The 144,179-nt window shown below is 32.6% G+C and overlaps 11 protein-coding genes across 19 annotated transcripts; 7 read left to right on the forward strand and 4 right to left on the reverse strand.

The window, feature by feature from the left end:
• Positions 1–710: 710 nt before the first annotated feature.
• LOC133699256 (DExH-box ATP-dependent RNA helicase DExH7, chloroplastic) lies at positions 711–33,968 on the reverse strand. Of its 4 annotated transcripts, XM_062122436.1 has the most exons (34): positions 33,605–33,968; positions 33,432–33,537; positions 33,111–33,319; positions 32,638–32,691; positions 31,487–31,637; positions 30,994–31,403; positions 30,179–30,397; positions 28,229–28,340; positions 27,947–28,129; positions 27,417–27,496; positions 27,029–27,151; positions 26,750–26,836; positions 24,972–25,072; positions 23,914–23,971; positions 23,578–23,643; positions 22,476–22,558; positions 22,203–22,386; positions 21,050–21,196; positions 20,859–20,960; positions 20,608–20,760; positions 18,987–19,091; positions 17,157–17,297; positions 16,932–17,021; positions 16,789–16,845; positions 10,057–10,140; positions 8,279–8,377; positions 8,025–8,165; positions 7,199–7,269; positions 6,225–6,294; positions 5,871–5,963; positions 3,754–3,966; positions 2,934–3,026; positions 1,960–2,082; positions 711–898 (listed from the first exon to the last, which is right to left on the reverse strand). In XM_062122436.1, the coding sequence occupies exons 1-34, from the start codon at positions 33,965–33,967 to the stop codon at positions 821–823; spliced, it is 4,449 nt and encodes a 1,482-aa protein (XP_061978420.1). In that variant the 5' UTR covers position 33,968; the 3' UTR covers positions 711–820. The 4 variants fall into 4 exon arrangements, with proteins under 4 accessions (XP_061978420.1, XP_061978423.1, XP_061978424.1 ...); XM_062122437.1 differs by lacking the exons at positions 711–898; positions 1,960–2,082; positions 2,934–3,026 and having other exon boundaries at positions 3,773–3,950; XM_062122439.1 differs by lacking the exons at positions 32,638–32,691; positions 33,111–33,319; positions 33,432–33,537; positions 33,605–33,968 and having other exon boundaries at positions 31,498–31,634.
• A 6,706-nt stretch (positions 33,969–40,674) lies between these two features.
• LOC133699107 (WEB family protein At1g75720-like) lies at positions 40,675–41,674 on the forward strand. The gene has a single exon (XM_062122245.1). It carries the CDS (start codon positions 40,797–40,799, stop codon positions 41,508–41,510), a length of 714 nt encoding a protein of 237 aa, XP_061978229.1. The 5' UTR covers positions 40,675–40,796; the 3' UTR covers positions 41,511–41,674.
• A 4,470-nt stretch (positions 41,675–46,144) lies between these two features.
• LOC133698534 (nifU-like protein 2, chloroplastic) lies at positions 46,145–50,002 on the forward strand. The gene is made up of 4 exons (XM_062121483.1): positions 46,145–46,372; positions 46,479–46,590; positions 46,746–47,056; positions 49,607–50,002. The coding sequence occupies exons 1-4, from the start codon at positions 46,280–46,282 to the stop codon at positions 49,793–49,795; spliced, it is 705 nt and encodes a 234-aa protein (XP_061977467.1). The 5' UTR covers positions 46,145–46,279; the 3' UTR covers positions 49,796–50,002.
• Positions 50,003–53,085: 3,083 nt separating this feature from the next.
• LOC133699800 (ribosome biogenesis protein BOP1 homolog) lies at positions 53,086–61,457 on the forward strand. 2 transcript variants are annotated; one of them, XM_062123269.1, is made up of 18 exons: positions 53,086–53,340; positions 53,602–53,685; positions 54,067–54,171; positions 54,287–54,441; positions 56,828–56,945; positions 57,077–57,178; positions 57,375–57,531; positions 57,601–57,709; positions 57,793–57,895; positions 57,995–58,145; positions 58,240–58,372; positions 58,455–58,561; positions 58,647–58,717; positions 58,838–58,898; positions 59,662–59,889; positions 59,983–60,067; positions 60,314–60,492; positions 61,110–61,457. In XM_062123269.1, the coding sequence occupies exons 1-18, from the start codon at positions 53,200–53,202 to the stop codon at positions 61,193–61,195; spliced, it is 2,175 nt and encodes a 724-aa protein (XP_061979253.1). In that variant the 5' UTR covers positions 53,086–53,199; the 3' UTR covers positions 61,196–61,457. The 2 variants fall into 2 exon arrangements, with proteins under 2 accessions (XP_061979253.1, XP_061979254.1); XM_062123270.1 differs by having other exon boundaries at positions 53,201–53,340; positions 53,602–53,692.
• A 2,227-nt stretch (positions 61,458–63,684) lies between these two features.
• LOC133698770 (ATP phosphoribosyltransferase 2, chloroplastic-like) lies at positions 63,685–69,087 on the reverse strand. Of its 2 annotated transcripts, XR_009843194.1 has the most exons (12): positions 68,602–69,087; positions 68,432–68,491; positions 68,202–68,315; positions 67,266–67,331; positions 67,059–67,166; positions 66,862–66,945; positions 65,314–65,415; positions 65,048–65,161; positions 64,873–64,953; positions 64,526–64,645; positions 64,234–64,385; positions 63,685–64,047 (listed from the first exon to the last, which is right to left on the reverse strand). XR_009843194.1 is itself a non-coding variant. In XM_062121820.1 (11 exons), exons 1-11 carry the CDS (start codon positions 68,881–68,883, stop codon positions 63,952–63,954), a joined length of 1,227 nt encoding a protein of 408 aa, XP_061977804.1. In that variant the 5' UTR covers positions 68,884–69,087; the 3' UTR covers positions 63,685–63,951. The 2 variants fall into 2 exon arrangements, 1 of the variants encoding a protein (XP_061977804.1); XM_062121820.1 differs by lacking the exon at positions 64,234–64,385.
• A 2,496-nt stretch (positions 69,088–71,583) lies between these two features.
• LOC133699185 (protein EI24 homolog) lies at positions 71,584–76,028 on the forward strand. Of its 2 annotated transcripts, XR_009843245.1 has the most exons (12): positions 71,585–71,757; positions 71,843–71,908; positions 72,130–72,280; positions 72,706–72,758; positions 73,528–73,662; positions 73,804–73,867; positions 74,095–74,180; positions 74,261–74,343; positions 74,588–74,664; positions 74,768–74,883; positions 75,511–75,632; positions 75,726–76,028. XR_009843245.1 is itself a non-coding variant. In XM_062122341.1 (11 exons), the coding sequence occupies exons 1-11, from the start codon at positions 71,636–71,638 to the stop codon at positions 75,575–75,577; spliced, it is 1,020 nt and encodes a 339-aa protein (XP_061978325.1). In that variant the 5' UTR covers positions 71,584–71,635; the 3' UTR covers positions 75,578–76,028. The 2 variants fall into 2 exon arrangements, 1 of the variants encoding a protein (XP_061978325.1); XM_062122341.1 differs by having other exon boundaries at positions 71,584–71,757; positions 75,511–76,028.
• On the reverse strand, positions 75,813–77,316 carry LOC133699186 (agamous-like MADS-box protein AGL75). Its single transcript, XM_062122342.1, has one exon. The coding sequence runs from the start codon at positions 77,026–77,028 to the stop codon at positions 76,216–76,218; it is 813 nt and encodes a 270-aa protein (XP_061978326.1). The 5' UTR covers positions 77,029–77,316; the 3' UTR covers positions 75,813–76,215.
• Positions 77,317–83,167: 5,851 nt separating this feature from the next.
• LOC133699184 (transcription factor TCP8-like) lies at positions 83,168–85,545 on the reverse strand. The gene is made up of 2 exons (XM_062122339.1): positions 83,495–85,545; positions 83,168–83,391 (listed from the first exon to the last, which is right to left on the reverse strand). The coding sequence occupies exon 1, from the start codon at positions 85,250–85,252 to the stop codon at positions 83,513–83,515; it is 1,740 nt and encodes a 579-aa protein (XP_061978323.1). The 5' UTR covers positions 85,253–85,545; the 3' UTR covers positions 83,168–83,391; positions 83,495–83,512.
• Positions 85,546–92,405: 6,860 nt separating this feature from the next.
• On the forward strand, positions 92,406–95,114 carry LOC133698381 (transcription termination factor MTERF5, chloroplastic-like). 2 transcript variants are annotated; one of them, XM_062121280.1, is made up of 2 exons: positions 92,406–93,635; positions 94,760–95,114. In XM_062121280.1, exon 1 carries the CDS (start codon positions 92,534–92,536, stop codon positions 93,626–93,628), a length of 1,095 nt encoding a protein of 364 aa, XP_061977264.1. In that variant the 5' UTR covers positions 92,406–92,533; the 3' UTR covers positions 93,629–93,635; positions 94,760–95,114. The 2 variants fall into 2 exon arrangements, with proteins under 2 accessions (XP_061977264.1, XP_061977265.1); XM_062121281.1 differs by having other exon boundaries at positions 94,764–95,114.
• A 3,040-nt stretch (positions 95,115–98,154) lies between these two features.
• LOC133699016 (serine/threonine-protein kinase-like protein At5g23170) lies at positions 98,155–100,016 on the forward strand. Its single transcript, XM_062122136.1, has one exon. The coding sequence runs from the start codon at positions 98,467–98,469 to the stop codon at positions 99,550–99,552; it is 1,086 nt and encodes a 361-aa protein (XP_061978120.1). The 5' UTR covers positions 98,155–98,466; the 3' UTR covers positions 99,553–100,016.
• A 1,568-nt stretch (positions 100,017–101,584) lies between these two features.
• Positions 101,585–106,393, forward strand: LOC133699640 (zinc finger transcription factor YY1). Of its 2 annotated transcripts, none has more exons than XM_062122979.1 (6): positions 101,585–101,834; positions 102,108–102,166; positions 102,497–102,696; positions 103,722–103,811; positions 104,731–104,874; positions 105,748–106,393. In XM_062122979.1, exons 1-6 carry the CDS (start codon positions 101,728–101,730, stop codon positions 106,291–106,293), a joined length of 1,146 nt encoding a protein of 381 aa, XP_061978963.1. In that variant the 5' UTR covers positions 101,585–101,727; the 3' UTR covers positions 106,294–106,393. The 2 variants fall into 2 exon arrangements, with proteins under 2 accessions (XP_061978963.1, XP_061978965.1); XM_062122981.1 differs by having other exon boundaries at positions 101,819–101,834; positions 102,336–102,696.
• The last annotated feature ends 37,786 nt before the right edge of the window (positions 106,394–144,179 follow it).

The raw sequence follows: 144,179 nt of genomic DNA on the forward strand, positions 1-144,179 counted from the left end.
AGGCTGGAGGAGATGATTGGCCTTTCTCAATATTGTGGAATGCCCATGATTTGCTCACTGCTCCAAAAACAATATAATCGCCTAGGATCTCTACCTTTTGTGATATAAAAGCTAAGATGTCCTGAGGGAGACTAGTCCAATCCACCACCCTCAATGCGTGTTACCCGATGAAACTCAGAAGTTGAGATGGAGGGCGAAAACTACGCGGTTGGAGAGCAACGAAGAGAAAATCTCTGATTTTATAAATTAAGTTTGAATCCAATAAACATAAACTAGACATTCCACTTAAAATCCCCACGTAGAAACATGATAACTAATTAAAACTTACCTAACCAATAAAATTCATTTACCACCAAGATTAAACGCTAATCAAGTTAAAAATTCTAGTCTAGGAAAAAAATTCAAATTCGTAAATAAAAACACATTTATTTGAAAGTATAGTTGCGGTTGTTTTTCAAAATGTTTTTTTTGTACCAAAATACATCAAAATAATATTTTTTTTTATTTTTAAAAAATTATTTTTAAAATCAACGCATCAAAACAATTTAAAACATGCAAAAAAAATAAAATAATTTTTAGCAAAAAAAAAAAAATTAATTTTTTTTGAAAGAAACCGCGTTCCCAAACAGTGCCTAATGGAGTGAGTTTTTTTATTTTCGTGTGTTCGTATCTTGTTTTTTATTATGTTTAGTTTCTTTTTTAAAAATAAATAAATAAAATTGAATCTACATGTTTTGATCTATATAAAATAAAGCAGCACATTTTTTCTTCAATATCAAATGATTTATAGTACGACAGCTAGCTAAAGATGCTCACGACTTCATGTTTGGGGTTTGTCTTCATCTAACAACAGCTGAATCATGGATTTGACGACCTCATTATCCACAAGAGTTGCATTCTGCCAGACAACAATTATTCATGATCAGATGTTGATACATGGTAGCCGTACATAAAAGAGTTAAAAGACTCGGCAGTTTGTCAAGACAAGAGTGATTGCAGCGTGCATGTAAGCGAGTGAGGGAACAAAGCAGCTTACTAACAAAGTTACATATAGAACGATAGCATGCAGATGGCACAAGCAAGACTAAAGGCTTGGCATGCCATATTCTGAGGAAATAATTGCTATATTCTGGTGAAGCATGAAGATATTATGATTAATTGACTTCTATTATTCCAAAAATATACTTTGTATTTCTACTTTCTTCTAAAATTCTTTGATTTTTCTTCCTTTCTTTCTATATTTTTTGGTGCTTCACGTATCTCCTCCTAGTATACTTGGTACTCACTAGGTTGTACCACCCTTGCAGCATTTTGATGAACTTCTGTTTTTCTGTGCTTCTGTAAAAATACTGGCCCGCTAATCTACAATGGCTAAAAAACATTGGCTACTGACTTGCAGCCTAGCTCTCTCTAGCTAGGCAGCCAAAAGGATGATGTACTAGTATTATGCATATGTTACTGCAACTGATAGGATACATGCAACAATTATTTCAAGGAAAAAACTGGCAGTTACTGGGAAGCAACCAACCAGTTTGATTTTTTAGTTTCCTAAACTTAATCCTTTGATTTTTCAGTAACCAAGCAACCTTAGCGTTTCTTCAGATGGAAGACGTTGTTTTAAAAGCTTTCTAGTAACTGACCTCAAATATATTATCCCCAAAGCAAAATCATCATGCTAATAATAGTGCACAAAGCCAGCTTATGAGCAGGATAGTCCACTGAGACAAACCATTCAACAATTGTGGGCAGGATGCATGTTCGCCACCCAGAAACAAAAGCAATGCATTGCATGTATGTCACAGGCCTCACACTCATTAAGCAATCCCTCAATGCCCATAAGATGAAGAACATTAACATGTTTAGCATATGGCAGTCCATTTACCAAGTTAAACAGCATCAGCATTCTAAAATATGCCATTTGGAGATTATATGACAAACTTAACAATGCATGAAAGATACCTCTGGCTTTCGAATCAGCTCCTTCAATAGAGCATGAAGTGTTGATCGGAGTTCTTTAAATAAGACAGCATATTGGGCTGAAGCTTTCAGCTTTAGCCATCCATCTATCGTCAGAAGACCAGTCTAAAATTACAGAAAACAAAGGTCAATCAAGAAGGAAGAATATCAAAAGCAAATAAGCCATCATATGTAGCTTCCGGCACCACCGAATATCATGCTATTTCATTTATCGTGACCAAAAAAGAAATAGTTTTACATAATATCCATTGCCTAACGGTTTTTTAGGGGTTGTATTAGCATTTGCATCAGGAGCATCTGTGACAGCTAATACGCAGACAAAAATTATAACTTACGTCAGAAACATTATATTTAAGGAAATAACGCAATTGTCTTTTTTCTTTCTTTCAAAAATACTGTAAAAATCACTCATTTCTGCTGTGTACCTTCACCAGTCTACAGTCTCAACAGTGTGAAATGTCTATATGCATAGTTATTTTAGTTTTATGAAGCAGCTGCAACTGTTAGGTAACACAGGTGCCGGCTAGCAACACGGCGACATGACAGAAACCATGATTTAAACCATGCCAAAAATGAATAACAATCACAAAATTAATAGGTGAAAGAGCAAGAGAAAATAGTGCCTCTCATTATCGAGCATGACCAACAGATATTACACGAACAGACCACCAAAAATCATTAAATACTGTTTATACTTGATAGAAAGTCAATATTAGAAGACAATTTAATCCAATCAGTCCAACAGTTTAGTATATACAGAATAATAATCTTCTGCCATGCATGTAATGGAAGAAAATAGGAGAAGCATATACTAGGGGGAAACCATAAGATTCACTCAACTCAGTTGCACCTAAATTGCTAATGCACACATCTTGATGGGTGAGGAGCAGCTATTTAAACACTGATTAATGCATCTACAACAATCTAAATTATTTGTGTACTGACAGAGAACAGACCTGGTGTTGAATGTTAATTTCGCCACCAAAGAGCAAGATAGAGAAGGGAGATATAATAGTAGTATCTCGCAGAAATACTTTGTTGGTCTCAACCTGAAAAACAAAAAATCCCAACTTATTCTAAGCCTAATTTATGTAAATCATCCAGCTTCTATTTCACCATTGCTGAAAACATGGTTTTTTTAATAATACAACAGCTCAAGATACAGAAAAAAAGCAAACTAACTGATATCCCAATGCCCCGCTGAAAACTACATCCTGCCACTGCTTTGTCAAGTAACAGAACTATCTAGTTTCAAAAAAGTTTGAACTACTATTCTTTGAGGAGAGTTTGTTATTTGTTAAATCCCAACATGTCGTATCTCCATTGAATAATAGAAAATTAACTAGATAGCCGTAAAGCCATTGAATAATAGAAAATTAACTAGATAGCCGTAAAGAGTATCAATGCCTGGTACAACGGATTTGATCTCACATCCAATACCTTACAATGAATTTATTTGATGACTGCCTAAAACCACAGGATGGTTATTTTTGCAGCAACTGGTAGGGAAACTATTCAACAACCTTCCTTCAAACCTGTCTAACAGTCCATCTCATTTTCTACGTACATATTGGCTCATCCACCCAAGCAGTGGGGAAGCTTAGACGCTAGGTTGAAAAGAACAGCAGCATAAACAAGCCACTAACTGAAGTACATATTCACAAAAGTGAAATATTATATGGATATGACCAAACACCTCTATTCAGAAATAATCAGAAGAGAAGTACTGGTATCAAAGTAAAATATACCAAGCTTCAGGGTCAAGGGTTTGAAAACCTTTTCAAGGAACACAAGAAATGGGTGCGGAAATGCTTTCATGTTACAGTTGACCGAAGAAGGGTGTATGTGAACCTCTCTTCTTCCATCGTACCATATTGGATGATCCTTTTTTCCAGGCCTGCTGGACTGTTTTAGGCCATTGAGAGTTGCTGCAGTAATTCCTAGTTCGGTTGCAGCAACATTGGGGTATAAACCTGCACATAAAATTGCCTGCCAAAATGTCTTGAGAATTTATCTAAAACCATAACAACTACTGCAAAATTTAGAATGATCTTTGATGTTATTTTGAGCTCTAATTAAGGTTTTACAAAATGAAGAAATCACACAAATAATGTAAGGAACAGGAAAAAAAAATGATGTTTCCTTGATTTCCATCATAATAAGAACTTTAAGCAGCTGCCTAGAAAGATACAGAAAAACAGAATCTAGAACTCCTGGAATAAGCACTGAAGTTCACTAAGAAAAAATGCATGTAATGCAAAAGATTTCAATCATTATATCCCTTCTGCCATAGACTTGGATATAAAATCATGCTTTTGCATTATAATAATATCGAAACAAAATACAATATTATATTTCCAGGAACATCTATAGGAAACAACAAATACATAAATATGTATCTGTATGTGTTAAAGAAATAGAAGGCATAATCATTCAAATAACAAAACAAAATGAAACATCATGTTTTACTTGACTCTTGCTCGTCTAAATTTAGTCAGTTTATGTCCATGCCAAAGCTAATTCAAGCAGCTCGAGCTCCACTCATTCAAATTTTACTTGGCTTAAGCTTTGGACAAATTTACTATTGCTAAAAGATGATTTATGACCTAAACTAGGCTTATTATCAAATTATAGACCATGTATAAAAAGATTAAAATACATAATATGAACCTAAAAAAATATCATTCAACATATATTTGTCTTGCCTTGGATAAATTAAACAAGATTGATAACAAAAAAACAGTTATTCTATATATAAAAAACCCTGAGCCTGTTTGATTGGCACCCTCTAAAGTAATTTTTTTTTAAGAAAAATTAAGCCACAAGGTGTTTTAATTGAGATCCTCGTAGTTAAATTCAATAAAAAAGAATCCAGTTGCATTTCATGTGAAAATCATGTGATTCACCACTACAATTCTGAAATCACATCTGTTTCTTGAGAAAAACACAAATTCACAATCAGCAAAAAATTGACAGACAAAAAACATCAAATCTAAATTTTTTAAATTATGTTCTTATAAAAAGAAATCTTTAGAACTAGAGAGAACATCCAACATGTTTAGGTATTTCAAGTTTTTAATGTTTTTTTATGGTTTTGTAAATAAACATGGGACAACTGCATATTATTTAACAGTTTTTATGGACAAGACATAAACAAGGGGGTCCGAATCAAGACATCCCATAGTTCAAGTATTGAAATCCAATAAAATCAGTTCAAGGGTGTTGATCAAAACAACTTATAGTTTTGGGGGTCATTTGAAGGACTAGCCATATAGAAACTCTCCTTATTCAAGCCTTAATTAATTCATTAACTGAAATTTGTTTATTAAATGCAAGCTTGTTCACAGGTTGTTTGTATTCTAGTCAGGTTTCTATGCCACTTGAGCTTAAGTCATCAAGTTTAATGAACAACCTTGAGCGAGTCCACATCAACCTAAGCTATGAGTAGATAAGCTCATTTGCACCTGCGATAATGACATAGTTCTGATGGTTTTAAGAACACATACAACAACAAAAACTTAAGCAGCTGATTTGAACATTATTGTTCCACTACCAATTTATAAGATAGAGCACCTCAAGTGGCACTTTTGAAGCTTTCTGATGCCAATAATCAAATACCATATAATGGTGTGAAGGAATCCCAAATGGTAAGGACTGTACTGTTGATAATTTCTCCATAATGCGAAGAAAATGTTAAAGGGAAATATATGATAAAATCGAAACATTATATGTGACATCAGCATTGACAAAACCTTGTCCTCTGGTATGAACCAAGGCAACACATTAGTGGAAAGTATGATGTGTTACAGAAAAAAAATTTGCAGAAACAATTAATTACCCAGTAAAATGGAAAACATGAAAGGAGATAAAAGGAAAAATAATATTAGCACTACCTTCACAAGTGAGGAATGATGTGAATACATGTTGAATGGTTGTGATTTTTCAGACAGCCAACTATCAAGATTCTCTTTCTTCGTTCTCCCAACCTATGCCAAGAAACCAAAATGTTGCGAGCCTTTTTAACATGAAGCTTGAAAGAACAGCATTACTCTAGGACATAAAAGTTAGTCCCTCAATTTCAATTTTTCTCTATTATGATCCCTCAATCTTTCTTTTTCTTTTTCTTTTTTTCTAATCAGCGTGAAGCTTGCGTGGGTTCTTCATCAGAATCAATTTATTAAAGGTTATTACTGAAGCACAACAGAAAAGAATAGAAATCATGCATGTATCCACTGAACAAAACTTACCTGATAACTCTTTGGAATACTGATAAGCCCAATGTCTGCTAGCAGTGTTCCAAACTGTGTCCTCATGTCCCTGACATTCAGCAACATATAATAAACTCTTATAAGTTGCTGATTTTTTGAGGATAGTAATTATTCATATGACTAATGTCTGCTTATTCTTTGATAGTGTTCTGTAACATCCAAGTTGTTGCAGGAATATGCTCCTGGATACCAACACCAACACATTTTGCAGCAGCTTTTTTATGATAAAACATGTTGTTCCATTCCCTATCTTGGTCTGCTAATTTTCTTGTCATCTTCTTTTCTCCGACCAATTTCATGTGGAAAATCATAGTACCCTTTAAATTTAAAATTCTCAATTAACTAACTATTTATTTGCTTCAGGTGGAGTTGTCTCCAAATATTTCTCATTATGAGGGTAGAGTAGCATATGCCATCTAGGTGGGATTTTGTGCATTTCAACAAAGGGTTCGAAAATTTCAAGACTCAATCTCCAACTAATGAATAGAATCATGTTTTTCTTTTTTCCTTAGTATTCCACTTTAAATGTCATTACAAGGCTTGTCTTAAACATTAAGAGGACCAGAAGTGGAACTTTGGTTTTGATATGTTGCAGTTTCCTCGTCCAAATGATGTCTGATTCTCCTCACTGTACTTTTGCTCATCTTTACCACTAAAATATTTTTTCTTGATTCAAAAAATTAAATTAAAATAAAATTGTCGGATCTTGGTGAAGAATGAATATCAGTTAATTTATAAAGCTTATCAAGATGCATATTCAAGTTTTAAATAAGAGAAAAGGATCCATGACACAAAGCAAGATCCCACAAGGAACCATTCACCAGATGAGAGGGGGGGGGGGTTGAGATTATCTTGCTTTTCACACTACATAAAGGTAAAAGGCATAAAACACTCAAATTGGCATTCGAAATATATTTATGAAATATAAAAGACCAAAAGAAGAGAAAATAAACCTTATCATGTGCATAACTGAACTGCTCAAAAAATAAGTAGCACAAAATTGCTGTGCAGCTTTAAATCCCCTCTGCAAGTGTGAACTTTAAAATGTTAGTAGATAAAGTATTTACTTTGACACTCTACACATCTTATAAAAGAATTATTGATGAATCATCACCATGAATTATATTTTAACACAGGCCAAGAAAGTCAGCAGTATTATCTCATCAAGTGATGATGTTGATTAGCTAAACACATGGCAATACAAATACCGCTATCCGTATCCTCTGGGGATGCATTATTTTGCTACCAGACTTAGACTACTACAGTAGTCTGTTTGACCAAAACAAAAGCTTTTCTATTTTCCAAATTAATGTACTGCACAAGCATCAGATAATTACATGCAAAGAACAACTCAGTAAATGATAACAGCATGGAAACACTGTTAAATTACCAATTTTCCAGACTATTTAATGAATGAGAATTTCCATCCATGTCCAGGCAGGGTTTTTTAAAATATCAAATCAAGGCACTTTTAAGCATCACAGGTCATTCTTTAGTTGAGAAAAATCCAATTCAAAGCCCAATTTTATTACACATATGTGCCACATAAAAGTCCCAAAACCCAAGGAAAAGGTTGCTGGAAAAACTGAAAATCACATGGTTTTAATGATTTCTTATATAAAGCTTTCTTCAAACCAATGTAAGTCAGTTCCATTATGCAATGCTTACAGCACATTTCAAAGCACAAAACAACCATTTGATTGCACACCTACACCAGATGTCAATTACTATTAATGTAGAGGACAACTGCTTAATAAGGTAAAGCAAACCCTGACTAACCTCGGTCAAAATCTTCTCCCATTTTTTGTATGCAACCATCATTAAGAGGTGGTCAGAAAGCCTGTCATTATAATTTGAATCATTTGAGCCATCTATCTTGTCAGCTAACAGTGCAAGCTTTGCCCTTTCAACATTTTGCTTCTGGAAGTTATAAAATTACAATTGACCAAATTAGAAAAGAAGTCCAAAATGCAACTCTTGATTTTATAGCAGTACGAAACAGTAAAAGCTTGTTGCTGCATGAGAACACAGACCTCATCTTTTGGGTACACAAAAGGTGACTTGTAACTCAGGAATGCAGAAATTGACAGAATAGGTGATAAGCAACCAAATATTGCACCATAAAGCAGCATCTGCAGTTAGAGAAAACAGTTTAAGAGTATTCTAAAGAATCTGACTGGGAAGAGAGTTAAAACATCAGGAACAGTATGTTCTCTAACATCCCTTCCTATGCACTAAAGAATATAAATAGCATGGGGTCAAATATAATCCAACTGACTAGTACTAGCCTACACCAGCTAAAAAAAAAAAACAAATTGTTTAAGACTGTTACACTAGAAGAGGCCTGAAGGACAGGCTGCCATGTTACAAGCATAAACCAAGATAAAGAGCTTATTGAAATCAGATATCGATTGGAATCATAATACATATACAGGTAGCAAACTGAACCAAAGAATTTACAAACACAAAGATCCACTATTGAATTGATACTGAAAGTTGCATATCAATACACTAAACATGACATCCATTTTAAGACATAGGAAATACACGTACATACCAAAAATTTTAGGTCATAAAGGCTTTGTCAAAGCCACTGAAGAAATTCAAAAATACTTCCATGAAATAGCAGTCTTCGCAACTTTATATCTTCATTTTGAGTGGCCCTTTGGTCTGATATCAAAATATCTAATGGATAATATACTTGAGTGGTTTTATAAATTAAGGCATATTTTGTGTGAAAATATCAGTTTCAGGATAGGCCTTTATGCTATGAGTTTTGTGCACTTCTATGATTAGATCAAAAGAATAATTTCTAAATTCCCCCCAATAGATGTTATTTGGCAGTTTTAAGGTAGTTTATTGTCTGGAATTCCCAGGTCTATCTTGGAAAGGAAACAGTTAAAAGGCTGTAACTTCTTATCTTTCATCATCCAATCTAAAAGGTTTGGCTTATGACTAAAAGCATGTTTTCATCTCTCTTTCCCCTGGCTGCACCTTCTATTCTACTCGTCTTCAAAAATCAGCCCTGACATTAAGACATTCAACCTCATGCCTCAACAGATCATATTTGCTTATATTAAGCCTACACTCTCTTGCTACTTCAAATCAATATATCCCCAAGTACTAGATAAAATGCTCCACAACAAAACAAGTTTTTGAAAAATGGATCGTGGGGGTAAAAATGTCAACCAAAATAATATCTAATAAAAATGAGTTCTCAGGATAAGAAATGACAAATAAACATACTTTAAATACAGGAGGAGAAATAACTGAAAGGCTAGGGGGCAAACATTAACCAGTATAATACATATGCATCATATATCTTATTAGCACATTCATTAGGTTTTTTTTTTTTTTTGGGGGAGGGGGGGTTTGCGTTCCATGAAATTCCCTTTAAAAATTGTACAAGTTCAAGAGTGGTTCTAAATAAAATTCAAACTTGGGGGATGGGGGGGCACCCCCTGAATTCGTCTCTGGTGGCCATTTCAGTTTCAAAAATGACTGCTGCTACCTAAGTAGAAAAAGTTCGTAATAATACAAAATCTGAAGATGAGAACTTCTCATAGACAAGCAGACACTTTCAGGCAAAAGAACCTGACACAATAGACCAAATAAGAACTACGAAAAAGAACAGAGGTGCCTACAACTTCCTGACACTGTTGAACTAAGCTCTGCCTAACCAAAACAGTAGAGCCAAAAATGATGACTCTAGGATTCGTCTCTGGTGTTTTTTTTTTTTTTTTTTTTTGGGGGGGTGGGGGGGGGGGGGGGGGGCGCAATATAAGAGGTATAAAAAGTTTTTGATGAACACCTTTCCAATCAGTACATCGACGGGAAGTTTTGCCAAATGATGTCCAAGAGGTGTCAATTGTTCATCCCCTTCTAAAGCTCCAACCTGAGAATGGCAAGGTAATTGAAGTAAATTACAAGCATTACAACACATAGCTAGTTATTCTTTTGCAAAAGGAAAATACTTGCAATAAACATAACTTTCATTGAATATTTAATACCAGGAGAAACAGTTCCAATCAATTCAAATTAAGAGAACAGCACCATATCATAGAAGAAGAATCTCATTTCACCTAGGGTCACAAAAATTCCAGTCATGACAGATCCACAATAAATTTCATTAACAAAATAGTAAAGCCTTTAAGAGCTAGAAATTCCTACTAGGTTAAAGGAAAAATTCAAAGCCGATAACTAGCATCTACTTATACGGATTAACATTGAATGCTTTCAATAGGAAGGATCCTAAACAAATAAAAAAATCTCACAAAAAGGGAAACCAGAAACAAATAAGAATTTGAGGCATATCCTAAGAATTCCAAGTGCAGATATAAAAAGAACAACAAATATGTTGGTAAACAAGCTTTACATAAATCTACCAAGTTTTAGTAAAGAAGGTTCCATAGGAAACTGCTTAGTTATCACTGGTACACATTAGCCTAAACTTTATCTAACAGCATTTAAATAAACTGACACAAAGAGTAACAAGATTTGAATCCACGTTGAAGCAATCAGTACAATATAAAATTAGCTGGAAACCAATAACAAAGTTTCATATCTGTTTGCAGTCCAGTAAATTAAAATTCATGCACAAGTACACGATAAGATCAATTGAAAAGGAAAAGGATAACAACAATTGCCAAGAACAAAAAACTGCAAGCAACATATCTAGACCAATCCAATAAATGTAAGGAGTTAGTTTGTTGGTCCACTTCTAATATTGACAACTTTAGATGATTATTTTTCTTCAATATTCACCTAACTCTTTGAACCCACAAGCTGAACTACTTCGCAAGGTCATATTGAGTTGTGTGCCAGATGATCTGTTGAGGATGTTTCTAAATAGAAAGGATCTTGATTCTTAATTTCCTTGATGGAAGTAAGGATTGGTTCTTAAAAGCAAAAACAATTAAAAAATACCTCCTATTGTAGGACAACTCTGCTAGACAATATTCTGACCAAAATAACCCCAAAAATAAGCATATTTACTTTCGCTAACTGCATCTCATATGTTGCACCAGTTAAGTCCTGATAGACCAAAATTATACTTCGTTCTCTTTAGCTCTAAGACCTTCAGTCTATTGTTTCTTCCAGAGAGAACTTCTGTGACAAAAGAGTATCTGCTCCCTTTGGAAAGCTAAGTCAATGTTAACTAACTCTTCCTCCCTACACTGCTCTGTAGAATTTGTCCACATTACTGGACATTAGGAAAACACCTCTATTCCATATTCTCCATGATATTGAGTATTGTACCTGAAGAATTTTGAGAGAAGTCTTTCTCTTTTCTTAATATTTCCAGCAGTATGTTTGTACAATAAATAGGGAAGAGAAGCTAACCTACTGACCCTCAAAACAAGAAATAAATACTAGATAGGAAAGTATCCTACACTAAACTAGAAAACAATAATCTAGAGAATCTGGATAGTTAATACCAGATTCTCTTTCCTAAACCATATATACTAAGATTTCTCTAAGATCCTAACTGATTTTGAGACTGATTTCCACACTCCCCCTCAAGCTGGGTTGTATATGTTATACATGCCCAGCTTGTGACTCAATTCTTCAAAATTAGTTCTTGGTAGAGCTTTGGTGAGGATGTCTGCAATCTGAGATTTTGTTGGAGTGTAGATGAGGTGAACAATGTTCTTCTCAATTTTTTCTGTGATGAAGTGTCGATCTATTTCAATGTGCTTTGTCCTGTCATGATGAACTGGATTCTTTGCTATGCTTATGGCTGCTTGATTATCACAATACATTTGGATAGGTGTCAATGATTCCATGCCAAGTTCTTTAAGTAATCTTTGTATCCACATCCCTTCACAGATACCAAGAGCTAGAGCTCTCAGCTCAGATTCTGCACTGCTTCTAGATACCACATGTTGTTTCTTGCTTCTCCAAGTTACTAGATTTCCCCAAACATAGGAGCAATATCCAGAAGTAGATCTCCTATCTATAATGTTTCCTGCCCAGTCTGCATCTGTGTAGATTTCAATATTTCTGTTGTCACATTTCTTGTATAGAAGGCCTCTACCAGGAGTCATTTTTAGGTACCTCAAGATTCTATTAACTGCTGCCATATGATCTTCTGTCGGGTTGTTCATGAATTGGCTTACAAAACTGACAGCAAAGCCAATATCAGGTCTGGTATGTGAGAGATAAATGAGTCGACCCACAAGTCTTTGATATCTCCCCCTATCCACTGGTATACTCTCATTTTCTGCTCCTATCTTCTTTGTTGAATCCATTGGAGTGTCTGCAGGTTTGCATCCAAGCATTCCTGTTTCTTTTAGCAGATCCAAGATATATTTTCGTTGAGAAACATATATACCTTTCCTTGACCGTGCCACTTCCATGCCAAGGAAGTATTTGAGATACCCAAGGTCTTTGATCTCAAATTCCTTGGCTAAAAGTTTCTTCAGTCTCACCAGTTCTTCCTCATAATCCCCAGTTAAGATGATGTCATCCACATATACTATTAGGATTGCTATTTCCTTTTCTGGAGAGGTTTTTACAAACAGTGTGTGATCTGTTTGGCATTGGGAATATCCATACTGTGCTACTGTCTTTGTAAATCTGTCAAACCATGCCCGAGGGGATTGCTTGAGTCCATATAGTGATTTTTTCAGTCTGCATACTCTGTTGACGTTGGAGGATGTTTCTAGTCCTGGAGGAATCTCCATGTATACTTCTTCTTCCAAGTCTCCATTAAGGAAAGCATTTTTGATGTCTAGTTGATGTAATGGCCAGTCTTTGTTAGCTGCTAGGGACAGAAGCACTCTGATTGTATTAAGTTTGGCCACTGGAGCAAATGTTTCTTGATAATCTATTCCATAGGACTGAGTAAACCCTTTTGCAACCAGACGAGCTTTTAACCTTTCAATACTTCCATCAGCCTTATGTTTGATAGTAAATAACCATTTACACCCAACTGGTTTCTTTCCAGGTGGAAGTTCAGAAATTTCCCAAGTTCTATTCTTGTTTAAGGCATTGATTTCATCACTCACTGCCTTTCTCCACCCTGAATCTTTGAGAGCTTCTTCAATAGACTTAGGAATCTGTACACTGTCAATGGCTGAAACAAATGCATGATAGGTTGGTGATAACCCTTCATATGAAACAAATTTGCTGATGGGATGACTTGTGCATGATCTAACACCCTTTCTCAAAGCAATTGGAATATTTGAATCATCAATAACAGAGGCAGTATTCTCACAGTCAGAAGTTTCCATACCTGAGTATATTGGGGCAGAATCTGGACTTGGTTCTGAATCTTGGTCATGTGCAAGAGGTATTGTGTGCTCTATCTCCTTTCCAAGTTTTTTTCTTCTAGAATAAGTAAGAAGCTCATGATTTGTGATCTGTTTTGGTGTAGGATGAATCTGGTCAGGAGATTGGACTGAGGTTGGTGGTGCTGGGACTGATTGGATTGAGGCTGGAGGTGTAGTGTAAGGACTCAAATGACTTTGGACAAGATTCTGCGGGTTGTCTCCTGAGTTAATTACATGATCAGATTGTATATCCCAATTCTGATATTCTCTCATGGTTGCCCCCTGAAGATCAGACTTGGGATAGTATGCTTGATGTTCAAAAAATGTGACATCCATAGAAGTATAGACCTTTTTGAGAACAGGAGAGTAACATTTATAACCCTTTTGGTGTGGAGAGTATCCTATAAAAATGCACTTGAGAGAGGTAGGGTCTAATTTTCCTCTATGGTGTATATGAACAAATACTGAGCAGCCAAATACTTTAGGGTCTAAGGAAGAGAGTAGTTTGGTGTGTGGAAAGGCTTGTAGAAGGACTTGGCTGGGAGTTCTGAAGTTTAGAACTCTGGAAGGCATTCTGTTGATGAGATAGGTTGCTGTGAGTACAGCTTCTCCCCAGAATTGTTTTGGCACATGAGTAGAAAGCATAAGGGATCTAGCAACTTCCAATAGGTGTCTATTCTTCCTTTCAGCCACTCCATTTTGTTGTGGAGTGTTAACACAAGAGCTTATATGGATAATGCCTTGATTTAGACAATAAGTATTAAGGCTAGAATTGAAATATTCTTTGGCATTATCAGTTTTTAGGATTTGGATTTTAGTTTGGAATTGGGTTTGTATCATGGCATGGAAGTTTTGGAAAATCTGGCCGACTTCAGATTTTTCTTTCATAAGGAATAACCAAGTCAATCTAGTGTGATCATCAACAAAGGAGACAAACCATCGAGTTCCAGTTATATTGTGCACTTGTGAGGGGCCCCATACATCACTATGAATCATTGCAAATGGATGTGATGGTTTATATGAAATGGTGGGATAGCTACTGCGAACATGTTTAGAGAGTTGACATATTTCACATTTGAAGGATTGTGAGCTTTTATTGGAAAAGAAGGATGGAAATAGCCTTTCAAGGTACATGAAGTTTGGATGACCTAGACGATAGTGCCATAATAGAACTTCACTATCTTTATTGACATGAAAATTTAAAGCTGACTGACCCTTGGATGATACATAGCTTCTGTTTTGAGTTTGCCTTAGAGGAATCTCACTTTTGAGTAGATAGAGCCCAGAACACATCTTAGCACTGCCAATCTTCTTCCCCGTATCCAAATCCTGAAATATACACAAATGAGGAAAGAATTTAGCAACACAATTCAGGTCACGAGTCAATTTGCTAATTGAGAGTAGGTTGCAGTCTAGGTTAGGAACATGGAGAATAGAGTTTAGGATCATGTCCCTTGAGAGTCTACTCAGGCCTATTCCCTTAACTTGGGAGGAAGACCCATCAGCTATACGGACTGTAGAATTATTAGTGCACTGATTGTATTCATTAAGAAGAGTGGCATCTCCTGTCATATGGTCTGATGCTCCAGAGTCGATGATCCAAGGGCTGGAGTGTTTCTTACTAACAGTAAGGGCTGTTGAAAATTTACCTTTTTGTGCTAACAGTCCAGATCCAGAACCAGAGGCTGACATACTTGGTTGAGATAGTGAATTCTGACTGAAGAGTTTCTGTAAGATCTCAAGCTGTTCCTTGCTGAAAGGACTTGTTTCTGTTGGCAGAGTGGTGTTCTTATCTCGGTTGTTATCTGAGATAACATTGTTGGCACGTCTGTCTTTGTCATTTATTGATTTTGATGGTTTCCAATCAGCAGGTTTGCCATGAATCTTCCAGCAGTTTTCCTTGACATGTCCTGGTTTGTTGCAGTGATCACACCAGGGTCTTCCTTTCCTTTGTCGATTATCATAGTTGCTGTTTGAATAGCCTCGAGCAGCAAGGGCAGATCCTTCCATTATATGAGCTGAGTTGTGAGGTCCCATCATTACTTTCTTTCTACTTTCTTCACGTCTAACCTCAGAGAATGCTTCTCTGAGATTTGGAAGAGGTTTGGTTCCCATTATTCTTCCTCTGACTTCATCAAGGTTCTTGTTGAGCCCAAGAAGAAACTTGAAAGTTCTTTTCTGCTCAACAATTCTTCTATATAGGACTGTGTCTTCAGAACAATTCCAGCTGTGAATTTCAAACATATCTAGGTGCTGCCAATGACGGCAGAGAGTGTTGAAGTATTGAGTAATAGAAAGTTCTCCTTGGCGTAGATCATGTAACATTGCCTCAATCTCAAATAGTTCTGATGTATTTTCAGAACTTGAGTAGGTTTCTCTTGCTGCTTCCCAAATTTCCTTTGCTGTTCCATATAGGAGAAAATTTTCTCCAATTTCGTTGGTCATTGAATTGATCAGCCATGACATTACCATATGATTTTCAGTCTTCCATGTTCGGAACATGGGATCATTCTTTTCTGGTATGATGATATCCCCTGTGAGGTAGTCATCTCTGCCCTTTCCACAAATAAACATCATGACAGATGATGACCATTGAAGATAATTATATCCATTGAGTTTGTGTCCTGTGATTTGGTGTGATGTGCCTTCAGTGCCTCCTGAAAGGCTACCATGAGAGGTTGTTCCTGGCTGTGAGGTCACCTCAGAGAGAGAGCTTTGTCCTGCTGCTGCCATGCCTTAGAGAAGTAGATTAGGGTTCAAGAGTAGGCTCTGATACCATGAAGAATTTTGAGAGAAGTCTTTCTCTTTTCTTAATATTTCCAGCAGTATGTTTGTACAATAAATAGGGAAGAGAAGCTAACCTACTGACCCTCAAAACAAGAAATAAATACTAGATAGGAAAGTATCCTACACTAAACTAGAAAACAATAATCTAGAGAATCTGGATAGTTAATACCAGATTCTCTTTCCTAAACCATATATACTAAGATTTCTCTAAGATCCTAACTGATTTTGAGACTGATTTCCACAGTACCAATCCCCTCAAAACCCTGGGCACAGCCCACCCTAGTATCTAAATGAAAAATAGAAAGAAAATGAAGAAAAGACCAAGATTTGAGGTTAACATAAGAATGATTAATGTGAGTGAAGCAAGAAAGTTAATGTGAGTGAAGCAGCAAGTAGCACTCATATAAGACAGATGTTTATGCATATATGGCTCTAGTTGACAAGAGCATGTTAGAACCATAGTTTAAACAAGATAAACCTACCTCATATAACAGTGAAATTGCAGAAGTCATAGCCTCCTCCCTTGGAGGTTCTAAAGCCTGAAAATAATGGCAAACAAAATCAGCTTCAAGATCTTATCAATCAAACCATCAATAATCTAGAAACCAAAGATAGAATTAGTTACCTTGGATAAAAATGGCTTTATGTGTCCCAGAGAAAGTAATTTAATTTGCAGAGAAAGCTCCACTAATGGCATCCGAAGCATCTCGGGAACCTTTCCATTGAAAAGATACAAGGTAAGATGACAGTAAAAAAATCATGAATAGAAAGCTTAATGACATAATAAAGACAGAATACAAATCACAGGTATAGGAACCAAAAGTCTAATGGATTTTCATGCAGAATCTACCTGATAAGGACGCATGAGCTTTTCAAATCTGTGGCGTGTGTACAAGCAAAAGCAAATTCCAGGTTTTACTCGTCCAGCTCTCCCTCGGCGCTGCCTTGCATTTGCTTGAGATATCCAATCTTCAACCATGCTTGTCAATTTCTAAAGCAACAGATATTACAGATCTCACTTAAGTTTGAGAAAGTATATTTAGATAATAACTCTCATCATTGATCTTGTTGCTGGTGGCATCACATAATTAAGCCATCCAAAATTAAAGATGATATCAGAGATAGTGTACTTCTAGGAAATAGTATGAATAGAAAATTGGAGGTTTTTGGATTAATTTAGCATGCGGAGTTCCTGTTTCTTTCATTATATGTTTTGGAACAGCAGGATATTATAACGTGCATGCTTTCCAATCTTTCTATAAGAAGAATAAAATCCAATTAATAGGAGAGATCCTATTCCCTCTATCATGCAGAAATGTATGTTAGATCACAGTTCAAGGCCAAGCCATCTCCACAAAATTAGTTAATATATCGATTTTGAGCAACCTTTAAAGCACAATTTGCATAGTCTAAAAATACTACCAATCAAAAATGCTGATAGCAAAATGCTTGCCGTTTTGATATACATTTGACATGAAAGTTAAAATGAAATTTATGGACCATACCTTTTCTTCACCTTATTTCTTTGACCTTTTCCTCAAGAATAAGGCAACTAATTTTTGGAAGATAATGCTACTTAATATAAAAGGTGAATTTTATAAGAAAGGAAATAATGTCAAAAAATGAGAGAATAGCATATCCTCCAATTGAGAAACATACTCTACACTCTTAAGAAAAGAGTTTCCAATTACATTGAATATCTGCTAAGGATGAAAGATGATTTTTAGAAGTAGCTAAATGCCACTGCCAATCTCATGATTAAAAGAAGAGTTTCTAACAAGAGAAAGTCCTAAGGTCATGTAAAGACTAAATTTCTAGAAGTTGATGAACCATAGAAGATTTAGATGTATTGGATCCTGCACTTGCTCTATCAACATTTTGCAAAGACTCAATGTTGATCAAAGCATTTGGTGGTAGGAAGCAATACTATGGTCTTGCAGAAGAAGGATCTAGGAAAACAGTATGAATTACAGCATTCTTTTATGAAGTGCTTCTCTCAAGACTCTTGCCAGCATGTCAATGATTGCCAGCTCAAGATTCATATCAGTGTACCAGATAACAGCTCATCAAAGGTGCAAATGCTGCACAACATTAAGGTTCTCTTACATGGTTCAATACCAATCACTACTAAGGAGGTTAGAAGAAAATGGAGTTACACAGGAGCATATTATTTTCATCCATTACTAATGACATAGAGACACAAAAAAGGAACAAACATGTGGATATAACATCTCAACATTCAAAATGACAACTGACCTCTAAGAGCTCAAGATAGGAGAGGATAATTATAAATCCAACCACTATTATTAACGCAGTTAAAGGAAAAGGCCCTAGAAAATGAACATAAACCAGAACAATAACTTTTGGTTCTTTAATTCAGATTTACAATCTATAATAAATCTAACTTGTTGAAACTAACATGATCTATATTAAGAAATATGTACGTAAACATAGCTGTTTTCTTCATGTAGGCCATACAGCTGAAGAATAGCATTAATTGCCCATGCACTGAAATTTTATGTAAGATAGGCGAGTGCATCTAATTAGAAAATAAACTGTTTTCAATATTACTTCCAATTTATCCACAATACATCAAACATATCTCGATGTTACTTCTTTAAATTTGATAATTCTTAATCAAACTATTTTTGCCTTAAAAAACAAGAAGAAATGCACAAACCTTCTGAGGATTATAACGATTTTCCTTGTGTTTTCCACAATCAATCACATATACGACATCATCTATTGTTAAACTTGTCTCTGCAATGTTGGTGGCTATAATAACCTGGATAAAGTAAAAGCAAAAATTAGCAATTTTTATTTCATACATCAATGGCCAAAGCAAATGGAAACTTAAGGGCCACCCCCAAGAGAGAGGTGTTGGCAAGCTACTAAGAAGATCAAGCATTCACTTAATCAGTTGAAGAATAGCACCATGATATACCAGCATTATGGCAGGCTACTTACCCTGCACTTACATTTCCTCTTATTTCCTCAAGGTTTCTTAAGGTTCAACTTTCAAAAAGCTAGCTTTTCTTCTCTTCTGTATCCCCTTAAGTTTACCCTTTCGTTAGGGTTTTGTGAACTTGCTCACAAATTAGGTAAGTCAGTGCCGTGCCACTTCTATTGAACAAAAGTTATCCATATTTTTTAGCTTTCTTATTCATTTTTTTTATTGGAGTAGTTGTCAATCTGAACTCCACCCTTTCTTCTGTCATTAGTCAAAACACTCTTAGCCTCACCTTCTTGATTTCATTGCAATTGCAATAAAACAACCACCTCATTCATTCTCTCTTTATATCCATTTTACAAATTTGTGCTACCTTTTTACAGCTATTTATCTTGCAGGTGATTCTTTTATCATACAATTTCTAGGACATGTTGAACTTGATTCGCACATTGATGGTCCTTGCCAATCTAAGATAGAAATCCAATTTTAACATCCTTTCTTGGTGATGGCTTCTAGAAATATTTATAATAAGTCACATGAGTAGGTTATTTGATTTCTATAGTAACCACATCCAGTTGTCCAGAATAATTTTCCCAATAATATGCTGTTTGATTTTCACTTGATGACAAATAATGGTGTATTTCAAAACTGTACAAGCCCCTTCTACAAAAAGGAAATCTTGTTTCTTTCCTGGCCTCCTCTGTGAAGAACATGTTTGATGATCTGACAACCCACCTTCCATGAAAGGCTTTTAATTGCTTTTGACACGTCAAAAAGGTCATGTGCTGGTCTCAGGGTGGTCTCATTTGCTACAAACAATGGAGGCAACAATTGCAAAGTCAACCCACCAGCCTAACCCAGCTGAAAAACAGGATCACAGCTCTAAATTTTAACCCAGAGTGACCAAAATTTTAGGGTTTAGTTTGGATCAACCTCCAGGTATCCCATCAGTCAGCCACTTTAAAAGCTTCAGAGTTTGAGATCCCTAATTTTACCAAGTATAAAGCAACAACTTAAGAAATGAGTCATTTGACCTCTTGTTTCTTTCTCTTCCTATTTGTAAAACAAGCTTTTGGCATACCATTCAAACCTTCATGCTTGATATATTCAAGTTATAAAAGTTGTTATTTTTCTATTATTTGATTCGTATATCTGCCTTTTGTTATATTTTATATCATTTATGATTTGCCTGTGTTATAGGAATATATGAACATATGAATGCCATGTCTTAAGGCCCCTGCCAGTCTAAGAAATGAACATTGTAATTTTACAATATCATAATTTAGGGTGGAGACAGCTTATGAACCCAAACCTGAATATGACCGAACAAAAATAACTGGCTTTAAGTTACCTTGCGTATGTTTTCAGGAGGCCATAGAAACACCTTTTTTTGGTCCTTTGATGCTATAGATGAATGCAAAGGAAGAACCCAATCAGAAGATGGTCCTCCAAATCGATAAGAAGCAACCAACCTATCGAGTAGCATATAAATTTCAGACACGCCCTGTTATAGAGCACAAATTGTATAAGAATGACAGTTCTTCAAGAGAATAAGACAAGCCACTCAGTTGTTGATGAAAGAAAAATATTGAACAGACTTACAGGCAAAAAGATGAGTATGGCACCCTCACCACATGTTTCATCAACATAACACATCAAGTCTTCAAGAAGGTCATAATCAATGATTTCTTCATTCAATCTTTTCTGTAAAAAAGATTGAGCATTCAGCAAGCAAAAGAGCATCAAACTAAATGGACTGAACTCTAAGCCACTACACAGAACTGGCACTTTACCAAATTCTTTTGTGTTTGCTCACTGTAAGTTTGGTAGCTAGTTGAAATATAATGGGGGTTAATACAGTCTTCTGAAAGCTGAGAATCATCACCCCATGCAGATAAAACTAGATTCTTCTTCCCTCTGTGGTTATCTACAGGACCACTCTGCAGGTGTCATGCACATGACAAGCTAAAATCAGCTTAAATAACAATAAAGTCATTAATAGGGAGCAAATTAAATTGTTACAAAATTTTAAACCATTTAACCATACATAAGATGAGAATGCAAAACCCAGTGCAACATAAATTACACCATTTTAAGAAAACTAGAGTTAAAATGTAGGCATGGTTTATTCCTCTTTGCTTCAACCAGACAAATGTGATGGATTCATCTGCTTGCTTCCCTGCTTATTGCTATTGCAGTTGTAGGGTATTCATTGTTGGTTGTACTGTTATTTTAATGAGGTTCAACTTCCAATAGTACGCTACAGTACAGAATCACTATCACTATACAGCTGAGTTATCTACATTTTTAAGAAACATGTTAGCTGACTTTGAAGACCTGACACTGTTAAGGGCGGGGGTAGGAGATGGGAAAAGGTCGTGATGATCAAACAAAATTACACACACAAACACACAAAGTGAATGACTGAATGGAATAGATTAAAGCAGACAATCCATGTCAGTATCCTACTCGCCAAGCAATCATGATCTTCATCAATGACCCAACCACATTATGCAATAATATACATTACCTAAGTTGAAAAAATATACATTACTAGCTTCTTTCTATCATACTTCCCTTATGCTGCAATGATAAAAACTGAAAAATCTTCATCATTAAGTGATTAGTAAAAATTATGGGTCTTCACTATGAAATATGGGTATATATTATTTGCAACACACCCAGCAACCTGCCCATTGGGCATCTCCTCTGCTCTCAGTTTTTGTTCCTTTTTCAGATCCCAAAAAGAGTAACAGATGAATAGAAAGAAGTTGAGAGAGAGGTATACATGGTCATGATGACTGAATTACTATGTGCATATGCACAATATGGAACATTTCAGAAAAAACAAAGATCAAACCATAGATTAGGGGAAATTAAATAGAATAAAGCAGCAAAACAATATGAAAACAACAACCACATTCTGGAATAAAAATGTTTAAGCACCTTATCAAATGCAGATGTTTCGTATCTTAAAGCAGCTGGAGCATCTGAAGCCAGGTTATAATTGATGTATTCATATATATCCTCAAGAAAGTAATTTGTCACGGGATGTGTACGGCCTTGAGCAGTAAGTACAGGGCATTGTCCAAAGTACCTCGAAAATAAATTTGAATCTACTGTGGCAGACCTGAACAAAGTGATTGAATAAATAAGAACACATGCAAGATTATAGAAAAACAGAAGTGCTAAGAGAAAACTGAAAATGAACAAACATACATAAGAATAACTTTAAGTTTTGGTGTGTCTTGTGAAGATTGCTTCTCAATCAGGTTCTTCAAAACAATGAGTAGAAAATCACCCTGTCACAGGAAAAGAGTGATTAATTTTGTTTAATTCAACTTTTGGTTCTTCTGATATAACTGCCTTTAGCCGGGAACAGGCCCCTGTCTATTACAAACTAAGTAAACAAATAAAATAGAAAATAAAGAAACCAGTACTGATTAGGCACTTCTCAGAATTAGCAGCAGTAGAAATGCTTCAGGAAAAAGAGGGAAAAAAAATTGTAAAGATGTGAATCTAACCCATGTTGAGCAAATCGTGATAACAAATTGCTCCTTCAGTTTTCCTTTTCTAGATATTAAATATGCTCCCAGCTAAGGTTTCCAAAACATCAATTATCAAACACTATGAAAGCAAATTAGAAAAGGCTCATAAGCATCACATTTTTCATAACACAGCAATCACATGAATGTCAACAAAACAGGTCAGCATAGCATCAAAGCATCATGCACAGGTTACTGGAGTGTTTAGACTGTAGAGCCATGTTAACAAAGTGGTGATCCCACCTAGACATGTGTCTGAATCCTGGATCACATGAACCAATAGCAACACATTCACAATCCAAACGAACAGGATGATGAGTCCCACATATCAGAGTTTTCCAATATCAGATGAGGAATTGAGAAGGCTAGTAACAGAGGAATCTTAAAATTCAAGTAATGCCTACATTGTGAATCGCAGTGAATAATGGACATGATAAATCTAGTCATATTGCATCAATGGCATCCACTAGTAAGCCTGGTGACATTTTGAATGACAACATGTGGGGTATTGTATATGCTATTAACATTTACAAACTTGCCTAGCCAACTATATATGCCTTCTGCATACAAAAAATCAGTGCTTCCAACAACATGCAACCAAACTACCTTATAATTCAATTCTGTGTAGGGAACTAACTTGATGAAAATAGCACTGAAGAGGAACACCACATGCATGAGTAAGAGTGCTAAAACAGAAGGAATCCAAAAGAAACTACTTTTCAAAATCCAGGAGATCAAGAAATTAAACTACCAAAACTACGTTAAACTTCACTCACCAAAAGAGATCGTTCATGCACTTCATCAACTATGACATGTGTTATTCCACTCAAACTCCTATCCCCCTGCAATTTATAAGATCCATAATCAGATAATGCCATGCATATGAAAATGCAGTGCCAAATATTTTTTTCTAATACGCAAAGCAATAAACACTTGTCCTCGATACTTGAAGATCTTTCATATCACCAATAATTAATCCTAAATAATTCTTATAATATACTACTTCCAGAAAAACAAAGAAGTTGGCCTCTAATTATTTGTTGGTGAAACATTATTTGGGACAAGCTTAAGAACCACAGATTCAACAGAGTTAAGTTAAATAATGGGCATACCGCAAGCTTCCTTAGAAGAATGCCTGTTGTACAAAAGAGAAGTTTTGTTTTTTCATTCCTGAGAAAATAAAGCATGAGAAAAAAAAATCAATATCAATAGTAAATATTCAATATAATATTAGGAGAATCTCAGAAGCATCTGTGACATAGATCATCGTGCACAATTGTTTAAAACTTAAATCAATATGTAAACACAAATTTAATAATAATGTGGAACTTTTTTTTTTTTGATAATATAATAATGTGGTACTTAAATTGTGTAGCTTTAAGTGTGAGTTTAGGTGAATATGTAAGCAACAGGAGAATCATAACTGACGTCATTTTGTGCAAATAGGAGTATCAGATTATATCCATATTTAAGAAATATTAAGCATCTTTCAGGAAGCTATGGCTTTGCTTTTGTGAATCTATAAGTAAAATAATGAGTCAACTTGGTTAGGCTTATCATATTCATATAGCCCCAATTGACTAGGCATTGTAGGGTATCTAAACGAACATGAACTGCAAATATTCTAGTCCAAACCTATAAAGCCAAGCAGAACCAAAAAGAAAACTTTATTTGGTTGTATTCAGTTTTTTCTTTCATTTGGTTTGGTTTTCCTCACTTGGAATTCAATACTTCTGTTCAGTGTCACTTTTGCCTAAAAACCCAGGCACAGCAAACCATTTACAACCCAAACGGACACACACAAACACAGAAGAGAGAGAGAGAGAGAGAGCAACCAACAAACAAACAAACAAACGCTTCCCATTAGCTTCTCTTATCTCAAAAGCAAATAAAAACTAGACACTTTTCAAGAGCAATAACAAGACATGAATTGGCATATTTACAGAATTTTTTATTAATAAAAATCCTAGTTTGATATTTCAATTGAATCTTGAAAACAAATGATAATTTCGATAGTATGTATGCATATGTGGTGAGAGGCTTTGAAACAAAGTAATTAAATACAACAATTTGATAGCATCCAAAGAAATGAGGCCAGAGGTATGAGTTTCTTGTTAGTGCATTCATAAAATAATTAAAAACAGAAAAAATAGACAAGGCAGATTAAGACCTTGCGCTATCAAGCCGAACTTGATAGCCAACCAAAGAACCAACTGCACCAGGAGAAGGTTCACAACGCTCATCAGCAACTCTTTCAGCGACAGATATAGCCTACATGGTAATGCAGCATCACAAATTGTAGATAACAAGTACATAGGGCTTACATGCAATTCCCTAATACAATCAGAGAAGCAGAAAATAATAACAATGGTACCAAATGAGCTTTACTGGATTAGTATTTCATTATAAGCATGAGATGACAACCATTTGCAAGTGTAGGTGAAAAAAGTTGTAACAACCACCAAACCTCAAAAGGAGAGAATTTGTAATTCACCATTCCGGGAAATTAGTCAGGCTCATTTCATAAGTTACCTTAACTGTAACTGACAAATGGATGTAATCCAAACAATTCTTAATGTTTGGTGGGGGGCGAGAAAAAAAAATTCAGTGAATAATTGAGACACCTCACAAAACCTCAGGGGGGTCCTTGAAATCTACCAAAATAAAAACTTTTCAATTTACTAAATTACAGCTAAAGGGATAGAAACTCTGATTCTTCTTTTCTTTGGACTGCATCAACATGACTAGGGACCGAAGAAACCTTCATTGTAAAGTCACCAAATAAAGTAACAGGGCTCATCAAGGATCTGGAGGCTCCCAATCATGGGATTTTCACTTTATAGTTTTCTCATGAAAAAGATTAAAAGAAGTAAAGAAGAAAAATGTTACATGAAGGAGATAAGGTATCATCCTAAATTAAAAAGGAAAAGAAAAGGGGAAGAAAGAAGGAAAGACAGGTAAGGGAAAGAACTACCAAATGAAAGCAATCAATTCACCAGATATTAGCTAAAGACACTCCTGGAAACACCCCAGATGCAAAGCACCAAAAAGAAGAAAAATGTTACATGAGGGAGATAAGGTATCATACTAAATAAAAAAAAAGAAAGAAAGGTAAGGGAAAGAACTACCAAATGAAAGCAATCAATTTCACAGGATATTAGCTAAAGACACTTCTGGAAACAACCCAAAAGCAAAGCACCATAAAAAAGCTATAAAAAGGGTCCTGTCCCACAATAATTTCTTGGAAAAGGAGTAGTTTTTTAGTTCCATTACATCCAAAAACCCCAAATAACCACAAAGACAGCACATCATATTCATTCACATGCATTGCGTCTGTATTGCCATTGAGGAAAGGATGGATTTTTGCTCAATCTTGACATCTAGAAATTCAAAGGTAATATGAAAATGTATCCCCTGCCTACTGTTCACACCACCTCACAAACAATCTATTCTTGACAAATTATCATCACTTAACTAGTCCTTGGCATTCTAGCTTTCCCACTGATCCAATAGCTCGAGGGAAACATGAAACGCTCTTATTGCCCATGGGAGTTTAGTCTCCATTTATAAGCACCCAATGACCATATCAAACAGGGAACTCTCCCTGTTCAATTATCACAATTCTCTCTGAGGACAGCCATGGAAACTTCTCAATGGTCCACTCTTACGAAAACACAACCTTAGATCTTATCTTCTAGATCCTAATTAATCTTATAGAAAACTTGTTTTCTCCGGTAACATTCATTGTACAACCCCCTGTTCCTCTTTTCCTACATTACACAAATATATAGCTGCATCCAGTATGATAACTTACCCTTCTGAGATTGTGTGAACTAGACAGAATAATATGGATGTTTGATTCGCACCATAAGTTTGGAATAACAATAGCATGAAACAAGATATATATCTAAGAAAAGAATACAGTTGAGGATAAAAGCATGCACCCACCGCTATTCTTCTTGGTTGTGTGCATATAATGTTACAGTTTCCACCATGACCTGACTCAATCATGTCATCCAGTATAAATTGTGGGACCTGTATAAAGGTGAGTTAGGGAACACATGGTATGACCATTTCCAAGCAAGAAGATCAACAAAATAAAAAAGTACCCTTTCAAGTGCACTGACTTCTTTCTTTAATTAAGACTGGAAACAAGAACGGAGTTGTGTGCAGACTAATGTTTTTTTTAAGATGTAAATGAATATATCGTAGCAAGGAATATGAGACCTGAGTCGTCTTTCCAGAACCTGTTTCTCCACAAACAACAAGAACATCATTCTCCTTCAGCATTTGTAAAATATCAACCTTCAATCCAGCAATAGGAAGTGCAGCTCTAGTGCACAGCATTTCCTAAAACAAGCATAGAGTTACACGAGAGAGATCACCTCAAGAAGCAGATATTCAAAGGAGTAAAATCTTTTAAAAAAAAAAGGAGGGGGGGGGGGATGTGAATGGAAAGAGAACAAATGGAATAGACAAACTATGTTCCATTACAAAACAACTGACCATTAGCCTAAACCATGACATATCCATTGATATTTGTATAAATATAAAATAGGAATCGCAGTCAACAAACACAACAAAACAAAAGGAATGGAGAGCAAAACACACCAACCTTGTATTTCTTCAATTTCCTTTTAGACTCTTGCTCCTGTCTCAAATAAGAACTTTCTGCATCCTTAGCATATTTTTTTCCTAGACATGCAATGGTCAAAAATTATAAAAAAAAATCCAATGATAACAAACTAGAAGTACAAATTTCATTCTATTGACTTATACTCACAATTTGCCACATAAACTTCAGCATTGAATCATACTCACAATTTGCCATATGTTGTCCAAAACATTTCATGAATTTAACGATTAGCTTAATCCTTCTAAATATTAACCATTATTCCAGGGTGTCATTATCCTTATATTCACTAGTAGGAGAAGACTTTGACCACATATATGGAAATATGATAAATAGGGAAAAAGAAGAAGAGTATAATAAATAAACATGTTCAGCCATTTGTGTTTGAAAATAGCAGTAGAGTAAACCAAATAAAAAAGGATACCCTTTTTTATTAAAAATCAAATTTGAAAAGACAGTGAATCAGTAAAGGATGTTGACTGCAAAATTTACTACAACAAGAAAGAACATACTTTCTACTTTTGCATCAGCACCAGAATCCTTGGATTCTTCGACATCGGTAATTTTTAAAGTTTCTTGAGAACTAGTTGTAGCATCAACAGCAGATGAACTAGAACCATCTGCCTTCAATAATAGATCCACAAAACCAGCCCTTCGATCCTCCACACTGTCTTCCACTCTTTTTGATGTTTCCCCTATAAGTATTTGTAGATTATTGCATTGCTCAAAACTCCCACCAATACAGAAAATACTTCAATTAATTCAATTTTGTGGCATAGATTTTAAAGAATTACCTTGTTTCCACTGCAAAACAAGAGAAGAGTACGGGTTGATGATTGCTAGGTGAATAGGAAGATCAGGAAAGAGTTGATGAAGAGCAAATGCTGCAACTCTGTTCTGGGCATCCTGCAATCCAAATAAATTGCAAAATATAAATGTATAACAGCAATCTAAACATCCAATTTATTTATTTATTTTCCTTTTCTTTTCTATCTGGGTAATCATTTTTTTTTATAACCTAAATTTGATGAATGTGGGAGTGGGGGGAGTGGATGGAACCAGATGATGAGCACCAGAGTTTCAGGGCCAAGACAACTGATGACAACCAAAAGTTGAACCTTAAAAATCTCCACTAATCAGATTGATGTGATGCTAGCTATAAACTCTCTTCAACTAGAGACAAATACAAAAAAAAACTTGATTGCTATTAGTACCACACATGTGTAGGGCGGAAAATGCACATAGTAGCCAAAACCAATGGCAGATTAGGACATTTTTTAAAGGGGAATAAACCAATTATGTTATTTTCCAAACTAATTATGTTGGGATATATCTAGAAATACCCCAGCAGCAAATTTTACTGTGTGAAATATAAACTGTCAAATCATACAGCAAGAATATATACATATACATGTAAGAATTTAGCAGAATACATTAAGAAGGAAATCAAAATTGAGTATTGGGAGCTGTCATTTTTTTGTGAGATATGCTAAATTATAATTACACACATAGCTTGTAAGAAGAGACAAACAAGAAAGCGGCAATGGGTAGAGAGACGTGCTAGTAAAAAATAAATACAAACTAAGAGAGGAGGAAAAAAACACAAGGAGAAAAGGGGGGGTCTCATCAGAGAGAGAGAGAGAGAGAGAAAGGATACATCGGGATAATAATTGCATGATGGTAGCATGTGCTTTTAAAACAAAATAGAAGTTTATAATTTCAAGGCCTTTCAGGGAGATAAAATGTTCCTATCTTTAGTTCAAACCAGCTAGGTGTCAGCACCACACAGACTTGCTTTTACCAATGTCTCCTTATCAAGAAAATATCAAGAGCATTGAAGCCCAGCTTCCCATGACACCATTGGTAAAGCTTTTGGAATCAGGGGCAACACAACCCCACCTCAATCCTTGGCCAAAAACCAATTATAGCAGTTGTAAAACCTGCTTGTTGTACACCGCTTTTCAATCCTTTGATAGTTGTATGGTATCCTAAAGGCACCCCCAAACTCATTAAAGATTGCAAATTAACAGACATGTGTTGACATTTCCACTCCCATTCCCACTTGCACTTTGCAAAAGGAACCAAAAAGAAGGCACCCATGCCCAAAAAAAAAGGTTAACATCATTGCGATGCTGGAAAAAAATTCAATCATAACAGTTGGTGTGGAGGAGAATGAATCCAAAATTTATTGCACCAGGATGCTAAGAAAACACATGGATCTCATTCTTGATCGAAACTGAAGACACATTAGCTTTTCTTTATTCCCTTGTGAGATTCTATTACAATTAGGCCTGCGCAGAAAACTTGGTTTGACAACATTATTGCATTCCTTGACTACAGCCTGGAGAGGTGAACATTCATGTGAGGGAAGATCCAAGCAAAGGGTTTATAGAGGACTCTAAAAGTGGAACGGGCATATAAGTACTCTCCAATGAGTGTTTGTTCTTTAGTTGGACCAACTTTTCAAAATACTTTTCAAACTGGTTTTTTTTCAATGATTTTGATGTGCTAATGTCAAAATAAATAAAAAAATTGAAAAACATCATTTTGATAAATTCTCAACTAAAAAGCACTTTTGAAAAGCAACTTGCACCGCATTACCAAACACACACTCAAGCATCTCCCAAATTACCACTTCACAATTCACTTCTTAAATTGTGCCTTGCGCCAAGTTCACAGAATGGACCCATAGAGTGATATGAATTGTGCATATGAATTATAAGGGCAGGATATGAGGAAAGTACCTCAGCAGATTCAAATGTGCCATCCTGATCAGGAAGTTGAAGGCTGATAAGCCCCCCAGCTTTTCTGCTCTTGCCCCTCCCACTAGCTTTGCGTAATATGCTAACAGCATAAGAGAAACCTAGTTCCCTTTCAAGCACTTTATTGAATTTTGGAGCTTCCCAGCCTGATTTTTGACATAGTTGGTGAAGAACAGCTTTAGGAATCTTTTGCGGGTCCCCCTGTAATCATTTTGACTACATCAAAAAAATAGCAGATGAAGAGATGACAATTGCAACAGAAGTATATCAAACAACCACACAAAGGAAGCAGAGGAGAACATATAGTAATTGCCACTGGATAATCTTCCCAAAAACAAATGAAATGAGAATGATGGGAATTTAAATCCATTAAGATCAAAGAAACCAGCTATGTAGAAAGCACTTTGTATTAAATATTTTACAGCCAAAATCACCCAATAATAAGATCCTTTACAGGTTCATTTCATAGTGGATGTTCTCCAAGAGAAATGAGATTAAAAAAAAAACAGATAAATAAATTTAAACTACTATCATGTAGGCGTTAGATCCAAGTTTGGTGTTTGAATCCATTAGGACAAACAACAACAATTTTAATGCATCACAAATTGTCCTCAAATCATCCAGTTCCAACAAAAAGATAAATGAATGAATTCACTGCATAGTAGATATTCTCCAAGAGATCTGAGGTTCGAAAAAAAGTACATGCATGAATTTTGGACCAAGTATCATGTATGGCATTATGATCCAACATCAGTAATATTATCCTAACAAGTTTACTACATGTCAGACGTCAGTACCTTCTTCCAAATACCTTCTAATTTCTCTAAATTCTTCTCACTACACAGCTCTCTCATTTTTTCCCTCTTCTGTAACTCCAATATTCCAGGAGGTAAAGCATCATTAGACGATGCATCATTAGACAATGTATCATCTATGAAGAAGTCGCCAATCTCCACATCTTCCGATTCTTCCGAGACAAATTCTCCCTCAGGGGGCACACTAGAGGGAACAGGATTCAATGGAAAACCAATGGAGCTTGAACTTTCCAAATCATTTTCATCAACTATTGATTCAACAATGGTGGAATCACCTTCCACGTCCAATGATGTTATTGCCTCAAGGTGCTCACAAGGAGTGGAAGTAGAAAACATGTCCTCAGAAACATGCTGATGCCCAAAATCTTGTTCCAAGAGATCAAGTGATAATCCTGATCAATGAATGCAATACAGGTAATGGAAATCAGAACAATGACCATGTTTTCATACATATCAAGAAAAAAACAGATTTAACCTAGAGCAGACATTTCTTGCTTGAGTTTGCGGATAGCATGGCCTGCCTGTTCTTGGCTCTTCTTGTCCCCTTTTTCCTTGGCCTTTGTAGCTTCCAAACGCACTGCATGGTACTCTTTGGCAATAACATCACAAGTTCTTGGTTGTGGATCCTATCAAAATATAGACAAAAGGATATAAACACCAATCAAACAAAGTAAGCTTCCAAAATATTCTTTCTCTGAAAATTAAATATCGCATACCATATACATAATATGACTAGTCATCATGTGTACTAATTAAGCACACTGTTGGAGCAAGCAATTAAAGCTAGAATCATGATGATGATATTAAATGACAAAAGAGTAACTTGGTGTGAAATTCACTTACTAGTAAGATGAAAATCATTATACAACCAGGAAGCCAGCATGTTATCATCAAAATAGAAATTAATAGCATGAAAACAACCCATCACATCAAGTTAAGGTTTAGCCAGAACCAGTAATTTTCACACCTGAGAACATAAAAAGACAGACACAGTTTCCCCAGAAAAACACCATTACAAACACAAAAGGGAAAAACTATAATATATAGAGATTCCCCACCTTGGTAATACACTACTGGAGCTAAAATTTCAAGATTATTGATTGGAGCTGTTCAGACTCAGTCTCCATATGACAGCATCAGGAACCAAACAGGTAGGCTGAACTGAAATTTTTTATTTTTTAAATCAGAGACTCAACACCTTGGTAATGCACCAGTACAGCCCTAACTTGAATATAACTTTCACAAGATGTTCAAGTTAGCATCCTGCAACTTATAGTCAATAACACAATGATCTCAGTAGCTTTTCAGCAGCTTTCATAAAGTTAGACTGCTTAAGAAGGCAACCTAACAGCCAAAAAAACAACCATCTCCAGAAACTGCCACCTACAGATATTCCAAAATAAGTATGTACTGGTAATTCCTAGTCACCCACATAAAAACAAGCCTTAGCTCATAGCCACCCCGTGGGAGAATGGACAAGAGGAGAGAGGAAGGGAGGGCATATGCATGCGAATCAGACATACATAACTAGCCATTTACATTCCTCTACTCAAAATAAGAAAAGTTAACATTGGTCATAGTACTTTAAGAAAAACATTAAAACACAAAGGGAAAAGGATTATGGACCTTGTTGGTGAAACTTCCATCAACTGAATCATCTTCCCAAGTTTTAGATTCCTCCTGCAAATTTTACAATACCGACAGAATTCCTGATTCATTGACTGTATTCCAACAATTTTTCTCAAATGAAGTTCGAAAAGGAAAAAAAAAAACAACGCAGCTAAAGCAAACCTGAAGCACTGTCCATCAGCAACATTTTCATGAACCATACAAGTACATGATTAACCCTTAAACACAAATTAAAACAAAGTTGGGCAAACCTCAAAAATGTCCCAGCCTATTTTTCATCTCAATTAGGTCCCCAGCATATCAATGGATTCTCAATTAGATCCTTCCATCAGTTTCAGTTAGCAAAATTGTTAAGTAGGCAAAACCCATGAAAGTACTAAAATCCCCCATCACTTTCCTTGTTTTCAAGAACAAAATAGAAGTATATAAAAATATAACAAGCAACAAAAAAAAGCTCTCCTAATGCATACCTCTTCCTGTTGCTCTACATACTGCCTAATCCAATCCGCTTGCGACGGTTGGCGGAAATCAAGAACATTACCATCACCATCCTCCTCATCCCACCGCGCCTTGGTTCTAACCAAAACTCGCTGCTCCTCCTCCTCACCCTCAACCCTTCTAGACGAATCCACATAAGGAACCCAACCTTCCCTGGCAGTCGATACCACACTGACAGCCCCTACAAAATATGCGTCAACAACATTCCAAAAAATACACACATATATAGACATAATTAAATCATAAATTAGACCATTATTATACCTAAATAAAATTATAAAAAAAATATTCACCTCGATCGGAATTGAGAGAAGTTCCGCCAGAGAACTTCAAAGGAAGCTCATTTCCAGCCAAATTCAAGCATAACCAATCAAGCGCGGTCTCAAATGTCGCATTATCCTATCCAAAAACAAAATTTCATAAAACGGCACCGTTTTTGAAGAAAGCAAACAGGAAAAATAACTACCTTGAGAGAAGAAAGAGCGAGTTCAATATGATCATTAGAGAAGCCTTCACAGGAGAGTTTCTCATAAATAATCTTAAGCTTTTTAGCTTTTTGTGCTTTAGAGAGAGAGTTAGTGTTATCAGTAACGGTGGTTTGTAGAGGCGGAGTGGTTGCGGAGTTGAGTAGGAGACGGCGTAGGCGGTTCTCGTTCTCGGCTGAAATCTGGAGCCTTGGACCGGAATTAGAAGATGATTTTGATTTCGAAGAGGATGCTTTGTTGTTGCCGCTGCTTCTCTGTGGCTTCTTCTTGGGAGCCATTTTTTCCCTTCTTTGGGAGTTTTGGGTCTGGGTTTTCTCTGCAGAGTGCAGAGAAAGGGAGACCATGGGAGGGTACTTAGAGCGTGTTTGGTTGCGGGTGCTTTTCAAATAACTTTTCGTGCCAAAATGCATGCCAACGATGTTTTTTCATTTTTTAAAAATCATTTTTAATATCAGCACATCAAAACGATCCAAAACGTACAAACCATATTAAATTTTAGCAAAAAAAAAAAACAAAAAATTTTCAAATTTTTTGGGAACGCGGCCGCTGCCGCGTTCCCAAACGGTCCCTTAATGGTTTGGTGAAACGGTACCGTGTGATTTGATTCTAGCCTTCAAGCTAACTCTTGATAATACATTTGTTTTTTGTTTTTTTTTTAACTTAAATCAATCGAAAATTTAAAAAGAATATTGAATATTTTTTTATTAAATTGTGAAAGCAATAAAACATCTATAATATTATTTTTTATTAAGATCTCTTAAGTTATTTTAAAGTTTATAATAGGATAGGAGTTGAATTATGTATATTTGTTAATTTATAGTTTAATAATCAATTATTTTGTTAATAAAGTTATGAAATAAAAAGATAAAAATTATAGTGTTTCATTAGAAAATTAAGGATGATTAGGATTTTTTATATATTGAATATGCATCCAAAATGTATAATATGCTATTCTGAAGATATTTTTGATAATTATATGATTTTTTATTGTAATGTTAATTAATGAGTAATTTTATAAATATTAAATCAAGTAGATTGCAATGATTTGTATAGTTTTATATAAATAAGACTAGCTTTATGTGAAAGAAGTCCAAATTATTATTTTTTAGTTTAATATGGTGTCCATGCTAGCTTGTGTATACCTTGATTAATCCCACAGGCCCTGAAGTTAACGACCTTGTAAACCTCTAGTGGCCATCATATAAGTAACTACGGGGCTCGAACCTGAGACTACAGAGGGAGTAAACCTCTTGGTTCTAAGCTTTTATCACTGGACTACCACCTAGATAGTTAAATAAGTCTAATTTATTGATTTTATAGATTGATGATGATAGGAATTAAAGAGATTGTTTAATTTTTTGTTTTTGTTTTTTTTGGCTTGGTATAGACTATTTCTTACGCTTTCATGTTAGGACAACACTATAAAAATTAATTTAGGGTTGACTTAACCCAAGATTTAGGTTATGAGTACACTGTATATAAATGAATCAATTTAAACTATAATTTATAAATAAATAAAACAATATTAATTTAATAAAATAATTTATTTAAAGTAAACTTAACCTAAATATGTCTCGAGTTGACAAGTTACAAATCTATTTAATATTTGAATTTAATGGACACTTTTCTTTGAACATTTATTGTCATCCTAGTTAAAAGTCATGTTTGACATTATAATATGATATAGTTGGAGATATTTTTAGGTTGATCATAACTTCAAAAGTTATTTGATTTTTACAATTTAAATTTGCTTTTTATCTTAATTTATGGTTAAATTTTGAGTTTAAAAAACTTTATAATTTATAATTGTTTTTAAATTTATCTTTTCAAAACATAATTGTAAAAGCTATTATAATACCAAACACACATAAAAATGTATACTAGGAATTAGTTGTGTGCTAGACATGGACCTGTGTTATGCTACATGGTCGTATTATTATTGTTGTTGTAAAAAATAATGTTTAGATGTCGCAAATGCATTTCAAAGAAAGAGTAAATATCCACGACTCGGGTTATAATACTGACTGATAAAATAAATTGGTTTTATTGTAATTAGATGATAAAAAAATAAGCAGCAATAGTAAACGAACCAAACTAAAAAAATTAAAAAACAATCACAATAACCCAGGAAAAAAACCTTTTTTCCAAAACAGAAAAAATAATATAGTTCAATCTTCAACTAATTAAATATGGAATGATGAAATTAGAAAAAAAAATAGCTTAGGTTAACTTGTCATACCCACAACCTAGGTCATGCGATCAAAATAACCCGATAAAAAAATAGATATAAGAAAACCACAAAGCTATTTTTTTTTAAAAAAAAAAGTTATGTCGAACAATAAAAAAAATATAAGTAGAAGAAGAATAAGAATAAGAATGTCAACTTTTAAAAACTCGTAATTTAAGTTATTAGACCACAAGCACCTTGCATGGAAAAAATATAAAACTCAATCCTCAACAAATCAAACATTGAAGAATAAAATTAAAGAAAAAGATTCAAAACTAAAAAATAATAATAAAAGAACGAGGATAAAAACTAAAATAAAAAATAAACTAGAGGGCAACTAAAAATTTTCGATTGAAGAGTGAAATTAAAAAGAAAATAACTTTAACAGGAGGATTAAAAAAATCAAAAGAATAAGGACTAAACTGGAAAAATAATATACCATAAATTTGGAATGAAAGATGAAATTGAAAACAAATAATATACCAAGAAAAAAAATGAAAATTAAAAAAATAAGGATCAAATTAAAAAATAATATATGACAAATTAGGATTGAATGATGAAATTGAAAATAAATAAAACTTTTACAAAAAAAAAAAAGAACAAAAATCAGAAACTAGAACAATAAAGGCTGGAGTTGAAATATCAATAAAAAAAAGGATAATTATTAATTTTTTGGAGGAAGGAGAGAGAAAATAAAATAAAAAAAAGCCTTAGTGGCAATAAACCTCTTAACAAGAAAAGAACACAACAACTAATTAAATGACATTGCGGAAGGCCATTTTTAGTCATTGGAAGGCGTAGTATCCATTACTTAAAAGGCATAGGTGCCACCCACATGTTAATAAATTATTCAATTTAAATAATATTTAATGTTCATTAGAAGAACAAATTGCCCTAGTTCCTTAGCAATGGCAAAAAACCAAAGTGAAAAATACAAAAAGGCCCTAAACACAAAGTTTATTTATTTTTTTGCATTAAAAGGTAAAGTTGTAATTTTACTATAATTAAAAAGTAAAATGGATAAAAGGCCATTGTTTTACGACTCTAAAATACTTGTTACGAAGGATAATCTAGTTATTTTAGTCTGTTTTAAAAAAATAAAAAAAACAATTATATTCTCAATTAATTTTTTTAACGACAAATGAGATGTATAAAATAACAAAGTACCCCTAACATTAAAGTAATTGATATTTTGTTGGAAGAAAAAAAATGATAATTACACGAGTATTAATAAAATATATCTGACAATTGCCTTTTCTTTTAGTTTTTTTATTATTATTATATGATGGTTACCATTAGATATGCTCAAAATGTATATCAATATATCGGTCCAGATTTCAAAGGCTAAACCAGGCCTATATTGGCACTGGGTTAAACAAAGGATAAATTGGGCTAAAATAATTTGGATCGGAAAATTTTAGGAAAGTAAAAAAATAATAATAATAATACACAGAAGATAATTCAAAAAAAAATTAAAGAAAAACATTATCAGATCAAAATCAGGTTTTTTTTCTCCGGAATTACTGTTCTCTCCCCTGATAACCAATTGCACTACCCTATTTATTTTTATATTTAAAAAAATTTATTTTTTTATTCAAATTAATATTTTTTTTATGTTTTCAAATCATTTTGATGTGTTTATATCAAAAATAATTTTTAAAAAATAAAAAAATATTATTTTAATATATTTCTAAATAAAAAATATATTTTTAAATATGCTATTTTCAAAAAGATGTGAACAGTGAATCTATAGACTTTGCCATGCATAGCAACCAAGCATGTCGACATTTATTTGAATATTATCATACACGTTAAATAAATATATTAGCTAAATGATGTGATAATGGTTTTAATTAGTATGAATTGTTTAAATTTCCATTATATTTCTTTAAGTGCATGCATCTTCATTTTATTATTTTTAGTTTTTACTATAATAAAAGAATTAATTTTCAAAAGTTTGTCACTAGATAATTAAAGAAATGCACTAACATAACTTGGAAGCAAACAACAACACGAAGTAACATATAATGAAAACATAATTTTAAAACAAATGACTAAATGCCTAGGCAATACAATTATATAAAAACACACGTTACTTTCTATTTTTCAATATGTATGTTTTTGTCATAAATGCTCAACAAGGTCCAATTAAAGTTGTGAATGAGTTTCTCTGTCTATAATATAATATAAAGATGTGTATGAATAAATGATATAATTGGGATCTAATTATTTGGTTCACAATTAATGTCGATCTTATCAATATCATGTATTTCTTGATCATCTTCATGATCGTATTTCTTGATTTCAAAAACATGTTGGTTTATGAACACCAAAAGTTCTTTCTACATCTTTCATTATAGGCTCTTGAGCTATAGCATGTAACTTTTGCTTATTTTATTGTGAAGATGGAATTTGTTTTATAAAAATTTACCATGTATATATATATATATATTATTGACAAGATAATATATCATTGTATAGTCATGAACATTTAATGAATAGTTAACATATGGATGTGTCCTTATAGCAATTTAAAAAATATAAGAGATCGTTTTAAATTGTTGATGTCATTATGAGATCCTGGTAATCCAAAGAAAGCATACCATATTCAAAGTTCATATGAGACCATGTCGTTTAGGTGGGCAATTCTTTCATTTACAATGCATATAATCAATGCTTTTCAACATTTCAAAAAAACATATATAGGAAAACCATGTTATTCACTAACCATCGATGACCTAAGGATGCATGCTAAAACAGTAAAGGCAAAAAAATAAACCAAAAAGCACAACAAACAAGATAACAATAATAAAACAAAAGGAGAAGCTTGATCCTAAAAAGTTCATAGTGAAGTCATTATTTTGTCGCACCCGACATCACGACAGCCTTAAAAATTATTTGAGGAAAAGAACAAAATTTCTGGCATCTTGTTTTTTTTGAGGAAATGTCTTGTTTAAGAAGTCGTCACCTAGTATTATAGTCACTAGGAACCCTAACTGGTCAACAAAGATTCTATGGTACGAAACTGGTTACACAAAAAAGAAGATATTATCACTCCTCAAGCGTTCTACCTGAGGTAGGTTGCATCGCTAGTTTTGTTTTAAATTGTTAAGGGTTTGTTGTGTTTTATTTTTTATGGTTTGCCTATAATATTCTTGATTGTAGTGCCAGTGAATATTCGGCTACGGATATTTTCAACTTTGGTATCGGTAAATATCACGTAGCAAAAAAACAAATATGGTAATCTTGACTCTAGCGCTAGTGAATAAACCAATAAAATGAATCTAAAACAAAGCATACATATTTTTTTTTATCTTTTTTTTCTAAAAGAAAGAAAGAAAGAAAAAGTATCGAACACCGAATTTGCATTCACAAATTCATAAATCAAATATACAATGAAATACTATAAAAAAAATATGAGGGACCTACAAATAAATTCAAAAGGATCCATAAATTTTTTTGGAATTTTTCTAATATTAAAAATGGTTTTGTTTAGCCAAATATCAAAATAAAAAGGATTAAAATAAAAGGAATTGGGGAAGCTGGACCCGAGGCCTAAGCCAAGCTTTTAATTTCTTTTTTATTTGGCTGGGTCTGGCCCACCTGCACGGGCTGGACCCAACCATCTTGACCCATTTACTGGTATAAACCAGTAACCCAACCGGTCTTTAGCCACAAGCATGTGTGAGTTGTTAATGTCTGAGATACCATAAGAAATTCATAAGATAGAGATATCTATGGTCTTATGTAATTGTTAGAGTTTCTTCGTTCTTAATAAATGTTGATAGGTTTAGAATTTTTACCAAAAATATTGAAAATTACTTGTTAAAATATTTTATTAATACTTGAAAAATATTGATAAATAAATTAGAGAAACTTGATTATCATGGATAAAAAATATAAAAATTAATTCTAGCAGAAATATTGCATAGGATTAATTATAATGGATCAAAAATCCTAGAACTTCCATCTTGGTTTAAACTTAACTATTTAATTTGGTTTTTGTTAGCTTATAAAATGACAAATCATTTACTTTGTTACTTGTTACGAGGACTTGCAATATCAGCTCATATTAATAACTCTATTTATTAGGTACCAATTAGTTATCAATATAATTAAAAGTCATTTTACATTACATTACAAAATTCTCAACTAGACTTGAAGCTTAAAATAAATAAATAAAATAAATCATTACTCCATTGAACTAAACAATAATAATAATAATAAAAAAAAAAAAACAAAAGAGCGCAAGATCATATCAAATTGTTTGCTTTTGAATCAATCAAACCGAACGTATAAAACAAATATGGATAGAGAAGGAGACATTGAAGTATTGAAGTTATGATCACCATTGTTTTATCTAAAATTCTTGCAGTCGCCATTGTAAGCAGACGACGAATCAAAATCCGAGGACGACATATATCAACGATTATATATTCAAAACTCTTCTTTCTCTCTTTTCTGGTCGTTAATTACTTGTTTGGCAGATCCAAAAATGACAGTTGCAGAGATAGATTTTCCGTTAATGTTTTTGTTGTTATTTTTCAATTTTCTATTATTGATCAATTTCAACTTGCTTTTTTGAGATTTATAATTTTATATGTTGTCTCAATTAGAACAAAAACCCTTTGATTTGTTTTAATCACAGTACTTAAGCAAATCTGATCTCTTGATCAAGAGTTAATTATCCTCCGTACGTGCTCGAGTACTCCACCTCACATGCCTCAACCGTTGGTAGTTTACTAGTCTTTGTCTTCCTCCTCCAAACTTTCTGATATTGTCTTCACCTTGAAACAACAGTCTCCATTTCCCATACCTTCTTCTTTCTTTTCACTCTCTGTAATCTTTGAAGTGAAAGCAAAGAAAACCAGGCCCAAGCCAACCCTGCAGGCCATCATCAAATATTCCCTCTTACCCCTTCCAAACACACCACTTTCTACATCAATATGGAAACACCAATGACTCCTTCTCCAAAACCAGCGAAAAACCACAGCTCCTCGGTTGACTCTTCTCGCCCATTTCGATCCGTCAGAGAAGCTGTTGCCATCTTCGGCGAGAGATTTCTCGTAGGAGAAATATACTCTCCAAAGCCTTATTATACTCCTCTAAGAGAAGAAACTAATGCATGGAGGTTCTTATCACCAAGCCCCAGTTACAAAAGCCCCGAAGAAGATCATCATGAAGTACAAAATGATCAGATCTTTGGTACTCTAAAGAAACTCGAGGCTGAACTTGAGGAAACAAAGGCAGAACTGAAGTTGCTAAAGGAGAGAGAGTCCGAGACCGAAATTGCACTGGCTTCATTGAATGCTGAGCTTCACATGAATTTGTCTAAGTTGGCTGAGGCAGAGGCAGCTGCGGCTAAAAAGGCGGCAGAGTCGACAATAGCGGTGAGTTTTGAGAGGAAAAAGATGGAAGATCTTCTCAAGGAGGAAGAAAGGAGGAGAGAGTTAACGGTAAGAATGGAGAATTTTCCAACCTTGGCTCAGATATTGAATCTTGGGGGAGAGCAAGGGTCCTTCCGAGGGAAGAAGGAGAGGAAGGTAATGAAAAAAAAGCCTATTGTTCCTCTTGTGGGAGATTTGTTTTTCAAGAAAAAAGGTTCTTCTAATACTCTTAACAACCCTCTATATGCATCCCCTGAAATGTATTTTAATTGAGAAATTTTGGAAAAACTTTCCATTGATGTCGTAGAAAAGTGTGTGCATGCGTGCACTGTTGCATGCAAGGTGAGTTAAATTTCTGTATATGATGCATATGTAATGTGTTTTTTTGTGCCCGCGCTATTAAAAAACTGGAGAATTTCTCCAATATTGCTTGTTCATAGTTTTGCAGCCTTGCAAACCCTAAATATACCAGGCAGAGGGAAGAATCCCGAGTTGATTCTTCCATTGACATGGATCTTTTTTGATCTGGGTCATGTTTCTTTCCTTAATTAAGCAAGAGGAACCACTTATCCATTTTCATTTAACTCCATGTGTGCATAGACAAACTAGCTCATATATATGGCTTCAGGCACTCCACAATATTTTTGGTTCCCAAAAGTAATTATTAGGGAAGAAAGTTAACTATGGATTCCAGCATCCAATAATGCGAAGAGCATGATGACTAGCTGCATTGGATGAATTTTTCATGTGTTTTCCTTCTTCCAGCATCACATTTTTCCAAGTTTCTTGCAGCAAGATTAAAATCAAAATCAAAATCAAAATCATTACTATATATCTATATGTTCTTAATTACCCATGAAATAGCGCAAGGATGTTCCAAGCATGAAAATACTAAGATATTAGGACATTAATATTGAAACATGGAAAAATTACTTAAAATCTCACAAGACTTGAACGCGGTAATATTTTCCCTTCAACATTTAAAAAACTACACTTTACATACCATGCTCAAACCTTGAAAGGTTTTATGTAATTTTTATATAAAACAAAAGTATACCATGAATTTCCTAGAGGATGCAATTCTCACTACAGAATTTTGCAATTTACAAATAGAATAGTCTGTCGATAGTTAAAAATTAATTTTGTTAGCATGACTTTTACCGACGGGCTCGCAAACGATTACTATTCATTAGAAAAACTTTCCTCGATAATTTCTATTTTGTTTGTAATTTCATCGGTAAAATAATCATTGATGGATTTACCTATGGAATAAGTACAACAAACAAAAAAAATTACTCGCTTTATTTTGTCGGTATATCCATCGGTGTCATATTACCGATAAAAAGATCATGTATAACATCCTCATTTTCGAGATCAAACAACACAATTATACCACTGAATTTGTGGGTAGATTTTTTTTTAAGGTTTACCAAAATTTCTACTGAAATTTCGGCAGAGCCTCTCCTATACTGGAAAGTTCCAAGTTATCGACAATTTATCCTGCACACTTTCATACTCATTCCACAATCATAACATATTCATTTTGCATCGCAACTACAATCACTCCTAGTCACAAGTATAATAACTCACATATTCATTTTTCCTTCTCATTTACAAACACATACAAACGGTAGTCAAACATGGATAAGCAACATCGATATTACAAGCATAAAATGGTAAGAATCTTAAGTCTCGATGATTAATATAAAGAGTTACTAATACAATTCGAGTCATACAATTACTTCAGGCAAAATACATTGGCATTCATTTAATTTCTAATTCATACAAAAGGAACTAGAAACACTAATTTCCTAATTCATTCAAAAGGAATTAGAAGCATGAATTTCCTAATTCATACAAAAGGAACTAGAAACACTAATTTCCTAATTCATTCAAAAGGAATTAGAAGCATGAATTTTCTAATTCATACAAAAGGAACTAGAAACCTAGGACAGTACTCCCGACGTGAATGTGAAGGACCTACTATAACAAATTATGGAAATAATTATATGAAAAGTAAATATACAATAGAGATAAGAGAGAGTCACAAATACATGTATTTACATATATAATTGCCTACTCATTAGTACAAGATTATCATTGTCCATGAAATCCACACTTAAATTTTTCCTTTACTACTTTTAGGGCCTATCATTTCGTAACTCACTTATAGTTTTCCTTCTCTTTTTTTTTTATTATTATCCATTATTCTCCACAGGATACACCCATCTTATCACCTTATCCCAAATTTAGGGAGGTTATTGCTGACACTAATAATTTCTATTAGTGTCATTAGTCGCCCTTGATCAGACCAACTAATCAAATTCTTGGTAATGCCGGCACCAACTTACCGGTTGATGTCATTAACTATTTTCAACCCGAAATAGTCAATCAATTCTTTTCCACCTCACTTTGGAGATTTTTACGGTAATGTCAATGCCAATGTCTCTTGACATCATTAGCTCCTTCTTGGGAAGCTAATAAAATTATCCTGGGTTTGCCAATACCAACATCATTTTTTGATATCATTAACTATTCTTAATATGAATAACTAATCAAGTCCAACATTCATTATTTTTCCATCAAAATCATGTCGATGTTAGCAAATCTTACTAACATCATTAGTCGTCTATATTCGGGATCGACTAATCAAGTTTAAAGGCAGTTGTTTTGGATTCATCATTTTAGTTCATTATTCAAAATTGAAGTCCATAAGTCCACAACCAAAATCAGAATTCAATCCACATTCGTTTCATCATGTCTTTCCTCCCTTTAGCTTTATTCACAGGTGTTAAATTATTAACATAGAATACTAATTTCACTCTTAACTAAGGAGAGTTTAGGTGTGAAACACTACTTGCCACCGATGTTCGATTCGCGCTTCCTAGTTGTTGTTGTACTCCCCTCGCGGTTCCTCCTAAATTTACAAGTACACCATATTAGTTCATATTCAATTGTCATTTCGTAAATAGTAAGGCAACAATAACATTTACTCTTTATCATCTGAAGAACTTTTCAAATTAAATTTGAAGTCACCACTTATGTTATTTGTCCTTTTCACTTTAATCTTGTATCTTTCAATTCAATCATTTCTTAAAAAGAAATGTAAGTAATTTGGTGCTAATTTGAATTCAAAATGGTTGGATTGTGAAAAAAACAAGTTCAAAGATCAAATTGAAAACTGAAAATTAATTTTTTTTAAAAAACTAATTGTTATAATCTACGGTGATAATGATTTGTGATAGTGTATAGTGTACATGCTATAATAAATTCAACTCACGGGTTAGTTTTTTTTTATTATGTGGCTTGCGTCCTGCGGCGGGTCATATATTTTTATTTTCTATAAAAAATTATATATGCAGGTTTTTCAATGTATTTTTGTAGTTTAAAAAATTTAATTTCAAATAAAAAAAATTTATGCATACATGTAATTAAATAAATCAAGAACTATGTGTGCGAACAAATAAATAAAAATTCTTTAATGATATTTAAAAATAAAAATTGAAAAATTGAGAGACATGTTTAGTTCAAGTTATTTAATTTTGAAAGATGAGATATTTACTCGGTTGTGTTTGCTAAATTTGTTTATCAAAATATTTTTTTTTATTCAAGCAAACAATAATAGAAATAAAGACACAAATTAAATTGATTGAATAAAGTAAAATATGGAAAAAAAACTTCAAAGTTGTACATATTAGAATTATTATCTAAAATATTTTTTTTATTTTAAAAAATAAAGTTCATCCATATAAAAGATTAAAAGAAATTATAGATGAATAAAAAAACTCTTCAAATTTAAATGCATAATCAAAAAAATAATCGTCATTTCAAAGAGGTTTTCTAAATAAAATAAAAGAGTGAAGGAGTACTAATCTAAATATAAATTAAAAAAATTTAGAGAAAAAATGATAAAAAAACATTAATTTAAAAAATAATTAGAAAAAAGTAAAGGTCAGATGTTGTTGGACCTTGCCAACCCGTCTGACCTTTTTTTTCGAGCTTGCGTGAGAGGACTCTTATTTTTTTATTACAACTAGGGTGGGTGACATGTCGTCTGACCCTAATTTTTTTGAAAAAGAAAATCAAATGACACGTCAACTACTGTGGCAAACGATGTATTGTCTGATTTGCCTAGATTTCGGCTATCATTGTGGTCGAAAAATCAAGATTTAAGTTTTTTTAACCGAAAATTCTGTTTTTTAACTCATTTTGACCTAAACACCTATAAAACACTTTAAAAATTATGATAAATCTATCTATGCCCTTTAAAAACCATCCTAAAAATTGAAATCAACTCGAAATAAAAAATAACATGAGTTAGATATGTTTTTTTCATGAATTTTAAAAGTAAAACACATCTAATATAAAATTCTCTCATCAAATAGAACCATTTGACACATATATTATCCATTTTGATGGCTTAAATTGGTGTCAACGATATGTTTCTCTTTTTATCGCCAGAATCTAGTGACTTTTCTCTTTCCTCTTAACCAGGAAGTAAAAATAACAAAAATAAATTTTTGTACCTAAATAGAATTTGAAAAATATTGAGATACTAAAACTTGTGTTATTTTTTAAGTTTGAAGACTAAAATATATTTTTTTACTAAACTCATGACACACCATCCATATTTGATATTTTTATCATTTTGGTCCCTTATATTTTAATACCATTATTTTATAAAATAATAAAATCAATTAATTTCCAATTACGATTAAATTACTGAGAGAAAAAAATAAAAAAATAAAAAAAAATAAAAATTCTGCATAGTTTATCCGGGTGAAAGTATTAACGGTACACTTTTTTATAGTGAAAAAATGGACAACTTTTAGTTTTATACTTAATGGTTAATAATTAGGAAGATAAAAAAAATTAAAAAATTGGTAGCTGGTGATTATTTTTATGCCTTCTTGGCGGAATCAACACCCCAAACAAACAGAGACCGAGCTTTCTCCGCTCCTCTTTCTTTCCCATCTCCCATAAACCACTGTCCGCTTTTCCCATTTCCTGCTAAAATCCAAAACAAAGGAAGAAGTAGAGAGATGCAATCGGTGGTTTGGAACCCAACTCACTGTAGCGCCCAACAAACCCTAGACACCTCCTGCAGCTCTCCTCTTCCTCTTCTTCATCATAAGGTCTCCTTCTCTCTCCCTGTCTCCTTTTTCTTCTTTTTTTTTTCCTGGAATTATTAATCAGTTCTTATTATGAAGATGACTATTTGAATCCCGTATGCTTTCACAGAGTTGTAAAGGCTTTTTTGGTGCCCATGTGAGGAGCGCCAATCAGCTGCGGCGAGGCACCCCTTGCCATTCCTTACGGGCTCGACTGCCTTCTTTCACACAGAGGAGGCTAGGTTCGTTTTTTTTCTTTTCTTTCTTATAATTCAGGATACTGATTCAATTAACTCATCATACCCATTTCTCTTCTTTTAATTTGGAATAATGGGTTTATTTTATTTTATTTTGTTAAGTAATGTTGCTGAATAGGTTTTTTTTTGGTATTGTATAGTTGTAAAGGCTGTTGCTACTCCAGATTCGGCGGTAGAATTGCCGTTAACGGCGGATAATGTTGAGAGTGTATTGGATGAGGTTAGACCCTATCTGATTTCAGATGGTGGTAATGTGGCATTACATGAGATTGATGGGAATGTTGTACGGTTAAAACTACAAGGAGCGTGCAGTTCTTGTTCTGCTTCTGTTACGACAATGAAGATGGGTATTGAGCGTCGTTTAATGGAAAAGATTCCTGAGATAGTTGCAGTAGAAGCTATATCGGATGAAGAAACCGGACTTGAGTTGAAGGAAGAAAATATAGAGAAGGTAATCAAATTGGAGCCTTAATTTTTAGTGCTGTTATATGTTGTGGGATTGAACAGTTATTGAATGGTGAATGACCTCTGGTAAATATCCACATTGTAATGGGTGAATGAAAAAAAATAAAATTGAAGATGCTAAGTTGCGGGGTGACAATTGAAAAAGAAAAGAACAGAGTGTAGGTTTCCACTCGATTCACTAATAGCGTAAATCATCTCTGTGGTTCTCTACTGCTTCAGGAATTCTGGAATATTTTCCTTCATTTACAACTTAATCTTCACCGGCATGGTTTTGCACCAACTATTATTTTAGCTCTTGGTGTGTAATTTTGGTCTAGGTGCTGTGTTTGTTTTAGATACATCTTAAAGTTGTCTAAACTAGGATGCACTTTGAGAGTCCCTTCTGCCATATTCCACCAACTGCATCTACTGGCTAAGCAGTTTCAACCCCCTCCTGTTTTTTTCCCCTGTCTTGGAGAAACTTAAATTGCAGGTTGTTACTGCATAGTACCATTATGGAATTTTGAGCAAGGTTAAATCTTTGAAATCATTGAATGCATGGTCAATGGTCCTCTACTTGCTCAATCATGCCTAATACCAAGGCTTCCCTCCCTTCTAAGAGAATTTTACCTTTGCATGAAAATGGAATTGGAATTATGGGCTAGGTTCATTCCTGCATGGCCTATTGTCAGATGATTAGCTTACGTGGTCCGAAAACTGTCATCAAGGCAAACCAACAAATAGTTGCCTAAATTGTTAATAAGGTTCTACTTGACTCCTTTACATCCCAATAGGGTGCTGCAGTTTTTGTGATGTGCTCATAGCATATGATAGGTAGCCATTAGGTAATGTCTTTGACTGGGCTGTCTATCAATAATAGCCTTAATTGTAAACAACTTTCACCCTTTGGAATAGGGTTTTCAAAATCCCTGGGTGGTCTTGAGTGTTCTATACCTTATAAGAGCTGCTTTTAACAAAGGTTTGAGGGTGTTGGGAATTCAAAAGGAGGAAGTGTAGTGAAACTGGGCTTTGTCATTGATTTGAAACCTTTGGTTGGAGGGCAGCTTTAGAATCTTTTAAACTATGTTTGGTTTGGGTGAGGGAAGGGCAAGGGGGGGGGGTAAATAAAGGTAAGGTATGGAAGGGAAAGTAAAGGTGGTGTATGAATTATTTCCTTGTTTGGATCAAATGAGGGAAAAGGAAGGTTATGAACCCACCTTTGTTTTGTTAGTGGAAGGATGATAAGGTTTAATTTTGTAATTACTAAAATGTATTTAATTATAAATTTTAATTTTTGTATTCATGAACAGTGTGTTAAATTGAAACAAACTTGATGCATCCAATAATCAGCTTAAGCCGACATTATTGAAAATTAAATGATCAAAGTAAGCTTCAAAAAATACATAGCAATTGACATTAAAATTTCAAAGAACCAAACATTATAATTACATCAATTACCTTTTTGCAGATCTTGAAATGAGCTATTGTAGAAGAGCATGAAAGCTAGAGAGAAGGAATAATAAATTGGCAGATTATAAAGGAAAAACTCAATCAAACTTTTGAAATAGGAGATTTGGTGTTTGTTAACAGAAGATTTATTGTATTGTTGTAAAGATATGGGTTTAGAAAGAAGATAGGCCATATACGTTTTGATTTATCCTTCTAATAGAAAGGATAGATCTGGAATTAGATTAAAAAAAAGGTTAACAAAGGGAAAAAGAGGCCAAAAATTATAAAACTTGTACCATTCGCTCGTTTGGAGTGTTAAGGATTTTAGCAGTTACTGGAGTTTGAGGGCTTATAGAAAACCCTCCCATTCTCTTGCAAACCCTCCCATTCCCTACCCTTCCTCTTAAAATTTTTTTTCCAAACAAAGTTTGGGAGTTCCAAGCCCGCCCCACCACTCCCCATTAAACCCCTCCAAACAAACACAGTGTTAGGGTTAGAAGCATTTTTTTGTCCTGCTTTAGGATTTAGTCGTAGCTCTACTAGCTTCAAATCAGTGCTGTCGCATTAATATGTAGTCGTGTTCATCAGCAGGTTTGCAGTGAAATTGGAGAGTTAGATGTCATAACATTGTTGTTTTTGGATGGTTCTTTACAGCTTTTGTTTCTAAGGATGAAGTCTCTTTCTCCTGCATCATGCATCCTTCCCCTGTTCTCTGATACTAAAGTTTATTTTTTTTATTGAAATATATGTTTGCTTCTGTCAAGTCTAAGATGGTCAGAAGCGCAACAGGATTTTTGTGGTAGTGTAGTTCGTTTTATCGAGGCCCCTGAAGTTGCAGCCTTCAAGATACAATATCTGATAAGAGCTGTTTCTGACTGGCAATGTTCTGCTTTTCGTTAGTGCCCATAGCCTCATAGGCTGATGGCTGGGTTGATATATATATACATATATCTTCCTCTTTTTTCCTATGAAAACACCCCTGCTTCCCGCTCCCAGAAGAAGCCTATAATACCTGCATGTATATGCAGATGCAAGTTATAAAGTATGTGATGGCTGTTTTCTTCTCAAACTTCAATGTTTTTAGCTGATAACTTGTTAATTGTGCCAGGTGCTGGAAGAAATTAGGCCATACCTTGTTGGGGCAGCTGGAGGATCTCTTGACCTAGTGGCAATTGAGGAGCCAATAGTTAAAATCCGAATAACAGGACCAGCAGCTGGGGTCATGACCGTACGAGTGGCTGTTACCCAGAAATTACGAGAGAAAATTCCAGCCATTGCTGCAGTTCAACTCCTATGATATTCTTGCAGATTTCTAGGCCAGGACATGAGTTCATCAAATAAACAGTTATCAGATTGTGTACAGTTTAGATGGGTGCAATTGCTTGAATACTGATATTCTGAAAATCCAATTAAAGGAAATTGAGATTGCAAGTCATTTTGTATTCACACAACTATCTTCACCATGTTCAGTGAAATATAGTTGTAGATATGAGATGATTTAGACTATGTTTTTGGTTCAAAATGTGTTTGGCTTGAAAAAATATATTTATGTTTTTTCAAGCATAGATATGCAGATAATCCGACACTTAGTGAGATAAGTAGGGGAAAAGGTGTCCTGTAAAACTTTGGTTATTGGTGCTAGGTTAAAAACTGGAGGTGGATTATTGCAAGCTTGAATGAAATCTAAAATTGTTTTTAAACATAACAATTTTATTTTTTTCTCAAATAAAGCATATTTGATAGTTGCTTAAAGCATGAGACCTGATGAGTTCATATGGCTCCAGACATATACGTACCTACTTAAGAAGAAGAAATCCCTGTAATACCAAAATTGAGGATTCACCTAAATTTGCTTTCAATTCCCAAAAGTACATATGCAAATCTTCATCATCAAGTAGTTCTTCTAGCTTCTCTTTGGTTGCGCCGCATGAGTCTTTCGGGGTAGGGTTTAGTTAGTGGAAGAAATAAAAATATGTTTGGTTAAAAAAATATAAAAGTAAAAAGTAAACATATTTATGTAATAATTTTGGAGTGATTTTTTATATTTTTTAAAAATAAAATATATAGAAATATTTTCATTTAATTTTTGTTGTTTTTGTTTTTTCTATTATGAAACAGTAATCAAACGCTACTTAATAATGTTTCTCGAAAAGAGATATATAATTCAATCGGAGACTTTTTATATCTTAGAGGGTATTTAAAAATATAATAACGGTTGTTTTTTAAAGTGTTTTTCACTTAGAAATGTATCAAAATATTGTTTTTTAGTTTAAAAATTGTTTTTGATATCAACATATTAATATGAAAACACAAAAATAAAATTTAATTTTTTTTAAAATATTTTTAAATTGTAAAAAAGAAGAAGAAGATTTCCCTTTTGTTATTTGGTCGGTTCTGTTCAACTCTTGTTTCCAAGGATGTAGTCTCTTTCTCCTGGATTACAGTTCCTTCCCCTCTTCTCTCTTACTAAATTCTAATTTTCTATCAAAATATATATTTGCTTTCGTCAAGTCTAACATGTCCAGAGAAGCACTACAGCAATTCTGTGGCAGTGTAGTTCATTTCAACGAGGCTCCTGAAGCGACTCCCTTTCAGATACAATATCAGATGTAAGCTGTTGAGCTGTTTTGGACTGGCAATGTTCTCCTTATCATTAGGGCTAATAGCCTCACAGGCTTATGGTTGGAGTGACACACACACACACATTTCCTTCCTTCTGCGTGTAAACAAACACCCTGCTAGCTCTCCAATCCCAGAAGAAGCCCAAGTTGTGAAGAATATGATGGTTGTTTTCTTCTCAAACTCCATCGCTGTTAGCTTATAATATGCTTGATAACTGTGCCAGGTACTCGACGAGACAACGCCATGCCTTGATGGGGCTGCTGGAGGATCTCTTGAGCTAGTGGCAATCGAGGAGCATATATTAAAATCCGAATAACAGGGCCAGCAGCTGGATTCACGCCTTTACGAGTGTTTTGCTGCAATATAACACATAAACTACGAAAGAAAAATCCAGCCATTGCTGCAGTTCAGCTCCTGTAGTTTTGCTGCAGATTTCTAGTCCGGGACATGAAGATGATGAAGATAATAGATTCATTATCTTTACGTGTTAGATGTATCCTCTTCTGTGTCTTTTTAAGAATTCTTTTTTTATAGATTTTTTGTATATTCATATTTTCGTTTGTACGAAGATGACGAAGGAAGATAATACAACCTGCGACCTAACGTGGGTTAGGTAACTAGTATTCTTCCAAAACTGCTAAAAAAATATATGAGAAGTTGTAAAAGTATTTAGAGTGAACTAGATTAATGACTCATGCCGCAGGGGTGATTAAATTTTTTAAATATCTAAATAAAATATTTAGATATTTTTAACATATTTTATAATATAAAAAAAATTAAACCATAAAAAAGTTGATTTAATGTAACAAGATTAATTTTGCGAATCCAAAAATAATATGGACAACCAATAAAAATATAGTTTGAATAAAAATTCAAGACGATATTTTAAAAAAATAAAATTGAGACGACAATATGTTGTATTGATTCGGGTCAACTTGAGATAACCTGTCAATTTCGCAACCCAGATCACAACATTAGGATAGTCTCGTAGAGAGTAAATGGAACCAAATTAAGAACTCAAATTCTCAATTAACTCAACATTAAATGATTAAATTTTAAAAAAAATCAATTAAAAAAGACAAAGAAACAACCCAAATCAATTCAAGTTAGCTAGTTAAACTCGTGATCCGGATCATTAGACCATGATAACTTCATAGAAAGTAAACTGTAATAAATTGTGAATCATAATTCCTAACAACCTAATGTTAAAAGTTGAAATTGAAAAATAAAAAGAAAAAAATGACCCGATTCAACGGGGTTAACCCACTAAGCCTATGATTCGGGTCATGAGATCGGAATAACCTGATATAAATCAAGCTAAAATAAAATAAAGCTTAATTTTCAATCAAATGTTGAAACATAAAATACAAAAAACAAATTAATTGAAAAAAACAAAAAAAAAACTCAAGTTAATTAGGTTAATCCATTAAAATCATAACTCAAGTAATAATATTGAGATAACTTGATAAAAAAAAATCAAAACAAATTTTAAAGATTAATATTACAAATTATTAAAGAAAACAATTAAATGTTAAAAAAAAACTAGATCACTATTCTAATACTGGGTGATAATCGAGGAGGGGAATATATTTATTCCCCTTCTCGATTATCACCCAGTATTAGAATAGTGAACAAATTTTTTTTTTAGGAAGTATTTAGTTATTGTTTTAAAATAAAATATATAAAAACAATAGAAACAAAAGGAATATGTTTTTTTTTGTACTTATGAGAGCATAATAATTAATTTCAAAACTATATCAGAAACAAATTTATTTTATAACAAATCTTTATTTTTTAAATCAAATACTTTTTTTTTGTCTTTTCTGTATCAAGGCTTTTTAAATATGAAGTGTCTTTCTTATGGGTTTTCCTTGCTTGTGGGTTTGAAACTTCAGAATTGGGCTAACAATATACTAGTTAGCAGTTCAGCCCAGTACTCTATGCCTCCCTCTAAAACCCTGAAACCCTACCTTGCGAATCCATTTTCTTGTTGCAGGCAGCCTTCTCTCCCCTGTAAGGATCCACCTTCAGTTTATAGAGAGAAGGGAGAGAGTTTTAGAGAGATAGACAGGAGAGACAATGGGGGCGAGCAAGAAAGAATCAGTTGAAGTGGATAAAAAGAAGAACAGTAAAAAAAACCAACCCACCAAGAAAGAGAAGCACAACACGGAAGAATCTGTACTTGCTCAAAAACTAGAAGACACAGCAACTGATTACAAGGTATGCACCGTTTCATCTTCTGGGTTTTGCTGGGAAGCATGAAATATTTCTACCGTCTGCAGAAACAACCTCAGTTCGTGCTCATATAAGCTTGTTTTTTTTGTGCTTTCACAGCTGGTACTTATAAGCCGCTGTGGTTATTTTGTGATAAATACTTGATGGGATATTGCTGTTTTGGTTGTTTGAGTTGTTAGTGTTGTGCTTGTTTGACTATTTGTTCTGTAAAACGTTAATGAGTTTTGAGTTACTTTTTTATGGTAGGAACTTTCTGCGGATGATGATTCCGAGGATTATAAATCAGTAGGAGAGTCAGAAGCTGGCGATGGTGAATCCTCTGGAGATGAGGTACATGGTAATTGCCTGCATTTGCATGTGCAATATTTACCAACATACACTTTAAAAAAAATGTAATAAATTTTGATGTTATCTAGCATGTTATCTTTCAGGGCAAAGAAAATAAAGAGAAGGCTAGTTGTATTTAAACGTTAGTCTAGCCATAATGCTTGGTTTAGAAGTGGTTGTAGTTTGAATGGGCTCTAATCAAAATTAGGGCTCAAGTTTTTTTATAGTGAAATCCTTTTTATAGATTCCTGGCAACTAAAATTAAACAGAGGGAAATATTTTTCCTCTGTTCTTTGACATTATGAAGTTTCATGTTTCACCCAGAAACGTTTCCATGGTATTGTGGTCATTTGTACGTTAATATCTTAATAATAACTATTGCAGGGCATTCACAACACTGGCAGTAGTGAGGGCTTGGCCATTGATGGTCAGAGTGAAGACTCTGAACCTGATCAAGGAGCTGAAGAAAGTGATTCTTCTGAGGACGAGGTACATTTTTTTCACCTTCCTTTGATGCTGGAAAAATAAATTTTAATTTATTTCGGTATTTTCTTAATTCCTTATTGAGTGGAACTTATTTTGCTTGGTTATTTTCATTCAAAAGGTGGCTCCTAGAAATACGGTTGGTGATGTTCCCTTGGAGTGGTATAGGGATGAAAAACATATTGGGTATGACATTGCTGGAAAGAAGATAAAAAAGAAAGAAAGACAAGATAAACTCGATTCATTTCTGGCAAATGTTGACGACTCAAAAAATTGGTAAGTTTTTCAATTGAATCCATGTGTTTCTCATGCCAATATTATCAATGACTGCAAAGTACTTTTTCCTTATTTTTCTTTTGTTATCTAGGCTATTCTCCCCATCCACACTTAGTTACTTGCTTCATTGTTTTTTTTCCCTATCTTTGGAGTTATCTTTTTCTATTCTTCCTATGTTTTGTGGTTATATGTGCAAGGACCGGTCAGCTGTTGTTCCAACATAAATATCATGGTTTTCTTTTCTCCTTTTTGTGATTGTGACTAGGAATAATTATTGCCATACATCATTGAATAAAAGGCATCCTTCCAGAAAAGAAAAAAGTAGAAATTAGTACCAAATGACCCCCCCAATTTTCATTTATCTAGTAAGAAACCCCTGTATTTAACCAGCTTTAGAGCATCAGAAGTTGGGGAAACTATTTTATCAGATACGATAAAAAAATAATTCATTTCCTTGAAAGATTCTCAAGCTAATCCATTCTAGTCCACAAAAATATTGGGTAGATATCACAATGTTATGAATTGGATAGGGCCCAACTGTGTATCTGATTTCTCTGGTTTGACACTTCCTCACACTATATTGTTTATAACAAATGGTTGCATAGTACTAGGAAAACAGGGAAAAGGAGTTGTCTTAGTTGGATTTTTAGAGGGTTTAAAATTTTGTTAGTTGAAATTTCAATATAGTGTTGGATGTGAGTGTATTTAAATATGGGTGGGGGCATTGAGTTAGAGGTTGCTCTTCCTCCACCATGTTTTATTGTTACGAGGAGCTTAAAGCATCATTAATGGGCTTGTGACCTTGTGAAAATGATCCTTCATCTTCTTTCTTATGCAAAGTTGTTGTCATTGTTCTCGGTAGAATTGACTGAGGAGTGACGTTGAGAGAGTTTTACCCAGTCTTGGAAAGTGAACATATTTTCTATCGGGGTTTGCATTTTCGTCATTCAAGCATGCTAGTTTCCTATTTAGTGTGTGCTTGGTAATGCTATGCAAGTGCTTTTGTGAAAGTGTGTTGGGTCTAAAAAACACCAATTTAATAGTTCTTTGGGTGCTTTTTGATGGTTTTGACATCTCCATATCAAAATCATCTAAAAGCACCCAAAAAAGCACCAATCTGATGCCTTTTCCGGCCAAACATAGCTTAGCCAAACACAGCTTTGGCATCAGAGTGGTGCCAAACATAGCCCAAAAAAGGGTTTACCTTTGTTTTCTATTTATGTTGCGGATGCTGAATAAAAGAAACTGACTGATGAGGGATTTACCTCAGTCGTAGCAAGGAAAGGAAAAGAAAGGTTACCATTTGGGTTGTTCATTGTTGGCACCCTAAATTCGAGAGGTTTAGGACACGGAAATCTCATGTTTTAAGGAAATTTGTTTAATGTAAAAGATTGCAACTGAAAAGGAGAAAAAAGAAGAAATAGAAAAAGAATAAAAAGCATGTAGTCAAGGAAGACAAGAGGGGCACTATCTTTCTCTTCTAATGCTCATTCTATACTTAATGAGGATGATGGTTTTATCTTTTGGAAATATTTTATTAGTAATGTTTCATAGTTTTGTTGATGGTAGAGTCATTGTTTGAATCATACACATCGTTAAAATGTTCATGTTTTGTAAGGACAATAGAAAAGAATGCAGTATCATGTCTTAGTGTTCAATGATTGGTAATCATTTTGCAGATTACTAGATAGAAAATTCAAAACATTTAAATAGCCTGGACCCCTACAACCTTTGTGCAATAGCACTACAGTCTACTATTTCTTATTTGGGTAGATAAGGTATTATTCTAGATCTTTTTTAGTGCTATAGAAATGTGTGTGCCAGGCATATGTGCTTGTGCTTTGCTTTTTGTTCATAGGCTCAAAGAGCGGTAGTGGATCACTGCTTTATTGTCCCGAGCTTTTTCAACATTGGGTGTGAAAAATTAAGGTTGTTTAGAATTATGCTATTTCTAGTGATTTTAGTGTTTTGATTGAGAGGGAAAAATGGTCACTAATTGTTTTTTGTCAGAGCAATTATTGTGGAGGTTGGATATGGAGTCTTTATGATGTCCAACTCATGGAACTTTTGTGGATTGATTTGGCACTCCTTGTATGAATTGAATTGGCTGATTTCAACCTGAACAAAAAAAACTTGGAACTTTATAATGACTGTCTTGATTGTTTTCAGCATGACTGGACCACACTCATCCTTCAATATTTTGCACTTCCTATTCAGGAGGATGAATCGTTTTCTTCTCCTTTTCTATCTTAATAAAATTTATCTTTAAAGTGCACATACACATAGCAATCTCACCCAACCCCTTGAGAAAATTGTGAAGTATCAACTTTAATCAAGTTTAATCCAAGCTAATGTGTTTGCTAATGGTGAATATTTTTGTATTCAGGCGCAAGATTTATGATGAGTACAATGATGAGGAAGTAGAGCTTACAAAAGATGAAACCAAACTTGTTCGTAGAATGCTCAAAGGAAAAGCTCCACATGCTGACTTTGATCCATATGTGGTCTGTAGTTCTCATTCATATCCATGTTCAAATATTTTATACAATTATAATTTTGGATTATCATATCATTTTCCACACATATAATGCTTAACATTATATGCTCAAAATTGATATCTTATGTGTTCATTCAGCCTTATGTTGATTGGTTTAAATGGGAAGATGCAAAGCATCCATTGTCAAATGCACCAGAGCCAAAGAGTCGATTCATCCCCTCAAAATGGGAAGCTAAAAAGGCAAGTCATTTCATATTTTATTGATCCAAAATCGTTGAGGAGATAAATAATTTACATTCAACTTAGGGTTTATTTGAATGGCCATCATCATTTTAATGAATTACCATTCTGAATTTTATCTGGAGAGGTTCATTTGTGAAATCATGACATGGTTCTATGCTTCATGTTCTGTGCCTTCTGTTTTATGAATCTACAGGTTCTTGGACTTGTCAGGGCAATTCGCAAAGGATATATAAAGTTTGACAAGCCTAAAGAAGAGCCCCGTTTCTACATGTTGTGGGGGGACGATGCTAGCTCATCAGAAAAGACTGGACACTTGTCTTACATTCCTGCACCAAAACCAAATTTGCCAGGTATGATCTCTTCTTTTTTTTCACATTGCTTGAATGAATGGGACTTATTAAACTTGATTTTTCTTTTAGGTCACGAGGAGTCATACAATCCCTCTCTAGAGTACATCCCAACACAAGAGGAGATCAATTCTTATCAGTTGATGGATGAGGAAGACCGTCCTAAATTTATCCCTAAAAGGTAACTCAATTCTTGACCTGTTCATTTACATATCTTGTTTATCTCTGAACACCTAGCATCTTAACAATATTTCATCCTCTTAGGTTTACATCTTTGAGGAGCATCCCAGCTTATGAGAATGCTGTTAAAGACTCTTTTGAGCGTTGCTTGGATTTATACTTGTGTCCTAGAGTTCGCAAGAAACGTGTAAGTTACCAGTCCAGATTGGAGATTAAAGTTAGTCTGCGAGTTATCCAAAGTTCTACTTCATAAAGCTAATCAGAATCTGGACTCTTGATATTGCAGATTAATATTGATCCTGAATCTTTAAAGCCTAAGCTGCCAAGCCGAAAAGATCTTAGACCTTACCCAGCGACGTGCTGTCTTGAGTATAGAGGACACAAGGGTGCAGTTATGTCCATTTCCACTGAAGCTTCAGGACAGTGGATTGCTTCAGGTTTGGATGTTCATCTTCAGCATTTATTGTATTATCCATCAAACATCAAATTTATCCTTGGATGTGGATCTTATGTTTTCATGCTCTCTGATAGGTTCTAGTGATGGAACTGTGCGTTTGTGGGAGGTTGAGACATGTAGATGTATTAAAGTCTGGGAGTTTGGTGAAATTGTCCAATATGTAGCATGGAATCCTTTGCCGGAGCTTCCTATCTTGGCTGTCACTGTGTAAGGCTTATTGCATTTTTCAGTGGGTTTAATTTTGTCGAGCCTTTTATCACATATAATTAAAGCAAGCATACTTTGGCAGGGGACAAGATGTATTTCTTTTGAACAGTGGGTTGGGAAATGAAGAAATACAGAGAAAAGTTAAGGAGCTTCTGCAAGTTGAGACACATAAAGCTCCAGAAGATTCTGGTCTGTGTAAAAAATGGCTCATGCATTGTTATTTTATGGCCAACGGGAATTTTCTTATTTTTTGCCATTTATTGGTTATTTATAGGCAACAAGGTGTCTGGCTGGAGCTGGCTTCAAGATGATGAACATGAAGGAATCAGGTTAAGGCATTTCAAGGTAATTTTCTTTGCTCATTTTGAACATTGGTGAAATATACTATTTTACTAGTTTTAATGGAAGATACTTCATTTGAAAACTTTTTTCTTATTCATCCCTCACTTTCTTTTGCTCTTGCAGGCTGTATTTTCAGTTGAATGGCATCGTAAAGGAGACTATTTCTCAACTGTGATGCCAGCTGATATCCTTTTCTTTCACTGTCATTTCACTGTAGTTTTGTTTCTTGTTCTATAAAGTATTGTTCCATGCATGAAGTCTACCGGTCTCACTTAACTTTTCTGTGCTCATTTTGGTTACTTAGTTTTCCTTTTATTTATCCTTTTCCGGCTCTTAGTCATTCTTATTCTTTGTAAGAAGACAATTTCATGATTGCAGAGGAATGCTTTTTCCTTCATATGCAGTGAGGGATGTGTTGCATTCAGTGCCAATGGTTGGTAGATGAGCTGCATATTAATGTGGATGATGTTTCTAAACTAAAAAAGCATGCATTTCTCATCTTTTGTAGATTCATTGGGTAGTTTTTATTTCCACTTTTTGACAATCCTTTGATCTTATTATGTCCATGAGCTTAGAATTTCCGTTTTGTGTTCTAGTGTTACTAGTCCATGGGGATTTTTTGCATCTTTTTGCCTAAGCAAGGCCATGCTCTGAAGCTCACCCATCTTGCATACTGTATTCTCGTTTTGTTTTCATTTGATTCCAAGGACTGTTAATCTTCTTGTGAAATTAACACGTGTAATGCGGGAAACTCTATATCGAAAAGTGTGATTCATTTATCAGAAATAGGTAGGTATGCATGCTCAAGTCACTTTGAGATATCCATGAAATTAGACATGCATACTAATGACATGCAAACAACAGAACATGTCAGGGCGTTTTACTTGAAGCCAAAAGAAACAAGAATGCCAATTGCCTATGATTTGTAGCCTTGACCAATTAATTACGCGATTCAAAAGCAATTCTTATTCACCAGCTCTCTAAGAAATTTACACAAAGACATCCATTTAAGCTGCATGGACTTCCGGTGTCAGCAGTTTTTCATCCTACTCGCTCCATCTTCTTTGTTTCAACAAAGAAGAATGTCCGTGTTTATGATCTGGTGAAGCAAAAGCTGATTAAGAAGCTGGAGACTGGATTACGTGAAGTCTCCTCTATTTCAATTCATCCTGCTGGTCTGCTCCTCATTCTTGTTGATAGATTTTCCAAGTCATCATATATATCTCTTTTCCTACAACATTCTTATTCCGGGTTTGACTTCCGTGCAGGTGATAATGTAATTGTGGGAAGCAGAGAGGGCAAATTATGTTGGTTTGACATGGACCTTTCATCTAAACCTTACAAAGTTCTCAAGTATGAATTCTGATCATATTATTTGGTCAACTAATTTTAAATCAATATGAAATTTTAAAACAAGTGACATATTTCAAGCATTCAGCCAGATGAATCTTGTAGAAAATGTATACATATAAAATCATGTGCTTACTCTTAAATTTGGTGTTTACCCACCTTTTATGCTTTTATTTCATGTGATGACCATCTTTTCCTGATGTGATTTTCTTTTCATGCCTTATATGATGTGAATTTCTAATTTCTCAGGTGTCATCCCAAAGACATAACCAATGTGGCCTTCCACCGTTCATACCCATTATTTGCATCATGCTCTGATGATTGCACTGCATATGTTTTTCATGGGACAGTTTATTCAGATCTTAATCAGAATCCTCTTATTGTTCCTCTGGAAATTCTCCGTGGGCATGCAAGTTCAAATGGAAGAGGTCAGTGCTTGGTGATACACATGTCACATACACATATGCACACATATTGTCAAGTATGGGGTAGATACATGTCCTATTCCTGAATTAGGATTGGGTTGAAATTTGAGCATATACTACTAGTAGTTACTCTGTGCAAAGCTGGCTCCTCATAAGCACTTGAAGGATATGACTTTCCAATAATAGAACAGTTTTGGCCAAAGCGCAGCCATAATTTGTTTTACAAGATCTGAGTTGGGGCAAAAAAATCCATGTTCACTACAGATCTGATACAACTTCACCTCTGTGATGTTCAACATATTTTGATTCTCATACTCATCACTCTACATCTTCATTGGCTGGTTGGACGGATAAAACAGGAAGTACTGATCCATTTTGGCTATTAATACTCTCCTTTCATCACATAATGATACAAGTTATCAAATTGATTCTCATTTATTGCTAGAAGTGATTGTATGGGGTTGCATTGTGGTTAAACTTTCTGTTTCCTGTGTAGTATTTCTAGCATGTCATATTGTATATGTGCTAATGCATTTACATACCAGTCAAAAGAACCCTCCCAACATCAACTGTTGAGATGAAACTGACACAGTTGCAATTGATTCTGGATTGTATTGTAGGAGTATTGGACTGCAAGTTCCACCCACGGCAACCTTGGTTATTCACTGCTGGTGCTGATTCTTTGATAAAACTTTATTGTCACTAGATGATGCAAGAAGAAGAATGTATTATTTCAGGCCAGTTTGAGAAAGATTGCAAGCCAATGATGTAGGGATTAATGAAGCTGGAGCTGTATTGTGTGGTAGAAATTACAGTCCAGGCATTACAAATAGGTTCAGCTACTGATATTCCATCATTTAGTGTTGCACGTGGTATTCGAACAGGCCTTGATTATAATTTTGACGGTGACAGAATTTACTTTCTTATTATCATTTTGATCCAATCTTGATTCTCTTTGTTTTGGTGCCTGGGAATTTCTTTTGTTCAATTATTTGAGTCATTCAATTCTTAATAGTAGCTTCAATTAACCAATGAAATAAAGCAATGGTGAGAAGAGATACTCCCTGGAAACATGACAGAGATGGCTTGGATATGGAACTGATTCAAGTAGGTATTCTAAGCTTCCTATTCTGGAGTCTGTTCTATGCTTTTATTCCAGCTCTATTTTTAGAACAGCATCCGTAGACCATTTGCCAATTACTATCTGATGATCTGACTGCTGGCCACTGCAAGTTTCCATTGTGGCTATAAAACTATGGCTGGCTGCCACTTCGCATTACAAAAAAGAGCTACAAGACTCGAAAGATCTTTTCGGAGCATGTTCTTAAGAAAATATAAACTTGGGTGAAGTTTAAAATACGATTCATTGTTCTTTAACATGTTGGAATTTGATGGTTTTTAATAGCCTAAGCTATTTCTATTTTTATAATGTACTAGATAGGTTGACTGTGCGGAGGGTTATTTCTGTAAACGTGTGCTGTTTTTAATTGTAAGACAATTAAAAAAAAATCATTTTTTAAGTATGTATTCAATAAGTAATATGATAAAAACTTAATTAAATTGTTTAGAATCTTATATAAGAATTAAATTGTAAAATGTAAAGAGATTAATCTAACATAGAAATTTTTCAAGTAATTCCAAACAAAAGGTGATATGATAAATAAAAAAAGTATGAAAGCTCAATCTTTGAGTAAGAAATAAAGTCCCAACAACTGTAAGCAAGTAAAGAATAACAAATGTTGTCAACTCTTTGTTATTACAAGGACTTTAATAACTTAGTTAAATGTTTACAAAAATATTTTATATGTCTAGATCTAATGTATAAAATAAATATGATACATATCTCAAACACTCGTCTTACAAGATAAATTCCCCCCCAAGAAAAAGCAACTTAAAAGCATCTAAAACCTTTAAACTTTCATGATCAAGCATTGGCCAAAAAACTCTTCGATGTAAATCAAAAAACCTATGCACACCTCTAATTAAACAATCCAATAACCATTGTGTAAAATAATAAAAAAAAATTCTTCAACAATAAACAAAAATGAAATTGAGAAAACCAAGTGAAAAATAAAGATTAAGATATCTCACATTGCAATACCAGTAATTTACGTGGTTATGTTTAATAAATTCCTCTATGAAAATAAATTTATAATAGAAAAACACATAAAATTTATAATAGAAACTGACACACATAAAAATTATTGAACAATAATTATAAAAAAACAAAACAATGCAAGGCTGCACATAACACATAAAATTTATTGAACAGTAATTAAAAAAAACAGTACAAGGTTGTATATATGAAAAATCTTATAAAAAAATCAATATTAAAAAAATATATGTAATCTATATAAAATTAAAAAAAAACCACAGATAAATCATACCTACTTAAACATAAACCAAAAATTTATTTGAAACAATATACACAAATGATGCATTATTTTTTTGAAAAACTAAAAAATTAATATATATATTAAACCAGGCCAAGGGCTTGTGGGCTTGATAAGCTAGGCAATTGGACAACATGATTTTCTAGGAGAAGAGAAAGGAGAGAGGGAGGGAGGGAAACCCCCCCGGTTGGAGCTCCTCCATGGTCTGTGGCACATGCGCCTTGCCATTTTGTCTGGGGTGGCGAGGCACATCGAACGTCGCCTCTTATGGCGACACTCGATTCTGTTTTGTGACCGCATACGCCACTCGAATGGCATGGGCAACGCCCACCCGCAGGTACATGTTTAGTACGCGTTAACCATTTTTTAATATAAATAATAATTTATATACATATAAATACTCAATTACTCTTGACCCAACATGATATTTACAATAAAACCATATGGAAACGATGAAAACACCCCTACATGCAGCCTTGTTTTTGTTGAAACCCAAGGGTAATTTCATTTTTAAATTGTTTCAATAAAAGAAAAGGACGGAAAAGCCCCTCAACACATGCATATTTTCTCTCCCTTCAAGGATATGATTCTATCTTCACTATTTTTTATAAAAAAAAAAAAAGACAAAAGAAGCTCTCAATCCAAAGGTTAAAATTTTATGTCTTGAAAGACAAATCAATAACTATATTGTAACCCAAAAAAACCCAAACAGATCATTTTATCCTTAATTATTTTTTTAATGAAAAATATATAACAAGATAATTTCATCATTACACTACTTCAATCCACAATAATCCATATCTAGATAAAAAGTGAAATGAATACTTATTTTTAGTTTTTGTTATAATATTAAATCATCTTTATTCAATTTTAATTTAATGATTTCGATTAAATTCAAGACAAAACATGACGTGAAAGAACATTAAAGAATCAGACTGTCAACAAATTCATTAGTCACCAGAGCCTTGATGACATGTTTTCTTCCCCTTCCTGTTCATTCATTAAACTTGACAAAGCTTTCCGACCTTGAGAGCTGCTCAAATTTGCAAGGAAGTGGTAGAACCCTAAATTACAACCCCAGTTTTAAAAGAAGCTCCTTCCATCTTGGCGTGACTTCCTCAAAAATGTAAGTTAAAGGAGAAACTAAAACACCGCTGCCTCCAATCTACATCAAAATATGTACAAGAAGCCATGTTAACCCATTCCTGATAGGATGGGATTCAGATAATAAATCTAGCCATGGTTTACATGCATGCATCAGAGGTAATGATGTAGAGTTCACAGAGTGATATTACGACATTGTCACATACACATAATAGAATTCAAGCCAATATAGAAGGGTTCTGGAGACCTGTCATGTCCACACCAAACTAAAAGTTTGTCGTGTCTGGATTGCCAAGTTAAATTATGCAGAGCCATCATTGATATATAAGTTATCTTGAGACTGAGGGATGTAGTGTTCAATGAGACCAAAGATTACCACTCCGCCGACCCAAACCCCTCCTGATTAGATTTACGACAACTAACAGTGAGAGTAAGAATAAACAGAATATCAAGTGCACTCTTCTCAGCATTGAATATGGATCCAGTTTGTGTATCACGGCATCCTGCTTCTATTAGTCTATTATGGTAAGACAACTCACCTCTCTCAGCTGCTGCACAGACTTGTATAATGCTTTCTTTGGAACACATATCACTATAGCATAGTAATCAGGCGTAACCTTTCCATTACGTTTGCAGAAAACTGGACTTATAGTAGGTCCCTGTAATAAAAAGAATACACATGAGCTTCCAAGTTGAAAAACCTGAGGGGGTAGATAGGTGGTTAGCATCTCAGCATTCTCGGCCTCATGAGGCTTTGGTCTTTGATTTTTCCCGTTTTGGTAGTGTGAGTTTCGTCAAGCAAAAATACCGGATATGCTAGTCATTAATCGGATCTTAAACTAAAGACAGAGGGCTCGAGAAACTTTGCTTCTGTCTCAAACCTCACCTCCAATCCGGACAGAGATGGTTGGCTGCACACTCGTCCAGCCACTTCCTCTGCACTACTTCCTCTCATGTGTGCAGTCACCTGCCATGAGATGAGAAAGTGTTAAAACAACAGAACCTGAACAGGAAAGAGAATATGGTGGGAGAGTGAAGATTGAGAAAGATGATAACCACACCGTGAACTGATCAACCGCCCTCAAATGAGCCTCAAACCTTTCTAGAATCTCTTTTGTTCTGCACCTCACGTCCTTTTGTTCGACCAATGATTTTCTCCTAGCAACAAGAACGGCCTGAAGAATGTATGAATTTTAAGGTAAGACAAAATGTATTAAAGGCAGAACGTAAAACCAGTTATTTAAACAGGTTATAAACAAAAATGAAGAAAAGAAAAGAAAAGAGAAACCCTCTACTGAGCTACAATCAATGCACCTTGACCGCATACCTGGCTCTCCAACAAAACTCCACCTTCAATTTCTTTCAAGTTGTTTTCTTTCAGTGTTGTTCCACTGCTCACAAGGTCCAAAATAGCATCAGCTATCCCCATCTACAATAATAGAAAAGCGATAGTCTCAGTAGATACATGTGTATGGCCTGACTATAAAATTCACATAATTATCATTGCTCAAGAGGTGGAAGTCGCAGGTGAATAGAGCAGAAGTGCAGCTCATTAAGACTATTGTTAATGATAATTAAAATTTTCCAGATTAAGAACCCTTGACCTCATTGCAGCCCCACCTGGCTTAAAATATCTCTAACCAAGAGGATGTCAAAACGTGAAAAGTTGGATGGAAATTAACATGCTAGTCACTGAATATTCATAGCATGTCAACAAGGTCAGATCTTTAACTTTTGACTCATGCAAATAATCCAATGAGAAACAAATAAATACTGTGATGCACCATTTTGAAGAAAAAAGAGGATAAAGAGAAGACGGGGAAGGGAGAAAGACATGTAATCTCCATGTAAACGTGGGGATACAGAGCATCATCATCCAAGATAAGAAACCCTTAAACCAAGAAGCAAGAGACACAGCTGGAGAAGTGCAGCTCAACAGGATCAAGTCATGTAATCTTCTCTAGATTAAGAACTGAAATCTTGACCTTATCAACTCCTTTTTTCCTGACTAAACCACCAGGACTAAAACATTAACCATGACAATGTCTAAATGTTGAAAATTGAAATGAAATATTCTCACTGCACTGAAATCACAGGTCAATTGATTTTCATGGTCAGTAAAGTTATTTACTGATTTGTTAATAGTTTAATGAGAAAAATCAAACGGAAAGACAATGTCTTATAAAAGAAAAGTTGAGCATGTCTCGTAATTTGTTTCTGCAGGAAAAAAGAAGATTGATAAACATGAAATAATGTACTGGAGGACCACATAAAACTGTATGTCTACTGCAGCCTGCTGAGTTGTGGTGAAATAAATCAAAACTATCTTCCAAGAACCTCATTCACGAGGCAAGAACTTCGGTGGGCCAAGAAAAAAACAGGATTCTTCCCTGTTTCTCTTTGCATCAATGCACCAGACTAGAAAGAAAGTTGGACTTTCGAAATTCTCTTTCTAATCTGTGCAAAGATAAAGTTTATTATAAAACACCAAATAGTTAAGTCCTCTAAAAAGAATCAAAATAGACAAGGATAAAAACTAAGCAAAAGAAAAGAAACCTAACAAAAAAGGGGCTGGGGCACTTTCTAATCGGTGAAAAGATTATGTTCATTATAAATTCAAAATAGTTGTCCCGTAAACGCAAAAGAAAAGAAGTCCAACGAAAAAAGAAGCAGAGAAAGGGCCGGTGTCATGAAGCTAAATCTTCAATATGTAATGGTAGTAAATATATGACATACAATAACTGTATAAATAAGCTTAGTTACTGGCAACATTCTATTGGCTTTTCATTCAGGCTTACCTGAAATATCAAGTCATTCAAAACAATATTAGATAAGGAAAAAAGTGATTCACTTATGTTAAAGAATCGATTCTCACCGCAGGAGCAGCTTCCAGTGCTCCATCAGCAGTTGAAAATGCCACATTCACGAACCCATTATCCTTCATAAATTTAGGACCAAGCTGTACATAAAGGCAAAAGAGAATTAAATTCAAATGGTTCACCAAGGGCAAATGCAAGAGAAAATGTTCCCAGAAAGCATCCATCAGGGTGTGTTATAATAAAGTTATCATACGTGAGTGAATCCAGTAGCTATTCGTAGAGGTTTCGAAGCTGTCCATTGAGGCATTTGTGATAGCTCCCTCAGTGAATTTATACTTTCAAATATCCCATGATTAGGAATCTGAAAGGAAAAAAAATGAAATGTTATGGACGGTGAAACTATGTGCAAATCATCTTCAAAGGTTGAGGTTGACTTCAAGTAGAAAAAGGGAAAATTTACTGCAAGGGATAAACGGCAGTCCCCGTATCCAAGAGCATCATGAACAATGATAAGATCTTCATTTCCCTGACAAGGAGTTTTAGATTGAATAATAAGTTTCCAATGTAAATGCACTTTTTAATTGTGATAGAAAGAAACAGAAACAAGCTTGGAAAGGAAATGATGCAACCAAATGATTTTCATTTCTCCAACCATATACTTTTTCATATTAAAACAGAGAAACAACGGTTGAATTCACCAGGTAAAGAATAAAATAACCAATGCTCGATCCTAAGCTTGGGAATTTAGCTTTGCAGTAAGAGTTTATGGCCTAAAGGCTGTGTATACCGAGTATTTTGCAAGGTACAAGAATTCAGTTGTCTTAGTATTGTAGGGAACCCTTTATGTAGTTGAGATTTGTTCAATTAGAAATCATCATTAACAACAGCAACACTCAAGAAACCTTGATAATTGAAATTCGACCATTAGCAACATTAACAGCATTTACCATGTTCCAGCTATTCACAATTTAGGAAAGGAAAAACGAAGGGAAGGGAGATAATGTATCACCAGTTTAAACATGCATCTATTGCATTTTAACCTTACTTCTAAAGATGGAAATGCTTTAAGAATCGAACAAGAACATGTGCCAACGGTTTCCTACACTGAATCTCAATGCCAACATTTCAAAAACACATAAAATCAGTTGTCTCTATGAGTTTGAAACTAAAAAGGGGAGAAGAAGATTCAATGAGTTCTAATAAATGAACATTAATTACTTACTAAAAGATCCAATGAGTAATATCCTTTGTATGTTTTAATAATACACAAAAGGGGTGTGTAACTTCTCCAGCTTGGATCTCATAGACATCAATGAATAGACATAAATCCCAAGTAAAAAAAAGATAGACAAATAACATCCACAGTACACTATAGTTAGTCCTTAATTCTGCTTACCAGTCCATATTCACTGAAAGTATCAAAACCCACAATTCCAAGGTCCAGATCTCCTGACAACAACTTTCTTACAATGTCTTTGGGTCGTTGAAACCACACTTCCAAGTTGGAAAGCTGTACAAGAGTCAAGAGTAGTTGCAGTAGTAATAATGCAAACAAAAAACTATTACAAATGCCTGTTTATCGTATATAGTATATATCAAATTAACATCTCGAGAGAGATTAGAAACCTGAGGAATTTCTGCAACGTATTGTCGAGGGTTGACTTGGTTCACCAACAACTGACAATCCTAAACCCAACAATAATCAAGACAGACTTCATTTATATATGTGGGGACAAAACAGAAAATTGAAAGAGACAGACATTACCATGCACTGATGTAGAATGCAGTAACATTACCTTGAGGAGATCGAGAGTATCGGCAGCCATGCGTCCTTTGCTAGGCAAACCGAAACGAATCACTTTTCTTTCAGACAGTACACTAGTACTAGTCTCGTTTTTCTCAATAACAGCAACAGATTGCTGCTGCTGGGGCAAGCGGCAAGCAATGCTGCTGCTCCAAGTGGCATGTGGCCATCGTCTTTGAGAGCAAGGGACATGAAAACATGGAGGGAGAGAAAGGGAGGAAGAGAGAGGAGAGGAGCATTGTTGGAAGTTCGGCAAGTGAAGTCGCAGAGACATCTCTATTGAGTGTGGGACTGAGCGAAGAGAGAAAGAGAGAGATGAGGCAGCAGGGAAGAAGATGGATATGCTGTAATTGATTCTCTTGGCTTTCTGCTGTTTTGTCAGATACACTCCTTGTCGGAAAATGAACTATTTACGGTGATAACCACGTGCTTCAAAACACATTGTCCTTTGGAAAACTTCAAAAGTTCAAATGATAAAGCCTACCACCACTACTGCTTACTGCTTACTGCTTACTGCTTATTTTATCATGATAACTTTAGCATCAAATTATTAAAAGGATAATAATTTTGATTTGACGTGCTATTAGTTCTATAAAATTAACAAAAACTTTAAATGCATCAGTAAAATAATATAACAAAAGAAACTTTTTAATGATTATTGGAATAGTAAAATGAACTTTTTTTCCTTCTTAAAAATTCAGCAAAACTTGCAACTGGGGGTAAATTCATCCTTTCTAGAAGATTCATTGGCCATTGCAAAATTAGTTGGGATAAATTTGTTAATATTTTTTTTATACAGTGAAATGATTTTATTTTCTTTAAAAGCAAAAAAAAATGTTAGCTTTTCTATCTTTTCAATATTATTTGCACAATAACATTACACTTATACCCTAAAAAAAAAAAAAACACTCGAGCTTTTTAGACTTTTTATTTGTTTTGGAACAATAAAATAACTTTTTTGCAATTGAAATTAAAAAATGAATAAGCTTGAGTTCATGGGTGTTTTATCTTTTTATTTTGATTTATTTATAATTTTGATGTTCTAGTTGTCAATTTAATAAATATAAATATTAAGGCAATGAGTGAACATTGAAACTATGCTTTGGATGATGTGAATAATGTAATTTAATGGTTAAACACCGCCTTTTAAGATGGTATTGGCTTCATCTTGGTGGTGCCTTCATGATTGAATGATGTATGTGTTTGTTTAATCTTTGGTTTGGAGCCGACGCTCTTTTTTCCTTTCATATCTTGATTTTCATGCTGGTCCTTTAAATTTTCAAAGAAACCTTTTAATTTGTTTTTTTTTCCTTTCAAATTTATTTCTTGTTTTTTTTTATCTTTATTTTTTTATTTCAAATAATTTTTTAAATTGATTTTTTTTTAGTTTCATCCCCTTAAATTTTTTTTCATATGTCAAACTTAATCATTAATTTTTTGATTTGAGAACGTTTTTCAAATTGAATTTCTTTTACAATTTTTTTGGTTTTTTTTTATCAATTTTAATTTTAATTTTTTTATTATTGTTTTTTTCTGCATTAGAAATTTTAAGGTATGCCAATATATGTGTAATCCTACCACTGCACATTGACAGAGTTGTAAAAGAGTTTTAAGGTATTTTAAAGAAACAGTTAACCAATGCCTTTTCTTTTTCCTTCTACAACAACACAGTTCCAAGCATTTTCCGATGCAGATTGGACAAACACATAAGATGACAAACAAAGTACAGGAGGAGGTTATGTGGTGTTTCTGGGTAGGGTTGATCATCTTCGATTTGATTTGGCTTTTATTAAAAAAGTAATTAAATTAAATATTTTTTAAAAAATCAAAACTAGATCAAATCGATTGGTTTCAGTTTGATTTTTAGAGCAACCAGTTCAAACTGGTTTGGCTCAGTTTTTTTTATTTCGGTTCGGTTTTTCAATTTTTTGCTTATAAAACCGAACCGAACTGGCTGGTTTTTTTTAAATTTTAATCAATTTTTTTTCAATTCAGTTTTTTTTCTCGATTTAATCAGCTTTTTAGTTTTTTTGCTCACTTTTATTTTTAGGTATGAACTTGATTTTATGATAAACTAAAAAACAACCAACAATATCTAGATCATTCACTAAAGTAGAAATTTTAAATACAAAAATAATTATGTAGTTTCGAATAATGATATATCAATATTTTATTTTATTTAATAGTTTAAAAACTCATTGTATTTAAAAACTCGCTTTCTTATTTCTAGGCACCTTACCCCCTTGCACCGGTTTAACATCAATAAATTAATTAAAATATATATTTTTGTTTTTTTTTAAATTCAAGCATGGAAAATATCTTTATTATTTTAAAAATATTCACCACTCATTACTTTTGAGTCAAATATATTAATTGAAAATCAAAGATGATGTTTTCTTATATAATTTAGAAAAATAAAAATTATATCAATTTTAATAAATAATTATTAATTAATATACACAACTCAATTTAAATAAAAAAATTAAGAATAACAATAGTTCTCAAATACAAAGTTATTTTCGAAAACAACTTGCTTAAGAATTACAAATTGAGAAGCTTTTAATGAGAGTCAACATGATTCGATGTTTGGATCATGAGTAATATAAATTAATTCATTGTTTTTTAATTTTTTTTTTAATTTTTTTTTTTAAATTTAAAATGATATTATTTTAATCTAGTGTTTAATATTATAATAGTGACTGTTTCTTAAAGTATTTTTTTATTTAAAAATATATAAAAATAATATTTTTATTTTTATTTTTTAAAATTTACTTTTAATATTCATCTAAATAATTCAAAAATATAATAAAAAATATTTTTGAAAAAAATGAAATAATCTTTCTGCTCTCAGAAGAATGAAGATGGATAGTTAGGAACCAATACAAGCTTGTCACGTAAGCAAAGTCATGAGTTAATTAAGGTAATATAGTCAAGCCAATGTCATTGTCTTTTCATGTCCCTCTGTTTCCATCGTCCCTGTTACCCCCCCCCCCCCCCCTCTCTCTCCCTCTCCTCAATTGAATTGAATGGAAACGACGAAGCGCTTGATAGGCATATTGAGACCAAAATTAAAGCAAGGATTGTTACTATGGCTTGAAGGTTTCAGGGAAGCTTGCTGTCTTCACAGAGTTGTTTTTCTCTGCTCCAGGTTCTTCGCTCCCCCCTCCCCTAAATAAATCAAGGAATCAAGTTTATATTTTTCCTTTTCTTTTTTTTTAATCTTGTGGTGGCAGGTCAAGAATGCTGTTGGTTCGAACTGGGCAGTGTTTTCTTTTGAATGGTTTTATTTTCTTAGGAAGGTAAAACTGACTCTCTCTTTGCATATATAATGTTTTTGATGGTTTCTGGATTGTTTATAGGCTGTGCTGTTATCTGGGTATTAGTCAGTTTTAGAGAAAGAGTCAAGAACCTGATGAAGCATGCAAAATTCACGTTCTATTGGTTTATTGAATTAAGAAAGGCTGAAAACAGTTCATCATTAGTTATTTATATGAATATTTGAGTCTTCATTTCCCTGCAGCATACTTGTTTTAAAATCAGTGGTCATCCCAACATTACTGTGGATATTACCTAATCAATGCTCAGAAGTTTCTTCTCAAGGACCGTGCTCGTTTGACAGTGTTTCAAAACTTTACTCGTCTTTGCGCCTTGGACTCGTACAACTCTTTTATGTAAGTTTTCTGTGCTTGTCATCTTCATAGCTCCAGGCTTTCTCGCATTTGCAACTTCCTTAAAATATCCTCTTGCTGTTGTTTCTGGGATGCATGGATAGTTTTTCATTAATTAAGGAATTGGGTTAATTTATATGGTTTTGTTACATGTCTTGTAAAACAGCATGGTTCAGAGCCATTTGCAATCTCGACCTTTAGGATTCTATTTATAGTCGATATGATTAAACAATATGGTCATTTTATCCTTCACCACCATTCTTATGCTAGTAGAATCAATGGTTTCTTGAATTATAGGCGCAGAGTGAACAAATTTACATACGTGCATGTGCGGATTTGCATGTGTGTGTTAGTGCACAAATATGTTCTTGTCAGATATCTATTAATTGTTACCAAGGTTAATTTCCTTATCCACTCACTATGTGCAGGTGTTCTGGTTCTATCCGCTGTACATATTTAGCTTCGTTCTGAGCACAATTTGGTATTGTTATCTCATTCTATATGCCTATTCTGTTGATGCGTTCTGTACTTAATTAATATTTCCTTGATTGGTTTGGCCAGTTTATGGTGTCTGTGAGTTGGATGGGGTTTTTTTGGCACCATCTTCTTTATAAGGTTATGAGTATCTGTGTTTTTTAGGTACTAGATTACATTATGCTTCTGTGGCTTGTCAATTACAATACCAAGGCTATCTTAAGATGCATTAGTTTAGAGTGGAATTTGCAATTTCCATACTTATACAAGTAGAGTTATCTTGATTTAGTTTGCACTATACAATCAGTATCTCTTTCTCTCTGAAGTTTCTTCTCCTCTTTCTTTGTTTTATTTACGGCCTTTTTCTGTTATCCATGTTTCTTTTTCACCATTCTATTTTATTGTAGAGTTTAAACTTCTCATGCTCCCTTAACTTTGCTTGCTATATCTTCTTGTATGCCCTGTGCACGACCCATATAAATGAAGAACAGTGTATGAACAAATAGTTGAAATCTTATCAAATTAATTAGAAAGTTTGATCATATGATTTTGATGCATGACAGCTTTGGAGGTTTTTCTGGATCTGAATTTCCTTTAAACAATCTGGAAATACAAACATACCCTTGTCTACAGAAAAACATTAATCTTGCTTCCTATGTGGTCTGCATCAGATTTACTATACACTTTGAAAATTGTATTACAAGTGTTTTAGTACATATCCTGACAAAATTTTCAAAGTTTATCCACAAATGTTTTCAACTAATTTCTTAATCAAGGTACAATGATATTGCTAAGTATGGTTTTGCGGCAATGGGAAAAAACGGGCATGATATACTGGAACCCTCAAGTCAGAATGAGGTCAAGACCACAGAAAATACAACCTTGAAGGACAAGCCTGCAGGTCTAGGAGGGTAGGATTCCAACCTGTAAACATTTTGTTTCTAAAATGGACTCTTTGCTCCTCATTGCTTGCATTTCTTTGCCTCAAATAAACAATCTTATTCGACAATGAACATGCATGGCTCACTTTTGCTTTATATTTTTTTGTGCAGGGTTATGATTGGAATTGGAGAGCAAGTGTATTCTATACTTCTTTTGACCTTCTTTTTTCTAGAGGTAGACTATGCCTTTGCATATGAATAGATAGATACTATGGCATCCTTCTTCTTCTTCTTTTGTTAATATTTTACCTCCATTTTTATCCTATTCAAGTTTCTCGCAGCAACTTATTTTTTGTTTAAGCAATTTATCAGCTGATATGTGTTTGATTTGGAATTAATAAGGCTTCACTTCTCTGTGTCTCCGCTTTTTATTTAATTCTCATACCTGAAAATTACATGCAGGTTTATGCAACGGGATTTATACCACATATAGGAAAGGCACTCAATTTTGTACTCCTTTCATGGATGTATGCTTACTACTGTTTCGAGTAAGTGAGGAATGTACATCTGCTATTTGTTGTCTTATTATTGACTGGGTAATTACTAATTGTGCATTTAACTTTCTTAGGTACAAATGGAATTTATCTGAAGTGGCTCTGGACAGAAGGCTAGATTTCTTTGAATCTAACTGGGCCTTTTTTGCTGGTTTTGGTAATATATTATTTCAACTGGAGTTGATGCCACTTAGTGTTTAGCCAATTATTTTACCAGGAAAATTATAATGTTTAAGGTTGTATTAACTTTGAGATTCCATGCTCCTCTGCTGCTTGTTATTAAGTGATACTGGCTTGATAAAATCCACACGTGGTTCTACGTGGAACCTGTAATACACTCTATACATAGCAGGTTAATGTTCTTTTGCCTAATGGTGGTGATTTCTTCCTTGTCTTTCCAGGAAGCCCTTGTGTTTTGGCTATTTTCTTCTTCTCTCCTCTTGTGAGCTATGGTGTTATGGCCATTCTGTTTCCTCTGGTACATGGTTTTATTCCTTTTTTTCTGCTCAATTTTCCAATTCCTCAAAAGCACATGCTTCCATTTTGCTAGCTTTTACTGTAGTGACGGAGATATTCTGCAGTTTGTTTTGGCTGCGACAGGTTCAGGGGCTGAGCAACTTATTTTTTCACAAAGAAGAAAATGGAAAGGTGTGGGATTGGGAAGGCTTCCAATATTTTATGCAGCGGATACATTATCGTAAGATTCCTCTTTGCTGAGTTATTTTCCTACTGAAAAGAAATAGCATTTGGATGTGCTTACATTGTCTAGGGTATTAATGTTGACAGCATTTGTTATTATCAGAATTTTGAACTCTTGGACTCGTCCTTTCATCAGCCTACTATAATTGCTGGGCTTGACTTATTGGTAAACTTAACTCATTTTTTCTTGAACAATGCTGAATGAGCCTCTGTAATGGAGGGGAGCTTCAGGAGTGCTGCTCGTTAGAATGTGATGAAGCACTCAGCTTATCAATATTCTGCTCAAGCTTGATTTTGAAATTACACTAGCCTTGAAGTTGTGTTTTCGGGATCATTCTTCCCATGGCCAGAGATGGATAAAATTTAATGGGCTTCTTTTAGATCAGGAAATTTAAATCTGCAAATGGATATTGATCCACCATAACATACTGGTTGTAGTACAAGAGATTGACTTCTGTCTTGCTGCTTGTCTTTATGATTTTGGTTATGTATTTCCTTTTCCCATCTCGTTCCCCATTTGCTGTGGATTTAGGTCTTGGGCCTCTTCTTCCAAATTTTATAATCCTTTTCAGATGAAAAACTGGCTTCATTTCCGCTTATCTTGGTAGGCTGCTTTTTTCTGTAGGATGCGGGTTTTATCTCTCTTGCCCTTGGATACTCGAGATCAAATGGGAGACAATAAGGCACTCTAAGAAGTTCTGGCATAATTCTTCCACAATGTGGCAGTTCTTCTATGATGTGACAACAGTAAGTTCATTCTATTTTATCAAATTTAAGATCCTTTAAGCATGGCGAATAGTGGTGCGATTCAACACGATTTATGATGTTCTTGTGGAACAGAAATATTGTAAATCAACGTTTACAGAAATCAACTGAATGACTGGAGGACTAGTGTGGCATCATAGTTAAGAGGGATCATATTATATCTTTTGTGGGTAGGAGGAAGCTGTTGTTACTATATCTATAGCATTTTTATCGACTCCGGTTGGCAAATATGTACAGTTCATGGATCATTATTAATTACTCTAATTCCTGTATAACTTTGATGTTCGATTTTCAGAAATTGTAAAGACTGCAACTGTAAACAGTACACATTCAAGAATATTTCGTAGATAATTGAAGTATTTGTACTGAGTTGTCAAACTCTCTTTATTTATTTCATTACCGATTTCTCCTCTGTAAAATAGGCATGATTAATTGACTATCATACATACATTTTTTTCCCTCACAATTGTTGTTTGCAGTGAATTTTCAGTAGACCTTTGAGTTGCAGAATTAGTAGTATAGAATCTATATACATCGTAACATTAAAAAAGAAAGCCAAAAACTACTACAGCTGACAATCATCATATTGTTGTTTTGCTTCCCATGCTTCCCACTCATTAAACCAATCATCATTTTCAAAACCATGCTGATAGGCTTCATCATTCTCCATCCAGTTACGTAAATTCTCCATCCAGTCCCTTGAATCTTTTGGTAGTGGTGGCATCTCAAAGCTGGTGGAAGCTGCATCCTTGTCATTATTACCAACAGTTTCCACAACGTTGATGTTTGTATCCATGACCTCTGCTGGCCATGCAGTTGCACCAGCAGCACTGCTAGGAACGGATGATCCATCCATCTCAAATTCCATATCAACATGATCTTGAATTGCCTCTACCTTATCCCTCTGCATGCATAACTTTATTTTCTCTTTCAAATCAAACAATCTAGACTCTAAAGTGTTAACTGTGTCCCTCAAAGCATCATCAGATAACCCATCAACATGATCGGACCACTTGACAATGAGCTCTTTATTAACCTTCTTCTTCATCACCTTCCGTTTCTTGACTTCAAGCTTCATCTTTTTATCATGCAAATAACCCAAGAGGCTGCTCTCGTATTTCTTTCTATCACCGAGTCCTTTGTAGGACATGATTGCATCCTTGACCTCCACAGCACCCTCTGGCCATGTCTGGACGGTGCTGTCAGGACCAAAACAGACCATGCAAATCTTGACATCACACAGTGTCTGAAGCTCGTGAGCTTTCTTCTTCAAGGTTTTCGTTCGCTTGGAGAAGCTCATAGCATGGCTTGCTTGGTCTCTATTCAGGATCTTCTTCCTCTGGTGATTCGGCATTCGAGTTGTTCCAATATCTGCCATTGATTGAATTAGAGAGACTACAAAGCAAGATCCGTTAAGACAGAACACTATTGTTTTGTCTTTGTGCTATATAAATAGAGCAATGAATCACCAACGGTCGGGACGACTGAGAGGGAAATCTTTCCCTGTTTACTTCGGAAGCTAGCAATTTAAAAGGCTTGATTTCTCTGTTTCCTAAAGATACAAGGATTTATTAAGCAGCAACTTACTAGTTGTTTAAGCAATTTATGAGCTGACATGTAAATAAAAAAATAAATTAAGAGAATAAGGACCAAATTAAACAAAAAAAAAAAAACAGACCCCCTTTTTCATTTTGGCATGTAAGACTTCACTTTGGTACTTGAACATTTGGTCTTTTTACACTTTTCGCTTTAGTATTAAAAATTGTTTTTTAATTACAGGGCGTGGAGGTTATTACCACGTCAATTACTGGTTCTTCATTCCACCACGTGTGGAAAATGCTTTTGTGTGAGCAGCCACCGTTTCTCCTTTCTTACATGCAAGCTGTCACTTCAGGACGTGGCGACACTGTTGCTGCCACCCGGGTGGCTACGACGCTTACGGTGGCTTTAATGATAGCCAGTTTGGTACAGTAACATATTATTTTTTATTTTAAAATATTTTAAAATAAAAATTTATTTTTTATATTAACATATTAATATTAAAATGATTTGAAAATTAAAAAAAATTATATAAAAAACACCTGTAAGAAAAAAAAAACCAACTAATTTTAAGAACAGCCACGTCAAATACTCGCCAGGAGTAGTATATATAATTATATACTACCCCCATTATCATGGGAATGAATATTAATTTGTACCCTTCACCTAGATTTTAGAGATTTTTTTAATAACACGTGCATAAAAAAAATTAGCAAGCTAGCATAATGATTTATTTGCAAAAAGCGAAGTTTTTTTTTTATTATTATTTTATATAAATAAATTATATTTGCATGATGTATTTATAGAAATGAAAATTATTTGTTTTTAGCAAATGTAATTAAGCTTTAGGATAAAATAAAAATAAAAATAAATATATAATATAAAAAGCCAATTTTTTCTTTCACTAGGAATAAAATTAACTTTTTATTTTAGTATTTAATTAGAATGAACTATTTTTTAATTTATATATTTTTTAATTTATTTTATCAAGTATGAACAACATTTATTTTTATTTTCCAATTAAAAAAATCACAATAAATTTAAAATACATCTATAACATTAATGTTTTATTTTCTTGCATTAAAAAATAGCTTGAAATTCTATCCACGAGAATTGCTAGTTATAATACTAGTACTGTACTAAAAAACTTCAAGTATTATAACATAATATTAACTATAATTATTAAACTTGACCTCACAGATTAATTTAAAAAATCCTGAATACAAAACTTGACATGAGTTGAATTTTTAATTAAATTAATTAAATCAAATAAAATTTTAATTTTCTCTAACTAAATTTTTAATAATTTGATTGTGTTGAAAATTAAACCAACAAAAAATTCCAAGTGTGAATTGTCAATGTCGTTGTCAAGAAATTAGTGAGATTTACAAAATTTGGCGGACCAAACACAGAGGACTCCAATGATATCACGTGAAGGGCGTGGGTTTAAATTAATTTCAGCACAACGAGGTTGTCTTGTAAATACAAGACGGGGCACGACACATCACATGATTACCAAAACAAATCAATCAGGAATACTCATCACGATCATAGATATATAAACCGACAAGAGATACGGTTCCGGTTATGAATAATCTACCCTTCATATATATATTTTTTTAAATAATGAAAATTACTTTGTTTTTATATAACAATAAAAGACGTTTAGAAAAAATAAAAACAAATGAATTGAGTTTTTAAGAAATTCTCTTGATATCGACCCCACCAAGTTTAAATTAAATTTAACCAAGTTAGCCAAGTTATCGAAAACTTAATCATGTTAATAAAATATTAGCTGGTTAATATCTTGTTTGTTTGGTTGACTAAAAAATTAACTTGAATTAAGTTTTAAATCCTAAAATTCCTAGATTAATCTATTAGACTGGGTCGGGCATAACATCCATATATCTATCTCATTAATCTTTTCAAATGATTTTTTATTTGATAATTGAATTGAGCTGAAATTTTAACAGAAAATTTCAGAAACCTTGTTTTCTTTAGTGTTAAAATCTTGTACCAATCAAATATAAAAAAGACTTTCAAATAAGACCAAAAAATCATCATTTAAGATTTACAATGTGTTTTTAGTTGATTTAACATTCTCTTTTTTATTTGGTAAAGAACTCTTTTATTGTTTTTTAGTTTATCCATGGTGTTTCTACCAATATAAATATAAATAGAATTATTTAACTTATATTTATATAGATTACTTGAAAATAAAATAGCTAGTAATAAAAACTTAAATAAATATTCTTGTGTAGTCCCTATTCAATGTAATTTTATATTACCATGTTTTTCATTTTATTTTTTTCTAAGTTGTTTCTTTCCGCGTAGTTTGTGCGTGGCAATCATCATTTCATTAAGGAGAAAAATGTATAAATTAATCCCAAAGTAGTCTATTTCTTGCGGAAACTAGGGAATGGTGGAGCAGTCTTGGGTTGGGTACCCAAAACAAAGTGTTGCTTTGCTTTGCTTTAAATTAATATATAGTTTTAGTGACTATATTATACAGTAATGTTCTTTGCTTAATTAGTGGGTGAAAGTTGAGTTTTGTCCATTTAAGAAGTAAGACTTTAGATATGAGTTCAATATTAAGCATGAAATTCTTTGGTTTGTCGAACATTTTTCTCTATTAATATTATAATTACAATTATAAATAAAACTAAACTATTTGGTGTTTTAATTCACTATCCATGTTCTATTTATCCTAGCATATTTTTGTTTAAATAAAACTAAACAATTTGTATCTATCCTCACATATTTTTGTTTGTATCATTATTTATAGCTAGTTATTTCGTTTAGGTACCTAAATTTTCATCTTTTTGTACTTCGATCCTTAAAATTTTCTTTAAATTTTATCGTGCAAGTTTTTTTTGGCATGGTTTTGTGTATTTGGATCCATTTTAATTTGCATGCTCTCACCTATTCAATTTGTCATGAAGTATTTTGCAGTTAAATTAAAGATTAATTTTATAAAACTGGATTTTAGATTATTTTTAAAATAAAAATTAAAAAAATAAGGATAAAATATTAACATTTGAAAAATAGAGCTTTTTTCCATTTACATAGTTCAAAGGCGCATAAAACTTTAATTTGACCCCTTAAAATTTTAAATATTTGCATATTAGATCCTTATTCTTTTAAGGTATTTATGGCTTGGTTCTAAACTTAAGTTTTTTTTTTTTAAGATTGAGGCCCTAAACATTAAGGGATGAGAGAGAAAGTTGTTGGCAAAAAGAGAGAAGAAAGAGAGTGTTAGATCAACATATAAAAGCCTGATTTTATTGTCAACGAGTTCATTTTAAAAATGAGAATCTAATGGAGGTGGTTTAGCCCTTTAAACATGTAAAAAAAATATATTAAGACTCATGAATTTTGTCTTGATTAAGTTTAATTTATAATCTTTTAAACTGATTAAAGAGTGTTTTTGAGGTTGAGAATGATTTTATAGAGATTTGTAGGGTTTTTTGAGGTGTTTTAGGTGAAAAGAAAGTTAAAATTTAGGTTTTTCAAGATGAAAAACTCATATCTTAATTGTCTAATCATTGGAGGCAATTAAAATTTAAATAAAAAGATGACGTGTTGTTTATCCAAACGAATAATGCATTATCTTGTTTTATTAAGAAAAATGAGGGTGGATGATAATTGGAAGGAGAAATTCATGTGTAAAGGCTATCTTTCTAGGCTTAGTTATGCCTAGCTTTTCTTTCAAAATGACCATCAATTTATTTTTTATTTAATTATTTTTAAATTTTTAATTTAGTCCTAAAATAATGCAACCATCTAAAAAAAATTAAAAATCAAAATAGAAAAAAAAATCTTTAACAATAAGTCCACGTGAACAATGTTTTCTAAAGGAAAATGCCATGTCATTTAGTGTTTTCTTTAATAATAGTAATAATAATAATTAGGTTTCTTTCACGCATCTGTATCGAGTTCAATTTAGGAGGTGTTTGTTTGCCCGGGAAGTAATTTTCTAGAAATTATTTTTCAAACTTTTCTATGTTTATTTGCCATCAGAAAAGTTGGTTAACGGAAAAAACTTTCCAGTTAAAGAAAAATTTAACTTGATTCCCAGTAAAGTGTTTTCCTTTTATTTTGGACAGAAAACACTTTCCAGAAGTTGTGAAAAATTTATAAATATCATATTATTTGCTGATTATATCAAATTTGATCATCAAACTTTTGATTGATATATATTTTGTTTGAATCTATTTTTTAATTTCAACCCTTAAAATTTGATTTAATTTGATTTTTATATTAATTTTGGTCCTTATTTTTATTATTGTTATTTGCTTTTCTCTTATTATATTTTTAATTGAAATTTTTTATCTATCAAATTTGGTCCTCATTCTTTTGATTGTTACTTATTTTATTTGAAATAATTTATGAAATTTGTAATTATTATTATTTTAATTTCATCATCTTTCAATTTTTTTTATTTGTTAGATTTGATCTCTATTATTTTGATTATTATTTATTTTATTTAAGATAATTTATGAAATTAGATTTTTTTTTCAATTTCATTCTCATTTAACTTTTTAATTTGTAAGATTTGTTCCTCGTTATTTTAATAAATTAAAAAAAACATTAATAAACTATTTTTCAGCTCATTTTTCATAACATAACTAAACACTAGAAAATATTTTTCAACTTATTTTCTATAACACTATCAAATATTGAAAAATAATTCACTTTTCAGAAATTTATTTTTTAAAAAAATTACTTTTCAAAAAAATTATTTTCTAGCAAATGAACAGGGTTATTTGATAAATGCATTGCTTCAAGTTTTGTATTCTATTATCTTCTAACTTCTAATTCCTATCACTTTTTTTTTTCCATTTGAGGTTAAAAGAAAGGAGTTATGTATTGAATGATAGAAACAAACCATAAGACATTGTTTTCCAAGTCAACCTAAAATTGACACGAAAAAAAACTGGAATGTTAAGAGGAATTTTGATATTATGATAGCGGTTATTTTTTAAAGTGTTTTTTGCTCGAAAATATATTAAAATAATTTTTATTTTATTTTTAAAAAATTATTTTTGACATCAGGACATCAAAATAATTCAAAAATATAAAAAAAATTAATTTTAAGTAAAACAAATTTAAATTTAACTAAAATGTCGTTTGCAATTCCAAATGGCTTGTAGTGAGGTGAGTTTTGGTATTTTTGATAGGGTCCATAATAAAAAACACCAAAACGCGTATATTTGTAGCTTTTATGTAGTGTTTAATATTATATTAGTAGTTAATTTTAAAAGTATTTTTTACTTGGAAATACATTAAAATAATTTATTTTTTAAAAAAAATTTATTTTTGAAATCAACATATTAAAATGATTTTAAAATAATAAAAAATTAATTTAAAATAAAAATAAAATTCAATTTTCCAAAAACTTAGCCTAGCTGTGTTACAGGTCTTAGTGAAATGTCATTTGTGCTTAAAATTTGTTTAACTCTAAAAATAAAACAAATTTATTTGAACTCATTATGAAACACAATCTAAATAAACCATATGTTATTGGGTTATTTATTTATATTAAAAAAATTATTTTTTAAAAAAATTAAAAATATATTTTAAAATTAGCTTGATTATGTTTGATTTAGATTCAATATGATAAAACCAATAATTAAAAATTAAAATTAATAAATTAGTTTTTATCATGTCAATATCTTATCTACTCTTGTAAGAAACTTGATGAGATTCCGCGTTTTGGATATAGTAGATCAGCCGACCACCAAGATGGGTTTCACATAAAAAGAAGGGGAAGGTGAAAATTTGGAGAGCAAACAAATCTCAATTGTAAATTCTTTTCGCTTCTCATTAATTTTACTCATTCAAAACAAAGCAAAATAAATAAATTTTATACTACTAAATACAAACAAATTAATATCCTCCTATACAAACTCTCTCTCTCTCTCTCTCTCTCTCTCTATATATATATATATATATATATATATATATTTATATATTCCTTTTCTTGTCCCCTTAGGACCAAACTAACAAATTACATATGCAAATTAATTAACTTAATTCTCGACATCAATCTAGAATTTTTTTTTCATAAATTAAAATTAACAAACCACACTAAAATGGAAACTAGAAATTAGCCAGGACTCTCTCCTCTACTCTTGACTTGAGCATCAACATCCATGGTACTACTTATTAGTACTTAGCAATAATAGTTCTACTCCCAAATCTGCAAGATGAAACCAAAAATCTCTAGCTTTCTTGCTGATCCAATGGATCATTAAAATGAAAAATTAAAATTTAGGGATGAATTAAGAGCAAGAGCAACCAACTTGTTATGTGATATTCTGTCACTGAGAAGTATTCGGATCTTCATCTCCACTATCAGGAGTACCCTGAGTCTGCTGGTGGTGGTGGTGGTGGTGTTGGTGGTGGTGGTGGTCCAATGGATTATTTTGCTGGGAATTCATGTTCAAATCACCTCTTGAATATGCATTGAGAGCAGCCAACATTCCCAAATTAGACTCTGGCATACCTAACCCCAGATACTGAGAAGGTTGTTGCTGTTGCTGTTGCTGTTGTTGGTGCTGCTGCTGCATTAACATAGACCCCAACTGTAAAGGACTCATAGATCCCAACTGTAGAGGACTCCCTCTTCCACGTTGAAATTCAAGACTAGTAGTGGGGTAATTAAATCTTGGCACGAAATGTAGTGGAGCTTGCAATGGGTTTCCACTTGCTGGTGTTGCTGTAGCGAAAGGCCAAATCTGGGGTTCTGAACTAGGACAAGCCACAGATGTGGCAGTGGCCAAAGGAGGACCGCCACCGGCACCAGCAGTCATTGGTAGCATCCAAAATGTGTTGCCAGCACCACTGCTCGGCGGAGCTGGTGCCATTGCCCACATGGCAGTGGTAGGCAAGATATTTGATGGCCTAAGCAACCCTGAAGATCCTGTCTCTTGTTGCTGTGGTTTTGGCAGCTGTAAATCACTTTTAAATGCTTTAATGGGAGGCTCTTCTCCTCCATCACCACCACCACCGCGACCACCACCACTTTCTCCTTGTTCTTGTGGATTATCCTCCTTGAATAAATCTTCTCTAAAGCGTTTCCTCATATAATTCTCTTCTCCACCACCACGACTCTCGCCGCCACCGCCACCGACATCAGCACCAATTGGCAGTGCTTGCGCTATTTGATCTGCTGTCATTAGATGATGATGATGCTGCTGCTGCTGCTGCTGCTGCTGCTGCTGGAACCCTAAAAAGGCTGAGTGCGCAAACCCTTCTTCATAATGAGGATGATGAGACAAACCAAGAGCGCTATGGAAAGAATGAGGAGCAGATTTAGAAGGAGGAGCTGAGAGAGTGGAGCCACTGCTCCTTAAAGAAACATTGAGCGTTGAGAAATTTGCTGGAATAGTACCAGTCCCAGTGGCTGCTATAATTGTTGATTCTGCTTGCTGTAACAACCACTCAATTGTTTCTCCATCAGATTTGTGACCCAGTTCTCTTGTCAATTGAAAAACCCTTGCTGCACACGTTGCTGGCATTCTAATTCTCCTCCCTCGACCATCTACTTTTGTGTGTCGGTCCTTTGTGGACCGCTTTGCGGGTGTTACTGCTGCTGTTGTGGCTGCACTAGTACTGTTTGTGGCAGCTGGAGCAATGGATAGATTTTGTTGCTTCTTCTTCGTGGAGTCTACGAGAGAAGGGTCATAACTGGTGGCGATGGCGAGAGAGGCGTCGACCAGGCGTGGTGGGGTTGTGGATGAGGTGGATGCGGAAGTGGAGGAAGAGGAAGAAGATAGAGGTGAAGATGATGGTGAAGGTACAGACCCAGTATTAGCTGTGGTTGGAGTTGACGATGCACCGAGATTATGGTGATGGTGGAGGCCAGCTTGGATGGAGATGGAGCCCATGAAAGGACCATGAGATGGTCCTCCTCCTCCTCCTCCTCCTGATGATGATGATGATCTGCCATGATCAAAAGATAGTTGTTGTTGGAGGTGGTGACGGTGGTGGTGGTGAGATTGGTGGGGCTCTTGAGTTGTATTATTTTCTTTGTTGCTTTGCGAATTTGAGAGTTCCATTTGTGGGGCAGTGGAGGAATTTGATGGCCTGGTTTCTCCTTTTATTTTTATCTTTTATTTTTATTGTTATATATATATATATATATATATAAACAAAAATGCAAAAATACAAAAATATATTAATTTCTTGTTGGATTGATCAAGCCCAGCTCTTTTCTCTCTCTCTCATCTATCTTTGAAGTTAAGAGAAAAAGTAAGAGAGTTCAAAAATCTTGCAGGGATCCCTGGACCTCCCAAGTAAGAGAGTCTGTGGGGGTTCTGATTGATTCTTGTCTTTGCCTGAGAGAGCTTAGGTTAAAGACTTGAGAAGAGGATGTCAAAAATGAAGCAGGTGGGCTGGGGGACCTTCGGACGAAGAAAATGGAGCATAAGTCCACTGGTAGGGTCATATTTTTGTATTTGAATCGTAATCGTTAAATCTAGCCTGAAATGACAGGTTGAACCGAAAAATTTATAACTCGAAACCCAATCCCGATCAGATATCAAGTTAAAATTAAAAAAAAAACATTAATCATACAAAACCCTGTCGATCCAAGTAGATTTTAATAGGTTAATTGTGTAACCTATTCAGACCAACCTCAAGATTATTTATTTTTTAAGAAAAAACACTAATTTAATAAAATAAAGATAATTAACTGAAATTGATTTAATAACTTGCTAATTAATCCCAAGACATAGCATTTTCCATGTCTCCTCCACCAGCTATGATTTGAATCGATCCAGAGCCCAGAGCATCTAATGCAGTGGGACAGCTCATCCCACCAATGAATTCTTGAATTTGTTTTTTCCTTCTTTATAGTTTTGGACTTATAATAGCATTATCTTTTCTTTAGGGTTGAATTAATAAGTCAATTGGGGAACCTCTGCTTTTGATTACACAGCTTAATTACGCCTGAAAATACTAAAATACCCATAATTATTTTCTCCAACTTGTTAAAGTCGACATGGTAGCAATTATTGAAAAATGATACCGATTTTAATAAAGCTATATACCATGGTGCCGTCACCATCATGATGTTGTTTGACAACATGTGTTCTTGGAATGGTTACTTGCTAGTCATCGATATTAGAACTGCCTCCAGATTTGGTTTTTTTATTATTATTAATTTAACCCAGTGTATTTAAATAAAATTTTTTTAGTTTTGATCTAGTTAAAATCTTTTAATTTAAAAGATATTTTTAAAATAATTATTTATTTTGGATTAATAACTCGAATCTTACACCAAGTCAGTTTATAAATCGGATTTAATAACTATGATTTTCAATACGCAAATAAAACAGTTTATTTTTTATCTATTGACACTCATATACAGAAAGAATTAGAATTAACTTGAAATAACAAAGCAATTTGATTGATTGGGTAAAAATAAAAGATATGGTTAGATGAATAAAAAATGTTTGGGGAATTGGAAAATGCTTATGAGAGTAAGAGAGAAGTGTTATTTGCAATGTAATCTATGGATGTTGATAGAAAAAATACATTTTCAAAACACAACAAAAACATCAAAAATTCAAAGGATGATAAGGTGGAAGATTTTTTTATTTTTTTATGAATTTGACAAAAATATATGTAGAGAGAGAAATGAAAAGGGAATCTTGTAGGATATTTCAAGCATGTTTGGAAACGCGGTTTAACCCGTGTTTTCAAAAAAATTGATTTTTTTTGCTAAAATTTAATATGATTTGTACATTTTGGATCGTTTTGATGTGCTGATATTAAAAATAATTTTTAAAAAATGAAAAAACATCATTGGCATGCATTTTGACACGAAAAGTTATTTGAAAAGCACCCGCAATCACACTGCCAAACACTACTTTCATGTGTGTTTGGAACTCGGTTTTCAACAAATTGATTTTTTTTATTAATATATATATATATATATAAATTGTTTTGTCAAAAATAATTTTTTAAAAATAACCGATACTATACTCTTAAATAACCCCACTATTTACATGCAAATCTTTTAATCATATCTATATGTTTTGAATACGTAAATACCCTTTGAAACTCCACTGGGAGGTTATTTGTCAAGAGATATCTATGACAAGATGCCATCATGCACTAATCTACAAATCTTAAACTGTTAATATACTTTTGTTATGCTTATCATCATAAGCCCTAAAATTTCCCATATGAAGAAAGGAATCAAATACAAGAATTTGTGATTATAGATTATGAGTTGTTTTTCCATGCATGCACTAGCTAGTCTATATTTTTGTAATTCTTTTAACAATTATATAATGTTTTCATGCATTAAAATTAAATACTTTTCAAATCACATTTTGAATTAAATTATCTACATTCAAACTAATATATTTATGAAAAACTTCTTTCTCGCAACTCTAAAATTATACAGTAAACATACATGATTACACATTTTATATTTTGAAGCTATACTTAAAAATAGTAATTAAAACAATTTGTTTTATATTTTTATTTATTCTTCACATTAGCACGTTAAACCATTCAAAAACACGAAAAAAATAATTTAATGTTTTTTTATACAGTAGACGTACATGATTACATATTTTATATTTGAAGCTATACCTTAAAAAAAATAAAAAATGTTTTTTTTAGATTTCTATTACTCTTACATCAAAATCATTCAAAAACACTAAAAGAATCAATTTAATGTTTTTTCAAATAGAAATCATTTTAAAAAACAAGTTGTAAAGCAAAAATAAATATCCGACTTCCCTAATCGGATAAAATTATAATGTTAAATGGCAAATTCAAGCCATTTATCTTTACAAATTGGATCTAACTTCAAACCAATGGATGACACCCTTGCCTATCATGTATATTTTTTTTTTTGAATAGTTTTTTTTGTCTCCTTTTAATATGATAATGTCCCTTTTATATGAGAGAACGAGAAACCAATTTTGAAAAATCCCCCAAGTGGTCCTAAAAAAATATATATGGCAAAGTACATTTTTGTCCACTCATGTTTAGGGCCGGCCACTTTAAACCTTTACCATGTGCCCAAATCATTTTAGCCGTCGATGTTTATATTTCTTTGATGGGATGGGATCTTTGAACTTTTTATATATTGTTTAATTAATTAATTAATTAATTTTGAGAGCACTAATCAGCCAGCTCATTCCAACTGGACCCACTTTATTAAAAAGCTACTACTTAACTAAACAGATAATTATCTAACATAATTAAATCAAATAATCTCATAATAATATAACCATATCTTTGTCCCATCATCTTGCCAATGTTTAATCCAATCAAAGATCTATGAGCGGTGGTACAGAGTGATAGGCATATAAAAAAACTCTCTAAGTTGCCGAAACTTGAAGAAAGCAAAAATAAATAAAAAATAACTGAAACTCAAGTATTTATAAAGTTTCTAGCCACTATACAAATTATATTAGGAACCTAAACTGTGCACAAACTTAGTGCCTAAATAAATCTCGTTTAATATTTCTTTGCTGTTCAAAATTAATTCATTATAAATATGAACTAATTGAGTTGAAAATAGCTTGGAAAGGATACTATGTCGATAAATTTACCTAAACAATAGTATCAAGTTCGATCAATTTAAATAATATGTTCTGAAACTCTAATTGACCTAAAATATTACCACAATATATTTTTATATTTTTATCATCTTCCTATAAAAATTGAGCTCGATTTAATATACGATTTGAAAAATATATCTGATCTCGTAAAACTAATCAATAAATATTTTAAGATAAAATTCAGACTTGACTTGATTCGTATCAAGATTGCCTTTACTTGTATGGGTGTGGGTATTTTATTTTTATCAAGAAGATTGCAATATCTTGTAGAAATTATTTCATTCATTGAAATTTGTTTATTTTACAAAGAAAAGATTTGGAATTAAATATCTTAAAAAACTAAATAAATTACTCAGTACATTTAAAATATTCGAGAAAGCTTATGGTGCTTCATTTGTTTCCCAATTTCATCAAAGTGTCATCTTCTTTCTTTCTTTGTTTATTTTTGCTTTTTATTTATTTTTCAAAAAAACTCTCACTCTAAATAATAAAATTAAAAGTTTAATAAAAAATCTAACAAAAATAAATAAATGTTACATCATATTCCAAAATGATGGTGTCTCAGGACTGTCAGATATTTTCAGCCTCCACGTGGTCTCCTTCTTTGAAATGAGTGGTCTGTCGCTGTGTACAGCCTGAATTTGCTAGAATTTGTACAGTGCCCCCTTTGAATTTTCAGTACTGAAATCCTCATTTCTTTCTGTATCCCTCAATTTCCCCTTTTGACCTTTGACCCTGAGTTTATTTCCTCCTTGCCAGAAATGTAAATACAAGAAATACAAATAGCTGCAAATTAGGACTTAAAAAAAGAGAGAGAGTTAGCCATGACTTAGTCCCTGTGGTTTATAAAAAAAAATAAATTAATCCTTGTAGTACAAGTAAATACAAGAATGTAAGATAAACAAGAAGATTAAGTAATAAATGAATTTTTAAAAATAGGGATTAGATGTATTGTTTCTAAAATCACGTGAGCTAATTGATTAATTCTGTTAAACTACAGGGACTAAATTATAATTACCTTGAAGCTTCATCTCTCCCTCGCTCTTAATTATATATATAAAAAAAACATCTTAATTTCAGTCCCTTATGAAGGATAAGATTTTGAAAAATAAAAGGGCTTTGTATTATTATACTTTTACCCTTGGATTTTGGTGGATTGCTTTGACCCATAAACAGAAACTTTCAGGCATCCTTGTCAGCATTGCTTCGGCTTTCAAACGCACTCAGCTAAATTTTGTGGTACAGTTCAGTGATGGAGGACCTGCTGCGTTTTCATGGGGGTATTTTAGAATTCCAACGCAATTTGAAAATTTTCTTAGAAAAATATAAGAGAAATAATATATTTTTGAAACATTCTAGAATAACAGTTCTTTCAAAATTATGTATCTTTTTATTTGATTAGCATGTATAAATTTTTTTTATGAAGATTCGATAATTAAAAAATGAGATTTAAAATCAGAATTAGACAAGCCATTATATATAATTAATTATGACTTTATTTGGTGTTTTTCAAAAATATATCTAGAATTATTTTATTTGTTTTTTTTTGACATTATATTTTGAATCTTATCTATTTACAAAAGTAACATATCTTGAAATATAATTAAATGATATATGCAGTTGTGTACAAAAATGAATTCTGAAATACCATTATCATTTTAAATTATAGATGATATTCTTAAATTATTGCAATGTTAAACACATAATTAGAAAGTCTATAATACCCTTTACACGTAATTTTTTTTTGAATCGTCCATGAAGTATTTAGAAAAATATTAAATGAGTGGTTGATAGAATTTAATTTTGGTGGGTACAAGAGGAAGGTTAGCCATTCCAAAATTTTGAACGAGTCAAATTGCGCCCATGACATCTACGTTTTATACCTTATACCAAGATTGAAACTTTGAGGTATTTAAATAATGAAAATCACAAAATAAGATGAAAAATTGACACAAATCCCATCATCTTAAAATTTCTCTTGATAGCTATATCTTTGGCAAATCAAACGTTTCAGCTGCCGTATATAATGGCTTTCATATAATACAAGGAGAATACCATGGCAATGGACCTTGAAGATCACCATGAACAAGCAAGCGTAGCAAAGTAGGGTTAGGGCACAATGTTTTGCCCTAAATGGCCTAGACCATTCAGCATGAATAGAGAGTGCTTTGTTGTAGACAATGCCTCAGTCCATGAGCAGCCCAATGGTGGTGGTGAAGGGCAGAAGGCCAGTAGCTTTTCACCAAGACTTCTTTTTAACGAAAGGTTATGGACCTCTATTCTTTTCCTTGAAGGTATTTTGAGCACTTAATTAGAATATTTCACCATGTTTTTTTTTTTTTAAGATTAACATGAGTGTTTGTACTTGTTTTGCGCACACCTCGACTAATCCTATAACTCCTGAAATTAACGGCCATGTAAGTCTCCAGTGACATTGAGATTTGTGAAACTTGAACTGGTGACCGACCTCTAGGAAGCAAACTCAGGACTTGACCAGTTGAACTACACTACTCATGGTTATATTTCATAATATTTAAAAAGTAATAAAGTTATTTGTTTTTTTAATAAAATAAAAATTATTTTTTTTAATTACTTTATTTTATAGGTATTTTTGAAATTTTAATGGTTGAGTACTTTTGATTTTTTTTTTATGTCTTGAATATGCTTTTTTTTCTTCTAGATTTTAATGGTAGAACGTTTTCATTTTTTATTTTTATAGCTTAAACATATTTAAATTTATTATTATTATAGCAAGCATGATGGCAAATAATTCTCATTTTCTTTTGTATACATTTCTCAAATACTTTTGAAAAGTTTAATTAAGGACTGAGCATCACGTGCATATCACAAGATCCTCTTCTCCACATAAAATAGGTGCCAAATGGCTACCAATTTTCTCACCAATTCTCTTGAGAACTGATATTATTAAAATTTATAAATATTTTGGATAATTATATAAATATTCAATTCATTTAAGTTTATTCAAGAACTACACACTGGTTCATTCAATAAGACTCTCCCTAAAATTTTTATTTTATTTCTCTATTTATATATTATTTTTCTTTTTACATTCACCGATTTAAGTATTGAAGGTCGACAAAGAATTTGTTTTTATAGTAACAACCATACTCAAAGACAAACAACTTCATCACTATACGATCGAAATGCATGACCAAAATAAATAAATAAATAAATAAATATTGAATTTACATGTTGATAAGATACCGACAATGAGATACGAAACTAGTTTTGTACTATTGAGACTTTAGTGCACACATGCATGTAGAAAACCTATTATTATCGGACTTCTCATAAAATAAGTATTCTCTACAATATACAAGTTGAAATAATAAATTTTTATATTTATTAGCATATTGAACCGTGTTCTGCAGCATATTAGTAATAATTTTTTTAAAATATAAAATAAATATAAAAAATATAAAAAATATTTTAGAAATATATTTTGAAGTGTGTTTTGTTTGGAAATATATTAAAATAATATATTTTTTATTTTTTAAAAATATTTTGAAAATTCTTTTTAATTATTTATTTGTTAAAATATATTATTTAATCAATTTTGTTTTAAAACTAATAGTTTAAGCTGGATTGCTGATTATAATAACCCTATCGGATCCGGGACAGTGATAGCCTCACCTCAATGAACATGTGGCCGTTGCTGCGCTGATTGCCGAAAACCCTAACGAAAACCCTTTCTCTCTGAGCAATTTGGGAACGGCCACCAATATTATAGCCATGAGGAGAAACCTTCTGCTTTCTCTGATTCAAAAACGTTTCTTGCAAACATCTTCATCGTCATTTACTGTTCAATTCCTTGTCAACTCTTGTGGGCTTCCTCTACAATCTGCCCTCTCAGTTTCCAAAAAGTTCCAAATCGATGAAAATAACCTCCATAAGCCCCAATCTGTCATCCAATTCTTGAAATCTAACGACTTTAAGGATACCCACATCGCTAAAACGATCGAGAAGTGGCCTGCTGTCCTACATTCCAGAACAGAAGATACTCTCAAGCCTAAGTTTGACTTCTTCATAAAAAATGGTTTTGCGGGTCATCTTCTGCCCCAGCTTATTGTATCAAACCCGGACGTTTTGAGAAGGCATCTGGGCTCTCATATTAAGCCATTTTTTGAGTTTTTGAAGCCTTTTTATGCCAGTAACGAGGAAGTTGTAGAAGCTATTATGCGTGCTCCATGGTTGTTGTCGATTCCTTTAAATGGTGATATGCAGTTAAATACCGATTTCCTGATAAAAGAGGGAGTGTCCATCGATAGAATAGCAAAACTGATGCAGTGGCAACCAAGGGTTATGGGGCAGAAGCATGATAAGATGGTTTATGCGGTGGCTGCTACTAAAAAATTGGGCGTTCAACCAGGGGATAGTATGTTTGTACGTGTTCTTGCCGTGCTGGTTATAGTGTCTGAATCAACCTGGAGGAAGAGAATTGAGGTGATGAAAAGTATGGGTTGGAGTGAAGGTGAGGTTTTGTGTGCCTTTAAGCGATTCCCCCCGCTATTAACTTGTTCAGAGGAGAAAATCAGGGGCGCAATGGATTTTTTCTTTAATACCATGGAATTGGGACGGCAATCTTTAATTACCTATCCCTATTTTATTGGTTTCTCAATTGATAAAAGAGTTCGTCCAAGGTACAATGTTATGAAGGTTTTGGAGTCGAGAAAGCTAATTGAAGGAGATTGGAATATTGCTACTCCGCTAACAATCAGCGAGAAGAAGTTCTTGCTGAATTATGTTACCAAATATGCGGACAAAGCTCCAGACTTATTGCAGATATATGGCGGTACTGACAAGTCAAAAAGAACTCACAGTTTATGAAAAGAAAGTAAGTATTGCTTCTGCAATGCACAGCGTAATAGTACTCTTAACTTGCTTCAGAAGTAGTTTGTCTGTGTGCTCGGATCAATTTATGTTTCTGATTTTATTGTTCAGTTTTTTCTTTTTGGAGTCCATGAAGCTGATTAATGGGACTAACATTTTGAGTTTGCTTGGCAATAAGTGAGAATAAATACTTGGATAACTACCAATGATTGTCGGTTTATTGGAGATATAAGATGGTACCAGCTAGAGTAAACGATAGTAACTTCATGGAAGAGAGTTCCCTTGTGTAATGCACATCATCAGAGTCGTGTAAATTGCTTCAGTGACTGTTTTTTTCTGTCTTCATATTCCAGTCTGTATTTCTCAGTTTGTTGAATGAGCACTATATGTACATTTGGTTCTTACTGTCATCTCATGGTGATCTCCTACCTCTATCATTTGATTTTGACTTTTGCTGGAGTTCGACCTATTGTTTCAACGCACTACACTTATATGGGAACATAGAAAACAACCACTGCATTGTTAAGATTGATAAAATGATTCTGTCAAGTTACCATCTTATGAAGGTTTTGGAGTCGAATAAACTGGTTAAAGAGAAAAGAAACTTTCCCATTTGCTAAAAACACGAGAAGAAAGTTTCGAAGAATTATATTATTAAGTTTATGGATAATGTCCATTGCTTGTTCGGGATGTGTGGTGTACCAGCAACGTTAAATGGATTGCCAAAGGAGCAATTTACTTTTGAAATGTACCATACAATGGCCTTCTAAAATTACCTCTAGAGTTACTTTTGCTTTCTTGGGTTTCATTCTATTTTGGTTAATTGATTTTTGGATATGACAAGTAATACAAGTTCATTTTCTGATCATTTTGGGCATTCGACTCTTAGAAGTTTTCTCTTGATCGTTTGTTTTTCTGTCATCAATTTTATTTCTTTGTCAATCTTTCGGCCTGTGCTACATTTTCCACTGGATGTTTGAATTCGTTGCATTTATGCTGCAATCTTTTCTTTTTCGAGAATCATTTATGCAATACCTTAGAAGGCATTCTTAATTTTAAAGTTTCAAGCATAGGATTAACTGCATTTAAGATTTTAGAAACGCTCTCTCTCTCACTCTATCAATCTAGACAGATTGTGCGAGCTCTGCAAGTCATGTCTTCCAAATGTTAGGAGTCGTGTTGCTGCTGGTTTGTGCACCAATACGGAAAAGGCTTACAGCTGGTGAGCATGCTTGAAGTTCTGCATAAATTGGGATTTTCACTTGTCTCGGTGGGAGAATTTTCCGACCATTTTGCTAGGGACCTGGTGGTGCTAGCCCTACCTGGTGCTCATGGGTGCGCTCAGAAAGGGGTGGTTTGACTGGGCAGAGCGTATGGAGATGATGATGGTTGGCTGTCTCTGGCATTCCTGTCTTCTCTTCTACCATCACTTGCCCCTTGTAAACATATAAAGTCTAATTGAAACTCATCTTTGGTGAGGTAACGCCGCCAAATCTAAGTCAAATTAGGAATCAAAATAATAAATAAAGACAATTTCAAGAAAATAAAACAAAAAAACTTAACCTCAGATAACCATCTTTTAAATAGTGACCATTATAAGAAATGAAAATCAAAATCCCTAAACATGTAGAAAAAATAAAAATAAAAACTGAATAGGAAAATAATAAAATTAACAAAAATAATACATTTTAGGCTTTTTTTTTAAGGCTTTTGAGTCGACAAAGTCACTCTTATTGCACATAATTCAAAGATCAAATCAAAAGTTAAGATTATTCAAAAATCAAATCAAAAGTTAAGATTATTTCTATTAAATAAGTTGTTTGACATGACCTCTTTTCTTGGATTTAAATTTATTATTCAAAAATATATTTGTTAGATTTTTTTTATATGGTTATTTACAACAAATTCGTATTTGATAGTTCGTAACCTCCAACATTAGAAGACCATATGTTAGATTGTTCATATATGTTGGATCAATTACATGAAGGAACTAAGAAAAGAAAACTTAAAGTCCTAAGTGTTTTATGGTGACACAGCGAGTGAAAACATTGTGAATTTGCGCAATGTATTTATTTTTAACTGAATATTTTTAAAATATTATTGATGGTTTTATTAACAGATTAAGTTTATCAGTATATTTCAGAGAATTGAGAAATAATTACTACAAATATTATTGTTACTGTTTAATCATGGCGGTTTAATTCGGTTGATATATATATAAAAATTACTACTGAAATTACATACTGTTTTTTGTTGTTGGTGATATGTCATATTCATTGAGGAATATACCAACAAAATAAAGTGATTTTTTTTTGTTTGGTGTGCTTATTCCATTTGTAAATCTATTTGTAATTATATTACCGATAAAATTACATAGAAAACAGGAATCACTAGGGAGATTTTTTTCAACGAGCAATAACTTTTTGTGAGCCCATTGGTAAAATCATCTAAATAGATATAATGTCTAACTATCAGTGAAATATAATATTCCATCGGTAAATTTAAAAATTCTAGTTGTGGAAAATTCTAGTTGTGGTTCCTAATCAGTTCTTAATTTGAAAGGATTATCTTTAGAAAATAAGAATTTAGACATAATGTCTAACTATTAGTGAAATATAATATTCTATCGGTAAATTTAAAAATTCTAGTTGTGGTTCCTAATTAGTTCTTAATTTGAAAGGATTATCTTTAGAAAATAAGAATTCTTTGCATTGTTGATTTTAGAAGAGAATGAAATTGTTTCAAATGATTATAATGAGCTTGTTCAGCCATTGCTGAAAGAATTTGAAGATGTTGTTTTTGACGAGATTCCTCTGAGTGCCATTTATGGGACAAATTCAGCACCATGGACACCTTGTTCCCGGAGTTAGGCTACCTACAGATTGAATTAGGGAGAGTTGATGGTTATGAGACTAACAAGGGAGAGCATGGGGCATTGTGCTATACCAGCCCTAAGTGCTGGATTTGAACTTGGTTGCATCTTGTGGCCAAATTGGTTAAATCTAAGTAGTTTAATGTTATATCGGTTCTTAATTTTGTAAAAAAAAACTTGGTTTGATTTCTTGCAAAGAAAAATAAAAGTGAGGATCAAAATTTACAAATGAACCTTCATTAAAAAACAAATTTTTTTTTGGTCATTTTTTTTAGTCCAGCCTTAATTGTTTTTTTTTATTAGTGATTCGACTTGTTGATTTATTTCTTATTATTTTTTTGTTAAATTATTGCAGTTTTAAAATAATTTCTTGACATTGAGTTGGTTCTTAATCTTATAAAAGAAAATTTAATTTTATTGGTTGTGAAAAATACCTATCATAAAATAAAATGAAATATGATAGTTTTGCCTTAAAAACCAGACAATTCTCCCCTTAAAAATAATAGTTATATTTACATATTAATTAAAATTACCATAAATTAAGGATGGTTAAACTGATATTAGTATATTTCTCGAAAGATGTTGGCTTTAAATTAACTATAAATTAAAAGAAAAGGAAGTTTTATTATACTTTCTTTTACAAAATACTATTTATTAGAATAATGCTTTATTTTCTTTATTTTTTTCAATTAATATTTTTTTATTTAATTTTATTTTTTAATATTAGATTTTTTTTCTATTTAGTTATCACACTCTTATGACATGGATCCTAGGTTTGACGTGTTAATCTGGTTTGACGAGTTAACTCAGTTGACTCAAATTTTATTTTCTTTCAGTTTCATCCTTTAATATTGATTTGATTGAGAATTAAATTTCATGATTTGTTTTGTTTACTTTTCATTAGATTGTAATGATCTCATGACACGGGAATAATGCTTAACGAATTAACCTGAGTTAACTCGAGTTGTTTTATATATCTTTTATTTTGATTTTTTTTAAATTTTATCATTCAACATTGGATCGGTTGGGAATTAAGTTTCATAATTTATTTTAATTTGCTTTTTATGAGAATATCTTAGTCTTAAGATCAATGTCACGAGTTTTAGCATTTTAACCCTGATTAAAACATGTTTTTTTTATTTTCTTTCTAAGAGGTTATATTGGTCTCATTATCTGGGTCACGAGTCCTTCAACATTAGACTTGTTTTTTATTGGGTTATCTCTATCTCATGACCTAGGCTGCGAGTTGATTTTTTTAATTAATATTGTGTTTAACTGGAAATTAAGTTTCATGATTTTTTTTATCATTATGTTATCATGGTCGTATAATTCGGTAATAGTGCTTAATGGTTAACTCGTGTTAACTTAATTTATCTTTTATGTTATTTTTTTAATTAAGAATTTTATAAATTTTATTGTTTAATATTAGCCTTACATGAACGATTCAAAATTAAAATTTATAAATTTTTTTTATTTTTTTTAGGGTTATTTATTAGGAAAAGAAAGAAATAATATTTAAATATTTTATGACTTTTAAAAAAATTTAATTTGACCCGATAATACAGGCGAATCATCTAGCATCTTCTAAATAAATAAAATGAAAGAGGAGTGGTGGGGAACAAAACGACCGACGGGGTCTCATCCCTCGTCAGAAGCGTTTCTTTTAACTAGGACAGCACAGCTTTTGCTTTTCTCCAACTTTCTCTCTATCTCTTACTATCTTTTCCTTTCTTCAATAATTCTTTCATTATATTTTTTCTTTTCATGCCACCCAAAGCTCCCTTTATTCTCTGCCTTCTACATCACCTTTTCCTTTACATTTTCCAACTCCAGGAAGCCCCCACTTTCCCCTTCAACCAACCAGCTTGAGCCGGTAGTACTGGTTTTCTTTCTTTGTTTCACTTCAGTTTCTTTCAAACCTAGCAAGTACTTGTTAACGAAAAGAAAAGAACAAGAAAAATCGATGGTGGAGTTTGACTATAAGGAACTTGTAAAGGCAACTGGAAGCTTCTCTCCTTCAAGGCTCCTAGGAAAAGGAAGCCATGGATCAGTCTACAAGGGCACACTTGAAGAAAACAAGCTTGTTGCGATCAAGAAATCATCTGTTGGCAGTGACCATGTCTCTATTGACAACTCCAAGAAGCTTGAGAATGAAATATGTGTTTTATCCTCCCTACGTGAAAGTCCTTATGTCATCAACTTTCTTGGAACGACTCATGATGATGATCACTACTCAACTTGCAAGGAGAAGAACAGGCTTTTGGTTATGGAGTATATGCCTTACGGTTCTCTCCATGACTTGTTGCATGTTGATGCCACTCCACCATCATGGCCTAAACGAGTAGAAATTGCTATCCAAATCGCAAGGGCAATCCAATTCCTTCACGAGGGCAAGCCTTTGGTTATTCACAGAGACATTAAATCTGCTAATGTTTTGTTTGATTTAAATTGGAAGGCTAAGTTGGCGGATTTTGGACTTGCTGTGCTGCGCGTGGATTCATCATCAAGCCCTGATCACGAGACTCAACCGGCTGGCACTATTGGGTACTTGGATCCTTGTTACACCACACCTAGCAAACTAAGCACCAAGAATGATGTTTTCAGCTATGGAGTTGTTTTGTTAGAGATCGTTAGCTGTCAAAAAGCGATCGATGTTTCTAGGCTGCCGGCTTCAATAGTTGATTGGGCAGTGCCATTGATTGAGAAGCAAAGATTGATGGAAGTATGTGACGCGAGAATCGCATTGCCAACATTCATGGAGGGCACGATTAAGCACTTGTTATATGTAGCATCGCGTTGTGTCTCATGCAAGGAAGAAAACCGTCCATCAATTAGTGAAATTGTTATGGGGATGGATAAGAATTGCTTGGTTGGAAGAGTAAAAATCCCCAGGTGGACAAGTCTCATGAGGAGTGTGATGCTAATGAGAAGCCCCAGAAAGTTTCTTAAGCAATGGCAGGAGGAAAAATGTGATGATCTACACAGTAATATTTCAAAAGGGAAGGTATATTTATGGGAGATATGGGCTAATTATATCACACAAAACTGATACATCTTGGTCAAGGTTGGTTCAATCAACTAGACCAGTCAAGGGGCTGGCCGCACAGTTCTGTTTTTGGTTACACGACTGGTGTGTCTTTTAGTGAACAATCAACCTGCAGCGCATGTAGTCCAAGCAGAAGATTACCAAAAGTTGGTGCGCAAAGCTTACAGCAACAAAGGTTGGTTTGATGCCCTGTCATTCCATGGCGAAGTTACAAATATATATGTATGCTTCCACTTTCTTGTCGAATATCCTTTTATATTATACGTGTTCTATTGCATAGGTGGGGTGCACTCAATTATGTAATTATCATAAGGAACATGCTTGAGTGACCTAGCTTTTAATCTCAATTCTTGATCACATATTTTAATATGAAGTATTATTAGAACTTTAGGTTCGTGAATGTTTGATAACGTGATGTATAATGTTTCTTAATTGATAAAATATTAAAATGTTGTTTTTTTTATTAATTTTTTTAACACTAGCACATAAAATTATTGAAAAAACCTTAAAAAAACATTATTTTAATATTTTTTTAAGACACGAAACACTTAAAAAACAGAAACCATCGCAGTTACTTACGGCAGTAGAGTCAGTTGTCGATTGTTGATCAGCAGGTCACTCAATCACACACACAGACACAAGAGGCCTATTGGATTAGTGGTAACGTGCGCGCCAACAAGGAGGAGATTGGCAGTTCCATTCCTTGTACCACCATGTATTCTTTACTTCTTTTCCTTCGAAGTGAGCGAGTGCCCCATGTCCATGGCAGGCAGACAGACAAAAGCAACTTACAAAGATTTTGTTACAGCTAAACATGTTCCATAAAAGAAAAAAATGTTAACATCTACAGAGTCAATATGGAAGGATGAAGACAACCTGTTGAGGTTTTCATGATGGATGATACGGCAATTAATTCAATCTAAAAACTATTTCAATCCAAAAATCTAAATTATTAAATAAAATTTTAAAATATAATTTATATTATTCCTTTTTATAGTATCTATAGTTTCGAGATTTGAAAGACAGGGAATCCGCAAATGGTAAAGATGCAACTGTGGCTGTGAAGTTTCTCGAGGATTATTGTTTCAAAATACATGGTAATGCAAAAGGAGTAATCCTTTGCATGATCAAACAACTGGGTTTAGCCTTTTTTTTTCTCCTTTTTCGCACTTACCACTTACCATGCAGAATTCATAGCCACAAATGGACGACCTTGGCTAAGAGTTTTCGGGATTTTTGCACTATATAAGATGGGTTTAGCTGACAACTTCCATGGGTATCGGCTAAGGTTCTTTAATAGTACTGAATAGGCGTGCTGTCACATGAATTCATTGATTCTCCCGGTTATTCTTGACAAGGAGTTGGATTCACCTGTATATTTTGAGAGATCCAAGATGGATTTTACAACGTCCAGTATGTGGAGTCTCGGCAAGATCCATGGTTGTAGATACTGGTGGAAGTGTTGTTTTTGAATGAATCCATATCTGTGAGTGAAAAAACTCAGAAACTTGTAAGGCTGTGAACTTGTTTTTGTTTCTTACCCGTTTCGGAACGGCTTGTTTTTTTTAATTTTGATTTTTTATAATATTTTTAAATTGTTTTAATGTTCTTATGCTTGAATAAATTTTAAAAAATTAAAAAAATATTATTTTAATATATTTCTAAATAAATAATACTTCGAAAATCAACCACTATTATATTCACAATTTACCGCATTTTAAAAATCACTTTTAAAATATATTTGAGATTATGATAGCGATAACAATTTAAAATATTTTTTACTTAAAAATACATCAAAATAAATCAAAACACTAAAACATATTTTTTAGAATTTTAGGAAAAACAATTTGAAATTCAATGTGAAACACTCCCTTAAACCTAGCTTGGTTCATCTGAGATATGGACCGGCGGGGTTTCAATAAAATAAAATAAAATAGAAAGAACTTATTGTTTAGGGACTAATTGGACATCCCTGTCATATTCAGGGTACCGAGTTGTAGTTAACACATAGAAAGTCGATTAGGGAGTCATCCAACAAGACTCGGCTTTCCTTGAGAAACAGGGACACGGTCGAAGCTCTATCGTCCATGCATACTCCATATCTTCTCTCTATCTCCTAATCCCTAACCCTAACCCAAGATTTATTCAAATTATCTATTGCTGCCATTGAAGAAAAACATGGAGGCTCATCATCATCATCATCATCATCAGTTCACTCACAATATATTTGAGAGACGCCCCATTATCAGATCAAAGACTCCTGCTGTTAAATGGTTCAAAGAATGGTAATTCCTCTAATTCTCTTCTTTTTCTCAATTCCTGTCCGCTGTACAATTATATCTCTTTCTTTTCATTGTTATGCATTCTGGGTTTTTCAATTAGGAGCCAAAAGACTCGATTTTTATTATTTTTCTTGTTTACTGAATTCTTCTTTTCTTTTCTTATAGCTTTCTGTTTGGTTTCTTTGAAAACTTGGGTTAGGTGTTTCGTTTTTGGAACATGGGTTGATGAATTGTCCAATCCCAACAATCTGATCGATTCTGCTTCTGTTGTCTCAGGGTGCCTCAGGATGTGGTTGCAACTGGTGGAAGGTGTTCTCTTTTCAAATGGGTAACAGGTAAATTATACTAGTACATTTCCTTTTTAAGTGATCACATTTGTTGTTCTTAACAGAATATAATGTTTTTCTTTGTGCAAATCTATGGAGAATCATTAAATTTGCTCCATGTTTTATGTTTGAAGTATATGCCTTTGTCTTCTTTAATTAATATCACATTTCAATGCAGATGACGTAAGACTTGGCAATTAATTTGCTTAGCTGAGGTTTTGTTTTGTAGAGCCTTCTTGCTGTTATGGAAGAAGATAGAAGTTGTTGAGAGGTTTCTCAGTTGAATGAATTTTGATATGCTAATCCTACCTAACTATGTTCTTTGTTCTGTTACGTTAGAGAACCAATTAAATGCCTTGAAAGAGAAGGCAAAAGAGCCCCCAGCACCGGAGCCAGAACCAGAGCCTACTACTGAGGTTCTTTTCCTTTGCAGTTTTGAAGGGTGTGGTAAGACCTTTATCGATGCTGGTGCTTTGAGAAAGCATTCTCATATACATGGAGAGAGACAATATGTTTGTCACTATGAGGGATGCGGAAAGGTGCTCAACTTAAACTTTTTAGGTTTTATTTTGTTTGTTGAAGATATTATGTTTGTGTGGTGAAACCTTTGAGTGTTTGTATATATACTTTGCACTTTGAGAAGAGAAATAGTGATAAAATATCAACATCCTGAGGCATTTGAAATATTTAGGCAGCGAAGAGAGGCCACACTACACTTCTAATTCAAATCATAAAAGAACTGTTTTAAGTATTCTTGAGCAGCTGTGAAGTGGTGAAAAAATGAATGATAAGTAACATGGTTTTGGTGACTCTGGATTATTTATGCCTGTAGAAGCTACAACTACTGCTACCATGAAAGCCAGTACTGTTTACTTTCTTGGTTCAACATTTGTGTTCCTCATGATGAGGTCTCATTATGTTTTTGGAATGTCCCCATGAAGTTAATTTCTGTTAAGCTGAGAGGGAAAGCTTGAGAGAACACATTTCAGTTGGAATTTTGACAAATCATGTTGGAGGTCAACTACTTGCAACGTGACACTGAATTTCTTGTTATTTTTTTTTTGATTAACGTGAGTGTTCGGGTTAGCTTGCGCGCACCTCGACTAATCCCACGGGCCCTAAAGTTAACGACCATATAAGCCTCTAGTGGCCCTGGGGTTTGTGAGACTTGAACTGGTGACTTCTAAGGAGCAAACTTAAGGCATGACTAGTTGAGCTACACCCCTCAAGGTTCTCAATTTCTTGTTATTAATTTCATGGGTGCTGGAGAAATAATTAGAAAAGGTTGATAGTTGATGTCAAAAGCACATATCAGAAAGAGAAAATGGGGAAAACAAGAGTGCTCAAAGTTATTTGTTGTTGAAATTGTGAAATTAACCTACATATGCAGCATAGATTTCTGTAATGATTGAGCCTAATGCATCCTTAAGTGTAATTTTGTAGCAAAAAAGCTTTTTTTTCATTTTATTCTTAACATTCAAATGTTATAATTCTCTTAAACATTTTACTATTTCCTTTTTCTGAACTTGTATTATGGTGTTTAACTGTTGTATATATGCTGCAGAAATTTTTGGATAGTTCCAAGTTGAAAAGACACTTTTTAATTCATACAGGGGAAAGAGATTTCATATGTCCTCATGAAGGCTGTGGTAAGGTGATAAATCTATCCACTAACATTTTTCTTTTAATTAGTTGACACCTTGATGGTTAGATTGTTATGTTCTCTATAAATGATATTCATGTTTCTCGTGTGCGTAAATTAATTCTTCCATTTCTTACATTGAGGTTTCTTATTATTTTTCATTCTCATTTATCAATCAGTTTGTTGATTTTTCCAAATTCCACAATTAAAGTTTGAACCTGTATTTTAACCTCAGCAATTTGGAGGCATTTAAGTTGTAAAAAAACATTTTTTATGTCCAATTTCAGTTTTATTCTCCATATCGAGTTTTCATTTTCTAATGGAAAATTGGATATGCATCCACTTGTCAGAAAAAAAAAATCTAAAAATAAAAGACTCATCTTTGCATATTATTTTTAGTTGAGAAAGGAACAACTTAAAAAGGGAAACAGTGAAAAATATATTTACTGTGTTTCCCAAATTCAGGGAAACAATCATTTGGTGAAATGCTACATTTGTGCAAGAAATCCTGATTATGTTTTCGATGAGAATTTTTTTAGAAAAAAGTTCCCAATTTTTCATAACTTAACATGCCTTGGACAATTGGTTTGGAGGTTGGATGGGTCAAAGAACCTTTTTTTCTCCCTGTTTTTTATTTTATTTTTATTTTTTTAAGGGACAGGGAAGGGTTGGTTGATTGTTGCACTTGGCAGATGATTAGGAGGTTCAAAGAGAATGGTTGGTTCAAGTTATGCAGGAATCCAAGGCAGAAAACTGATGTGTTCACTATTCTAGGCTCTTGTGAGAGTTATCATCTGTGACAGATTGATGACTTGTTTTACATCATTGTATATCGTGTGCTTCTGATGGCTTCTTTACTTGTGTTGTGGTGGATTCATCACTTAATATTCAGGGCTGTACTTCTGTCTAATTTCGATTTTGGTTGATTCAGGCATTCTCCTTGGATTTCAACCTGAGATCTCACATGAAAACACATTCACAAGAAAACTATCATATCTGTCCATACCCAGAATGTGGAAAGAGATATGCTCATGAATACAAGCTGAAGAACCACATTGCATCTCATCATGAAAAGGTAAGTTCCAATCATTCACTTGTAATGCTCTTGGCATGCCATTCCACTGTTAAATAGTTGAGCTGTTTCTGCATCTATTCATTTACTTTCTTAATTGAAAGTCATTTAAAGCGGCTATCACAATATACTATGTACCACGATGCTCTTGGACAAATTGATGACATTTGCTTTTCTACTGTCTTGATTTTTGAAGTTATTTCTGATGTTTGTTGATGAAGGTACCTTGATGCATTGACTGTTAAATGTTATACCATATCTCTAGCATTTGTTGACATTGATTTTTTTAAATAAAGTACTTTTTGTATGCAAGATAAGGTAGAGATGACAAAACCTTGGATTTTGGAGTAAAAGTTGTAACACAATTTCAAATGCCCTAATGGCTTGGAGTCCTCAGAACTATACCGCATGCGATACAGATTGGATTGATTTAGATTATAGTTCGGGATTGATTCAACCTTGTGAGGAAATTTGATGGGTTATACTTGTAACCTGAGAACCAAGTATTTGGGAGGAATTTTGGAACAAATGGTGGGCTAGTAATGAATAAGTAGTGGAAATCTCGTCCCCATTGAAGTACTAATCTGAATAAAAAACTTTGCACCGAAAAGAATTTTGTTGCATTTTCAGTTTAAAGATGCAATTTGACACAAATCAATGTCATGTGGGTCTTACATGTTGGATTGCAACTCGTAATATGGCGTGAACATATTCTCTCTCTTTTCATGGAACCATCCACACTTTAAGGGCCAAGCCATCGCTTTCTTTTCCAGGCACCCATTCTATGGATGAAGTCACTGCTCAGACAGGGGACTTTTAGTGTATTACTTTAAATCTCCTGAAAATTTAGTTCTGATCCTCAGAATTTTTCTACAGAATCCGACTCCAGAAGTGGTGAAATATGCTACACCTCCAGAGAGGATACCTAAGAATGCCAAGACTCCCCCAGGGGTTTATGGCTCTGCATCATCAGATCGACCATACATTTGCCCTTATGAAGGGTGTGAAAAGGATTACATCCATGAATACAAGCTCAAACTCCATCTGAGAAGAGAGCATCCTGGCCACATGGCAGATGAGAATGCTGAGAATGCAACACCTAATGCTGACAATGAATTGGATGAAGCCAGTGATCAAGATGCTTATGGTGGAAAGCGTGTGAATGGGAAAAGTCAGAAACAGAGCAGGTCCAAGCCAAACTTGAAGATGCCTCCTGTAAAAATCAGACAACGGAAAGGCTCAAGTCCATCTCCTGCCACATTGAATGTAGTGAAAAAACCTTGGACAATTAAGGATGAGACTTATGAAGAAGAAGAAGAAGACAGTGAAGAAACCGAGGAAGAGGATCGTGACAATGCAGAGGATGGATGGAGGTATGGAGGAAACGAGGATGATGATGAAGAGACGGAGGATGAAGACTAGGGCACTTTGCTATCCTCTGGGGTTTGTGCTGCTTATAGTAGTTCTAAATAAAAATAAAAAAAATGCTAAAATTTAAATAAATACATAATTTTTTGGCCCATATTGCCTCTCTGCCCCCTCTACCCCCAACAGAAGTAGAAGTTATTTTTAAAAGAGTGATTAGAAATATGATAATTTTTTTATTTTAAAATATGTTAAAATAATATATTTATTTTTTAAAAAATTAAAATTATTTTTGATATCAGCATATAAAAATAATCTAAAAATAATATTATAAATATAATAATTTTTTTAAAAAATACAAAATATTTTTAAATATTTTTGAAAGTATTTTATGATCAATACTAAATACTGATTAAAAATCTTTTGTTTGTTTACTTGAACCTTATTTCATATATAAAAAATACTGGCTGCGTAAGTATTATACATGCTTCAAATACCCATCAATTTAACAAAAGAATGTGTGTGGTCAAATGCAGCTTGTTCTTTCGATTTCTTGATACTACCTTAGTGAGTTACGTAATTAAATCTCATCCTTTTTCATTAGTCAAATATCCCATAAATCAGCATGCCAACACGAGTTTATGTCTTCGCTTTTTTATTTAATGGGGGCATGAAAGGTACAAAATTCAAGCATCTCACGTCTTGCAATGAGGTATTGTTGGATAATTTATTTAAAAAAATATATCTTAATTAAAAATATATTAGAATAATATTTTTATTTTTTATTGATACCAAACTTTAGTACTAACTTTTTATCTTGGGTTGCAAACACCGACAATCAGTACCAAAATACCACTTCTTATCACCATTTCTTGGAAACCTGAATTAGGGCAATTAGCTATGGTTCAACTTCAACGGCAAGTGTTTCTTCTCTTCCAAGGGTTTTTAAATCCTGTCAAATGACAATTTCAACTTAAAAATTGAAGCTGTTGAATTACGTAATATTTATTCAGACAAGGCTTGTACATCATATCCTAACTTAGAACACAGAATGTTTATGCTACCAGCTGCAGTAAAAAACATTAAAGCTCAGAATACACTACAAGATTGCAGGCAGACTCTTTCTTTCATCTTGCCAGGGAAGCAAGGAATTATTCATTTTTCTTACATAATAATGAAAGCAGACAAGAAAACAAACAAGACAATGGAAGACTAATGCAATGTGCTGATCTAGCACTAGCTAGCTCATCACTTGCTATAACGTGCAGGACTCACAGGCCAAAACCAAATTTACTGCACATTAGCCCAAACCTTGAAAATCTTTCTTTCTGCTCTTATGCTGTATCTCACTCCATTCACTCCTTCTTCCCTCGTCAGAAAGATCTTATCACCCACTTTAAGGCCTTTGTCACGCACAAATTGAAGCCAGTCTCCAGTGATCACAGGTTTGGTATAACGATCATTTTCCCCACGAATGGAAAGCCTAAAGTTCCACTCGTTCTCAAGGGTATCTGTTGCTTCAAAGTACACAGCAGTTTCTCCTTCAGGCATTGGGAAAGCCCACAGACTAGAGGTCGGAAATGCCAAACGATATTCTATGTCAGTTTGGCTCAATTTCTTCTCCATGAGCACTTCCATTTCTAAGCAAGTATAGAATATAAGAAGTTATGCTAAAAGCTTTGTAAATCTTGATTGAGATATTGAGTTCGAGCTTGCCATGTATACATATATATAGAACTAGGGAAGCTGTGTGATGATGATGGTCTAGTGATTTACGAACTTTCAAGGTTCGTTATCGCATTTGTCTGGTTAACTTTCTGCCAGTTTTTGCACGAGAGACGGCCGATTTGAGCATGGCCTTTGATTTCTTCTTTACAGTATAAGATTTTAGTTTAAATTTTTAGATTGATAATATGTGACACATGAAGATTATGTCCATGAGATCATTGATAATACGGACCCACTAATCTTGGAAGGCTGGTGCGATAGCGGGACTACTTGAACTTTTATATATACTGTCAAGAGTTCGTTAGACAAGACAAAAGGGCTGTAGCCACTGCTTATCAAACTCGACATGCTTAGCCTGTCTCAAGAACTTTGAACCTTCAGTGATTAGTAGGATCATATAGATGTCAGAGACTTGGTAAAAAAGAAGCAATAGTTTTGTTTATTATTAGTTACGTATGAAAAGCAACATCAATTTAACATCTTTTATATAAAAAATATTAAAACTGATATTTTGAATTGATACGAGATCATGATCCTGGCCTGTTTAACAACCTTGCAATTTGGAATATGTTTTTTATTTAATTAAACAATTATAAAAATATACTTTGGCCTAAGAGCTAGCTCTTTTCAATGCTTTTTTTTTTTAACTAAAATTAATGCATTACAAAAACAAAATGTTTGACTTGAGATTTAAATTATTCTTTAATTTTTTCATGGCTATTAAATAATATTACAGATTTTTATAGGAATATAATTTTTTTTTTATGAATATTCAATGAAGATAAAACTTTTTTAAAAAATAAGCAGCAAAAAAATGTACTTCTTCTATTAAAATTTCATTTCCTTATTAATGCATATCTTTATTATCTTGAAAAAAAAATATTTTTTTAATTATAAGCACTACTTTTTTAAAAATATTAAAATAATATCTTGATATTTTATGCACGATTGAAGGTAAAAAAATATTGAATATTCACGAGCAATTTATTATTATTATTTTTTTGCATATTAAGGACATAGTAATTGAAAAAGAAATTGTTAACATTCTCATAAAAAAAACTATAATATTATTTAAGAACTATGAAAAAGCTGAACAATAATTTAACTATTATGTATTTTTTTATAGTGTATTTCAATCAAAATACAAAAAAATAAATATTGAAAATGAAACCAGCTAGCTTGCATAGGCTTTTTATTTATTTATTTATTGAAAATCATTTTGTAAATTGTTTTTGTACCGCCTTTGAAATGATCTGATCGTATGATGGTGCACAAATTTTTCTAAAATATTTTACAAGCTTTGTGTAGTTTTATAATGAGTTACCTCATTAATTAATTATAATCAACTAAAGTTCAGTTCATTATAATCAACTAACTAGTCATAATATTTGATACCGGAGACTCATAATATTGTGAATTTTTCCTGTTTGTACGTATTTCTATATATTCTATTTACATGTTGCAAAACACGTTACGATTCATGAAGGATTTGCTCAAGCAAAACATGATTGATCGGTAAGTTTTTTTAATTGCTTTCAGTCAAACATTTGATTTCTATAGCTATCCGCCGACAATTTGGTTAATTATACGTTCTGAAATGTTCATTAATTAATTTCCAATTAGCAAACCAGCCATTGAATATTAGTTTGTTTATATATATATATATATATATATATATATATATTCAAATAAAAAATATTTTAAAAAATAATTGAAAAATCAAGCTAAAATTTTAAACAAATTTACAGTATAATTATATTTAGTTATACCAAAGATTGGAGAGATAATATAGATTTCAAGTTAAACTAACTTGGCTATTTATTTCAAGCTTGTCCTTGTATTTTTATTTCTTTTAAATTTATCCAAATTAAACCAATTTAAGTTTTTTTCTTCAATTTATTTCTCAATTCAAAACTGCCTAAAAATTCCAAAACTTTATTTTTGCATGTGATATTCAATTATTAGTTCAATTTCAACCCCAATTATATATTTTTTGTATTTGTATTTTTTATAATAAAATGATTAAAATTAACTAAAATTACTAAAAAAACATATTTTTTGAATTTTTTTCTAATGTTTTCAAAATACATATAAAAATAAAAGGTCAAAAATCAAGTTATAACAACTTGGATTAAGAGCTGCATTATCGATCATAAAAACATGGTGCTTACATGGTGATTTCAATAACATTAATTCCAAATGCTTTTAATATCTTTTGGCTCAATTTCAATAACCATGATTTCAAAAACATGGCGCTTACTTGGATTAAGAGCTGCATTATCATAAATTAAAGAGCAGAGGTCGGAAATGCCAAACGACGTCAGTCTGGCTCAATTTCTTCCCCATGAGCACTTCCATTTCTAAGCAAGTATAGAATATAAGAAGTTATGCTAAGAGCTTTGTACGTAAATCTTGATTGAGATATCTATTGAGTTGGATCTCGCCATGTACGTATAAATATAGCTAGGGAAGCTGTCTGATGATGATGATGGTCTAGTGATTTACGAACTTCAAAGGGTCGTGATCGCACTTTTTAGCTAGATTTACGAACCTCAAAGGGTCAAGATGTTGCAAAACACGTTACGATTCATGCAGGATTTGCTTTCTTATATATATAGACTTGGTCAATATGCTAAAGCAATATTTATTCACATTCTAGCAATTAACCACTCTTTTGAACTCAATAGTTCTTTAATAAATAAATATTAGAAAAAAGAGAGTTTATGGTATAGTTTTTCAACAATGTATAATTTCATAATACAAACAAACAACCGAACCCCTTCAGGTCAGCCAGAAAAAGAAAAGAAGAGAAACAGCGGCGGCCCTACATGCATTTGACCTGCAGCTTCAGCCGCGCGCAACCACTTCGGGATTGAGTTCATTCGTTCATTAACAGTACTCATTTTCATGCCTAACGTACGAACTCCGCAGGTCAGAGATATTAGACTCGTACAATTTTGAACCTTCAGTGATTAGCAAGATCTTATATATAGACGTCAGAGGGTTGGTCGAAAAGAAGCAATAGTTTTGTTTATTACTAGTAACATACCTATATAAAGCCACCTCAATATAACATTATATATACATAAATTAAAGCAATAATTTTTTTTTTGATGAACTTGAGTTAAATTGGGTTGTCCCACGTAACTTAAATTATTCTTTAATTTTTCCATGGCTATTAAATAATATTATAGATTTTTATGGGTATATAAAAAAATACTTATGAATATTCAATGAAGATAAAACTTTTTTTAAAACAAAACAAGTAGAAAAAAATATTTTTTTTTCTATTAAAATTTCATTCCTTATCAACGTATATCTTTATTATTTTGAAAAAATCTTTTTTCTAATTATAAGCACTTCTTTTTCAAAAAATATTTAAATAATATCTCAATATTTTGTATATGATTGAAGGTAAGAAAATAATGAATTTTATAAAATCATGTCACAAAATTATTAAAAAAAAAACAAAAACCTTATTTCATTGAATATTCATGAGCAATTTATTATTTTATTTCTTTTGCATATTAGGTATATAGTAATTGAAAAACAAATTTTTAATATTCTCATAAAAACAACTATAATATTATTTAAGAACTATGAAAAACCTGAACAATAATTTAAATATCATGTCAAATATTTTTTTTATAATGTATTTCGATCAAAATACAAAAAATAAAATTTGAAAAAGGATTTAAGGTTTTATTATCATAGATTGACATAGAATTAAAAAACTTCAATGAGTTTTATCCTTATAAGTCAACTAAAAATTATAAAATATCGCTTCAAAAACAAATATTTTCATCTCATAAAATTTGTGGTTTTATTATCATAGATTGATATAAGATGAAAAAAAACTCCAACGGATTTTATCTTTAGAAATTGACCTATAAATGATAATAAAATTGCTTTGAAAAATATATTTTCAATTCATACATACTTGGTTGCTTTATCTATGTATCCACATGGGATAAATAAATTCTCAATGAGCTTTATCCTTAAAAGTTGATAAAAAAGATAATGAAATGGCTTGGTAAATTCTTTTACAACCAATCTTTGAAATTTCAGTTGCATATTAAAGGTTTTATTATTCATTGTCGTATGTGGATGTGCGTCGACAGGAAATGCCAATTTGAGAGTTGCTATCTAATTGTTTGATTTAGGTTCATTATGAGACTTGAGTGTTTTGATCTTGTTACAAATTTGAGGATAAAAAACTGATTAGTAAGATCTTATATATCGATGTTAGTGAGTTAGTTGAAAAGAAGCAATGGTTTTGTTTATTACTAGAAACATACCTCTATAAAATAATGAAAACCAATGTTAATTTAATAATTTTTTATATAAAAAATTATATTAAAACAATGATGTTTTGGATTCAGTTTGAATTGAGTTATCTCATGCAACTCATGACTTGGATCACGACCTAGCCTATTTAACAACCTTATTACCTGAAATATGTTTTATTTAATTAAATAATTATAAAAATTATAAGCTTTTTATTTTATTTTAGTTAATATGTATTATAAAAAAATATTTGACATGATATTTAAATTATTCTTCAATTTTTGCATGGCTATTAAATAATATTATAGATTTTTTTGAGAGTATAAAAAAAATCCTCATGAATATTCAATGAAGATAAAACTTTTGTTTTTTTAAAATAAGTAGAAAAAATATACTCCTTCTTTTAAAATTTATTTTCCTTATTAATGCATATCTTTATTATTTTAAAATTGTTTTTCTAATTATAAGCTATGTTTTTTTTAAATATTAAAATAATATCTCAATATTTTGTATATGATTGAAGGTAAAAAATAATAAATTTTATAAAATCATGTCAAAATCTATTAAAAAAATAAAAAATAATTAATTTTTTTAATTGAATATTCATGAGCAATTTTGTTTTTTGCATATTAGTACATAATAATTGAAAAAGAAATGGTTAAGATTCTCATAAAAAAAACTATAATATTATTTAAGAACTATAAAAAAATTGAATAATAATTTAATATCATGTCAATTACTTTTTTATAATGTACTTCAATCAAAATACAAAAAATAAATATTAAAAAATAAAACCGGCTAGCTCGCTAGGGCTTTTAATTTATTTATTTATTAGAAGGCATGTTGTAACTTGTTTTTGGACTGCCTTTGATTTGATCTGATCATATAATATAATGGTGCACAAATTTTACTAAAATATTTTAGAAGCTATATTTCATTTCATAATGAGTCACCTCATTATAATCAACTAATTAAGTTTAGTTCATTATAATTAACTAACTGGTAAAAATATTTGATACCTGAGCCTGATAATTTGTTATCTGTTCTGTATTTATTTATCTATTTATTGCTAGTATTTCTATTTATTTTATGTACATGTTGCAAAACACTTTACGATTCATGAAGGATTTGCTTTCTTAAATATATAGACTTGTTCAACATGCTAAAGCAGTCTTATTCACATTCTAGCAACCACTCTTTTGAACTCAATATTTCTTTAATAAATAAATAAATAAATATTAGAAAAGGTTTGTCTAAAAAAGTTTATGGTTTGGTTTTTCTTTAATTTGTTGGCACATGATTGATCGGTAAGTAAGGGGAGTTAAATTAAGAAAAAAAAGACGATGTTAACATATATATATATATATATATATATATATATATATATATATATATATATATATATATATATATATATATATATATATGCACCGAAGAATGATAGCAAGTTTATTTTTTCAATTGCTTTCAGTCAAACATTTGATTTCTAAAGCTATCCACCGACAATCTGGTTAATTATAAGTTGTGTGAAATCTTCATTTCCAATTAGCAAACCAACCATTGATTGGTTTATTAACAATTTGTTTTATCAAAATTATATATATGACATCATCCAGACGAAGAGATCATACCAAGTCTTCTGATTCTCCCCTCTATAAAAATGCTTGCAAACTATCTTCTTGAATCGCAAATTATCTCAAACATATTATACCTATGGAGATCTTCAAGAAGCAACTCATATCTGTTGACATTGAGAGACATTTGGAGTTACCGAACGATACGAGGAGAGAAGCCTTGCCACCTTTCCAAGGCGCTCGGGAAATCGTGATTCCAATCATGTTTGTGGAAGCTGGAATGGAAGTTGATGTTCACTGCTCCTGCAGATCAGGAAGGCTTGCATTTACTAAAGGCTGGATTGAAATCGCTCGCCATCTGATTCTCAAAGTTGGTGATGTCGTTACCTTGCACAGGGAAGACCAAGGTGGGTACAAAATGAAAGTGAGAAGTGCAAGTTGAGCCTAAAAAAAGAGAAAGAAAGAAAGAAAGATCTGTGAAGGAAGAACAGATATTGATCAAGCTATCTAAATGGAAACCCTATATGTTACGTAGCACTTTGTTGTTTATTGTTCTATTTTCCAAGTTCTTTATATTTCGTTTCTTCTTTGTTTTGCATGTGCTCTATCGACCACCATACATGTTTTTCTTCTATAATTTCAATGTCAATGAGCCTTGTAGCTCAGGATGTCTCAAATTCAAAAGCCTTTAATTTCTATTTTTATTTTTATGAATGTTGTTTTTCTTACCAGTTATCCCCTAATTTCAAATTTCAAAATTTTTTCATTTTATTTTTATATTCATTGCCAACAAAATTTCATTTTTTATTTATTTTCTCAAATAATAACATTATGGTAGGATATTTCATCCATAAACTGTAACTACAGACACTAAAGTTACATGAACTCAATAGAGACAAGGCTTCACTCAATCCATTAACAGCCTATTGACCTTTCAACAATTTGTTAATGATGAAGCAAATGACAAATCATTTTAATTTAAGCATTTAATCTAAAAACTGAAATTATAATATATAATTATTATTAATTTTTAATATACTCTTTAAGTGAAAGTTTTTTAAATTTGAAACTTGTATAAATTTATATTATTTTGTGTTTAATTTTTATCAAATAAATAGAAATGATAAGATTCAAATTCATAACTATTTGGTCATCAAAACTTTTTAATATAATATTAAAAAATTAAATATTTTAATTAATTTTTTTATATATATACATGGATATAATCCAAGCATGGAAAGCAACTTCAAGAGTACAATAGTCACCATTCAAGAAATTGCCACATATTTTCAGCTTCTCAGTACACAAAAGTGAACATTCTTTGACTAATAGTTTCTGAAAGTGTAGTTACGGGTGCTTTTCAAATAATTTTTTGTATCAAAATACATGTCAATGATGTTTTTTTATTTTTTAAAAATTATTTTTGACATCAGCACATCAAAATAATTCAAAACTTACAAACTATATTAAATTTTAATAAAAAAAAATTTAAAATTTTTTAAAAACACGGATTGAACCGCGTTTACAAACCCGCTCTAAGTAATTACGATTTCGTCTTCTAATTAAATTCAATATCTGATACTGGCCCGAGACAAAACGATCGTTATATTTTGAGTGGTCGTGCATTAGCCGTCATTAATATATTGTTATTGTCGTAGTCTCAATCTTTGACTTCATGTGGTGATTTAATCACATGATAACCGTTTTAAATTGAGATTCCAAATTCATGGGAGGGAGCTTGGTTGAAAAACTAATAGATCTGTGCTGTCCACAACAACTTGCTTTTTTGGAACAAAATTAAGATGTGAATATTCTGAATCCTCAGCTCGCAAATTGTCGCATACCGACAAGCATGCTCACATATCTCTTACACTCATTCACGCCCCGTCTCGCGCTCACAAGATAAAACCTAGGTACTTTAATTAAGAGGCTGTCTTAATCCGGTAATTAGAGTGCTATACTATATTATATAAGATCAATCTATACAAGAAAAACATAATATTTTTTATTTTACAATACATTCCATAATAAATATTAAATCACTACTAGACTTAATAGTTTTATTAACAAAAATTTATATTAATATTTACATTTATAGTTCGTCTGTATGTATTTTAATGACGGGCTAATGAACAAAATTGAATTATTATTTTTTATTTTTTTGCTAGTATTTCTATTTATTTTATGTACATGTTGCAAAACACGTTACGATTCATGAAGGATTTGGTTTCTTACATATATAGACTTGTTCAACATGCTAAAGCAGTCTTATCACATTCTACCGTATATGCACCAAAGAATGATAGCAAGTTTATTTTTTTAATTGCTTTCAGTCAAACATTTGATTTCTAAAGCTATCCACCGACAATTTGGTTACTTATAAGTTATGAAATGTTCATTTCACAACTACTGATTGGTTTATTAAAAATTTGTTTTATCAAAATTATATATATATAAACCTGCTTTCCTTGTGAATTGGATAAATATTTTTAAATATAAAAAAATATTAAGATTGTGAAGAGATTTTTTTAGTATGTTAATAAACTTAGTTTAATGGATCAATCTTGAGATCTTGTGACTTAACTCTTTGTTTAACTTGAATTTCTAACTAAATCATGCGAGAATTAGTTCAAATTAAATTGATTGATTTTAATAATTGATCCAAATGCAATCTTGATAATTGATAAAAACATGACCTAACTTTTAACAAAATTTTGAGATGACAATTTGTTTTAAAAAAAATTATTGGATTGATTTTAATCCCTTGACGACACATGTAATGTACTATATTAAGTTTAATAAAAAGTCATAAATAATTTTTTTAATTATATAATAAAAATATGCTCATGAAATTGAGCACCAACCTAAAAATAGATATTTATTTGAGACAATAAAAAATAAATCATACAGTTTATTTCTCAACCAATCTAAAATTTTATTGACATAATTAAAGAAAGAAAACTTAAAAAATCAAAGGACCAAAAACAAAAAAAATTATATTCTTCTAATGGGTAAACTCATCAAACTTGTGAACCAAGTTACCCGGGCTAGCATGTCGAACCTGTGAATTGGGTTATGGACTCTAGTAGAATTATATTTATTTTCTTTAAAATTATCTTTTATTTAATTATACAATAAAAAATAGACGATCGCTGAATTGAACACCAATTCAATACTATAATGTTGAAAGAAAAAAAATGTTAAACTCTCCAAACCTGTGAAAATATCCATGGATTTTATAAAGTTTTACAATATGGATTTTCTCTGAAATTATGTTTTTTACTATATAAGGAAGAAATTGACAGGAAAAAAAGTCATGTTCAATTAGAAAAAAAATAAAATAATTCACCAAACTCATAAATTGAGGCAACCTGAGTTACTCTAACAAACTTACAAGCCATACTAACCTTATAGAAAGACAAAATAAAAAGGTTGGCGTTATCATTATTGTGATCATTACTACTATTACTATCATTATTACCATTATTATTATTATTGTTGTTATTATTATTACAATTAATGTTATTGTTACTGTTGTTGATATTACTATTAGCCTTACTAACATTAGTACTATCCATTATCATAACTATTATCATTACTGCAATAAATATTTATTACTATTTTTATAACTAAGACTGCAATTATTACTATCATTGTCATTATTACTATCAATAATATTAATAGTAATTGAACTTGGAATTGTTTGACTTGGCGAGAAATGATTGGGGACTTTTATTGGTCAAGACGAACAGAAGGGATGAATACAGGGAGAAAAGACTAAAAAAAACATAGGGGGAGCAAAACAACACTGGGGACGAATGATTCCAAGTTCAATTAAGTCCTCAAACTTTCAATTCTTTCAATTCTTGATCAAATTAACACTTAAATTTATAATTCAATCCTTATTAGTCTTTAAATTTTCAATTTGTGTTGTCTTAACCCAATTTTCAATTCATTCATTTTTTATTTCTTATTTTATATATATATATATATATATATATATATTGAAAAATTCAAAAATTAGATTATAACAATCTTTTTTTATTACTACTACTACTACTACTATTATTATCATCACCATAATCACTGGTAACACAGCCACCACAACTTATTTTGACAGATAAAATTAAAAACCATTAGAACTTTGGCAAAAAGGAAAAGAAAACAAATAAGAAATCAAAAGAAGAAGGACCAAACTGAAATAAATATTATTAATTTTTTTATAAACTACTTTTTTTCATTATATGATAAAAATATATGGTCATGCAGTTTATTTTCTTATAGATTCAATATTGAAAGATAAAATCAAGAAAAAATTATTAAAAACAATTAAAGGAGCAAAAACCAAAAAAATATATCCGACTAGTGGGTGAACTCGTGAAACCTATGAATCGGATAACTCAGGCTAACACATTAAATTTGTGAATGAGGTTATGAATTCTAACATGATTAATTTTTTCCAAAATTATTTTTTATTTAACTATATGATAAAAAAATAGACGATCACAAAATTAAATACCAAACTCCAGTGGGATTATAACTTTTTATTTAATATTGAGATGTTGAAAAGGAAAAAAAGAAGTTAAATTCATCAAACTTATGAACTAGGTCACCGGTCAAACCTGTAAACTTGTCCATTAACTTTATAAAGTTTAATAACATGACTTTTCTTTGAAACTATGTTTTTAGAATATGAGAAAAAAAAGTAGGTGAAAAAAAGAGTCAAGTCTAATAAAAAAGAAAGAAAGAAGACACTAACAATCTCATTTTTGGTTTGTTATTTTTTTTAAGAAAAATAGGAAAAATCAAAAGACAAATATATATTAAGACATTCAATATCGAAATATGAGTAATTTATCTATTTGCGTATAATAAATTTGTTTATTAAAATCAATTTCAAATAGATATCGACACATACATAAGATTTATTGAATAAAATAAAAAGTAAAAACATATTATGCAAGGCTGCACATATTAAAAATATTATAAGAAATAAATATTTTTTATATCTAAAAATAAATTTAATATATATATATATATATTTAAATTAGAAATGAATCATATTAATCTCTCAAAAATTTTAAAAATCCAATATAACTAAAAATTAAGGACTGTAAAAAAGGATAAACAAGCAAAAAAAAAAATTATAGAGAAGTAAAATACAAAGTTAAAAAATATAAAAAAAGTTCAAGATTAAAAAAAAATAAAACTATAAAAAAGAAAGAAAGAAAGAAAGAAAAAAGGCCAAGCCTAACACCTGGCCCATAACCAACAGTCTCACACATGGGCCTGTAAATTCAGGCCCAGTTGCACAACCCTTTTTTTAAAAAGATAATGGAGCCCCTGCTCAATAAAAAGAAAAACACGCCATTTAGCATACCCAGATTTCGATCATTGTGGTGGCTGAAAAATTAGGGTGCCTGATTGTTTTTGCTTTAAAAATCCATTTTACCCAAAATACTTAGAAAACATCATAATAACCTTGTAAAACCAATATTTAAGCTCCAAAAGCGCAAAAAAAAAAAAAAAAAAATCCAAAACCAAGAATCAACTAGGAAACCAATTTCTTCCTAATCTTTGATTTTGATAAAAAAAAAAAAAACACCTAAATTAAACTCCCCTCATCATATGGAACCATAACGTGTTGGTAGCTGAAATCGATCGTTAAAATGATATTTTTCTCTCTTTAGGCCGGATTCCAACCATTTCCTCTCTTCTCTCACTCACAAAGGATTGAAAATGATGAAAATAAAATTTAGTACCAAAATAAATTTTTGCAAACTTCAAAGGACTGGTCACCTTATAGCAAAAAAATATTAGGGACAAAAATGTACTTGACAAATAAATTTGCACATGCTACCTTTGTTACTCGTGTTTTGCATTTCAGTTCCCTGTTTTTTCACCTAACCCTTATAAAAAAAACGTGCAATTAGGCTCTAATTTAGACAAAAAAGGGATAAATTGTTCTAAAAAAATAAAAGAATCAAATTGAAATTTTTTAAAAATAACATTATTGCAATCCATAGTAAAATATAAAAGGGTAAACAAAATGTTCATACATATAAATTTAAAATGCCACACCATTTAGCTTTATATTTAATATTTAATGTGACTCAGTAATGATACATGACAAGAAGGTGCCAATTTAAGTAATTCGTGCATATATGTCGTATAAATATTTAAATTATATAAAAGCGTACAAGGAAGTACGTTTTATGAATACATATGTAAACTGATCCAGGTTTTATATACTGTTTAAAACATCACTAAAGAATTTGGTCTTAATATGTGATAATACACTACAAAGATGAGAAAGAAATTAAAAACCATATAAACTAAATTGAATTATTATTCAATGGACCATCTTAAATATCAACTCATCAACTTGAATCTTGAGTATATATTAACATTGAATCTTAATTAAATAAGAGCATATGTGACGTAGGGTTTTAATTCAAGAATTTAATTACCATCTTAATTTATAAAAAGTTAAAGTGAATATATATATATATATGATAGTTAATTTAAAGGGAGGAATTCTCTAAAAAGGACCGACCAAATGGAATTTCGATTGCCCTCACAATTACCCATTAAAATGTTCCCAAGAAAGCTTTGTGCCGACGCCTTCTTATTAATCTCCCCTCTATATATAAGAACATGCTTGCAAACTTCTTGAGTCGCAAATTATCTCAAATCATATTATAGCTATGGCGATCTTCAGAAAGCAACTCACATCTGTTGACATTTTGAAAAATTTGGAGTTACCGAACGATACAATAAGAGAAGCCTTGCCACCTTTCCAAGGCGCACGGGAAAACGTGTTTCCAATCATGTTTGTGGAAGCTGAAATGACGAAAGTTAATGTTCACTGCTCCTGCAGATCAGGAAGGCTAGAATTTAGAAAAGGCTGGATTGAAATCGCTAGCCGTATGAATCTCAACGCTGGTGATGTCGTTACCTTGCACAGGGAAGACCGAGGTGGGTACAAAATGAAAGTGAGAAGAAGTGCAAGTCGCGCCTAAAAAAAGAGAAGGAAAGATCTGTGAAGGAAGATCATATGATCTAGCTATCTTAATGGAAACCATGTTACGTACGTAGCCCTTTGTTTTTTGTTTTCGTTTATTTTTGTATTTTCCAAGTTCTTTATATTTCGCTTCTTCTCTGTTTTTGCTCGTGCTCTGTCGACTACGTACGGATCATGTTTTTCTTCTCACAAAATAATCATTTCATTTTATAATTCTGCTAAACTTGAGCTGTGAGCAGACTTTTGATGTTTTCCATGTTTTCCCCGTCAGATCTTGGCGTCTTCTAATATAATATTATACTTCTAAAAAAAAAAAGAATTTTATATGTTCAGCTTATGATCTAGAATGAAAGTAGTTCGATGTCAATGAGCCTTGTAACTCACGATGTCTCAAATTCAATCATTTAATTTCTATTTTTTTTCTTATGAATGTTATTTTTCTTATCACATATCCACTATTTTTTTTCTTTATATTCGTTGCCAACAAGATTTCAAAATTTTTTTTATTTTTTTTCCCAAAAACATTATCAAAAAATAAAATCTGTATAGAATATTTTATCTGTAAACTATAATTATTGATTCAGTATTTTTAATTATTAATATGCTAAAGAGTTAATATAAAATTATTCAAGCGATTACATTGCATTCAATATATAAATTTCTTGCGTTAGGATTGTTTTTATCAGATTTTTAATATTTAAATGATTAAACTATGTTTGTATTAATTTTAATTAAATTAGTTTCATTATAAAATAAGCAAGTTTGAAGCTTTTTATTTAAGAAAATGTGTTTAAAAGTGACACTGCACAATTCTTCCACATGATTTTTTTTATATGAAAATGATACAATTTTTATTAATGATAATTAGAGGGTATAGTTCTTTTCGTGTCCATTGAGGTTAGGTTCTTGGAAACACGATACACGAATCCCAACGGCTAGATCTGCTCTAAAGGGCCATGAAGGCAGCAGGGAAATCTTCGCTATTAAGTAAGAAATCCCATCCTTGCACCAATCCCAACACTCAGTCCTCCGCTACAGATATAGGGATTAGGGAGAGGGCCTCGATCAAGACATAAATAACCAGCCACCCTTTCAAAATAAAAGAAACTCCATTTGAGCGCAGGAAAAAAAAAAAAGAAAGAAACAAAAAGCAAGTGGCATACTATAATATCCGTGAAAATCCAGCCATGGAAAGCAGCTTCAAGAGGAAGTTAGCTACCATTCAAGAAATTGCATAAATTTTCACAATCTCAATGCATAATAGTACTTTCAAGGTACTATGTGCGCTGAGATACCTAAAAAAACAAAAAAGCTTTAACCATAAACCTAACCTACGTATAAAAAGCATGTTTTTCTTAGAAACCCTATTTCTTCAATTTCCTTTCTTCGCACAGCCACCATCCTCTCCCTTCCCTCTTTGTCTCTTTAGTTTTGGCAACAAAGATAGCCACAGAAGTAGCAAGTGCTGCCTCAGATTCCTCCTGCATCAACGCATGCAACCCAGGTCTCGTTTCCCTGTTACAGAAATCCCCTCTTTTTTTCATAACCTCAACCACCACCGATTTCCAACAAAAGCACATTCCTAACTGCAAAGCTTACAGCTTTAGCAATCTCCTCCAATTTAGTTATAATCTTAGACTGCCCCAAAAACAAATCTTGCTCCCTCTCCACCCTCCTCAAGCAACCCAGATACATCAAACCAAGGCTCCAACAATATAATATCAAAAGAATTCAAACTTTCAGCTGGTTTTATTCTTGCCGTTAAAACCACGTTATCCATTTTGTTTTTTGCAGGCTTGTAGTGTTCAGTTTTCTTAGTTTTCAATATGAAAAAAATAATTTTGATATATCCAAACCAATTCGATTTAAATTGGTTTTTGGTTCAGTACGGAACATATTTTCAAGAAATTACAACCCTAGATTTAGTTTGTTTCAAACCAAATCAAATTGGACCATAAACACCCCCAATAGATGCCTTCATAACAATACCTCAATACTAATATGTATTCCTACCTTAATAAGGAAGATATTAATTGTCATAATCTATTTTCGGGTTATTCTCTAATTTTATTTTTTTTTCTTTTTAAAATAAAAAATAAATAATAATACCAAGAGGATTGGTGATTGTTGTAAAAGCTGGCCAAAGAAGATTCCAGTACATAAAGAAAAATCAAGCTGGAATTTTGAACAAATTCAGAGTATAATTATATCTCGTTGTACCAAAGACTGAAGAAATAATGTAGATTTCAGGTTAAATTAAATGATTATTGAATGAATCTGTATAAAAATTAAACTCAATGACATAATTAAATTTTTAATAAGCCAATTTGATTTAATAATTGGTCAAATTAAAAATTTAATTATATTTAAGAATTAATTTAGATCAAATTAAATATAAAAACTTAATTATACTTTAAATAGATCAAATTAATTTTATTAAAAATTTTATTAATAAAACATTAAGTTTGAGAGCATAATTTTATTATAATGTGCCCTCATAACAGTACCTTATTAATGCTTTTGAACAAATATCACAATTTTTTTTGTGCGATGTTTCATCATTCATGGTAACAAGAAAAATCACAAACTTCTTAAAAGTTTTTGATAACTATTGTTGTTATTCAATTTTTGACCCACCTTTTTGATAAAATTTTCGTAAAATCCAAAAATAGCAAAAAACAACGAAAATCCAAAAAATATGTTTTTAATATATTTGCATCGTTTTTAGCATTTTCAACGTCGTCTAAAAAAGAATTTAAGTTTTCAAAGGTTTTTGAACGCGTTCGACTTTTCACGCGTTTTTTTTAAAATCATTGATTTTCTTCATTTAAATCGACGTTGATATTGCTCGTTTTCAAAAAAATACAAAAAAATAAGAAAAATCAGAATTTACAAAAAAAAGAGAAAATTGAGGGACTAATTTTGAGGCCTAAGCATTATTTTGCCTATATATAGCAGCTTTCAACACACATAATTAGGGGGGGTAATTTTGCAATTCGAAGGAGGCAACACAAAAGAGGGGAAAACCCTACTCTCTTCTTCCGAAAACCGCCGCCAGCCCCCCCATCCTGCTGAGGATTTTATTTTCTTCTCCCTCAACCAGCCATAGGATCAGCGCTCCCTATTGAAAAACTCTCACCCAAGCGGCCGATTCGTTTTCCAGCCGAAACCAGAGAAGCCAAGGCAAACCCCCCACCCTCCGTTCATTGGTCCTCCTCTCGGCCAAAAACAAACCAAACAGCGCCCCCTGGTCTTGATTTTTTTTTCAGCCACCCGAAGACTCCACACAGCCCCTTTCCTCTGCATACAACCCCTCGGCCAGCACCATATTTTTGCCAAAGACAAGCCAAACAGACCCCCCCTGGTTTTGATTTTTCCAGCCGGCTGCAGGACTGACGTTCCCTTCTCCACCAGCCTCCATCGCCACTCTCCCCGGCTTTGGGATTCTTTTTTTTTTCTTCCACACCCATTTCCTTCCCCACAGCAACCGAACACCTTCGTCTCCCAACACCAGCACCCCTTCACCAGATCGTCCTCCTCCCATCTCAGCCCTCATTTTCCTTTGGCCTTTGGACCACAACAGCTTCACTTCCCTCTCAGTTGCAGGAGCAAAAGACGAACCGAGCGGAGACCCAGCTCTCTCTCCACACGGCGGCGCCCGCAGACCCAACAGCCTCCAGCGGCAGCCCGAGCACAGCGGCGACACTAGCTGCTCCGGCCCCAGCAGCGCCACCCCCTCTCGGCCGTCACACCTTCCAGCCGCCAGATCGGCCACCGTGGAGTAACCCTCGTTCACAGCAGATCCAAAGAAAAGGGCTCTCCTTCACAGCAAAATCGTCTCCGGAGGAGAAGAAAAATGGAACCAAAAGCAGATCTGTAAAAATGAGGAAGTAAAATCGACTGGCTTGTGTTTTTTCTTCTTGTGCAGGTGACGGTGGGTGTCACTGCCGGCAGAAAAGTGAAGAGGGGAGGAAGCCGCTCCATGCACCCCTGACTTCTTAGATTTTCCAGCAGCGGCGCGTGAGCCCACGCGCCGCCAGTGTCGGTGGCGCGTGGAGCAACGCGCCCCTACTGTTCAGGCAGACCCAGAATGCATCCCAGAATTGTTTTCCTGATTTCTTTGGATTGTTCTTGTAATTTTCAAATTGTTTAATGTAATATTGGTGTAATTTTGAGTTTTTTTTTTTTTTTTTTTTTGTAATTTGTACTTTGTGTAAATGTGGAGGTAAAAGAAAAAAAGAGAAGAGAAGAGAAGAAAAAAGAAATAATAATAGAAAAAAAGTTGTGTGTGTTTGTATTTTTTTTTTTTGTTATGTATGTTATTGAATAAAAAGAAAAATATTTTAATTTATATGCACAAATATCTAAAGGATAGATAAAATCATGTTGTATTTTCCATGAAAATGTAGAACATGTATCTACATATATTTTGGGAATTAATAGCTGATTTATCAAAGCCTTAGAATTGGGTATTTTATTTTTTTATCACATCAAGTTCACGAAGCAGCTTACCTCAGGTAGGGTGCGTTAGGGGTGCTAAAACCTTCCCTAACCACAACCAGTCCTTTACCCGTGAATCTCTGACAAGACCAATACATCAGGTTTCCTAGTAGCCTTCAATAAATTACGAGGTGGCGACTCCAACGAACCAACCAAAGCAAAACGAGAAACGAAAAGAATCGCCACGAGAAATGAAAAGAATCGCCAGTCGATGCCGCGTGGATTTTCTGACGTGCGACAACTATTATATATAGACCATCAATACTAATATTTACATTATAATAAAATTCAATATTAATTCCAGAGAAATAGACTAATCTCTTTTTTTTTTAATTAATGCCTATCAAAACACTTCATAAAATCCTAAATAATACATAATGAACTTCTTAAATCATCTAAATCAATATAGTACCTCACTACCTTTTTAATTTGATTGTCATCAAAACTGTAGAATGTTTTAAGAGAAGCAATTAGTGAAAACTAGAAATATTAAGGTTTGAATATAATAGAAATTCATTAAATTATTGAATTGGATCCTTAGTTTTTTTTTATTGGACATCATTGGTTATTGTCTTAGTAATCTCTGACTCCACTATATAAAAGGATTCATAAAATTTTTATTATTCCTTTTAACAAACTCTAGTCACATTGAAACAATTCTATATATATAAAAAGATTCGTAAAATCTTTATCACCAATATGACTTAATTCCTATTCAATTTATATATAAATTAATGAAAATATCTTAAAATACAAAAAGTTTTTAAGTATAGACATAGTTAAACCTAGTAAAACATTGAATAAAGTCATCATTCATACTATAAAACCTCGTTTATATATGGGATACGTACAATATATTTTATTGAAAAGAAATTCTTTTAAATAAAAGATGTTCAAAATATTATAATTAATACCAATAGTATCACATTAGGAGAACATATTACAATCTTGTAATATTAAAATATAAAAATTAGTGTCTGACATTTAATAATTTATCATGTTCTATATTATTATATTGCAAATATTTATGAAATGCTAGAAATCCCAACAAAACACGAGGAGGTATAGTTTTATTTATTATTATATTTGTACATCCATACAAACAAGTGACTGGGAGTTGACTCAACTTCTGCTCCAAAAACGAAGGATGGTTTGGACTAGATGTCAACATTTTGACCGATATCTCATCTGGCTAAGAGAGCCACGTGGCTTGCTATTCAAACAACGACATGCTAATTAATTCTATTTTCGGCCGTACTCAAAAAATAAAATAAAATTCATCTCTGTCGAAAGCGAATTCCATTACCTAACAACCCAGATAGCTTTCGCAAGTCGAGCAATATTTATATATATAATTTTAGAGAAGAATGGTTAAGATTATATTAAAATTTTATTTTTTAAATTTTATTTTTTACATTATCATATTAAAAAAGAAAAAAAATAATTTTTTTAATTAGAAAACAAGTTAAATCGCAGCCTCCGAACAGTCACGTAATCTCAAAACTATGCTGGCCGGCTCGCTTCACAAAAGTCATGATCAGTACAACCCATGTGGAATTGATATATATATATATATATATAAAAGATGTGGTAAGGGACAAGCCATACTTTTAACACTACAAGCAATACAAACTCTGTTTTTCATGAGTAGAGAGTACAAACCACACATAAATAAAATAACAAAGTAATAATCGCAAACTAACACATTACCTCAACATGGAAACTGAACAGATCTTTAAGGGCTTAGCTGATTAATTAGGGCTTATAATTAAAGTTGACTCAGAGTTGACATGATCACTCAACATTAACCCAATAATTGAATATTCTTCTCTCAGCCCTGATGCTGTATTGCACGCCATTACCTTCAACTTGTTGCCTAGAGAAAATAATCCTATCCCCCACCCTGAGACCTTTTTCGTTCACAAATTGAGTCCACTGACCGGTGAATACTGGTCTTGGGTTTGGATTATTTTCCCGGCGAATCGACAGCCTGAAGATCCACTGTCTCTCTATAGTGTCTGTTGCCTCAATGTCAATTGCATGCTCTCCCATGGGAAACTCGAAATCTCCCAAATTGGCCGCAGGAATTGTCAGCCTATGTGTTGTATCAGTCAGAGAAAGCCGTTTAGTAAAAAGGTGCTCCATTTCTAGTTGGTTCTCGGGAGAGATTAAGCTAGCTTTTGCCAAGTTTTGAGAAATCTAACTGAGACAAGAACCTGGGACATGCTAGATTGAGCTTATAAAGATGAGCTCACTTGCTGCCCAACAAATTCTCTTCCGATTTCGCACCAACGGGCTCTTGCAATAAAAAGGTGCAACCTTTTTTGTTCGTCATAACAAGACAAACACGTCCCTTTCTTATCCCCACGACATTCTTTCCCATGCTGCGATGATCTCGAACGAAAATCTTAGATCAATTTATGGATACGTAGAGTTTTCATCGTGTTTAAAAACAATATAGATTAAATTTATTGGCATGTGTCGGCCATTATTCAAAACCCTAACCTTAAAATTTCTCAGCTATTGTCGTTTGTAGCATCCCTTCGCCTTTTTCTTTTTCTAGTTCTCTTTCCATAGGTAGACATCTATTCCCCTTCTTTATAAATTCAGCTGTATAATCCCTACGGCACCCATGACTAAATTTTAGAAGATACAGTACCCCTGGTTTAAATGTTATGGAGAAAACTGCCTCCTCTGTTTTTTTTTTTACTTGAAACTAATTCCCTTCTATAAACGATTTCAAATATACATTTGGAAGAATATAATAAATTTTTAGATTTTGATTCTAAGATTTGAACCTAAAAAAAAATAGCATAACTTCTTAACCATCAAATAAATTTCTTCGACTTAAACCAACTCACAATCATATATAAACTACATGATATATTTACTTGTCTATAGTCCCTTAATTTCTCATAACAGCAGGACCCCAATGCTTTTAATGAACATCAAGGTTTGTAATTGTTCAAAGTTTCATAGTTTATAATATTTTATAAAATTAGGAACTATATTAATCACCGTTACCAGATTTTACAGTTTTACCGATAGAAATTTTTATCAGTATTTACACTCACAATTTATAGCTAAATATTTTACTGATGAGCTCACAGACAAAAATAGTTCATCGATAAAACTCTTATCAGTAATTTATGTTCTATCGGTGAGTCTGTCGATAATAAATTTACCAATGAATTTACAGACGGATAAAGCACGCCAAAAAAATTTTACCCGCTTTATTCCGTCGGTATTTCCCTCGGGATGTTTATCATATAACCGATGAAATACCGTATGCAATTTTGTTGCTATTTAATTTGTCTGTTGGTATAGTCATCGATCAATATAACATATCACTGACGGAATATCATCTGTAATTTTGTTAGAGAGTTAACAATAGCAGTGACATCTGTAATTCTATCGGTAAACCTCTTAGTAATAAAATAAATTACTTTAAAAAAATATATTGAACAAAAGTAGAAAATAATTAAAAAAATAAATCAAATATATATAATGAAATTAAAATAATATAAAAAATAAATATTTATTATAAAATTAAACATTTGTACTTTTAAATACAATAAATCTAAAACAGAGGTTGCATTGGAGGAGGGGGAATAAATCTAAAACAAAGGCGGCGCTGGAGGAGGAGGAGGTTGGTCATTATCGGGATCTTGGGGTCAACAAGGAGGAGCACATGGATCACCCATATGTGATGTCATCTCCATTACCGTTCGACGGAGTTCTTCATAATCCGCAATGAGTCATTTATATTTTTTTTATTAAGATTGGTCGTCCGACCATGTACTTGTTTGTTTAACATCGCCTCGAACTCGGAAGTTTGAATGCTCGGAACCGATTGTGAGCATCCAACGGTCGAAACACTACGGGTCGTCTGCAAGTTCTCAGTCGTAGTATTAAAGAGTTCGTACACCCGATTTCTATCAGGTCCCTTGAACGATCCTGCCTTCAACCGCAAATCCAGATCAAGATCCAGATCGATCAAATGATCGTCCCCCTAACTCTCCTTCAAGCGGCTATTGTATGTATCCTGGAAAGAAAAATAAATTCATCAAATTGAAATAAATTATAACTTAATAAAAAAATTAAAAACCAACATACCACAAAGTGCTAAGCTCGGTTATCCTTGAATTATTGCACCCCTTTTTGGTGATCACCACTCCGCATATGCGTTTCAACAAAAAGTTTCATCGGGCTTGGCTTGTGTCCAAAAGTCGTAGCCCGTAAGATAAAAATGTTGTCAGTTAAATATGTTTATTAAAAAAAACAAATAAAAAAATAGAAGTAATACAAAAATCTTATCATCCGCTTCGCATGCGAAATGAACATAACAAAGCTGCCAGTGTGCGTTGTAACGAAATGGTGAACACGCCGGTTTCGGTTCTCTATATCAGAATGTGACCATTGAGTGAAACACGCAGACATCATGTGTTGAATGTAGTGCGCCCATATAACCTCAAAGATGTATGGCAGTCTTAAATCCTTCCAAATCACCACGTCATTCTAGGCTAGAAGCTCTCATATATGTTTTTGCTTTCTTTTGCGCCTTGTACCAAAAATCACACGACCTATAAGTTACCAATAAATTATATGTTAGTACATGAAAAATAAAATTTTAATATTTGGAATAAAAAAATTATCATGATTTCGATCTTACCTAGTTGCACCGTGATGATTCTCCTAAACTCTCATTACAATATTATCATCAGCTCTCTTCCATTCAAATTTTCCCTTGCAGAAAAAATTTATGAAAGGAAATTTTCAATAATTTCAATAAACTAACTAAATTAACATAATAAAAAAATATTTAAGTTAATACTAACCTTAAACCTTGAAAACCATACATTGATATGCAGTTTCCATTTAGGATGTCTGGTATCTAGCTTCATTGAAATAATAGAATTTTCATCGACGATTTAAAGGCCAATGTTATTGTTCTACATCCTCAATGTTTATAAACCTGAAATTATATTTGTTAAATAAAATTATTTTTTAAAAAAATTATTAAACAAGTCGTTGTGAAAGCAATAAAGTCGTTCATACACTGAAAGGTCGTCATTCCACTAGGCCTGGTACTTGCAGGTAAATGAATTCCGTTGTGAAGGGCCCCCCCTTCGATGTTACGACATCGCATCATGAGTTGATGAATGTGCCTCATGTGCATGTTTTTGGTCGACACCTAATGACTTGTGGTCATAAGCATCACTACTAAAAGAACTAACAGCAATCATGTCCTTACAACGTGTAATAGATTTTTTTCGTGGCATCTACAAAAATTAATGGAAAAACAATTAAACGAGTTCTATTTAAAAAACATTCGGTAACACCTCCCTTATATAGAAGGCTACCTAACATTTTTAAACTGCAAATACACAATATATATATCACAAACCAGTTGATTTTATTCAATTTCTTCCAACAAATTCGAATAATTCAATTTCGCACAAAATTCTCATTTTCTAAATGGTAATATATTTAATCCTAAATTTATATATAAAAAATCCAAGTTAACAAAAAATCAAAATAATAATTAAAAATAATCCTACACGTTTAATTGAAATTGAACAATAAAATTGAAAACAAAACAACTAAAATTCAACAAAGTAATTGAAAAATTATTACAATAACAACTAAAATTCAACACAAAATTGAATAATAATAATTACAAAAAAACAAAAATAATTGAAGAAAACACTAATAAATAAGAAAAAAGAATGAAAAAAATCTTACCTTTGTAGAGTGCTTAGTATCAGCTGAGAAAAAAAAACAAAAACAAAATAAATGAAAAGGGATTATTAAAACACTTGAAAAATAGAAAAATAAGGATAAAAAAAAAAAGACAACATACCTTAGGATGCGAAGAGAAGATGATGCTTCATTTCAACTCGGGTCGTGAACAAAAATAAGATTGAAGAAGAAGAGAGAAAAATAGAGAGAGAATGAAAAAAGATGAATGAAGAAGATGAAGCCTTGTCTATTATGCTTGTGGTCTTTTATATTAGGTTTTACTGATAGAATTCTTGATGGAATATTCATTTTAATATTTGTAAAACTTTCATCAGTAATTTCATCTGTAAAGTCAAAGTAAAATGTTCAATTTGCATGAATAATTTCAGAAACCCTTCCAAATATTACCAACGACATTTCATTCTGTTAGTAAATGACTAAACAGTCAACAGTCACAAAGAGGACTAATTACCAGCGCCTTGGAATTCACATTACATCGGTGATTTCATTGGGGAATGTGTACCACAATCAGAAAAAGCATTAACAGTCAGTACGTTGGAATTCTCATTTCATCGGTGATTCTGTTGGTAAAAAAAACATTAATTATCACCGCCTTGAGAAGTGAACAATGCTAGGAAGAAAGGGAACAATTCCCTTTGTCTCTGGAATATACCGACGGATTGTGGTCGTCGGTATTTCCATATGTAATTAACACCATGAATAGTGCTAGAGAAAAGAGAAATAATTCCTTTCGCCTTTGGAATATACCGATGGGCACAGTCCGTCGGTATTTTTATTGGTGTAAAACAATGTCTGATGTCAGATTGTATTTGTATTCTCTATCTATCTATCCTGCAAATACTTAAATTCACAGTTGCACGCACGCACAACACAATAACTCGAATTCATATCACAATAATAAAATAAATATTTTCTTTTCATTTAATAGTATATTATCATTTTCATTACATTGAAGTTAATTACAAATTCGGGTTGTGCAAATTAATCAGAATTGTCTTATTCTTTGTTAATTGACTCATCCTCATCTCCAACGCAATCTTCTACGTTGATTTCGTCACTATCATTATCTTCATCGATTTGTGTATGTTCGATGGAGATCAAAACATCATTAAATTCTTCAGCATTAACATTAACAAAAATATTATCAGTGATGTGAAAATTTAAATTTTCTTCTAAGTTATTAGACGAGGCAACTCGATATACATCAGCTTTTTACCAAGTTGAAAAACATCATTCATATTTTGAATAATCTCCGTATAAGTTCTAGAATTGATTTTCAGTATGTACAACTTATCAACTCATGATTGATCATTTCTAAAAGAAGCATGTGCAGTATATTTATAAAGATGAGCCCACTTGCTATCCAACAAATTCTCTTCCGATTTCGTACCAATAAAAAGGTGCAACCTTTTTTTTTCATCATTACAAGAAAAACACTTCCCTTTCTTCTAGATCATATCCCCCGCGACATTCTGTCCTATGCTGCGATCTCGAACGAAAATAGATCAATGTATATGGAGATTATGGATACGTAGACTTTTCATCATATTTAAAAACAATATAGATTAAATTTATTGGCATGTGTTAGGTTGTCATTTATTCCCCTAATTCTTCATAAATTCAGCTATATATATATATATATATAATCCCTACAGCATGCACCTATGACTAAATTTTAGAAGATACAGTACCCTTGGTTTAAATCTTATGGAAAAAACCATATATATATATATATATATATATATATGAACATGTAGAGATACAAACACACACTTGAAATTAACTATGTCCCTTCTAAATTAAACGATATTAAAATTGGTAACAAATAAGTCCCTTCTACAAATTTTAGAGATACAAACACATTTTATTGAGAAGAAACTCATTAATGATTCATCAATTTTTATATCCTCTTAAGTTTTCAAGAGTTTTAAATTGTAGCTATTTATAAAATGTTAGTGATTCCAATAAAACTTTAAGAAGTATTGTTTTATTTATTATTATTTTTTTATTTCCATTTTTTTATTTTATTTATTTTCATTTTCTAATCGTAATAAATTTATTTTTGAGAGAATTAAAGCTTCCAGATAATTTCTTTTATTTTATATTAAAAAACCCTCATTCTCTCTCTGTTTTTTTTTCCTTCTTCTTTTTAGTTTATGAAAGAAAATCATGAAATTTTCTTATACAATATGAATACATGTTCCAATTTATATTAACTATGCTCATAAACACACAGATATATATTGAATGAGAATTGTATTTAAATTACAATTATTTTAGATAATTTGAAAATAGGAAAAAATTAAATATTTTTGGTTAGGATTCTTAATTGAAACTTTATATAAAATAATTTTAATTTAATTCAGTACACACACACATATTTCTTAATTAAAGCTCAGACAATTTATTAAGTATTAATGACAATAATAGATGAGAGAAAAAAACTAGTGTTTGATAAAAAATTCGGTGCTTGTCCTCAGTGCTCAAGCTAGTGATTGGAAGTGGAATACACATCAGCTCCAAAAAGGGAGAATGGTTTGGGCCTCTGGGAAAAAGAAAGACACGTGGCTTGCTTTTCAAAAAACGACATGTCTGTCAACATCTAGCACAATTTATAATATGAACTTATTAATGTTCTTAAGCTTATCAAGCGCTCATTAATTATGGGATGCCATCGATAACTAAAATTCTGTGGTTAATTTTTTTTTAGTTATAAATTAAATGGTTATGTTATGGTTAATAAGTCATGGGTCAAAATTGAATTCTATAAATATAGTGAGTTCACATCTTTGAAAAAAAATTATCCAATCATTAAATTTAACTTTATATATATATATAATAATAATCTCTTTTCCTTCATCTTGATCCTTGAAAAAATCTCTTAACATTTTATATTTTTTTAACAGCAAAGAACTCCTTTTTCTTTGTAATACTCACCACTAATGTCACACCTCACATAAATTATACCTTTGAATTTAAATAAAAATATAAAAAGTAAAGTTACCACGCAGGTTTTTAAGGATATTAAAAATCCAAATAAGAAGTTGGTTATGCTTAAAAAAAATAAAAATAACTCTTATTGTATTTTTTTTTTTTAAGAAAAGATCGCCTCAACTATATGTTTTTTCTAGGTTTATTTTACTTATGACATTAATTGTTCAAATTATTTTTTGAGTTTATTTGCAAGTTATTTATTCTTAGTGGATTGTATGTTCATTTAACATCTAATCCTAACTAAGAAGTCTCGCAACTTAATGATTTTTTAGCTTTAGTTTTTTTTATTTATATTTCTTGACCCTTTTTTAATACTGATATGTATTTCTATAAACATAAAAGTTGAACAAAATACTATAATCAACCCACATCGGTTTTTATTTTGAGGAGACTTGTTAACTTATTATTGACCTCATTTCTAAAAATAAAAAACAACACGCTAAGCCTACATTGGTCACTAAAATCAAGAGATATGTTGACCTACCTATTATAATCTAAGTTTAATCAAGATATAATGATGAAATGATGAAAATTAACCTTGTCAACTCATTTTTTTTCTTGTTTGAGGTTTAAAATGTCGCATTAAGTCTACATCAGTTCTTATCATCGATCTAACTGTTAAAACCCGACGCTATCTTGTCGAAAACTCATCAATACACACACACACACACACACACACACACACACACACACACACACACACACACATGCACATTCATTCATAGAAAGATAAAAACATAGTTTTATGAAATGCATGGATGAATAGTGTGATGTACATTATATTTATTTTTGAATAGTAACATTTGCACCTTACTACAAAAACAAGAAATAAGAAGGAATAACCATCTAGGTGGTGGCCCAGTGGTAAGAGCTTGGGACCAAGAGGTTTGCTCTCTCTATGGTCTCAGGTTCGAGTCTTGTGGTTGCTCATATGATGGCTACTAGAAGCTTACATGGTCATTAACTTCAGGACCCGTGAGATTAGTTGAGGTGCGTGTAAGCTGACCCGGACACCCACATTAAACTAAAAAAAAAAAGAAATAAGAAGGAATAAGGATATGGCTTACCTTAGAGGCAGTTTCATGATGGAAGAGTTGTTATGGTGGCTACTTGTGGCGAGGATGATGACACTTTTATTGGTGGAGTGGTTTGTTAAATGGTTTATCAGGTTTGTTTGGTCTCTCTCTTTGATTTTTCTTTTTTCACCCCTCCATATTTTCTTCTTTCTTTTGTTTCTCCTCCCATGCTTCTTAGCTCAAACCACCTTTATTTTCAGCTCAAAACTCTCTTTCTTTTTATCTCTCTCTCAACATTTTCTCTCTCTAAGTTAAGTCTTTTTTTCTCCTATCATAACTAAATTTTAGGTCCCCTGGATTTTTTTATTTCTTACATAAAAAAAATTTCTATTAAAAATATTCAAAAATCCAAAGAAAACATTCAAAATTCAAAAAATATTTTGGATCACAAACCAGACATTTAATTCATAAATAGTCAGGACACCATGTGGGCAGACAATTTAGAGTCCCACTGAAGAAAACAGACTGAGATGAGACATGACAACATGAATTAGAAGTTCAAGGACTAACATGGACAAAGTTGCAAAATTTGGTAGTTCAATTTGTCAATTAAGAGCCTAACAAAGAAAATATTAAAGATTAAATTGAAATTGCAAAATTTAAAAAATCAAGGGACCAATTAAAAGAGACAAATACTAAGATTGACTTAATTAATGCAATCAGATACTTAATTAAAGAAAAATCAAATATTAAAAGTCAAGTTAAAATTACAAGAGTTAAAGGTCCACGAACTAAAATGCACGGGCGTTGAAGTTCACAAACTTCACATCCCCTGACACCCTATCATTCGCAATTTCGCACTCTCATGAAAACTAAAAATCAGGTCCTCCACAGCCCTAAACTCGCTGCAGAATTCACAACAAAAATGTCAATCGAATTGTCGAGGGCTGTGTATATCCTTGCATTATCAATAGTGGGTCCAAGATAACTCACCTCACAGGCTCTGTATCCGTCCTCCTTGACCTATAAAATGGCTCCAAAACCCTAACCTGTGTAGCATTTGAGAGGATCGTGAAGCCATGCTTAAAACTTCGCAAAAAAAAAAAAAAAAAAAACACTGCCTCAAAACCATCTTGCATGTCTTAGCCTTCACCTTTCTTTAGCCCTTCAAAATCCTGCTACCAAAAACACAAAACCCTACTACCTCAAACCAAGTCCTTTTAAAAACATTGGAAAAAACCACTCTCTAGAAAAAATCGTTGTTTGATAGCATCATGAAAAATAAATTGTAAAATATTTTTTAATATTTGGTTATATCATGAAAAATAAGCTGAAAATAAATTGTTAATATTTTTTTCAAGTTTATTAAAATAATAAAGAACAAATCTTATAAATTAAAAAGTTGGACGAGAATAAATTTAAAAAACAATTTAATTTCATAAATTATTTTGAATAAAATAAATAAAAATTAAAATAATAGAAATCAAATCTAACAGATAAAAAAGTTGAAAGATGATAAAATTAAAAAAAATTACAATTTTATAAATTATTTCAAATAAAATAAATAACAATTAGTAAATAACATGACATTTCTAAATTTTTCACAACTTTGAAAAGTGTTTTCCGCCCAAAATAAAAAAAAAAAATACTTTCTTGAAAACAAAAAAAAATTACTGAAAATTATTTTTCATTGACCAAATTTTTTAATAATAAATAAATTCAAAAAACATTAAAAATTATTTTTTATGAAACAAACAGTCCTTTTATCTTAGAGTCTCAGAAGCAATGGCAACCACCGAGGTCGGTCCAGAATAGCTCCAGAAGCCTTGGTCTTTGGCACCGGTCCATTCAGATTCACTGGTTCATCTTCCAAGAGTGAAATGGGTTGTGGAGAGTCAACAAGCACCTCAGCAGCCATAACTATTCGGCCATGCAGTCTCCTTCTGTTTGTTCAACTGGGCTGATATGAGACTATAAGGTTGGGGTTTCATTTGGGCTTAGGTCATGTTTGGGCTTCTGTGAGTGGGCTTTTGTTTAGGCATGGGTCGTGTTTGTCAGTTATATGGACTGTGTTTATGTAACTTGGGCTTGTTTTCCTGTTCCTTGGGTTGTGATTTCTGTTCCCATGGACTGTGTTGGAGGTGGTCCATTTGCTTATACCTTGTTTGCTTGCATGATTGATTGACACGTGTAAAAAATATCTAAGATTATTTTAATATGCTCCTTTTATTTTGACATGGCGAATTCCTTTTAAAAAAATTATTGTGGTATATTTATCATTGTACAAAAAAATATATTTGTTTTACTCTTCACAAAAAAAAAATCCAATTTATTTATTTTTTTGCATAATTTAGCATTTTATATATTTGTTTAACATTATCACAAAAAATTTTAGTGTAATATTATCTGACCCTAGAGTCAAGAATATAAAGATTTTACTATATAATATTCACCTATAATTAAATTTATTTTTAGTTTAATATCTATAGTCAGAAATATTAAGGTTTTTTTTTTATAATATTCACTAATACCATAACATTATTCATTAATAATTTTTCTAGCATTGTTGATGACTATAAAGGCACTGCTGATTACCAATCCCATCTGACATAGGTGCTTTCGGACTAAGCATGATGGGAATGAGCCTAATAAAACCTCGCTAATGTCTAGCTAGTTCCAATAAAGAAGAGAACAAAACAAAAACTCCAAGAGGGATGATGGCTGTAACTGCGACAAACGAGGCATTAGGGATGAGAGAATGGCACAATCAACAGGGGAAGAGAGGCTGGTATATGTACTTCGAGGAGGCCTTAAAAATAGAAAATCTGAATGATTTCCAGGATGAGATCGATCATCCTATGAATCTTTTTCCGTGATGTTTTCTTGTGGTGGCGCAGTGAAAGTTCATGCATGGAGCATTTGTTGCTGGGTTCAATGCTAAGGAAAATCTTGGTCGATGAAATATTGGAGCTGTGAGGACGTTATGTTGTGTTTTGTCTTGATCACTGTCTAGGATGTTCATGGATTTCTTAAGCTATCCCTAGATCAGGATCATACTTTCCCAAATAGCTCGGTATGTGCTTGATCCATACAAGAGTGTCTTGAGCTAAATTGTTGCGTATAAAACAATGCTGAACCTCTGGCCTGCATATATGTGAAAACAAAGTTGTTTTTTTTTTTATTATTATTATTATCTCTTCACACTACGTTAAAGCATGTATTATTGTTTAAGCAAAACTTTTGGAGCTAGAAAAGTAAACAAGAAAGATGGATTACAAACAATTCTGATACTAGATTTGATGTTGTGCAAATATTTGATATTTTCTAATAGTATTATTAAATTTGGCTCAGCGTTGGCTAACCTATGATGTGATTGACTTTATTAAAATTTAATTTGATTTAATTATAAAAAAAATTAAATAATATCATATAAAATAAACAGTATATTTATAGTATATTTATATAGAGTCAGTTAACCTGAATTAATTAAATTACTAATTAAAACTTTCATTCAGGTCATGTTTAATATCATTAATCTGGAGCAACTGAAAAGAGAATATAGTGGAATTGTTAAGAGATGAGAGAATTATCGTAATTTTAACAATTGGGAGATGGAGTATGAGCAATGGTTGATGGTTTAGTGTCTGCAACCATCATTTTGATAATGTTAATTAATTACTCAATCCAGAGATGACTGTGCTGGTTGTCCGACACTAATAGCTTAGTTATTTCTAAAGGCAATGAGCTTCAATGGACAGAAGTTGCAAAAACAGTTTTAGGACATAAAAAGGTAGTTGAAATTATATAAATCTTGAAATTTTTTTCATATTTCCTAGTTCTAGGAGGAAACAAAAAAAAAGTGTGCATGCAGAAAGGATAAGAGAGGGCAGGGTTGCTTTAGAAATCCTTCAAGCTAAAATTGATTGCTGTTCTTTAACATTCAGAACAATGTATAAACCCTTGATTCCTATAAACGCTTGATTGATTTGCCTATATCTTCTATTTTCTGACAGAACAAGAGTCTGGTAGAGTGGATTTTGAGGCCTGCGCGTTGTTTGAGATGCTTACAAGGGGGGATGGTTACCCACCAGAAGGTCAGCAACAGGCAAGTTCATAACTGGAAAATGATCTGCATTATGCAAGAATTTTAGGTAGAAGTTGGGTTGCTTTGTAGGAGTTCGCTGTGCTTTCTACCATTATCTTCTTAATACTCTGCAGGGTTTTATTTTATTTCGCTTTTCTTGCTGCTGTCTTGTTGAAAGTACTTTTCTGCCAATTTGAGTTCCCCTGTGGTTTTAATTGAGCTCTAAAATCTCATTCTATCATCGTTGATCCATCTCGTATGGAGAAAGTAAGGGATCAGGGGAATAAGAAAGTGATTTATTTTTTAATTCAAACTCCAAATCTCTTAAAATTATTTATGGGGTGTGGCCATTTTCTTTTACACACCAACAATTTAACAAATTAATATCCAGCAAAAAAAAAAAAAACAGTACTTCAATTGCTTAGACATCAGCCCAAACATCCTCACCAAACAATCTGATCTTTCTTTTCACTTCCACTTTGATCCATGTTCCCATAGCTTGGTTTTTCATGGCCTCCTCATGAATTGTGACCTTATCATCCACTCGAAGATCCCTCTCACGAACAAATTTATTCCAACCCACAGAAAGAAAATGTCCCATACTCTCATTTCTCTTGATGGTGCAAGAGAAGATCCATTCGTGACCATTACCATCGTGAACATGCATGTTCATCGATTGGCCTTCTTGGAATGGTAATGGACCAAGAGAACAACCAGGAACAGACAAGCCATTCTCAATATCATCTGCAGTTAGAAACTTTGAAAAGACTAATGCCATTGCTTGCTTCAAAAAACAAAAAAAAACTTGGGTAGATCTGTAGTGGTATGTATCTATAGCAAGATATATCGAATCTGAGATGTTCTTGAGTTTCTCACTTCACTCTTAGACATGGTATATATAGGGAAATAAGCATGTCATGATTCTGTCGCTTGATGTTCTGAGAAAATTCAGTAACTTCAGGCAAGAGAGGACATGGAAGTTTCCAAACTCAAGCAAAGTTGGATATATTTTTTGCGAGTATATCCAATCACCTGTCCACCAGCATGGTTCTGATACGATTAGGAATGAATCCCATGTTTCTTTTCCGGGAAAACTCGAGGAATATACTTTGCTTGGATTGATTCTTCTAAAGCAGAAAATTTAACGCGGTTCGTGTTTAAAAAGATAAAGAAAGGGTCAAACCTGGCATATATAATGACGTTGACAGACGTCAACGCTAATCCGGATTCCTCGCTAACTTAATTTACACGTTGTCTTTTGTTATTCTTTCCACGAAATGGACATCCTGCTCTTCATATCACTAGCTAAGTAATCGCTCAATTTTGAGACTTTTTAGCATAGTTATCAAACCTGAATTGTCACCTGAGATCTGGCAGCTGGACTAGTGTGGGCTAAAATAAAAAAATCAGTTATTGGAATGACTTGGCAAAACATGATAGGTTAATTTATGATCTGCTGAATTCGGACGAGATTTTTTTTTTTCAAATGACTTCTATATCTCTATATATATATATTTAACTTGTTATTAACATTTTTTTTAATTTATTATATAAATACTAAAAAAAATTATTTTTTCAATATAGGATTTGAAGTTCTTTTGTATATATACTCTATGTTTACAAGAAAAAAATTAAGTTTTTTTAATATAGAATAAAAAAATTTTGTGGTTTAAATATTTCAACTTAAAAGGATAATATAATATCTTTTCAATATGGGATTTGAAGTCTTTTAATATATATATTCTATGTTTATAAGAAAGAAGTTATTTTTCCAATATGAGATTTGAAGTCCTTTATTATATATACTTTATGTTCACAATAAAAAGTTATGTTTTTTCAATATGAAATTAAAAAAATTTGATTTAAATAGTTCAACTTAAAAGGATAATATGTTATTTTTTCAATGTAGGATAAATTTTTTTTAAAAAAATATTCTTTTAAACTTCATTATTTACAACATGTATAACCTATATTCACATGAATTGTTTCTTACTTTTTTCATATGAAATATTAAAATTTTAAATGTATTTTTTTAATTTTTCCAAATTGATTTAGGTTGACCCATAAAACCCAAGACCCAACTCCTTGGCAGGGTCAACCCTCGGGTCGGTTTGATAACTATGGTTTTTAATTGAAAATTGAAACTGCATTTAATAAAACAATATATATAATAAAAACTTATTAATGTTAATTAAAGACTAAGATAAAAAAAATGATATTTTTATAAATAAAAAATGATAAATGTAAATGTAAATATTTTATCTCAGTAGAGTACTTTTGAATATTTTTTATTTTATTAAATAGGAGTTAAAATGAAATCTTATCGGAAAAGTAATAATTTAAATTATGTAAAAAAATACAATGTTTAGAATAAATTTTATTGTTTATATAGTTGTTGCATATTTTTTTTAGTGTTTGAGATTGAGATAAAAGTTGTTTTTTAAATACATCAAAATAATATATTTTTTATTTTTTAAAATTAGCACATTAAAATAATTAAAAAAATTAAAAATTAAAACAAAATATGTTTTGTAATTTTTTTAAAATATGTAAAATGCTAAATCTTTCCTGTTCATGTAATAAAAACACCTTTAGACTAATTACATAAATAAAAATATGTATATATATATTCCAACTTATTTTTTGATGTAATTTCAAAACTCAGTTATCATAAATATTAAAAATCCGGTTTGATTTAATGTATTAATTTTAAAATTTCACAATTTAAAGCTTGATTTAGGCTTAGATTTTAAATTAAATAAAAAAAAAACTGTTTATTAGGTGAATCTCAATTAATCTAATTAAATTTTTAGTAACAAAAAAGCAAACAAACAAGTAAAAGATACTATTTTAATAAAACTGACAGCTCGTGGATCGATTCAATATCTCAAGTTTGATTTTAAAAGCGCCGCACGTTATGTGCAGCCAATGGTTTTCCCGTCATGATTGTGGAATTTAGTGTGGACCCACCAATTAGAAAAAGATGTTTTACAGTTTTGTAGGCCCCACTAAGGCACGAACTATAAAATGCCTTGGCGGAGGGGAAACTTCTCAACCATTGCACATCAACTTCTCCAGAAAAAAAAGAAGCTAGCAATGGAAAACTTCACAAAAAAACTCAACAGCACCGATATTGAGAGAAGACTATCGCTTCCAGAAAATTGTCTAAAAGATTTCCAAGGAGAGCAAGAAGCAAATTTGAAGTTCAAAGACGAGGAGGGGCATGTGTGGACCTTTCGTTGTAAAGTGTCACCAGGAGGGAGCCCAAAACCAGCCCTTTCTGGGGACTGGTTTTTATTTGTTCGTGTAAAGGGTCTCAGGACCGGCGACGTTATAGTAATCAACTCGGATAAAGAGAAGGATGTAGCGGCAGGAGAACATTTCAAAATCAAGATTAAGAAATCAGCTTCAACAGATCATGATCAAAACTAGTGATCAGGTGCTATATATATCTAGCCTGTCTCATCAAACTACTGGGCTTGCTTGAGCTAATCATCAGTAAGATGGTGCCAATCTTGAGAAGACAGAATCTCTTAGACCTGTGACTCAACTTCCACCTCTGTTTCTTTACTGGGGGCTCTGCAGTGGCCGGTTCTTTTGATTCTCTTTCCAAGTGTCCCTATCCTGCGATACCGAATTGCAAAATTGAGTTCTTCTTCTTCTTCTTTCTTTCCTTTCGGCAGCATCTGCAACCGCTTAATGATCAGACTGCATAGTTACTGTATACAGGGCTTCGACTTTGTAATTCACTGTAAGGGTTGGGATGATCATTCCCTTATCTCGGAAGTGAGCTTTTGCTGTACATTTGCTGTTTGGAAATACAATTTTCCCTTTCAATATAACTAGAGAATTCTTAGTTCATATCTTCGTTTCCAGATAATGCTTGGATAAACATAATTAAGGATATTCACAATTTGGATCTTACACGCATAAAAAGAAAGTTGGGATTCAAATTAAACCTCTTCTTTTCAAGAAGAAGATCACTGATATTAATATTAGTTTAGTTACGGTTCATTAACACAGTTTGGATGATGAAATTACTGTAAATGTAGACAACATGATAGATAGTGTGGCTCGAACTTGGGATGGCTGAATGGATTATTTGGCGATTATTGATGAACTGTAAGCTTAGATTTCAAAAACTTTGTAGGTGATTCGACACCGCCTGATTGTAAGCTGAGTGTGATGGGTTGTCGTCTTCTATTTCTCGATTCTTTCTCTGACCCCACTAATTATTTTAGTGAATTTTAGAAGTCGGTGGCTAGATTATCTTGTGATTTTTAATAGTTTATCGCCATGACCAGCTTGATGTCTCACGGAAGAGCATTGATTTAGGCAGCAAGCGATATTTCACAAATTTGCAAAGTGATCATATCTTTATCTTTGGGATGAACTCTTGTTTTGCATTTTGTAGTTATTGATATAATTTTCCCTTTCACAAATCGATGATATTAGCTTATTTTAGTTTATTGATATAACATGGATGAAAGTTATTCATGAGGCTATTATTTCACATCGGTTAAGAGATAAGGGTCTTAATTGTTTATATGGTACAAAGGACACCTATCTCATTGTAACGCGTCTTTTAAAAAACAAAACTCACTAGAAATCATATGAGACAATACTCATGGTGAGCCTACAATATTGTAGATATGAAAACACCTCATTAATTGGCGATGTCTGTGGAAACGAGTCATGTGCTCTACCCAAACCCCTCGTCTAAGGGGCTATGAGGAGGTCATTATCCCATATTGGTTAGGAGACGAGAGCCTTGGTTGCTTATATGGCACCAAGGACACCTCTCTCATTGTGACGCGTCTTATAAGGGACAAAACAGGGTGTAAAGACGATATAGGTAGGGTTGGATATTCATGGAAGGTGGGAGAGAGAATAAGACGTGTGATGGTGGGAAGAGATGATGTCGGGGAGTAAAGGGATGAAGAGAGGGCGTAGTTTTTGGCCATATAAGAAAG

This window comes from Populus nigra, chromosome 7, assembly GCF_951802175.1.
Source record: "Populus nigra chromosome 7, ddPopNigr1.1, whole genome shotgun sequence".
In the NCBI taxonomy this organism is placed as follows: Eukaryota; Viridiplantae; Streptophyta; class Magnoliopsida; order Malpighiales; family Salicaceae; genus Populus; species Populus nigra.

Bases quoted from the DNA above. Each gene is read 5' to 3' on its own strand.
- LOC133699256 (XM_062122436.1), bottom strand. From the start codon at position 33,967: ATGGTCTCCCTTTCTCTGCACTCTGCAGAGAAAACCCAGACCCAAAAC. The intron at 28,130-28,228 runs GTAATTCTTTAA...AAATACTTATAG, and splicing joins TGTTTTGCAGTGGAAACAAG to GGGAAACATCAAAAAGAGTG. The intron at 25,073-26,749 runs GTGGGTGCATGC...ATTACCATGTAG, and splicing joins CACAACCAAGAAGAATAGCG to GCTATATCTGTCGCTGAAAG.
- LOC133699107 (XM_062122245.1), top strand. From the start codon at position 40,797: ATGGAAACACCAATGACTCCTTCTCCAAAACCAGCGAAAAACCACAGC.
- LOC133698534 (XM_062121483.1), top strand. From the start codon at position 46,280: ATGCAATCGGTGGTTTGGAACCCAACTCACTGTAGCGCCCAACAAACC. The intron at 46,373-46,478 runs GTCTCCTTCTCT...ATGCTTTCACAG, and splicing joins TTCCTCTTCTTCATCATAAG to AGTTGTAAAGGCTTTTTTGG. The intron at 46,591-46,745 runs GTTCGTTTTTTT...GGTATTGTATAG, and splicing joins TTTCACACAGAGGAGGCTAG to TTGTAAAGGCTGTTGCTACT.
- LOC133699800 (XM_062123269.1), top strand. From the start codon at position 53,200: ATGGGGGCGAGCAAGAAAGAATCAGTTGAAGTGGATAAAAAGAAGAAC. The intron at 53,341-53,601 runs GTATGCACCGTT...TTTTTATGGTAG, and splicing joins ACACAGCAACTGATTACAAG to GAACTTTCTGCGGATGATGA. The intron at 54,172-54,286 runs GTACATTTTTTT...TTCATTCAAAAG, and splicing joins GTGATTCTTCTGAGGACGAG to GTGGCTCCTAGAAATACGGT.
- LOC133698770 (XM_062121820.1), bottom strand. From the start codon at position 68,883: ATGTCTCTGCGACTTCACTTGCCGAACTTCCAACAATGCTCCTCTCCT. The intron at 68,492-68,601 runs GTAATGTTACTG...TGTTGGGTTTAG, and splicing joins ATACTCTCGATCTCCTCAAG to GATTGTCAGTTGTTGGTGAA. The intron at 64,646-64,872 runs GTGAGGTTTGAG...TTTTTATTACAG, and splicing joins CATCTCTGTCCGGATTGGAG to GGACCTACTATAAGTCCAGT.
- LOC133699185 (XM_062122341.1), top strand. From the start codon at position 71,636: ATGGAAACGACGAAGCGCTTGATAGGCATATTGAGACCAAAATTAAAG. The intron at 71,909-72,129 runs GTAAAACTGACT...ATTTCCCTGCAG, and splicing joins GGTTTTATTTTCTTAGGAAG to CATACTTGTTTTAAAATCAG. The intron at 74,181-74,260 runs GTAAGTGAGGAA...TAACTTTCTTAG, and splicing joins TATGCTTACTACTGTTTCGA to GTACAAATGGAATTTATCTG.
- LOC133699186 (XM_062122342.1), bottom strand. From the start codon at position 77,028: ATGGCAGATATTGGAACAACTCGAATGCCGAATCACCAGAGGAAGAAG.
- LOC133699184 (XM_062122339.1), bottom strand. From the start codon at position 85,252: ATGGAACTCTCAAATTCGCAAAGCAACAAAGAAAATAATACAACTCAA.
- LOC133698381 (XM_062121280.1), top strand. From the start codon at position 92,534: ATGAGGAGAAACCTTCTGCTTTCTCTGATTCAAAAACGTTTCTTGCAA.
- LOC133699016 (XM_062122136.1), top strand. From the start codon at position 98,467: ATGGTGGAGTTTGACTATAAGGAACTTGTAAAGGCAACTGGAAGCTTC.
- LOC133699640 (XM_062122979.1), top strand. From the start codon at position 101,728: ATGGAGGCTCATCATCATCATCATCATCATCAGTTCACTCACAATATA. The intron at 102,167-102,496 runs GTAAATTATACT...CTGTTACGTTAG, and splicing joins TCTTTTCAAATGGGTAACAG to AGAACCAATTAAATGCCTTG. The intron at 103,812-104,730 runs GTGATAAATCTA...TGGTTGATTCAG, and splicing joins CTCATGAAGGCTGTGGTAAG to GCATTCTCCTTGGATTTCAA.